General features: G+C 42.1%; 5 protein-coding genes across 14 annotated transcripts; 2 read left to right on the top strand and 3 right to left on the bottom strand.

The window, feature by feature from the left end:
• Positions 1-49,093: 49,093 nt before the first annotated feature.
• On the top strand, positions 49,094-63,473 carry LOC144528860 (hippocalcin-like protein 1). The gene is made up of 4 exons (XM_078267714.1): positions 49,094-49,189; positions 52,683-52,964; positions 60,378-60,483; positions 63,376-63,473. Exons 1-4 carry the CDS (start codon positions 49,094-49,096, stop codon positions 63,471-63,473), a joined length of 582 nt encoding a protein of 193 aa, XP_078123840.1.
• Positions 63,474-72,255: 8,782 nt separating this feature from the next.
• tmem54b (transmembrane protein 54b) lies at positions 72,256-86,859 on the bottom strand. 5 transcript variants are annotated; one of them, XM_078268156.1, is made up of 6 exons: positions 86,732-86,859; positions 84,372-84,568; positions 82,187-82,246; positions 79,454-79,645; positions 74,816-74,965; positions 72,256-73,895 (listed from the first exon to the last, which is right to left on the bottom strand). In XM_078268156.1, exons 1-6 carry the CDS (start codon positions 86,742-86,744, stop codon positions 73,479-73,481), a joined length of 1,029 nt encoding a protein of 342 aa, XP_078124282.1. In that variant the 5' UTR covers positions 86,745-86,859; the 3' UTR covers positions 72,256-73,478. The 5 variants fall into 5 exon arrangements, with proteins under 5 accessions (XP_078124282.1, XP_078124283.1, XP_078124285.1 ...); XM_078268157.1 differs by having other exon boundaries at positions 74,816-74,914; XM_078268160.1 differs by having other exon boundaries at positions 73,750-73,890.
• Positions 86,860-87,863: 1,004 nt separating this feature from the next.
• On the bottom strand, positions 87,864-89,553 carry LOC144528883 (gap junction beta-3 protein-like). Its single transcript, XM_078267749.1, has 2 exons — positions 89,471-89,553; positions 87,864-88,975 (listed from the first exon to the last, which is right to left on the bottom strand). Exon 2 carries the CDS (start codon positions 88,904-88,906, stop codon positions 88,166-88,168), a length of 741 nt encoding a protein of 246 aa, XP_078123875.1. The 5' UTR covers positions 88,907-88,975; positions 89,471-89,553; the 3' UTR covers positions 87,864-88,165.
• Positions 89,554-92,105: 2,552 nt separating this feature from the next.
• LOC144528820 (gap junction beta-4 protein-like) lies at positions 92,106-94,339 on the bottom strand. 2 transcript variants are annotated; one of them, XM_078267665.1, is made up of 3 exons: positions 94,272-94,339; positions 93,132-93,683; positions 92,106-92,683 (listed from the first exon to the last, which is right to left on the bottom strand). In XM_078267665.1, coding segments are annotated over exons 1-3 (849 nt in total). In that variant the 5' UTR covers positions 94,274-94,339; the 3' UTR covers positions 92,106-92,388. The 2 variants fall into 2 exon arrangements, with proteins under 2 accessions (XP_078123791.1, XP_078123792.1); XM_078267666.1 differs by having other exon boundaries at positions 93,132-94,339.
• A 2,067-nt stretch (positions 94,340-96,406) lies between these two features.
• Positions 96,407-117,783, top strand: LOC144528944 (homeobox-containing protein 1). Of its 5 annotated transcripts, none has more exons than XM_078267834.1 (11): positions 96,409-96,657; positions 98,216-98,327; positions 102,052-102,478; positions 103,601-103,686; positions 105,032-105,142; positions 108,754-108,966; positions 110,877-111,033; positions 113,119-113,201; positions 114,636-114,731; positions 115,044-115,159; positions 116,312-117,783. In XM_078267834.1, exons 2-11 carry the CDS (start codon positions 98,246-98,248, stop codon positions 116,456-116,458), a joined length of 1,518 nt encoding a protein of 505 aa, XP_078123960.1. In that variant the 5' UTR covers positions 96,409-96,657; positions 98,216-98,245; the 3' UTR covers positions 116,459-117,783. The 5 variants fall into 5 exon arrangements, with proteins under 5 accessions (XP_078123963.1, XP_078123960.1, XP_078123961.1 ...); XM_078267833.1 differs by having other exon boundaries at positions 96,412-96,657; positions 115,041-115,159; XM_078267837.1 differs by lacking the exon at positions 108,754-108,966 and having other exon boundaries at positions 96,407-96,657.
• Positions 117,784-144,179: the final 26,396 nt, after the last annotated feature.

Here is a 144,179-nt window from a genome sequence, read left to right as displayed (position 1 = left end):
CCTGTGCAGTGCTGTGGAGGAAGGTCTGGCAATTTGAGACTATATTTAATGTAATGGCAGCCGTTTTACGCACATAGTTACCGTTGTGAAAAGGAACTAGTTAAGCTTAGGCAACACAAATACTTAGTTGGGGTTAGAATATCATCAGAGATTGATTTAAAATAAGTCAGGTGAAATGAGGACGTAACTGTGTCACAAGCTAAGGTCCGTAAAAGTCGATTCATATCAAAAAGTGACCGTTTATGGTTTCACATAGAACACGAACCCCGGTCTCCTGAGTGAAAGTCCAATTGTTTGACCCACCCACCACTCCAACCCCCCTCCTGTACTTCATCTGATGAAGTAGCTCTGTTAAAGTATTTCCTCATTTGTATTTAGTCCTCTGCATTTAAAATGAATAATGGAGAAATTGGAAAGTAAAGAGCTGAGCCAAGTGTTGTCATCTACAGAATGAGGAGAGTGCTTTCAAAGCCATAATGCCAAAGACACTCTCAGTGAAAGGCCTCGGTATAGCTGGAAACTTTCATCATGGTCGGGGCCGTGCTAGATGCGCTTGCAAATGAACACTCTTGAATCCTATTTGCAGCTTTATGCACAGGCACTCGCCTTCTATAAGATTACACTTGTAGGAGCCACATATTGTTTGTTGTTTATGGTCTCATTTATATTATTTGTTGATTATTATATTGTGCATTTACAGGTGCTGGTCATATAATTAGAATATCATGAAAAAGTTGATTTATTTCAGTAATTCCATTCAAAAAGTGAAATTTGTATATTATATATCACACAGAGTGATATATTTCAAATGTTCATTTCTTTTAATTGTGATGATTATAACTGACAACTAATGAAAATCCCAAATTCAGTATCTCAGAAAATTTGAATATTACTTAAGACCAATACCAAAAAGGATTTTTAGAAATGTTGGCCAACTGAAAAGTATGAACATGAAAAGTATGAGCATGTACAGCATCAATACTTAGTTGGGGCTCCTTTTGCCTGAATTACTGCAGCAATGCGGCGTGGCATGGAGTCGATCAGTCTGTGGCACTGCTCAGGTGTTATGAGAGCCCAGGTTGCTCTGATAGTGGCCTTCAGCTCTTCTGCATTGTTGGGTCTGGCGCATCGCATCATCCTCTTCACAATACCCCATAGATTTTCTATAGGGTTAAGGTCAGGCGAGTTTGCTGGCCAATTAAGAACAGGGATGCCATGGTCCTTAAACCAGGTACTGGTAGCTTTGGCACTGTGTGCAGGTGCCAAGTCCTGTTAGAAAATGAAATCTGCATCTCCATAAAGTTGGTCAGCAGCAGGAAGCATGAAGTGCTCTAAAACTTCCTGGTAGACGGCTGCGTTGACCCTGGACCTCAGAAAACACAGTGGACCAACACCAGCAGATGACATGGCACCCCAAACCATCACTGACTGTGGAAACGTTACACTGGACTTCAAGCAACGTGGATTCTGTGCCTCTCCTCTCTTCCTCCAGACTCTGGGACCTTGATTTCCAAAGGAAATGCAAAATGTACTTTCATCAGAGAACATAACTTTGGACCACTCAGCAGCAGTCCAGTCCTTTTTGTCTTTAGCCCAGGCAAGACGCTTCTGACGCTGTGTCTTGTTCAGGAGTGGCTTGACACAAGGAATGCGACAGCTGAAAGCCATGTCTTGCATACGTCTGTGCGTGGTGGTTCTTGAAGCACTGACTCCAGCTGCAGTCCACTCTTTGTGAATCTCCCCCGCATTTTTAAATGGGTTTTGTTTCACAATCCTCTTCAGGGTGCGGTTATCCCTATTGTTTGTACACTTTTTTCTACCACATCTTTTCCTTGACAAACTTTGAAAAAAATCCATCCATGCTGTTTTGAGTGAGATACGGTTTCTGAATGTGTCCTGCCTTCAGTCTCCGGGTGAGCTGTTCAAAAACTGCACGGCTTGTGACGTCACAAGGCGAATCGAGCTGGCTTACCGCAACCATTAGCTCGTAGCGTTAGCGTTAGCATGCTAACGCTAGCATGCTACCTCGTTCTCAATAGCAAAGCACTGCTACAACACACACAAGTTCACCATAATCTACAAAAGAACTACTGACATGTGTGCCCTCATTTAGAAGTCTCCCAGCTAATCCTGCCTTGTAACTGACCGAAGTTGGAGAAACAGCCTTTATTTTACTGTCTATGGAGCTAGCTAGCTGACATGAGCTACATCTGAGCTACTGCGCATGTGCGAGTGCAATCAAAGATAGTACAGAAGAAGAAGACGAAGAAAAGAGGTCTCACTCTGTAGCTAAAACAGAGACCAGCTGAAAAGAGGATCTGCAGCAGTGAGAGAGAGCTGTGCAGTACAACAAAAATATGGTGTTTTTTGAATATTAAACCATCCATCCATCCATCCATCTTCATCCGCTTATCCGGGGTCGGGTCGCGGGGGTAGCAGCTCCAGCAGGGGACCCCAAACTTCCCTTTCCCGGGCCACATTAACCAGCTCCGACTGGGGGATCCCGAGGCGTTCCCAGGCCAGGTTAGAGATATAATCCCTCCACCTAGTCCTGGGTCTCCCCCGAGGCCTCCTCCCAGCTGGACGTGCCTGGAACACCTCCCTAGGGAGGCGCCCAGGGGGCATCCTTACCAGATGCCCGAACCACCTCACTGGCTCCTTTCGACGCAAAGGAGCAGCGGCTCTACTCCGAGCTCCTCACCGATAACTGAGCTTCTCACCCTATCTCTAAGGGAGACACCAGCTACCCTCCTGAGGAAACCCATTTCGGCCGCTTGTACCCTGGATCTTGTTCTTTCGGTCATGACCCAGCCTTCATGACCATAGGTGAGGGTAGGAACAAAAACTTACCGGTAGATTGAGAGCTTTGCCTTCTGGCTCAGCTCTCTTTTCATCACAACGGTGCGATAAATTGAATGTAATACCGCACCTGCTGTGCCGATTCTCCGACCAATCTCCCGCTCCATTGTCCCCTCACTCGCGAACAAGACCCCAAGGTACTTGAACTCCTTCACTTGGGGTAAGGACTCATTCCCTACCTGGAGAAGGCACTCCATCGGTTTCCTGCTGAGAACCATGGCCTCCGATTTAGAGGTGCTGATCCTCATCCCAGCCACTTCACACTCGGCTGCGAACCGATCCAGTGAGTGCTGAAGGTCACAGGCCGATGCGATGTGATCGGTTTAAAGAAATGGCAATAGACCAGAGCACGTTTTTCTCCCATCCGAAATGCTGTGTGGACTAGCCGGACCGTCCTCCGCAGCGCTGCAGTGGAAGATCTGGCAATGCGAGACAACCAGTGTTCCAGCATTCTGCAGCTCTCAGCTCAAGTGATTCTTCTGGTCAGCCTACCATCTTCACCTGCTACGCCACCCAGCCCTCAACTGCCACCGCCTGCCTCCAGCCAGTTCTTCAGAGACTATTAGTTTTTCTTCATAATCAACCTTTAAACCATCTCTGTCTCTGGCTGCATTTTGGGTACAAACGCAAAAACACAAACTTAACAGGCTTCTTTCTATGTAACTCCCCTGAGGAGTGAAAGAGGCTTGAAGAATGCGTACCATGTACAGTTCTATTTAGCACACTGCATACTGAGTGTAAAATGTGACTTGGAGAGCCACAATATTTTCTTTCACCCAAAAGAATTCCACTTTCTTGAGGTCAAATATTTTAAGATGGTTTATTAGAAGGGGAGTTATCTTATCTACCTCAACTGTTTATGAACGTTTTCTTTTATTTCTGTGTAGCTGAGGAGCTTAGGAAGGTCATCATCAGTTCAGTCACAGCTCCCTGGCCTCTCTTACACATTCGTTAAGTCCTCCTGTGTTGATCTTACAGGTGGGAACATCCTCTCCTCACAGCCAAAGGAGATTAAGTGGAGGCATTACAGTGTGCAGTCAAAGCATTAGTGAGAGTTGCTAGGTGCATTAAAACTAGCCATCGGAGTCTGGCCGGAGTGCTAAAGTCTGTGAAATTAAGCTCCGACAGATTGTGGATCATTCCAGTGGCCATTATGCATTCACCGCTAATTGGTTTCAACATTACGACTGGGATCTGTGTTTTACAGCAGTATCGTGTTTCACACGGTCACAACTCGCTGCAGGAAGCGCTCCCATATTTAAAACAAGTTGGTGAAACAGCCTCCAGGGATAATTTTCACTGGGATTACAAAAAAGAAAGTCCCTCTCCGAAATAGCTCCAGTATAATCCCTCTATCTGCACACAGGTGATATCAGCTGTGTGCAGGATTAACTGACACACGGTGGGCAGGGGTTGAGGGAAACCTGTATTCCTCCTGGTCAGTGAAATTTCAAAACAACATTCTCATTACTAGATCACCCTTTTTTCAAAATTCCAAACACACATTACATAGACATTACGCGACATAATTCCACATTGCTTTATCTTAGTTTCCACGTATTCAAATTATTGTAACTGCCTTAGAAATGTAGCATTTAATACCCTTATGCACAAATGTATTGTGTATATATGGAGATCAAGTTATTAACATGCATTTTTGAATGTTTGCAAGTTATTGTGCAATATATTGAATGTATTGTAAGTATGAAGAGTATATGTTGTCCTCATATATACCTTAATAATAGTTCTAAAAATGATAACATGTATAGATAGTTAAATTAAGTTCAGTCATTATATTTATAAACACCAGTAATACTATCTTTCTTGAATACAAATTTCAATATTTTCACATGTGTTGACCAAACGTAACATCTCAAGGTTTGGAGCTTTCAGTCATTAAACATGATCTTCATTATCATCTTCATTAGCAGATAAGGTTGGCCTGGTTGTTATGGAATAGACTGTTTGCTAAACCCGGTGTGTCTATCTGCTCGAACGTAGACTGCAAACGTTAGCATGTCTGGCTAACGAGCTTACTACCTACTTCCAAGGCCTCAGTCTTTTAGCATGATGTCATGTATATGTAGGCATCGGGTGGATTAATAGGCTCGTTCAAGACTATGGAGGATATATTTATTCATAATTCAAATTGAAAGTCCAAAGAGAAAACCAAAAGAGATCAAATTAAAAATATTATTATTATTATTATACAACGCTACTAACAACAATCATGCTATGGTTCAATTTTAAAGAGAAAAAGGAAATGTAAAATGATACTTTTAAAATGTAAAGTGACAATGTAAAAAGTCAACTTAAATCTTAAATTGAAAGATGACATTGAAAATCGCAATGGGAGTAAGAAAAGAGAAACATCAAATATGAAAGTCATGATTTTCAATTATATCTTTTGAATTTTACATTTGGCAATTGCCCTTTTGACATTTTAAGATTTGTTTTCCATTTGGGTTTAGCGTTTGGCATTTCAAAAGCGTTAAAAAAGTAAATAAAGAGGCGTGGCCCAAAGGCTGGTGGGAGGGTCTGAAACAGAACAGGTGCAGAGGCACCTTAGGGACAGCATGGGGAGCTGACTGCTGGGCAGCACGCTGTCTGCAACCTGAAAACAGCGACAACAGAGCAAGTTGAGGGAGCAGGGCTGTAGGGAGGACTGTTATTTATCAGGCAATGGCTTCAACTTGATGGTCAAAATGTTCTTACATGTATGCTCATGTGGCCTCACACACAAAATCACCAGGACTAAAATGGAGCATTAAGAACTCCACCTCAACAATTCCCCCAAGAGCAAGCATTTGGTGCTACAGCTGCGAGGAACAACAGGCAGAAACCTCAGGCAGACCCTGGCTCTTGGTGTTACATCAGCATGTCATACAGCAAGCCAGTCTTAGGCCAACTGGACAAAGACAAGCGTCAGGAAAGGGTTTTGTAGATCTATGAATGACCACTGCAGCTATGAGAACTTGTCCTTTGACATAAACCACGGCGAAAGCAGAGGCAGCCGGTCCGTGAGTGACTTCTTACCAGATCGCCATGAAACCGTGGAACTTCTTCTCACAAAAGTATATTCTGTAGACTGCAATCATGATTTTCTATTTGTCCTGCTTGGACTGATTGGGAACAGGTCCAAACAGGGTCAGAAATTGATCTGAACAGAATGAATATTCTGTAAGAATGTATTGCATCAGCCTGTTCTCATGAACCATTCGTTCAAAAAGCTACAAAAAGGTAAGCACTGTAATTCATACGCATTCCACGTTTTTTTGCTGTATACACCACAGCACCACCGCCTTGGGATAAGAACGTAGCTGGCCGCATAGGGAAGTGGTCAGGGAAGGTGGGTGGGCATTAACAAACAGGACTATCAAGCCAGAGAGCGGAGTTCACTTCCCGGTGAAAACAAAAGAGTTTCACCCAGGAAATGTTTGTTCCATGGAGTGTTTTAATCCAAACCACAATCTTTTTCCTAATCTTAGCTAGTCGTTTTGGTGCTCATATTTTGTGGACTAAATTTAATCTTAATCTCTGCCGAAACGAGCGGCAGCTCGCCGTGCTCTGTACCCGGCTGAAAGTCACCTATTTTCGGCTAAACACATCTACTAACTGCCGCTGATACGACCGAGCTGTGACGGAGGTCCGTAGCCGGCGTCGCGAAGCTCTGTAGTGACTTAAACAGCTAGCAACTGGACATGGAGCTCGTAGCCAGCCAGCGTCACGTGACCACCTGGCGTCACGTGACCAGCCGGCGGTCTCCTAATTTTGTGGCATATCTTACATTTTGGTGTGCATACATTTTCGCACAATATCATACGGACCCGTTCATAACAATGCATTGATTGCATTAAAACATTAGTTGAATGTGCGATTAGGAGATCATTTGTGACCCAAAAGAGATGAACATAAGGGCTGCACAGTTAATCACAGTTTTAACGAAATCGCAATATGGACTACTGCAACTAGTGGCGCCACATTTGTTAAAGGCAAAATATGTGTCAAACTCTGAAATTCTGAAATAACTATACGTTTATGTGACATTTTGTATTGGCCTCGAAGCTCAAACGCCAGGCCAATACAAAACGTCAAATAAACTGGACGGGTCCCGGTGACCCGAAGGACAACACAACGGTTAAGCATTGTGGTGTTGCAGAGACGTCCCGGCCTGCAAATCATATCCTACTGATTAAAGAAAAAAAGTATTTTTTTTGGTACAGATCCTCGAATAATTAATCATTATTTTTCAAAGAAAATGCAAATAATGATTCATGCTGTATTCCCTACACTATCGTGAATCATATCGCAATATCAGTCAAAATAATCGCAATTAGATATTTTGCAGCCCTAATAAACATGCAATCATGTGCAAATGTGCCTGAGTTAGTTATATTTTGTAACATATTTGTTCCAGTGTGTGTTAGGGTTGAAGTTCAGGGCAGGTGATACCACATTCAGAGACATAGTAGTGTGGCTATTTGTGAACACGAACTCTGTTGAAATGATATCTGCTCTTTATTGAACGCTCAAGTCTCAGAGGCAGAGCTGTCCCACAGAACTAGTATCTTTGCTGGAGATGCAGGTGAGGTGCGGGCCAACGCTGCTGCCATTGTATTTCCTGAAAAGACAAATATCCAGTTACATGTCCAGCTCATTCATGGATTTTCCACATGTCATAGAGCTTGGGTCAAATGAAGCAGTGGAAAACACTCTGACAGGTAACTATCACCACTTGGCATGAGAGAGTAGTTCGTTCAGTTGAATAATTTGTACCATGAAATAAAAGTAGATTGGTGTAAGCGTTTTGTTTCCGGTTTCTGTGTTTTTCAGGATCAATAGCTGGCAGGAATAAGCATGAACGTAAGCTGTATCCTGGCAACACAATTGCAGTGACGCAATCTATGAACTGGATGCAGGTCCTTGAAAGCACCATAGCTGTGTTTGTTTGGCGATTGGCTTTGGCTTATTGCTGGCTGCAGGAGCGCACTGGGCTGCCAGAGCACCTCAGCTCGGTATTAATGTTTTTCTCTGATAGTGTTGCCTGCAGGACTTAACATGTAAATACTGAAGAACAATGCGAAGGTTCTTCAGTATAAAATATATCTCTCCGAGAGATTTTTGATAATATGCAGAACTCATCTACACACAAACCCGCAGCTTGAGGTGTTCTGATGTGTGGAGAGAGAGCACGGAGTGGTAGAAAGCAGAATTTAGTTCTGTTGTCCGGTGGGGAAGAAAACATCCTTTGGCAAGTTTTGAATTGGCCCAGTGGGTGGAATGCAACTCATTTGTTTTTAAAGACATTAGTGTTGGCTAAAACTCACCTGAGGGGTCCAATAAAGATATGGATTTATTTTGAATGTTGTTAATCAAAATATCAAAACCGAAAAAATCAGACTGAAACTTGAAACACACTTTGCAATGTCAACATCATTTCTTGCTATTTTATTTTATTGCTCACCTTACCTATTTAGAAGGACTCTGGGGCACAATTAGCAGCTCATTTTGAAATGAAATGTGTCTCGTTGTTTGTAGTCAAATGTTTATTTCTTTTACTACATTCTCTAAGCATACACACAGGCAAGTGTCACACGAGTTCAATGTCTTAAAATTATCCTATTATTTTTGAAATTATTTAGAAATTTTTCAAATGTACATTGTTGATTTTCTTTCATAGAAATCGACATAAGCTATATGACGGAATTTAGACCCTATGAGGTTCGGGCCTTTGCTGGAAAGACATTTTAGTATCTGGAACTCTTTGAATTTGATTGAATACACCTGGTCTACAGAATAAGCATCTTGGGTACTCCGTCATTATGCTGGCATGAATGGTAAATTCAATCTGTAATTCCTGTTATGTTTTCTTTCTTTCAGTAAGTATGTACAATAAGGTATATCAAAGCCAGGTTTGTTCTTGTATAGGAGCAAGAAAAAAAGTCCACAAAGTGAATGCTGTTATATTATTGATGACTAAAAAGCATTTAATTGACATTCTTGTAGGATATATTTGTCAGACAGGGCTGCTTTTATTGCCATCCTGTGAATTCCTGTATTTAAACACCTGTGTCCCCCTCAGTGGTGAATGGCATTGAGAACGGCAGAAAGCCGAAACACCCCCAATCAATAAATAATGAAATAAACTGATTGTGGCTCCTGTCATTTAAGAGTGTGAGCCTTTCTCTAACGCAGATCCCCAAGCTTTATCCTACTTCAATAAAGGTCAAACAGGTGTGATGACGATCTCCTTTGGGGTGTCGAGCTCCACATACAGTGCAGGATGTCTTTCTAGAATACTGAAATGAAGGTCAGTTTTCTGGGCCGCTGTTTCCCACAGTGACCATCCCGCCTGGGGAAGAGGAGATGGAGGATGCGACGAAACGCGACCGCTGCACGGTTACGCAAGACCAGAGAAAGTGCAACAGCAGCATTGAACCCTGGCTCGGAGGAGGGAAAGTGCCAGCAGAACACAAAACACATAGGAGAGGGAGAGAGGGAAAAGAGAGGGAACGGGAGGAGGAGGGGGTAATTCAATCACATCAGCATCCTCATTCACAGGACAGAGAGACAGAGACAGAGTTATGAACAACTAATGAAATAAGCAAAAGCTGAGTCAGATATTTGTCCCCGTCTCACTCTCGGGGAAACAACAGAGAGGTGAGACAGGTAGAGGCTTGAAGGTGTTGGCAGAGAGAAAACCAGGGACATAACAGGACTGTTAGCTTCTTTGCTATACAGTAACTCCTCCCCTCCTGAGTCGCACTTAAGTCGCACAAACAACTGACTTTAGACTTGACTTGCGACTCGACCCAAAAGACTTCACACTTGACTCGGACTCGAGCTTCGAGACTCGTCAACAACCTGTTTTCATGAAATTATTGCTTTTTAAATCTAAATTCATTCATCTATTTCTATTTTCTTTTAATGGCGCATATACGTTGGGGAAATGTATGACGAGCTGCATGTCCCTTGCCCTTTGCCATAATGTGCAACGTAATGCATGCGCTATGCCTTATGTGCGCGCACTCACATATTAAAAAAATGCATTGACGATGGCGATACCAAGTCCTCCCGGAGTTGTGCCTTTTGTCATCAGTTTTGCTTTCAATAACTTGGTAAACAGTGGCAGTAAGCGAACAGCTACATGCAAGGTGTGTGGCACCAAGATAAATGATATCGGATCAACAACGTCGGACTTCATCAGGCATCTCAAAACGCACCCAGATAGGTCAGTCACTTGCTAATGTGAAAGAGACGTTTACAGTTAGCATAAAATTACAGGTAACAAGCTAACCATCACAAAGTGTTGTGCTAATGCTGGGAACAGGCAAATTGTATCTTTATAGTTAGAAGTTGCTGAGGCTCAGACATCCATGGTGCACAAAAGGTGGGACGCACGGATCCATCTCCCCAGGAACAAACGCTGTGGCGGGTGGGCAAACTCATATGATGCATAATTGATCCCGTTGTACAGTGTTAGGGATAGATCAGATGACCAGAGACTTGAGACTTGACTTGGACTCGTGGCAAAAGACTTGAGACTTGACTTGAACTTGCCCCTCAAAGACTTGCGACTTGACTTGGACTCGAGCTCAAAGACTTGGACTTCCAAAAAATGACTTGTGAACATCTCCGCCTTGAACGCACAACTATCAAATCCTCAACTTCCAGGCGGTGCTATCATCCACACTTCCATGATCATTCTCCCCCCAGGTTTGTGCAGGCAAACTGAATTCCATAAATTGTTTTAGTAAAGTGTGGAGTACCTTCTGGTTGTCTCCATCTCAACCTTTTTAAAAGATGGCAAACAACACTCAACTTAATTTTCGAAAGTCATGACATTATTTATACTCGTCTCTATAGAGAGCCAAAGTCCTGATGAGCTGTACCTCAACATAATCTCTCACTGAGGGGTTTCTTTCTAATAAAGTTAAATGTGCCCCTTGGTTTTACTATATTGTGTGTATATATGGTGTAGTCTAAGATAATGAGTATCTACTATAACATTTGCTTTTGCTCCTTACTAGTGGTAGCATCTGTTGGGGATTTACCTCCTCTGTGTCCCCCCTGTTGTCTGACTCCAATAAAATACCTATATATCCCGCACATTCTTTAAATTGGTATTACATTGATCCTAAGCAAGAGCCAAATAAGATAATAACAATAATTCTGAATCAGCTGCAGCTGTTTAATAGACTTTTTAGGAATACCTGTAAAGACACCGTTGCAGTAGTCAAGTCTACTGAAGATGAAAGCATGGATAAGTTTTTCCAAATCCTGTTGGCACATAAGTCCTTTTACCCTTGCTATATTTTTGAGGTGATCGTAGGCAGATTTAGTTACTGACCTAATGTGGCTGTTAAAATTCAGGTCAGAGTCCATAATTATGCCAAGATTTCTTGTTTTGTCTGTTGTCAATACACAGATCTGTGGGATCACAGAGCGTGCAGAGACAAAGTTTCCCTAGCAACAGACAAAAAGCCAGAGCCGGTCCACATATCTCTAGACTGTCAGACCTTGTGAGCCCCGTTCTAGCCTTTCCCTAAACTCTTCCCTACTCTAAGTCTTTTGATGATGAAAGCAACAGAGTAATAACACATCTGTCAATATTTGTTATTTATTTTACATTATTTACGTATTTCAGTTAACATTTTAACATACAGCTGGAATACTTGAAAATGGTGCCATTGAAGATAGGTCCGTCTGTGCAGTTCCTCTCCACCCCCAAAAAAAAAAGCATCAGCATTTCTTTTTCCACTTTAACCCCTGAGTAGACTACTATGCCTCCCCTTCCAGTGTGATATGAAACCCGTGCTGCATTTAATTTGTTCAACCCTGCTGTGACTGCTTCCCCTCTCCTTCATTTATATGCCCCTGTATGATAACTTGGCAATAACATTCATCTATAAATTATTCCTTTTAATCAGACACACAACTTTCAACTTTGCATTTGCAGCAGCAACCACACAATCGACTGCGATGTTCTGATCACCTTGTGAAAAAGTAGGCATAACATATAAATCTGGAGCTTTAGCGTAAGGAGGATACAAATGTGGTGAGCAGAGAGCACACACTGGCCACGTCAACAGAATACATGATGCCTAAATAACTAAGGGCTAATGAGACATGATCATCACACGCCACAGTGGCTGATTGAGAAGCTGACCATCTTTGAAACCTTTCTGTCTCACATTTCCCGTCTAAAATCCATCATGGCATACATTGTCTCAGGAAATTGTTTCCGCTCCGAGCGCTTACGTGCTCCCTTTAGGATTGTGTCGTTTTTGATTTTCCTGTTCGGGGAGCGCTGGTTACGCAGGCCAGCTGTCCCTTCAATGAGCAACCAAACTTAGTCCAGTGAGACCACCGACTGTGAGTCATCCCCAACCTCTGGACTTAATCAAAAACATCCCACAGCTCTCTCGAGTTCGGTAAGGTGTGACAAAGTATGGCTGATGTCTGGCTGAGATGGCGGACCTCAGACTGTCAGATTGTGTGTGTGTGTGTGTGTGTGTGTGTGTGTGTGTGTGTGTGTGTGTGCGTGTGCGTGTGTGTGTGTGTGTGTGTGTGCGTGTGTGTGTGTGTGAGGTCTGGTACTGGGCTCAGTCCATCAACTCTAATATGCACAGATTGTCCAATCGATGTCAGGTCAGAAGCCTCTTTTCCTAATGCATGTGTGTTTGTGTGTGCTTCCACATGAAATACGGAAAGGTTGCCCTATAAAAGAGCATAACGTGCATTTGCATTTACCTGTTCATGCCCATTCAAATTGTGCATGAAAAATGGAGTGCAAATGCCAAAAAATTGAAAAATAATCGAAATATTGCAAAAAGGTTTTTATGCTTAGCTGAGGTGGAATAGTTGGTATATCGAGGAAAACAAAATATGACAAACTGCCGCGGAATAGCAGCAGATGAAAATATCAGATCTTTGTGGAGCAATGAGACTGTGACCTTAATTAATACTGTACACGAAACTGACATAAATGCCATATTTCCATTGCTTTTTCCCATTGATGTATTAAGGAGAAGTGGGTACCATGTTTCTCAGTCATTCTTATGAAAGTTATTAAGTCTCCACGGGTCGCATTTTTCCCAAGCTGGCTGACTTTTTGTAAGCTCCCAGCACACATTAAGTTTAAGTTTGTTTCATTTATATAACACTTTAAAAGCAAACAAGTTTGCACCAAAGTGCTTCATAAAGACAAAAACATATACCAGCATAAAGCACACATGTATAGATATAGTGGAAATATGACACTATTCCGGTAGAAACATAGTTGAAACTCTCATAAACAGATTATATATATACATATACACGTCCACATATACATTAACATAACATTACATTTCAACAAAACACAGACTGATATGTCTTACCAAACTTAACCCTATATCATTCCACTTATGTGTAAACTATAAGGGGCAGAATATGATGAAGATAATAAAAATCTTTTTCACACTATCTTTCATAAATACCACTAGTCCTATAAATTAGGATGCTTATCACAGCTTAACCAAAATGATAGGCTATTATAAAGATATAAGAGGCAATACTATACAGAAAGCACAGCATTTTCTCCACTGGGTCAATAACCAACATGCTATTGTTTGCCTACGTGCTATTGTATGACCTCTCTTCATCAGTGGCAATTTTTGACCCTTTTTAGGGAGGCTCAAGCCTAACCCTAACCCTAAATTTCATCTCAGCCCCCCTAAAAATTATAATAATAAAAACCTTTTTTTTTTTTAAATCAATTTTAGTGCTTCAAGTTAGAGTTTGCGAGCTTGTCTGTTAGTGACAGAGGCCAAACAATTACAGGTTCAAAGAAACAGGTTTAATATCCTGTGTTGCTGTCGCCAATGCTATGCACCTGTAACCCAGTCAATGGAGTCATGGAAAGTTTTTATTTTTTTTATTTATTTCATTTGATTCTTGTAGTCCACAAAGGGATTTTCACAGTTTTTTCACATGTCACATTGTTATCCAGTGAAATTACTGATTTAGCAGGGGGGGGTTAACACTTTTGCAAGGTGCTGTATGTGTCACATTCTCATTAGGGGCTGAGCCCCCCTAAAGGTCTGATCCTAGAATCGCCACTGCTCTTCATCTTGATCAAGAACCAAAATGTGGCGCAGTAAATTATACACACAGCCATTATTCTACAGTAGCCTATGTTGTGTGACACACACACACACACACACACACACACACACACACACACACACACACGTCCTGGCTATCTGTTTTACTGAGGGAGAGAGAGAGAGAGAGAGAGAAAAGAGTGGGAGAGAGGAGAGTAGGAGGAGGGCTTTGTGAAACGTCGCTGCCAATAGGCTCCGCGCTTTCTAAACAAACCCTTACCACGTAATCCCATCGAAACCATCCCCCCTGTTTAAATCCACTCCTTTCGCACTCGCCACTTAAACACACTGTCCTCCGCTGCAAGCCCGTCCCAATCCGGCCCCTGGAGGAGAGGAAACGTCGACAGCAGCACCAGCTCCGCACCGCGGCACCATCACTGCTGCCTCTCGCCTGCACGGTAACATGGTCTGCAGGGCTCGGCTGCTGTAGCCAAGGGCCACATAGTCGCTCAGCCAGCCAGCCAGCCAGCCAGTTTATGTGTGTAAGTTTGCAGTAACAAGCAGAAGCAGCAGCAGTAAGCAGACGGAGATCAACACGAGGCTATCAGAGGCACCAGAGGAAGGCGTCCCGAGCAAGCCGAGCATCCCTGCATCTTTACGCAGCTGTCCTGCACACCGGCCCCGCTGAACCAGAGCAGCCTGGACACCCTCCTCCCCACCACAGACACTACCTCGGCTTTATCGGGTAAGGAAGAGGGTCGACATTCGCACACATTGCAGGTGATAAGCCTAGCTTAATTGTTTTTTTTTTTCTGTAACGCTATCGCTGGTATAATGAATTCGGCGTCTGGAAAAGCGACGCAGATACTTTTGTTTACCCGCGGGACAAGGTGGATATCTCGGCTGCGTTGTAACAATAAACCGCCTGAAATAGCATAAGGCTACCGGTATGTGACCTGAAAACATTCCCGTACACCGCTGCAGTTTGTTTGATTACGTTAGCCTAAAACAGATGTGTTTTGTGTGCATTCAACTCAAGTTGATCATCTTCGGAGTGCTTCCATCGAGTTAATCACTAAAATAAAAGGACACGAAAACCTCGTTTGTACAGCCAATAGGATGAGAGAGGTATCGGCCTGCCATTTTTTTTTTATGAATGATCTTGACAAGAGGCAAAGATGTATGCGCATGGTGGTGCTCTGGATCCTCCAGCTCTCCTCCTCTGTTTTCCAGCCCTAATGTGCATTCCTCTCCCTGAAAGAGAGAATTAGAAAGAGATTGAATTGCATCCTCTGTCTTGCATTTGCTGCCTTATTTCTACTATACTGATCATTGAATAGCTGTAATATTCCTGTTGAGACCGCAGAGTAGGCTATGTGTGTAATGAAATACACAGACCATACTGTATATCACAGGACAAAACTGTTTCCTCATAAGGCAAGATTTTATATTAAGGTATTATATAAGGTCTTATATAGCCATATTCCTAATATGTGCTGTTGAATTGTGAATTTTGTATTTCAGTAGGACATAAAGATTTCAAGTAAATATCTTCCTTTTATTTTATAGTGGCCGCATATGCTACCCTGGCTGTTTGTTTACCTATAGAATAGGATTAATATCAGTTGAGTTCATCAGTTATTTTCTCTACTGTGATTCTCAGGTTGGGGACCTTAAATCTCACTGCTTTGTGATAGATTGATAACAGCCGTACTTACCAACAAGTGGGGTTATAATGCAGCTTGTGGTCGGCTCAGTCAGCCCACGTCCTCGTATAGCTGCAATCTCTGCATCTCAGTATCATGTAAAGCACATGATTCATGTAAAGCACATGATTTAGCATTTCATCCATATTGGAAATCTCTGGCTGATTGACAGTAATGTTGTGTGGACTAAATCAATCAAATAAGAGGCAGGGGCCCAGTTGCCCACGGTGTATATAACATGCCATCTTTAATAATCATCCGTCACTTAGGTGTTTAGGACCTCTGCTCTCCCTTTCCTTGAGATAACGAGCTAGTCCATGGCTGATTCAGGCCCTGCTATGCTACACTTTGATATGATACAGTTGCCTCTACGTGTACACCCAATTGCTGAATAAATAACCCCTTCAGATTTGACTGGTTCCTGAAATCTTGTGCCACCTGACCCATCCGCTCAGGGAATATTCAGAGGAGTCAGAAGAGTGGCAGTTGTAGGGTCGAGAGGCACTGTGGTCAGTTTTCATTTAGGACGGCTAATTACCGAAAGAATGATGAGAGGTCCGATAATGCGTCCGTCATCGACTTTGACCCCGGGGTTAATGAGAAGGTGGTGCGCAGCGGAGGAGCAGCCCTAACAAATGAATTGTGTACTGTATTTCTGTACTGTACTTTAAGGAAACCTGCTCAACTCAATTTGCTCGGGATGTGAGAAGGGCCGGAAAATCTGCTGCTGATGTTTTGGGTTGGGTAGGGGCAGCGTTTAGCCTGCATGTGCTAATGCTAGTCTAGTTGTTACATAAGAAGATAAATGAGTGCGCTACTCTCTCGTGCCTGGACACACACACACACACACACACACACACACACACACACACACACACACACACACACACTTATGAGCAGAGGTTTTAACCCTGAGGTGTTAGGCACTGAGCAAATGATTGATGTTGTAGTTAAGGTGTGTTTCATGAGGCAGTTGGTTTGCAGTACAGAAGGAAAGGGACATGGTTTCATTATCATCTATTTAATAAAAAAAAAAAAAAAAATCTTTATTAAACATTGTGAACCGACAGACATTCAGCAGGTCATGGACATTCTTATCCTACAATTTCAGTATTTTCCCTAGGTTTGTGGAGGACCTAGGTGCATATATAAATATATATATAGGAAATGGTACATTTTTCAGTCAAACTAAAATGCAATTTCACATCATTTTGATCGTTATTACTACCATATCTGTGTCTAAAATGTTGGAAAAGCTATACAAAACGTAAAGACAAAACTTGCTGAAGAAGTCCATGGGGACCACCTACAATCATTACATCTGAGTCATTTAATCAAGTCATTTAGTTTTAGGTCTTATTTGTAGCAGGTCTTAGTCGACTAAGATTTCTTTAGTCAATTAGTCTTTTTTTCTTCAGTTAGCTTTGATGCTCACATTGATTTTACATTCATTCTGCTTAGGTGCTGCTCAAAACGGCTTGGGTCCTGCGACCTAAGCCTTACAATGGCAGGGTAAATGAGTAAATGAATACATTTGTTTCTTCTGTGTACAATGTACAGTACATCTTTCTATATTACTGCAGGCTTTCACAAGTACAGTCTAGTGTTGCTCATATAGGTGACTTTGCTCTCATGCGACGCTGCTGGAAATTCTCGACAAGATGCCCCAGACCACATGTATGCATGGAATTCATAAGTACACGGCCTGAAAGTCACTTTGAATTAAGGGTTCTGTCTTGTCTCGTGAACCCAGGTCAGTGGTGGCTCATGGGATAAAGAAACACACAGGCTCAGCCTCTTGGAGCTCTTTCTTTCTTTTCTTCCAGAGAGACAAGTAAAACCTTTGAAAGCTATGAGACCTCGGTGGAGCCGGAGCATCCTCCGGGCATTGGGTCGGGTTAACTCCCCCCTGCAGAGGCCTGCTGTGTGTACTTCTTCTGGCACCATGATGGATGTGGAAGGCTAGTGGAATTTTTTCGGAGGACAACTCTTAAGGGCTTTATGGAGAAAAAAATGAGATCATAATCATTAAGAGAATAGCAAAGAGATGGACATAAAGGCTCAGTGCAAAATGGCTCTGTGGTCTGGTGGTAACACAGTAATGGGGAGGGAATGGTTGTTTACCCTTTATGAGAGTCATGTTGCCTTTAGTAATCTGTTGTTATTAGCAATTGGCAAATACCACTTTCCCATTATCACCCTGATGATATGCTATGAGTTAGTGAACACAAGACACTGGCTTCACCAAAACAGACAGCAGTTAGAATGTATAGAACAACCAACGTTTACTTTTTTTACTGACATGCAACCTCTTTTAGTCGTGCCAAATATGACAGTGGCGGAAGTAGCACGACGTTGTTATACTGCTGCAGGTATGACTTTGACAGAGAATGTGGTTTTCTATGCCGTGTTCTACCAAATTTTACATATTTAACAGAAAAATGAGTTTTTAAAAACAAAAAAACAATCTCAGTTATTTATTGAAAGTTTAAAGTGCTCATATTATTCTCATTTTCAGGTTCATAATTGTATTTAGAGGTTATATCAGAATAGGTTTACATGGTTTAATTTTCAGAAAACACCATATTTGTGTTGTACTGCACATTGCTGCAGCTCCTCTTGTCACCCTGTGTGTTGAGCTCTCTGTTTTAGCTACAGAGTGAGGCATCGCACTTCTGTTCCATCTTTGTTGGGAGTAACACATGTGCAGTAGCTAGGTAAGGACTACTAGCCAGTCAGAAGCAGAGTATGAGGGTGTGCCATGCCAGCAGCTAGGCGAGCATTATAACGTGTGTTACAAAGTGATGCACGTTTGTCTCTGAAGTAAAGACTGGACTACAATAGAGCCGTTTGGAGCAGTTAGTGAACAGTGTTTTCTGTTGGAGATGGTAAGTCCCTTTGTGGGGGGACTTTGGGCTTTTTCACTTTGTAAACCTATAACGAGCACAAAAAAGATATAGAACACAATAAAGGAAAGGGAAAAAGACCTAAAAACTCAGTCTTTATATTAGGACTGTGTGGGTATGGCTGGATCAGATTTTTAATTGTGACTTCACATTGTTCCAGATGAGCCTTGCCTACATCAAACCAGTAAGAAAAGCATCTTCAAAAAATACAAAAATCTCCAAAACTCATGGTAGAAAGGAATCTAATTGAGAAAATAGGTTTTAAGTCTTTAACCATGTTCACGATCTTTCCCTAACCTTAACCTGGTTGTTTGAGTTTGCTTAAACGTATTAAACAATATAGGTGGCAGATCAAAAAAAATGCTTGGGGAGGCAACACATTACCAACGTTGTTGTTCAGGTGTGAAGACTTTTTGTAGTGCAAGCAGGAATAGGGCCTTCTTGATTTACAATAATGTATTTGCAAAATGCACTCATTTCACTGTTTCCTATACAATTACTTCACCACGAAATTCCACCAGGCGCGGATGCGCCGCATTCCAGTTCTGTTCCGTCATCCGTCATGCGTCATACCACACCGGGAGCGCCTTGCCGGCCCCACTCGCAGATTTTGTTGTTTTGAAGGACGTCCAAAATAGACCTTGCGTGTATTTTTGGCGGAGCGGAGAGATGCTTCTGGCACACGCTGCGTCGCGGCTGGTGCAATCACAAGCATTGTCTTGAGTAGCCCACGATTGCTGGCTGCCGCAACACGGAATCTAGGGGTTAGTCCCTGGTAGGGATCGACTGATACTGCTTTTTCAAGGCTGATGCTGATTGATAGTAGTTAATGAAACCAATAACCAATATTTGGAACCGATATGGATTTACAGTGAAAATGAAAATCTTGAAGTCAAAATAAAAATTTTGGAATGTCACAAACTCCAACACAAAACTTTGTTTAAATGCTTTAAGCAATTATTTAATAAATTAGAAACTTTCCACATAATACCCAGTAAAAGGTAGTCAGATAGTGTTGTGGGCGGGACATTAAGTCAGACTCAGTGGTGAGTGAAACTGAAGCAGAGGGTCAGACCCAGAGCTGTAGCCGAGCCAAAGTAGTGCACCTTTGTAATTAATTAACTTTATTGGTTATCAGGCAAATAAAACGCCGAAAAAAGATAATCTGCAAACACGATAATCAGCCAGGGCCGATAACCGGTCTATCCCTATTCCCTAGTATGGGTCAAGCTTCAAAAACACTAGATCCTACAATTCCCATAATGCAACTCAGTAGCAGCTTTCATTAGACCCTCCCTGCCTCCTAAATGTCCACTTCTTTCACCTCAGTTGTAACCCAATTTCTCATGCCTGAGTCAAAATAAACCTGGTGACTTCACTGTGACGTCATCAGGGTTATTTCTCAGGCTTGACAAAGCTTCTCGAAAAAACAACAACAAAACCAAAGCTTCTCAAAAGCCCCAGAAGACATCATACAGCAGCGTTCACAGGCTAAATTGCACTCCTCGTGACTAGTTAACAAAGTTGCCCCTTTAATGAACTACAGCAACCATAACTCATGTAACTAGGACGTCGTTGCATATTACATCTTTATCATGAAACTAGGGAGAATCAGAGACTGAAAGAGCCACTCTGAAAGGAAGAGCCATATGTCCATGCGTTGTAAGCCTTCTCTCTAATGTGGCTGTGTTTTCATATGTCACAAGGTCTGTGTTTCCCATGCACGCTGCCGGCCTTATAACCTGCCCTGATCCTGCTGGAAGAGGGGCGTCTCCTGCCCGTCACATCCAGTCTGATAAGGCCGAGAGAGCAGCTGCTCTGCTGGAGGTTGACGCGGCCTGGACCAACGATGCTACCAATCAATCTCAATGTGACGCTCCATGTCGCTTAGAGCACAGCCGGTGATGAGTTGATTCATCCTTATCCTTGTATCAATCAACCTGGAGGATGGCAGTTGTTGCTGCTCCCCCCCTTATGTTAATGGACTGCAGTTGCTTGCTTTTAAACGAGTATGAACATATCAGATATGGAGCTTTAGCAACATGATTGTTTTTAAATCTTTTGTTGGAGGGAGGTCTAGCTTCACTGTCTCCAGTGAATCCAATCAAAAGGCACTGATCTGGAATAATGTGACAGAACGGGTATGTGATTCCTCCTTATGTCTTCCAATAAAAGCATAAAAAAAACAAAAACTAATTAAATAGGACCAGGAAAGCACCGCAAAAAGAGCAGCGGGTTAAAACAATTAACGAAACAAAGGATAAAAGAAATTGCATGAAAGCAAATGAGAAAAATAGGTTTTGAGTAGAGATTTCGAATAGATGACAGTAATTCTGCTAGTTCACCTCTTGTTCCCGCCTCTCCTCTTGCCATTAGGAGGCTGAGAGGGCAGCCAATTACTCCCAGAGCCCGGCATGTGGTTAAGCTAATGAAGTCAGGGGGGAGAAAAGGGCGTGTGAATGTGTCTACCTTAGCAGAAAAGGGCCAACAGCTCTCAACTGATAAGGCGTGGTGGAGAACACGAGCTCGCCGCACACTCCACCGATAAATCTGTTGAGATCATATCGCTTCTTAACATCAGTTTTCTCAGCGTCTCTCCTACCCCATTATAAGATCTCCTGTTGCCCTCTTCAATTTGCCTTTAATCTTCTTTCATTAAATTGTTTAGTTCATCTTGTCTCTCTCTGTCCATTTCAAAAGACTAAAGTCTAAATAGTTTAATTAGTCCCTTATGAAGCCGTACAATAGGCATTTCAAGAGTAGATTCTGTTCTCGTGGCTCTTCTCAATGGTTTCTCTCTTGATTTAGATTGCTCCCTTACGCCTTAGTTATGTTTTGTTAGTCATGGTACTATCATATAGTTAACAGGTTTCTTTTTTGTGATATTGGTCATTTTTATGGCCCTGTCTGGCCTGCAGCAGGATGACCAGATACCTCTGCTCTGCCAAATGAAAAAAAGGGGGTGGGGGGGTCCTAACCATTAGGGCATGGATAGTCTATATCCACCACGATTCATTCAGGGGATTGCTCCGGTGCCGCCGGATGGCCATTTTTGGCCGGATGTCCATCACCTTCCGCTTTCTTTGGGTTGGCGTTCTAACCTCCGGTGGATTTCTGAGGACTATGGTTAACTGCTCCTCAGATCTCTGCAGGGTAAATCCAATCTGAGTTTTCTGTTGATTGACTAAGACAACTTTGAACGAGCACATGTTCCACCAAAACTAGTTCCTTCCCGAGGCTATTTTGCAGAGGCCGAGAGTGTCGCCCGAGACGGTTGTGATTGGTTTAAAGTAGAGATGAGCCGATACTGCCTAAAACGCTGGTATCGGTATCGGGAAGTACTGGAGTTAATGCACCGATCCAATACCACGTAATAAAGCCCTAAAGATACGTTGAAGTAGTTTATTTATGTTCTTTTTCCGTTATAACTGACTGTCAAACTGGATAATAAAAGAAAGCTCTGGGGCGTTCATTGTTTGTGTTTGTTCATGTTTCATAAAGAGTTTAACCTGAGCCAGACCGACAACAAAGATAGAAATAATATCACATCCATACAGGGATAGTAGTATACAGCTGTTAAAACATAATAAAATATATGACACATTGGTATCGGATCGGTACTCGGTATCGGCCGATACGCAAGTTCAGGTATCGGAATCGGCATCGGGAAGCAAAAAATGGTATCAGGCCATCTCTAGTTTAAAGAAATGCCAATAAACCAGAGCACGTTTTTCTCCTTTACAGGAATGCTGTGTTGATGAGCCAGACCCTCCTCCGCAGCGCTGCGGAGGAAGGTCTGGCAATGCGAGACTAGGGCACGTGATCATTAGGGTATCGTTAAATCTGTATGTTTCGATACCTGATTCCGATACCATGACTTCGATACCCGTTTCCGAACAATTTTTTCATATCAATTTTCTAAGTCTATTTTAACAAAAAGCAATTACAACATTACAATTTACAGTACTAATCCTTTTTTTCAGCTATGTGACTGACTGTAGTCAAGCCTTTCAAAATACAACACACACGTGAGCCCTGTCTCTGTACGTAACGTAGAGTTTTTCCTGCATGCCTTTACGACGTGTAGACAGCCAATCCCCAGCATTATCACATCCTGGTTAAAGCTGAAGTTAAAGTGCCTAGTTTCTATCACCCACATGAGGAATTCTAAGTAATGACAACGCCACTGTTGTTCCATCCACATGACACAAGCCTTCCGTGATCACGCATGCGCCCCCAACCCTCCTCCACACAGTTATTTGTAGCCAAGGAGGACACGGAGGATTTCAAAAAACATGATGGACTCTTCAGAAGAGGTAATTATCTTCACTCGAGTTTCTGCGTGCGAATGTCGCCGGATGACACAATCTTCTGAACGTAGCCATACTGAGAAATACAGAGAGAGTTGTGTGGAGCTGAGTCTTAATTAGCTTTTTATCCACTCATTTGGCAATGGCTTGAATGAAACAGACTTTTATTAATATATAAAAGTTATGCACTTAAGCTTTGAAGCATGCTGCATGCTTATTAGCTTTGACATTTGGCAATTTGTTTTATACCCATGAAGGCAATTCAGTCAGTGTCTGAATGTATGGAAGTTCCGTACCCAGCCCTAATAAACATACACACTAATCAGATTAAGTACACACTGTTTCTAATGCGCTGTTGTTTACATGCTAATAATTCATAAAGTGAATTGTAGAAGGGGCTCTGATGCTTTCCAGTCCACTTCCTCTTTGAATCAAGTCCCTTCGATAATTGGGCGGGTGATTTATCACTGGCTGCCATACATTTTTTTGGATCCAATTAAATAATATACATTTTCTTCCAGGAAAATAACTTTACTTGGCAACTTAGATCTTCGAGAGTCTAAGGGTTTAGGACGCCTGCTTTGGATGGCAGTCCCAATATATATGGCCCAGGATCGTTACAGACATTACATTTTAGAATTGCACTTCATACATCTTGCTATACATGACCAGATCTTAGAGATTTTAGAACAGAAACTCAAAGAAGCCTGCGCAGGTGTAGAACTCACTGTAACAGTATCATGCTACATTTACCTTTGGGAAAATATGGTGAATCCTCGTAAAACGTGTACAATCATTTTCAGATAATAAAATAATACTTTGATTAGTAAATCCTTTAAATAACTATTGAATCAGAAGAAAACGTTATCAGGGGGACAGCTCTCAAAAAAGAGAAGTGTGTGAAGACGATCTAAAGTATAATGACAACATTGAGGGTGAACTGAGAAATGGTAGGCTGTCCAGGTGCAGCCTGGAGTGGCATGAAATCAATGGTTGGTATGCAGACTTAAAAGAGGACTTCGATATGTTCTGATATGTTTGACACTGACTTGGCAGAGGAGTTATACAAGTTTTATTTACGGTTCGATGCGCATGATTTTATTCATGAACTCTCCGACAACCGAGACAGAGTATTGGGCTGATTGATGACAGTGCGTACATCTTTCATTCTTCTTCATCAAGAAGAGGAAAACGCCTGGGGGGGGGGGGGGTAAACTACTGACAAGCTAGTCTCGCATTGCCAGACCTTCCTCCACAGCGCCGCGGAGGAGGGTCTGGCGAGTCCACACAGCATTCTGAGATGGGAGAAAAACATGTTCTAGTTTTATAGGTATTTCAATCGTCTTGGGCGGCGCTAAGCGCCACACGGAGCAACGGCGCCTCTGCAAAATAGCCTCGGGAAGGAACTTGTTTTGGTGGAACATGTCTACGTTCAAAGGTTGTTTTAGTCGTGCAACAGGAAACTCAGATTGGACGGATAGTCTAGCTAGCTGTCTGGATTTACCCTGCAGAGATCTGAGGAGCAGTTAACCATAGTCCTCAGAAATCCACCGGAGTTTAGAATGCCAACACGAAGAAAGCGGAAGGAAACGGACATTCAACAAAATGAAAGACATCCGGCGTAATTTCCGGCGGCACCTGAGCAATCCCGGAAGTGGAACGTCGTGCACATAGACTTAACAACTAAGTGTCATTTCATATATCATTGCAACAGGTCCCTAGACTTCGAAAGGAACTTACAGTGGTTCCAGTAGCTAAAGTCACATCACCAAAGTCATTAAATGATAACCTCGCTTTGAAATGCCATTTTTTTTAAACAAATAGTTAAAAGCAAGATTTAAGACACAGGACAGACTGAACCCCCTCCAGTTTGCTGATGAGGCAGTGAGGAAGGATAAAGATGCATAGCAACCCTCTTTAATCTTATTTTGAGGCATCTGGAAGGAAGCAAAAAAACACCATTGCTCTTCATTGAACGATTTAGAATTTTCTTTTCATTCGACAGGGACAATGCAATTCATGTTCAGTTCCAGTATTTCAGTATTTCACTTCCAATACGGAGCGTGAACCTGATGTGCTGCAGAGAGTTTATTAGGACCCTAGTTGGGCTTTTACACGTACAGTGTAGGCTACTTAAAATATATAATTTTTGTTTATCATAAAACCACAATTACAACCCACTTCAAATATGGAGATACAATAAAATACACATCCCACAATACACAATATGAACTGTATTCAGCCACATATAGTCTTTTTTGACAGAGTTTGAGTAAATGGCTATTTTTTATATTATATATCTGTCTAGTACACTCTCCTCTTCCTCTTCAGGGCTTCGTCTTTTCCCCACTTGTATTTATCTTGTAAACATCTTGCTTCCATCAGGGCGGAGGTTTTGCCTCCCTAGAGGTGACATTACTAGATGCATGAGGTTTTTTATTCCATCAGCTTTTTTTTTTCTTTTTTTTTCAACAAAATATGATTTGGCCTGTTAGCTGTGGCTGTGATGCGGTGCCTCCTGGTTTCTGGCTGTCTTCCTTTTGCTGCTTTTTCTGATGGTTTTGGTGACAAGTAGTCTGGAGCAACGGCATTTCATTTCCAGGATAATTGGCGTATGTCCCTCGCGTTGCCGTTCTCAAACTCTTTCCCTTTCGGGAAACGACAACAAACTTTCGAGCAAGCAAGCTACACGTTGAAATTGTCAAGTTTTGAAGAAGATTTGGACCGTGCAAAGAGGCAGGCCTGCTTGGTTGTTTCGAGGAATGATTGTAAAGATGTACAAAGAATCTGTTTACGGCATTTACTATCTAAATGGGACGTTTTGGGGCCGATTGGTGGGGATTGCTGTGGACTAAGTGCACACGGCGATACACTGGTATGAGCAAATTATGTTTAACCATGTATCTAGCTAACGTAAATAGCTCAAGTTACTGTATTGTGTGAACAAGTTGCCTTCATTTAATTAATTCTCAATTACATTTAATTCTTTTGGGTGCAAATGTTCCACCAAAACGAGTTCCTTCCCGAGTGTATTTTGCAGAGTTACTGTCTCTGCCTTCGGAGTTGAGCGCTGCCTAACCCCTATTTTTCCCACCGGGCGCGTCTGCGCTCCGCTAAAGATACGCGCCAGGTCTATTTCCACGCGAGCCGCGGGCCGTTCGGACAGCCGGCCAGGAAGTGAAGTGGCGTATCCAGTCAATTTAACAAAACCGCAGCGCAGACGGATCGCAGCGCAGACGGATCGCAGCGCAGACGGATCGCAGCGCAGACGGATCGCAGCGCAGACGGATCGCAGCGCAGACGTGGCCAGTGGAGACCATTGTGATTGGTTTTAAGAGATGCAAGCAACCCAGAGCGTTTCTTTCCTCTTATCCCAGAATGTATGGGTAGTGTAGCCAGACCTTACTCCACAGCGCTGTGGAGATGGGTCCGGCAATATGAGACTAGGTGACATAAAGTGGCAAAGACAACAGGGACGTTGGCGTACTTGTATATACTGTACGTTTGTGTGCGTGGATTGTATTGATTGGCGTTTTTATTTACTAGTGTATTCTTTTTGTATTTATTATTATTATTATTATTATTTATTCTTATTGACTGCTGTCTGCAAGCCAAATTGCCCCTGCGGGACATTAAAGCTTTACTCCAGCAGAGTGTGTGGAATTTTATGGAAGACTGACCACCAGCTGTGTCTCTACCTCGACTCACACAAATATAAACGGAGTAGTAACGGTTGTGCCTGTGTTTTTATTTTTTTTATTTTTATTTATTTATCATATGAGAGTAGCGAGGTATTGACACTGAGGGGAGCGAGAGAAAATGTTCCGGGGGGAAAATTATAGTTTCATACCATGACAGCATCAATTAAGCTCAGCGTTTTCTTCTGCCAGCCTCTCACAGGGCTCTCTGGGCAATAACAGAGGGCCAATCAGGAATAGAAAAATCGATGTGGCGCCGGCTGGCTTGGATGCATTTACAAGCAGCCGTAATGACTGCAGACTCATTTCTCCAGCTGCTGGTGCAATCACATTGCAACCTTTTGTCTGTGGAGTTGTGAGCAAAAGGAGCAGTGTTATTCTGTCGAGTCAATTAAACGTGCTGCGCTCTGCCTCTTAGGGCACCGAATGATTACTTTATGATGTGAGCTGCCGCGATGCTGACAGTTTTTGCTTTCCTCTTTTTTTGACAAAGACAGTTTAGACACCTTTACACTAGTCTCGCATTACCAGAGCTTCCTCCACAGCGCTGCGGAGGAGGGTCTGGCTAGTCCACACAGCATTCCGGGATGGGAGAAAAAAACGTGCTCTGGTTTATTGGCATTTCTTTAAACCAATCACAATCGTCTTGGGCGGTGCTAAGCGCCGGACGGAGCAACGGGGCCTCTGCAAAATAGCCTCGGCAAGGAATTTCCAGTTGCACCGGAACAATCCCAGAAATGATACGTAGTCGATATATAGACCACCTTCTTACTGATCAGGAACTTTCACCCGATCTCCAAACAAGCCTCACTTGTGTTTGATTATTGTTAGTGTTGCTGCTTCTTACCTGTAACCCCACAACATGCCAGATATTATAGATGTGTACTGTTTTCAGGGCACCCTCTTTTTTTTTTTTTTTCAGCAGCTGACTCGGTGTGCTCAACTGGACAATAAATTGACACATTTAATTCAGACACATTTCCAATGCATTAGGGTTTCATCCTGGGAAACGGGATTTTCCTGGGAAAACACATCTAAACTATTTCCCATTTCCTGAGAAATATAATAACGGGAAAAACTAGTTAGGTTCTGGGCATAAACTAAATAGGCTGATATGTAGGCTACAGAATATGCGTACCACTATCCACTACAGAAAGGTGTAAGACCTTTACGTAAGACCTTTACGGCCACCCGCGTGGATGTAATTCTCGAAGTCAGCAAGCAGCAAAAGGGTAACTTCCTTTTTGGCATTTCATATTCCTCGCAGCTATAGAAGTTCCAGCTGCATGCAAAGTTTGTTTCTTTCTTGTCTCTTTCTAATGTTGATTCACATATTACGTTCTTGCGCTTTAATAATTATTAAAAAAACACCCAATAATACACCACCAAAGTGGTCAGGATTGTGAGCGGGTGGTGCGACACAGCTAATTTATATATGTTGCCCTTAGCAAGCAAATCCACTTTTCACTGTGATTCCATTGAAGTGCATTGATTTTGGTCCAAAGTTTTGCTGTTATAAATGCTGGTGTACTTGGTTAGATTTGCTGTGTTCCAGTTCAGTCCTCATAGTCTGTTTTTATTTCAGGTTTTTTTTTTTTTACTCTATTGACTTACTAATATGTTACTTGAAAAGCATGTTACCCGTGGTCCTGGTATCTGTGTAACCACGATTAAATGAATAATAATCCTCGCTGTTATAGTGTAGCAGCTCCAGAAGTAAACAGGCGCAGAATCACTTGTGCATTCGTGACGCTTTGCTCTGATCGTTACAGAACTGTCAAAAGAAAGTATGTTCCAATTCTAATTTTTTTTAATCATCCTCATTGGTAGAAAAATACAGTATTTCATGATTGAACACAGTTCAGTCCCATTATCCTTCCAGACGTGGGAGGACCTTGTTTACATGTGTCAGAATCCTGCCTTCGTCACGACAACACGAGCACCTTTTTTTTTTTTTTTTTCTCCATGTTTCTTACAGCCCATGATAAACAGGCTGGTTGTCAGCCTCTGTCCTTTACATATGGCAGATGTCACTGTCAGTGCATCACAGTAATGTAGATGTGGTCTCATTGTAGGCCGTGACTGCATTGAAGCTTCCAAGGCAGTGTGCTGTGAAGCTGTTACTCTCCACGTTAAGGTTTTAGTTGTGTCGGTGTTTTGGCTCTGGGGTGGGGGGGGGCTCGGCTGTGAGCCCCAAAGATACGATAAGGGAGGAGCATAGGCGAGTCTGCGAGCAAAGACGAGAAGTTTTCTAAACGTGTGATCTTTCCACCCGGAGCCCAGAGCGAGCCCCCCTCCCCCCCCTTCCCCCATGCCATGACAGTACTGTACGAGTCACGCCACTGCATTGTGGGATATCTCCATCACGCAGCTCGTGGGCCTCTGTCGGTGCAACATGATCGCTTGTGAAGGGGAAATTCTGGCTGAGTTGGCCGTTTCTCTTCCTGACAAAAAGGCTTGGCTTGCTGGTATTTTTAGACACGTTCTCTCTTTTGTTCCATCACCAGCACAGTACATATGAAAGTGAGACAGATATAATGTGGCCAGGCGGTATGGCGTACTTGTCCAGTATCCCCCCCCCCATCCATGAAGCCTGATATTTAAGTTGTTTCTCAAGCTTTCTCCACCTGCATCTGCACATCATATGCTGCATGCCTCTGCCTTATTTGGGAATCAAGGGGCCTTTTGGGTCACACACACACGTTTCCCTTGAGCAAATCTTCCTGGGATAGAGAAAAGTTTGCGTTTAGATTAGATTATTGTGATGACTTTTAGGCTTATCTGCCTTTACTTGATAGGACAGCTGTAGTCAGGAAATGAGGTAGAGGGAGGGGGGGGGGGACGACATGCAGCAAAGCACTGCAGGTTGTAATCGAACCCGGGCCACTGCGGCAAGGACTGTGCCCCGCTACGTGGGTCGCACGCTCAACCAGGCGAGCCACCAGGGCGCCCCCTCGTCCCATTTTTTTTTTTAAACCACACACCACTTCTACTATAGTGAAGTCAAGTGGAACACCACAGGGTTTGTTGCGTTTCTTCTTGACAACTTTGCATTACGTAAAGATGACCGGATTTAAAATAAGGATGGCAAAAGAACAACAAAAGACATGCCATGAAAAGTAAATATATTTATTCGACATTCATAATTCTGTGCCTGTGTGAGGATGAAGCAATTTGGCGAAGGCACAGCCACAGTTCGCCTACACATACACGATAAACATGCCAAACGCTGCCAAAAGTGGAGTTTTTTTCCATCGATTAATTGACTACGATTGTTATATGAGTCACACTTTTCGGAGGATGTGTGATCACCATGGGTAGGAAGAGAGGTAAAAAGAGAGAGAGAGAGGTGAGAGAGAGAGATGAGAGATGAGAGAGAGAGAGAGAGAGAGAGAGAGCCACAGATTGTAAAGGTCTACTCAGTATCAGGGCGCACGCTCCACCAGGTCAACTACTGGGGCGCCCCTATTTCACATATTTCTATGAGATCAGGTTTCTATGGGGTGTGTGAGGGTGGGTGTGTGTGTGTGTGTGTGTATAAAATAGCAGGTAGTAAAAAAAATTAATCCCCCCCCCCCGGGGATTAGTAAAGTAATTCTCACATGCCACATCTTGCTAAAACCCTTGTGATGTAGCTGTCTGTTACCCCTCTTCTCTCATCACAGAATCATCCTTGACCTGAATAAGTGAATAATTGCCTCCGGCAACAAAGAAAGGAAGTTGATGCTCCATGGGAGAATAATTACCATCTTCATCCGGGGAAGTGTGTGTCCCTGCAGTGTGTGTGTGTGTGTGCGTGTGTGTGTGTGTGTGTGTGTGTTTTTGTGACTGCAGAGAGTGCGATTCCCGCACGTGGCCGTGAGAGTGTCTTTGGGGCTCTTGCTGCTGTGCCGGTGCAACGTGCTGCTCTGGGACACAAGCTAAAATACACTTCGGTGCCTCGAAAGCCCTTCACCCTGGAGGCCTCTCTCAGTAAGGGATGTCCCCTTTTTGAGAGCCCTTGGAGAGCTTAAAAAGCAGTACATGCATGTGGGACAATTCACCTCACAGGCAACGTGATAGTGTTGGCAGGTTGAAAGGAAAGAGGTTTGATGAAGTGTCCTATTTAACTTGCCTTACAATATAATTTACATCGGAGCGACAACTAAACCTGAGAGCAAGCTTTTCAAACTGTCCAAAGCTGCTGAACAGACGTTGGAACAATAGAAATTCCTTTCCTGATGCATGCAGGTTTGTACTTAACATCAACCTTTTGAATGATTGTGTCGTAGTTGAGTGATTCCCAACCAGGGGGTACTTGTACCCCAGGGGGTACTTCTGCTGTTGCCTGGGGGTACGTGGAAAGATTGTGGATCAGCTCAACTAATTTGAAAAAAAATTGAAATTATGATTTGATTAAGAGAATGTATCGGCTGAAAAACCTGAACACTAGATCTTGCAGTTATGTAAGCGCGCACTGAAAACTAGTTAGCAAGCGAGGACAAACGTTTAAATCGGTAGTTAGCTAAAAGAAATGGCTAAACAGTGGAAATAGCCAGCTAAAAAAATATTGCATAAGCAGCTGAAAGGGTTAGCTCAAAGTAGGCCTACTGACTAAAAAGTTCAAATAATTACAAATAATAATTATCCAATTAGGAATGGATAAATGGTTGAACCATTCAGCAATGTAATTATTGACAGGTCAACAAGCATGAAAACATTAACAGTATTCACTTTTATACAATGTATGGTGTTATACATTCGGAACATACATCTGGAACTGATGAAGGGGTACGTGAGTTCATCTGTCACAGGTCTATGGGGGGGGGGCAAGAAGGTTGGGAACCACTGTCGTAGTTCATGGGTATGCACGCTAGAACTTCACGTGCAAGGGTTGGAGACTGACTGCTGTCCGGGCAACTAAACAAAGACACGGCGAAAGCACTCATGAATCCCAGCACAGCATGAAGCTTCTGAACCCACTTTTGGGTAGTTTAGTAACAAGGAGAAAGGCCAGAGGGCCAAGTTCTAGCGGCCCTGTTGCCAGTTTGCGTTGGCAGGAGCAGGACAGAAAGATCTAGAGCAGCAACACCATGGGGAGCTCGCGCAGCAGCAAAGCTAGGCCCTAGGCATTTAGCGAAGATCAAGGGCTGTTAACGAACGATAAGCTGACATTGGAGACATTCTTGGAGGGGAGGGGAAATGGATGGAGGAGGGAGGAAAATAAAAGGGAGAGAATAGGGAAGACGGGTGTTGTATGTCAGCAGGTCGATTGCAGCTAAAGATAGAAGTATATCAGGATTCTCCTTCACATCAGCAGCAGGAATAGAACTTGTAAGCCCCTGAGGGGAATCTGTGGTTGCTATAGATTTGTTTAGGGGTCAGCTTGGCAGACACCATGTCACTTAAATCATCGTTTGGAATCTCATTTTGGTCTCTGAATAGACTAAATGCTCATTTCTCAAACCAACCAATGTACCCATTGACTTTCTTGTCGAAGCAGAATCCATTGTAGGGCTGATGTGGAGATTTACGAGTGTAAAAATGTGGGTTCAAATTGTAATCAGCCTCAATCAATGCTTAAATCAGCCTTGTTTTTTACTGAACTGAACCAACAAGCTAAAGTTACTGACCGGTACGAACACAATGTACAAAAGGTTGTTAATGATGACACAATATGAACAATATTGTCAGTGATGGTGAATCTTTGAACTGAATGACCCCTGTTCCAATCGGAAAAAGTGTTTCATAATTTCCACCTCTACGTCATGTACAGTACATGCTTGTGAATGCCATATCGTTGGTGAGAACTGCTCCACTTATCGGCTTATAATCCTTAGTCCATCCTCAGGATGACCCTGATAACTGTATGGTTGCTATACTTAGCGTACATCAGACCGAGAATACGTCACCACGTCTCTATCTGGTGGAAAACAATCCAGCGTTCCGCATAAATGGCAACAGCAAAAACAGAAGAAAAGGAACATGTCTCCAAACTTTTACTTTAAACAAACCGTTGTATATTAATAAGGCTATGCTGAAGATTTGCTGTGTAGTTGGTTGCATGAACAATACACCCAAACACCCTGATCTCCGATTTGTTCCCTTGCAATATCCTAAAAAAAGATCCTGATCGATGGGCTTTGGCTCCAAGCTATAGACCAGACTGGCATCACAGAAGCTCCCTTTTTGGGAAAAAAAAGATTGCTCTATATCATGAAAGAAACAGGAAAATGCTCAAAAGCTGTCTGGTAGCGGGTTAATCAAGATTCAACACTAATTTTGTGATTTTTGAGATTAGAGACTTATAAGATACGTAAATATATCTGTGTGGTAAATCGCTAAAGGATGCAAGTGACGGTTACCACCGATGGATAGGATAGCTAATGTTGGCTTAAGTGGGAGGCTGTCGTCTCCAACTAAATCTCAGCCTATAGATCAAACAGTTGGCTATTAGTAACAGAGGTTGATTATTTACAGACAACACTTAGCCTAACAATAGTGATTCAATCAAATATATGTCCAGATAAGCAATATCTGGCCACTGTGTTGGGTCATCCATCCACTCAGACGGGGGAAGACTGAGGGGATGTGACAATGATCAACATGAATTAATTAAGGCATGGTAAACGCTCAAAATAAATATTAGACATGTATATTAAGCATCTGTTTCTTTTACAAGAAATAAATGCATACAAATTTGTCAAAATTATGATCCAAACTCAAATTGAATTGACATCAATAGGATCTTCTGTTTTCTAAACCCCAAAAAGCTGGACGCGGTCCTCGTATGTGCCGGTGTGATGTATGTTACAGTAGCATGGGACTAATAGGTTCCGATTATGGCTTGGGTTGAGTTAAGAACTGATGTGTGCTAAGCCTGATGAGTAATTATTGGACATGTTTGGTCATTACTTTGTTGAATGAAAGCCATTTTGTTAGTGTTCTTTTAAAAAGACCAATCAATTTCATAAGTGCAGTCCATGACGAGGACAAATCTAAGGTAAGGAAAGGTTTCGGCAGTTGTTGGTTTTGGTTTTGGTCCTAAAAAGCCTCGTTATTTTCTGAATGCATGGATTTGAACATTAGTTGTATCAGAGCATGGCTATCTGTCACAGCTTCCTAACAATGGGCTGGATTATCTTAGAGGAGAGAACAGGGCTGGTGTCTTAAAGTGTGTTTTAAAAATATAATTGTGCTCTTGAAGAGCTGGAACCTGGCTTCTGAACTGTGACTGGCTCAGCTGCTGCTGCTGATATAATGGGCTGTCTGGGTGGAGGACCATGATTGGGGCAGTCAGCAGCCGAGCCTCCTGTCTTCGGTTTGCTCAGTGCGCGACAGACACTATGGATTTTCATATATTATTATGCTCAGGCCCCCGTGCTAGAATTACGCACTCGGTAAAGGTCATAGCGCTTGCACGGAGCAGATACTGAGACCAAAACAGAAGGAGGGAGGAGGAAGAGAAAAAAGTGGCATTAGTTATCCATTAGTGTTCCTCTTGTTTTCTTTAATCTTAATCTTGCTCTCCTCTTCTCTTTCTTTTCCTTCTCTTGGTCCATTGAAACGCAGCCTAACCTAACAAACATTTCCCACCCCCTCTTACACTCACATATTGTGTGATCAACAAATGTTTTAGCTTGACTCGCTTTGATGCATCAACCGTGCCGACACTCTGCTCGTCGTCTCCTCTAACCTGGCACTTCCCACACAAACACATGGTGCGCTACAGTCGGGAAGCTAGCACGAGCGCCCTCTCCTGCTGTGAAGGCAGGGACAGATGCTGTGCTGACCTGAGCCGTATGCTGCTGAAAGCAAGCTTTGAGCAACAGCTTTGAGTGCTCACAGCTCTGGACTAAAACACTTAATTTATTGACTCCATCAGGGGCGGAGCAAAATATTGTAAACATTCGGGGCTCAGCCCAAACCTGCTTTTTTTTTTATCCCCCATTAATGGCAGATACTATTTTTCAAGCAATTTGATAATAGAATGCCTAAACATTTGGAAACCATTTGTGGAAAACCTGATAGTTGCCAATGAAAAGGTACATGGGATTATCATGAAGTGAGCATGTCTGTAAAGGGCAGACTCGTGGGTAACCATAGAACCCATTTTCATTTAGACATGTGGAGGTGAGAGGTCAAGGGACCCCTTTGAAAAATGGCCGTGCCAGTTTTTCCCTCGACAAAATATAGCCTAACTTTGGAGCATTATTTAGTTTCATATGACACCAATATCTAGCTTTAAAATGGAACCCACTACAGCCAGGAAGACCGTAAAGTCGGCCTCAAAGATTCAGGGCTTTTGAGAAAACATTCGGGGCTGGAGCCCCAGAAGCAACACCCACGCCCCCCACCCCCGGCCTCCTTCAAAAGTGTTGTAAGCTATTAAAGCCGTGGTGTCTTAACCATTAGCCGAAAAACAAACGAAAAACCGAAGCAATAATAGCCACCTGCACTTTTCCCTTTGTGATCGTCACCTCGCTCTATTACTGTGCACTTTATTCATTTGCGTTCTTTCACTTGCTGGTGTAAACAGAGGAAAGTGCACTTAAAGGATTGCACTGACTGTTTTGTGGGCACAGAATTAAAATTGTGTAGTTACAGAACAGTCTGGAATGCATATTGCGTTTGTCTTTCACTCAGCAGGACAAATGGCATCCACATCCGAGTTCACGGTGTACACTTGCTATTATTACATGCAAATGTCACGAATGATTTAGCATTCGTGTGCAATAATGTCTCATCCATGTAGAGAGGGACCAGCGAAGCAGCTGCTATGCAGAACTGGTTAATAAATGTGTGCTGGCTGCACACTTAATTATGACTTACCTACCGTCTGTGAAGATGAGCTTCCCAGTGTAAATATTTCATAAGGAATGGCGGCGAGGACGCTTCTTACAATTCTTGAAAAATATTATATAAATCAATATCTTCTCTTTCCTTGTTGGTATCAGCTGTCTTATAGCTCTACCATGCAAGGAAACGGCAAAGAATATGTGTATGCATTCCTGTATGCTGACGTTTTTGTGCATTAAAAATGAAACAGCTAGAGAGGACTTTGTGGTCCAGGACATCATCAGACACCCGGAATACAATTGTATGCTTTGGATGATTGGAAAGCAGTGATACGGCGTTCCTCTATATTCACAAGCTACAGGTTGAGTAAATAAAAGAAACGTGGCTTTTTATGAAACGGGAACAGGAATGAGGGTGTCAGTGACTACGTTTACATGCAAATAATATTCCGGTTTTTGCCCTTATTCCGAAAAAGACGATATTGTTTACATGGCTAATGTAAGTGAATATTCCACTAATATTCCCATTTACATGTAGCCGTGCAAAATAGGATTTTTTCAGAGTTCTCCAGCGGTGGTGGAGTTGTTGGACCGTGCGAACACAGCCTCCCTCTTTCTTTCCTTCAACCAGCTTCTTGAAAAGGTCGGCGTAGCGATGTGCGCACATATCCACAAACCTGTTGATATCCAAGTCTTTGATAATGTTTAAAAGTAGCTGTGTTTGTCCTTCTTATCGGGTCTGCAGCCTTGCAAACTGTTGGCTGGTTGCTTTGTGTACAGCAACCATGGCAACGCACAGAGCTGACCATAAGCCGTAAACAGACAAGAGGACGTAAACTGCGGTAAAAAACCCCCGATTGAGACACATATTCCGAGTGTGCTGTATACATGTCCAAAGAATGCTTCTAAAACCCGAATAATACCGGAATATCCCACATATCTTAATCGGAAAAATGCTATATTCGGAAAAAGATCTTATTCAGAATATCCAACCGGAATATGCTGTTTACATGACCTGTATCAAATTCAGAATATTGTCATATTCAGAATAATAGTGGAATATTGGTGTGCATGTAAACATACTCAATGTTTGGGGAATATGAGATCCCTGTCCACTACCAAGAAAGCCATTATCACAAATCACCTTATTCTTCATTGTTGAGTTGTGGGAAGAGGTTTACCTGCATGACATAAGGGCCCGTAAATAGTCCCAGATTTCATAGCAGAGGATTGATCTGTGTTTGCTTGCTTGGAGCCCAAGTAATGGATACTTGGAGGCACTCAGGTTGCTTCAAGTTTTCAATCCAGTAAACCAGATTGTTACTTCTAAATGGGGGACATTATTTCTTCTTCGTGACCCAGATGGAAATAGCATTGCCCTCCAATGGTCGTGTTATAAATGAGGTCAACCTCCTTCCACATAGAGGTCTGCTCCGGTTGTCCAGTGAAGTGTGTGTATTAAAGCTCAATCAGACAATCTGGCTTGCTGGTAGTACCATTGAGTGGCACATTACACTTTGTAATTTATATGGCATTAAAAAGCCCCCTTTACATTTGTCATTGGAAATGCACCCTGCAGATGGCACAAGTTGACTCCCAGTGTCATATAAGGTGAGTTTGAGAAGCTAAATATCTGGCTGGTGGGTGGAAGTAGTGAAGCCATCCAGCCAACATCAATGAGTCTGATGTTCTTGAGACTGAGTGCTTGCTGCTGCTTTGGTCCTTATTCTTTAGTACATAAGGTTTCTGCCATAAGATTAAGACATACTTTATTGATCCCGCAAGTGGAAATGACATTTTTTCACCCTGTTGATAGTTATTACACCCAAATACAGGCCCGAAAATACACACACATGCCCAGGCAGGACCGATACACGTTGTATCACGAGGTCATACATTTACAAAGTATGCAAATTGAGTGGGATAGTTCCACTAGATTCCAAATCAAATTAACTACATTATTAATCAAGTGCCATTTTTGTTTTATGATAGTAAGTTAAGTAAGATCGGTATTCATCTTACTCTGAGCTTGTGGTTATATGCTGGTCACTTATTTTGAGAAATATGTAAATAATGTGCATTAGAGCTGCAAGGATTAGTCAATTAGTTGATCGAAAGAACCTGCAGCAATTTTGATAATTGAATATTTGTTTAAGGCAATTTATCAATATTATCAGATAGAACATGACATTTAATGACATGACTCTGGGCTCTATGACATTGTGATGGTTCACTGTCTTCTGATGTTTTACAGACCTAACAATGAACTGATTATTCAAAAAAAATAACCAGCAGATTAACTATTTTCATTCAGTGTGCACTCAGAATAAATGGGTCTCAGATATCAGATATCAGATATTCAACATGTTCATAAGCGGCGAATGCTAATTCAAGCGGTTCTCTGAATTTGATTGTAATAATCTCTGGAGTTATATGATTTATTTCCTGTAGTTATAACTGTAAGTAGTTATTTCACCATGGGTTCCATCCAAGAAAGTCATCCCTGATCTACCCCAACTGTCCTCTCTATCTATCTATCTATCTATCTGTCTGTCTGTCTGTCTGTCATCCTCTCCCTCTGATGTCAATACAACATAAGCCATTTAAAGCCTTAGCCTTTTGCGCTTATGCGACCCTAAATGTCACTTCATCACATTGTCATCTCCTCTTCTCGCTTTCAGTCCTTGACAAATCATCAGCGGCTACACGGTTCTTACATTAGTCATAAAAGAAAGGACAATCACAGAGTACTATGAGGTGCGTGCAAGTGTGTGAATACACGTGTGTGCGTGTGCTCCCTCTTTGACAGAGAGTTATTATCGGGATTTAGACATGCTCTGAAAAATCTGAGTGCAGCAGGAGAGAGCTGGCTCCACACTGAGGACCAGTCCTCATTCTTATTTTTAACCACTCCATTAATGTCTTTTCCCACAATAACTCTCTGTATCTTCATCAATCCTTCCTCTCTTCTCCGTCCTCTCCCTCTTCTTCTCTTTTTTTCACTGTGTCTTAAAGGTAGTGTGTAGGATTAAGGGAGATCTATATTGGCAGAAATGGAATATTATATTAATTACTATGTTTTTACTAGTGTATGAAATAGGAATCGTGTCTCTGTCAGCTTAGAATGAATCGTTTATATCTACGGAGTCTGCCATGTTTCGACAGTAGCCCAGCACTGGCTCTAGATTGGATCATTCACGTTTTTCGCGTCGGCCATCGTAGTTTTCCCACATGCTTGCAACACATGAGAAGTTTCTGTTGGTTGCAATCTGCAACCTCACCGCTAGATGCCACTAAATCTTACACATAGAATCTTTCAAATGAAAAGACATGAATTTTGAAGCTACATTTACATTGCTACGTTTGGGTTTAAAAACAATCTCAAAACAATATCTATTGCTACGTTTACATCTCGCATCCACACTGCTCTGGCATTTCAGGGCCCCTAAACTGGAGTCATTTGAAAACACTTCTGACCCGTTTTGGTTTGGAATCTGCGGGGTTGTGTTGCAGTCTCAGCAGCCGCACACGGAGACCTTTGGCAACACCGACGCCAATGTTTCGCCGCCTGATTGGGTCATGGCGATGTATCGTCGCAGTATGGCGGTTAACAGCAACCCCCTTACGAGAGTAGCGTAAGTTAGAGCCAGAACAGCAGAGTGCCTTAAGTGAGTAACGTCAGTGCCCGTGTGGTCGCGCAAGGAGAGCGAGCGGTAACGGAGAGAGGAAAAAGAGATAGCAAAGATGATTTGAAGTGAGTTAAAAGTGAACAATAAAACAACAAGCTTCAGCTTCTCAAGACACGGTGGCTTCATCTGTGGTCAATAAGCACATATGTTGCAGCACAGTGTTTCCATTTCAGCTCAATGTGAGAGTCTTTACTGGGTTTTGCTGTTATTTAGGGCCGCGCTCTATTGTCAATAAAGTTTAAAGTTTGCCGACAATGCCGAGTGTAGACGTAGCAGTCTAGCAGCTGAGCAGACAGAGAGCAGAGAGGGCGACTCTGCAGTCCGCTAACTTGTTGCTCTCTCTACCAATAGAAGCCGCTCTGTTTTAGGCTACAAAACGTGCATGCAGGCTGAAATTCAACCATGCGGTCATGTCAGGATTAAGCTATAAGCAGAAGGAAACTCTGCTAGCTGCTGGTTAAAGTGCAATGGTAAACACTGCAGACTCCGTGTTTTTAGCTCCATACAGTAGAAGAACTAATCTCTGTTTAAACTAACCGCATATCTCATGAACATTCACGTGTACTGGGCATGTGCTCGCCGGGGTAAAGAGGAGGCAGCATGTATACTCCGGCCGTTGCTGGTAGTTACCATGGTAACCATCAAGGCATGGTTCAGAGGTAGGATGGGCATAGGCAATAAGGATCATGCCAAATTTGTCACGGTCGACTTTAGAGCTAAGACAATTTGTCAATGAACTGATTAGTTGATTGACAATAATCAGCAATCATTTTGACGATCGGTTCATTGTGAAATCCCTTCAATTCAATTCATCAACTTTATTAATCCCACAAGGGGCAATTAGTTAAGAGCACACACAAACATAACAGCACACAAGCCTACATATAGGTCTACACCCCAGAGAGTAGATAAATAATAATCAAAAAACGTCGAATTGCAGAAGGGATAAAAGAATTAGAGTGGCAGTTAGTTTTAAAAGCAGGTAAAATATAACGACGTCCTGATGGCAACAGAGAAAATTCACTCTGAAGAACATGCTCGGAAGAAGACAAAATGCTCGTTGCTTTGCGCTAGATTTGTTGATTACAAAGAGAATTTAAGCAGGTTTTTGACTATATTGTGCAGGTGGTTTCTGTCTTTCTAAAACCTTCTCTGCTTGTTGTCATAGCCTCCTCTGATCTATTTTATTGCCCAAAGGATTAATTGAGAAATTGATAAAATTATCAGCAGATTAATTGATAATTCAAAAAATTGTTGGTTGCAGCCTTAATTGCGTCTTGCGTCTGTGATTTGAACTCGGTGATGCAGTTGGTCAGGGTTGAGCGAGGTGCGGTGAACGGGGATTTAGTGGAGATGTAGAGCTGGACATCATCAGCGTAGCAGTTGAACGGGAGACCATGACAACGGATGATGTTACATAGGGGGAACATGTAGAGGACGAACAGGAGAGGACTTCACAATGAGCCCTTGAGAAATGTGCTGTTCTTCAGATAACTTTTGAGTCAACAATGCTAGAGCTTCCTGCTTGACTCTGAATGCGACAACAAAGAAGATTTTTCAAAACCGCCACTTCTCGGAACGTCACACACCACATTCCTTTCTACAGCTCTAACCGCATCTTAAACATGAGTCATCAGTGACAAGAAAGAGGAAAGAAATAAGAATGCAAATCTTCGGTGAGAACCATCTGAATGCAGACAATGCAGGGCTCTCCGGTGTGACAGAGAAAAACCACAGGTTAACAGGATGGATAATCATAAGTTTTATGATTATGCAGTGTGAAATTGTGTTGGCTAGTGGCAGTCTCTGCATGCAACATGAGCTAGTCCATGCAGAGTGATGCAACAGTCTGTGTACTTTATGTATGTATGTATGTGTGTATGTATGTATGTATGCATTATGTTGTGTTGGATTCTTTAAACAGCAGATATATATTTTGTTTGTCCAAGACAAATTTCCTTCGGGACAATACAATTTATCTCATCTTATCTTAAGTTCCAGGAGAAGAGAAAGCGAATTGTTGAGCATAAATCATGGGAAATTGTAGGGAGAGATAAAAACATGAAGAAAAAATATAAGGATGAAAGGTAGGCAATAGGCGGCTCGACATCTCAGGTGGCCTTTCAGATTGCTTCTCTTTGAAAAGACGCAACGGGAGGCTGAAACCGCTCAAGTGAGGCAAAAGAAATCAATGGTACTTGTCTTTTTTTTTTTCTTTTTTTTTTTTTTATCTGTTGCTTTTTTTTCACATGGCATCAGCTCTGTCTGCTTTATTCCAGTGCCGCATACCACTTCAACCCCTCCCTTGGTTGTCTATTTACCCTTCAGTCCTCTCACTTTCTTTCCCCTCCCTCTCTCCATCCATCTTCCTCCCTAATGACTGAGCTGTTGGCAGGCGATACAAAGGCGGCATTTTCTTGTCTTATACTGTGAGCACATTAGACAGTGGAGAAAAAGGCTCTCTAAAATGTTAAATTAGACTTTGGACTTGTCTAATCTCCTAACTATCTCTGACTTTCTCTTTTTCATATTCTTCCTGCACATTTTCCATTTTTCATTCTCTCCATCTGAGTCTGTTCTCCGCTGCTTTCATTCTCCTTCAACTTATTGCAGCTGAAGTTAGGCTGGCGTACTGTAACAAGGCCTTTACTAAAAACCTGCTATTTGCCAGCCAGTGTCAACAGAGTCATCTACCTCTGAATGATGAAGGTATCTTCCTGACCACAGCTAGTCAATATGCCTTTAATATTGTGTATTTCACATGGCTGCCCAAAGAAATGACTCCAGCCCGATGTGGGAGGATTTCACTCAACAGTCTGAAAAATCTGCAGTGAAATCTGCTTCGATCCTCTTAATTAAATTACTTTGTGTCCACTGATGTACTATGTAGGGTTGGGTATCGTTTGGATTTTTACAATTCCGATGCCGAACCGGTACTTTTAAAACGATTCCGATTCCTAAACCGATTGTTTTAAAGTACTTAAATATTTAATAAAACCCTACACTACAGAGAAAGGGTGATATTTTTACGTCCGTTTCGGAGCGACGGAGGGAAAATATTTCAGTCGATACATTAAGTGGAACCGAAATGAGGAACTGAAACTTGCTTTCTAATCCAGTCCGATTCTTACCGGTTGCATAAGAACCAGTTCCATAGAGGAACCGGGTTTCGGTACACAACCCTAGTACTATGAGGGGCTTCTAAATGGTTTCAGGGCAACAAAAAAAATGGCCTTATAAAAAAAATGCAATTATAATCCATCCATCCATCCATCTTCATCCGCTTATCCAGGGTCGGGTCGCGGGGGAAGCAGCTCCAGCAGGGGACCCCAAACTTCCCTTTCCCGGGCCACATTAACCAGCTCCGACTGGGAGATCCCGAGGCGTTCCCAGGCCAGGTTAGAGATATAATCCCTCCACCTAGTCCTGGGTCTCCCCCTGAGGCCTCCTCCCAGCTGGACATGCCTGGAACACCTCCCTAGGGAGGCGCCCAGGTGGCATCCTTACCAGATGCCCGAACCACCTCAACTGGCTCCTTTCGACGCAAAGGAGCAGCGGCTCTACTCCGAGCTCCTCACAGATAACTGAGCTTCTCACCCTATCTCTAAGGGAGACGCCAGCTACCCTCCTGAGGAAACCCATTTCGGCCACTTGTACCCTGGATCTTGTTCTTTCGGTCATGACCCAGCCTTCATGACCATAGGTGAGGGTAGGAACAAAAACTGACCGGTAGATTGAGAGCTTTGCCTTCTGGCTCAGCTCTCTTTTCGTCACAACGGTGCGATAAATTTAATGTAATACCGCACCTGCTGTGCCGATTCTGCAATGCAATTATAATGTCGGCACAAAATATCTGCAGCTTAAATGAAAGATAAATTCAGAATCAACCCTCAAAGGTTTTATTTTAAAGTGTTCACTATGGAGATTCCTAGCCTCAGTTTGTGTCCTCACATATTGTCATTACAAGTCACAGACCTAAGAAAGACAAGACGCTTTTACTGACATTTACTGAGATATATATATATATATATATATATATATATATATATACACAGATCGTGGTCGTCGATCCAGACTACAAATAGGCTAACTGCCAAGTTCCAAGTTCTGAATTTCAAATTGTAATCTGTAATCTAAAAAAACTAATAACATTAACATACAGCCCAGCACTTTTTTAAGGCAATCTTTTTCTCTTTTTTTTAATCAGTCAAATAGATTAATTTTTAACATCAACACTGTGTATGGTAAGTGTTGTGTGAAATGACCTTATGGGTTTTTGAAAGATTTCCAACAATTCATCTTCTATAAAAAGGGTTTCTTACAGTTGCTCTGTGACTCAAATGTGATGATGACGACACATGAGGGACTCAAATATCCCTCGTATAAGAGTTTAGGCTTTCTACCACCAAATAACATTCTTTGTCTTTGGAAGCACCTCTCATCCTTGGTATGATCTTTGTTGTTACATCATTTGCCGGCATGTTTTTGTCCGTCCTCTCTGACTTTCCCTCATTTCTCCTCTGTGCAGCCCAGAGGTTGCTGACCCGCTCAGTAGTTCTGGAACAGATGTTCAAGGGGCAAAGTCTGCATGTGTGTGTGTGTGTGTGTGTGTGTGTGTGTGTGTGTGTGTGTGTGTGTGTGTGTGTGTGTGTGTGTGTGTGTGTGTGTGGACATATGACGGGGGTTGAACAACAACAACTTACAAGCACTGGGCATTTAGACTGAAGAGATGGATTAGTGATTTGTGCCTAGGGATTGACGATAGACAGACAGTGCGAAGGGATTGGAAGTAGGGTTTGTGTTTTGGGGGCCACAGTGGGATTTAAACAGTGAGGACATGACAGAGAGTCATTTTTACTATTCTGGGATTCTCAGACCTACAGGGAGGCGTTTGGTGAGCTTTCCCACGTCATCGCTGGGTTAAAGAAAAACCATACTAGGGGGAGGGGAGGGAGAGAGAGTGGTGAGTGCAGTGAAAAGGTCAGCGTGTATAGGATTGTTGTGCGGTTGTAGCTTGTAGAGAGTACTGGCAGCCTGGCCGTCAGGTTACACTCTGTCACTTTCTGTGATTTGGTCCTCAAGAGCTTTGTCGAAAACCTGTCAGATGACTCAACACCTCCTCTTGCAGCCATGTTGAAGGTCCCATAGAAGCTGATTGTGTAATCAACCTTGCAACAACACTGAACAGGCTTGGTTCATGTCTGTAAGCATTTTTAGAGTTTTATTTCACAGAATGTTTGGGTCAATTGTCTCATGTTAGCTTTTCAGCTAGCTATTAGTCTATATCCACCACGTTCCACTTCCGGGATTGCTCCGTTGCCGCCCGAAATTCCGCCGTATGTCTCTCTTTTCGGCCGGATGTCCGTTACCTTCCGCTTTCTTTATGTTTGAATTTTGAATTCCGGTGGATTTCTGAGGACTATGGTTAACTGCTCCTCAGATCTCTGCAGGGTAAATCCAGACAGCTAGCTAGACTATCTGTCCAATCTGAGTTTTCTGTTGCACGACTAAAACAACCTTTGAGCACCGCCCAAGATGATTGTGATTGGTTTAAAGAAATGCCAGTAAACCAGAGCACGTTTTTCTCCTTTATAGGAATGCTGTGTGGACTAGCCAGACCCTCCTCCGCGGCGCTGTGGAGGAAAGTCTGGCAATGCGAGACTATGTACGTAGCTATAGACCAAGACCGTGGTTACACTTGTCTTTTCAATGGGACTTTTGCCATTCGATCACGCCAGGACACATTAAAGGCTGCGCAAAGATTTTTGATATTTGAACTCAACAAACACACACACACACCATCAACTGTTGCCAATTGGCTGGAATAGTGTTTTGTGGCTTGTGCACTCCTTTCTGTTTGTTTTCCATTTGCACAGCCAGGGCTGTGTATTAACACAGAGAATAGAGAGCTACGTGACCATGAGGAGATATTCGCTGAATTTGACAAAAGGTGTATTTGATCAACATCACTTACTGTACTTTCAACTGTCAAGTCTGTACACTCAGAGATCGGATCTTACTCGTATTTGAGATCCGATCAGCCAGACCGCATGCCGAGGTAATAATTTCACTCTAGATGCGTGTGGCTATTAGCGATGATCTTTGGGAATTTTGCACCCAGTGTATGCATGTTGCCTAATTACAATACGTGCAAATAGCAAAGGAGAACTGAGACGCTATATGCTCGACAGCGCTGTTACGTTTGCATTTCATTTTTTTTTTTTTTCTTATTTGTGCAGGTTTAGCGGCCGGTACAGTGTACATTGTCTGTGGATGAAACACTTTCTACTTTCTTTTACTTTCAGTTTTGTTTCTTCTTCATTACTTTCTTTATTCACTTTTGCAACAAGCCAATTAGGCTGATGGTTTGCTGCGTGTCTGTGTGTCCTCATGAAGCATTTACTCTTTTAATTAACGAACCTTTATCTCTCCAATTAAATCTTATCCTCTCTTCCATGCTTTTCTTCTTATTCACCCCTAACCCACACATACACACACATACACACACACACGCGCGCACACACACACACACACACACACGGAGAGAGAGACACACACACACACACACACACACACACACACACACACACACACACACGGAGAGGCGCACAGAGAGGTGCAGACTGTTCTGTAGCTGTGTTCTCCAAATGACAATTGGACAGCGTGGGCGGCTATTATTAATCTCTACAGGTACTAAAAAGTGTGTGCGTCAATGTGTGTATGACAGGTGTGTGTTTTCCAAACGCTCATCTGAGACACAGCGGTGCACTCAGTCTGTTTTCTGCGTGCTCGACTAAAACACACAGATCACTGTTTTATAGCGAGACGTACTGCTTTCACATATAGCTTTCAGCGCTTCCGAGGACACTCAATTACTCCTCGAGAAATTAATTTGGGCCTGCCTTTGTCCTGAGATTGTGTTTGGGCCTAAAGACTGACTGAGCAATGCTGGATGGCATACTGCGTAATTCTGCAGCATTGACAGAAAATGTAAGGCACGTTTTCACTAGAGAAAAAGTAAAAGACATCTACCAAACATGATTGTAAAATAACTCTAAAAGCAAATGAAATGTAAGTGTACTGTCAATTTAAAGCTACAGTGCCAACCATCCGTAACGTCTGTTACATTCAAGCCATTGCCAAATGAGTTGATACAAAGTAAATTAAAGTGCTCATATTTGCTTTTACATGCATGCTTTATTGTGTTCTATATCTTTTTTGTACATGTTATATGTTGTTATAAGTGAAAAAGCCCAAAGTCCACCCCAAAGGGACTTATTATCTCCAACAGAAAACACTGTTCACAAACTGCTCCAAACAGCTCTATTGTAGTCCAGTCCAGCCTTTACTTCTGTGACGAACGTGCATCACTTTGTAACACACGTTATAATGCTCGCCTAGCTGCTAGCGTGGCACGCCCTCATACTCTGCTTCTGACTGGCTAGCAGTACTTACCTAGCTACTGCGCGTGTGCGACTCCCAACAAAGATGGAACAGAAGTGAGATGCCTCACTCTGTGGGCTAAAACAGAGAGCTCAACACACAGGGTGAAAAGAGGAGCTGCAGCAATGTGCAGTACAACAAAAATATGGTGTTTTTTGAAAATTAAACCATGTAAACCTATTCTGATATAACCTCTAAATACAATTATGAACCTGAAAATGAGCATAATATGAGCACTTTAAAACTATCAGCTCCACAGGAGGAGGGGTGGGGTTGGTGCGCGATCGCCAATGGCTTGCAGTATGTGGATGCGCCGACAGCATTCTTTGTCATTACTTAGGATTCCTCATTAGGGCGACAGAAACTACGCACTGTAGCTTTAAGAGGACAGAAACGTAATTATAGGAACCAACATTTTTTTGTGTTTTTGGAAAAACAAAGAGACATTTGAGCTGTTTTTTTTTTAATGATCATACCTAGACACGGTCTAGATATAAGCTGCATTGTTATGCCACTAGGCAAAGGCCCATTGTATTGTTTCCTTAAATCAGACTCCGACTGTAGCATTCACTAGTCGTCAAACACGAAGGAGGAAATCATAATTGATGGCTACAGTCAGTAGCCTGGAAATTGGCTACACGCATTACTGTCAGTAAACAAGCATTTGGTCTAACGCCTTCAGGATGAGGGACTTAATAAGAGACTAATTTGATTAACTAGAGCAAAGAGACAATCTGATGTGTGGGTTTTGTTTCTGCGTACGCAAAGCTCTCGCCAGGCAGCGATAAAGACCTCCGACACCCACACCATCCACCTCATATGCCTCATGCATACTATTTGACTTTCATATAAACACAGGCCTGTTCTTGTTCTTACTTTCTCTCACAAACACACACACACACACACACACACACACACACACGCGCATACATATTAAGCACAAAGTTGTTGGTGTAATTACCTAGGCAGACTGAGGAAAGACTGTAGGTCAGAGAGGTTGGCCGACTCATCGGAGGTGTTCAAGCTCCAGTGATACTGTAATTTAAATCACCATTCACACACATACACACGCACACACACACACACACACACCACACACACACGCACAGAAGCAACTGCTTTGATGGCACGGATCACAACCTAATTAGCTGCCTACAGGGGAACAAACGTTACGCGCACATTTGTTGCTCTTTGTCTCTACTTGCACTATGATCCCCTAAAATACTATTATTACTAATAATATCCATCCTTAATTCACCCCTGAAAACAACAGAAAACACCTTAATTGTTTACATGAAGTTCCGAAAGGTTTTAGGGGGAAACTAATGACGTTTTACAAACAGCATTCAGGTATTAACAACTTTTGATAATGTCGATCATATGCATGTAGCTTAAAGTGAGATGCTGTTACTTTGGAAAAACAAGTTACACATTCTCTCTTACAAAGTGAAACATTGAATCCGTAGGCAATAAAACGCACCCTATGTCTTCATGCTTCAGCCATATTTGGTCTGGTGTGACCGGTAGCTAAGGCTGGCTAATGTTAGCTAATGTTAGCAAACTTAAGCTAGATGTTCTAATGTAGCTAATATGACTGAATCACGTTGATGACTTCTGCGTGCACTCTAATTACTTGTTAATTAGCATTTTCACTACATTTTGTCATGTCACAGACAAACATTTCAGTGGTTTGAGCATTAAAGTAACATATTTGCCATTGCCTTGTAATTGCCCTTTGTCGCCACAGTGGTAAAGGAGTTTAAGGGCATTTAAGATGTAAAACCCTTTACAATTGACCAACAATCATGAAAACCATGCCTGCTTGTTCACCTTAAGTGAAGAATTGAGGCCTTAGGGTATAAATCAAGGGATCGTTTTGATGATTTTCAATTTTTAGGCCTTTTTATCCCTTAACAACCCCTTAAACCATATATATAATTGATTAAAAATACATTAATATATTGCAATGAATTGTCCCATTAAAATTCCTTCAAAACTGCCTTAATGATGTTGTTATTAATGGGTAAATTAATGGTAATAGTAGGGTCGTAGTGATGTTGTCATTACGTAGTTGCATCTCTGGAATCGTGTTTTGCCAGGCAGGGAGCTCAGAGCTGAGATGTAGATTAGGAGCTCTGGGCACACACACACACACACACACACACACACACACACACACACATACACACCCCCCACACAGCTGATTTGACACACAAACACACAGCTGGCCAGATAAACCCACAAATGTGATCAGTGGTCCAGCGCTTGACGTCACAGGGGTGCGTTTGGGATTATTTAATGTTTTGTGAATGTGATGCAGCAGGTTAAAGACTTGTGGCCTTGCATAACAACTCGTGGCAAGGGGATTTGGACACAATACTGTGACAAGGCTCACTTTGATTTCATTAACAAATCTGAATTGTGTAAGTCTTGTAGGGAACTGCCATATGGTATTTTTTCGGTTGTTAGCTTGGTGATTTAATTTGCACAATTGCATTCGTCACCAGAGGTCATCCTCCTTTCTGGTTAATTGTTGCTGACCTTCTGTGTCTTTGCAGCCTGGCCAGTGCTATAGTCACTGTTGTTGTCAAGGAAACCAAGAGTCCTGTCCCGTTGCCATGGGGAAACAGAACAGCAAGCTGCGGCCAGAGATGCTGCAGGACCTCCGGGAGAATACCGAGTTCTCCGACCACGAGCTGCAGGAGTGGTACAAGGTACGCAGAGCCACTATACACAGAGTCTGGACATTATTGGCTCATAGTAAAGGTACTACTGCTGCAAAGTTAGCAGTGGAAAGGAACTAATTACGTTTGCTCACATACTAAGTACTTGTATTTTATACCACTAAGATATTGTACTCTTTTTGCTACATTTATTCAGCAGCTATACATAATTAAATGTGTATGCAGATTTAAAGTTAGCATACAAAGTATATGATCATCTTATAAAATATGATGCATTGTTATAGATTTAACTACCCAACGTTTATTGAAGTAGTGGAAAATTAGCTCCACCTTGACCTGCTTTCACATTATTGCATCAGTAATAACACATACATTCAACATACAACTAACTTTGTCCGTTAGCCGTTTGGTGTTGGACAATCAGGATACGGTGAGTTTGTCAGAGCTTGTTTGATGGAAACGGCTCCAAAACATTAAAGTTGCCAGCCGTAAAACCAATACCATTAGCCAAATTAGGCTACAATGCTTTGCAGAGCTGAGGGTAAGTGCAACCTCTAAAGGGATGCTTCCAGGAGGCATCCTGAACAGATGCCCGACCCACCTCAACTGGCTACTCGGAGCTTCCTCCGGATGTCTGAGCTCCTAACCCTATCTCTAAGGCCGAGCCCAGCCACCCTACAGAGAAAAGTCATTTCAGCCGCTTCTTTCTGCGAGCTCATTCTTTCAGTCACTATCCAAAGCTCATGACCACAGGTGATGGTCAGAAAGTAGGTCGACTGTGAGCTCTGTCTGTACCATATGAAACAAGAATACCTAAGGAATCCAATGGTAGCAACTATACCATGCTAGCTTGTTGGGAAGCGGGTAAAAAGCTCCAAAGATTACATAGGCTACATTTTGGCAAGGGAAAAACTGGCATGGCCATTTTAAAAGGGGTCCCTTGGACTCTCACCTTAAGGTATCTGAATGAAATGTCGCTTAATACTCACTGGCTGTAGAGTCTGTAGAGCTGCCCTTTATTGTGTTGACTGCTGTTCATGTTAAATTAAAAGTACATGGCTGGCCCGGGTTCGACTCCGACCTGCGGCCCTTTGCTGCATGTCACTCCCCTTCTCTCTCCCCTTTCAACTGCATGTCTTCAACTGTCCTGTCAAATAAAGGCCTAAAAATGCCCCAAAAAATTATCTTCTAGTACATGTAACTGCTTTGGGGTCAATGCAAGAAAAAAATAACGCAGATTAATCCATTCCATATTGAACTTTGCCCCGGAGCCGTTCTAGCCACTCGACTGTAAAATGAAGGAGGGAGACGAGAATGTGCTGCCTGGATCATTAATTGGAACATTTACTTGTAAAAATCTTCTTCCTGAAGGGTTAGGTACCGAAATACGGTGCTAATACGGCACAGGTGCCTTCACGACCTGTATCTACCAGACCGAATAGCAACATGGATTTCGGCACCTCATTCCGGTGCCAATGATATGCCTGCACTTCTCTCTGATGCTCTGAAACAGACGTTACAGGCAACAGAAACATCGCTGCACGTGACGCTAGTTAACACTATACTCAACAGCAGCTAACGTTAGCCTACCGCTAGCTAGTTAACACTATACTAGACAGCAGCTAACGTTAGCCTACCGCTAGCTAGTAGCTGGATTAAACACGGTTACAATGCTGACAGCTAACGCTAAACGGTGTAAAGTGTGACTGTGTTTTACTGTAGAGGATTCAACACCGGGATGTAACAATCTGCAGCTGCCGTCGGAAAAACACAGACGGTGCGTTCAATGAAACTGGTAACCAAAAGCCTCGTGGTGCATTCAAAGTTGTTGTTAAAGGCCCTTTTCCAATCTGGTTGTTGTTTTTCTCATTCAGCAGCAATTTACTAGTGAAATAAGTTATTGTTATAGTTATTACATTATTATTAAATCATTTAATTTTGACCATATGGCCTTAGCAATTAACAAGCCATTCTTTAATGATTGCAGACTGTTGTTTAGTACCCATCTTTTTTCCCCCTTTTCTTTTTACTTAAAAAGTATCGGTTAAGGCACCGAGCAAACATTATGCATGCGATTAATTTAGATTAATTAATCACAGAGTATGTAATTAATTGGATTAATTTTTTTAATCGATTGACAGCCCTATAACTGACATATCCCAAATCGGCATTGAACTGAAAATGAAATCAAATCGGGACCTTGTGAATCGGAATCAATTCGGGAAATCAGTGGCGATACCCAGCCCTAGTCGACTGGTAAATCGAGAGCTTTACCTTCCAGTTCATCTCCCTCTACGCTACTGTGGTCCGGTACAACGCCCGCATCACTGCCGTCCATCTCTCGCTCCATTTTACCCCTCACTCGTAAAACAAGATCCCGAGATACTTGAGCACCTTCTCTTGGGGCAACAACTCACTCCCATTCCCACTCACAATTGGGCTGCAGTGACCATTTCCAGGACAGGGAACTAAGTTATTGTGACCTTTCTTGGTCTGTACAGTCATGTTTCAACAGTAATCTGTCACACTGACACCAGCCTTGAATGTGACAATGTGTGTCTCAGTATAAGGCAGAGCACCCCCAGTCTGTTAAGCCTTGGCATGATGAGGTACCACAGTGCCCTGACTGCAAGAGTTATCTCATCTTGTCCGACAGATAGTGTGTTTGTGTGATGGCTACATGGCCTTATGCATGGATTAAACCTATGGAACAGCTGTGTGAGCTGTCCTGAATAAGAGCTGTACATATTAAGCTGAACTGACCCTGACCTGTGACTTTAAGCCTCACTGACTCTCTTCCCACTGACGGTGGTCATGATGGTGCTCACTCTCAGCAGATTAACAGCTCCAGGATGCCCTTGATGTCGTATAAACTGCAAAGTGCATTCCGCAGGATGTAGCGTTTGCCTGAGGTCTCTGAGAAGTTATTCAGCTTGTCTTCTTTTGGAGAATTATATTGGCAATAGATCCAAGAAAGGCAGTGATGCTGTCTCGGAAAATGTCTAATACAATGGCAATGGATAAAAAGTTTCATTAATAACAGAACCGTGTTGACTTTCCACCTTTCCTCTGAGAATGAGAATATTTAAAGTAATTCCAGCTTTCAAATTGGAACAATGACTTTGTCACCTCTCTGGAACAATCTTAAAGGCCTTTATGAAAAAAAGAGCTTCATTTCTGCTGAACAAAGAGTGAGATTGACATGACTTTTACTTCCCTTTTCTTCTCGGGCACAGAGCTGCTTTATCAAATGTGACTCCTTGAAAAGAAGATGGAACTGCTTTCAGCTATCCAGGACTAAGCCCCTTTTCAAAAAGTACATTGTCAGTCTGTTCAGAATGAAGCGTTACATGAATGAAACATTTCCTGGCCGACGTTACAGAAACTTAATTCCTGGTTGTTCCAACTGGGTTTGAAAGTTTCTTTTTGAGGGGGGGTGTTAAAACTTGTATCATAGAGATGTATTGTATTGTCCTGGAGCGACTTATTTTCACTGTCTCGCCTCATGTCGTCTTCTCTTCAGGGTTTCTTGAAGGATTGTCCAAGTGGAACCCTGAATGTGGAGGAGTTCAAGAAAATCTACGCCAATTTCTTCCCCTACGGTGATGCTTCCAAGTTCGCTGAACACGTCTTCCGAACGTTTGACACCAACGGCGACGGGACGATAGACTTCAGGGAGTTCATCATTGCCCTGAGCGTGACGTCACGGGGCAAGCTGGAGCAGAAGCTGAAATGGGCCTTCAGCATGTATGACCTGGACGGAAACGGGTACATCAGCCGCGACGAAATGCTGGAGATTGTACAGGTGAGCAAGGGGACTCTGGGTATTGACGTTTGGTTGGCGGCAAAGGGTGAGCAGAAATGGATGTTGGGTATTTATTTATTTTTTTTCATTTTTGAAAAAGTTGTTTGTAGAAGCGGGTCATCCTCTGGCCTCAGGTGCTAAAAGTACACGTGTCACATGTGTAACTTCTAAACAGGAGGGCAATGTTGGTGCTGTAACAATTCCAAATTTTGCTGTACGATTATTTGTCTCAGAAATAATTGCTTTTAAAAATATAATCGTCTCTAGTAGTCTAATAAAAATATTTAAACAAATTAAAGTTTTGAATGAATTCCGGAATACATCCTTTGGTTATATATCACTGTCATGTGACCCAGATAATGTAATAACACAGGTACACAGCCTATGAAGTAAACTACGCCTCGTTATTATCATAAAACATTTTTTATAACTGAATCCCCCCCCCCCCTTGTCATTTTTGTTGCTTTGAAGGTGTATAGTTTCAAGTGCCACCAGCTAGCTTAGCTTTAGCTCAACAGTCCAACCAATAATCACTTATATAATTACAATATGACATATCTATACAAAACCAACAATTACCAGTCATACGCCTCAAGGCCTTAGCTAATGTAGCAATTCAATGTTAAACAAAGAAACCGTGATTATGTAAAAAAAAAAAATTGACAATTAGACAAGTATGTAATAATTGTTACAGGCCTAGTGGTGCCATTAATACGTATTTAGTGTCCAAGCCCAAGCCGAGCTCTTTGTACCTGTCTGTATATACAGTGCTAAGCATAAGTGAATACACCCATGCTAAAGTTGACTAAATAGAGGAATAAAAAATCTTCTTTTGGAAATTGATCTTAATGCCTTAATTAAAAAAATTAGGAAAAATCCAACCTTTAAGGACATCAATTGTAAATGAATAATGTATCATTAATAAATAAATGTTCTTCCTTAAAATGCAGAGGGCATAAGAGATTGGCATGGGGTACTTTCCATAAGATCATCTCTCAGTGCAAATCAAACCAGCTATCAGGCTAACTGAAATAAAACCATGCCAATCTCTAGGTATGGTGAAGGGTATGTGATGATGTGGGGCTATTGTAATTCCAAAGGCCAAGGGAACTTTATCAGGATGCATAGTATCCTGGATCCATGAAATAACTGGCCTTTAAAAATAAACATCTGCCTGTCTCTATGGGAATTTAACATAGGGGTGTACTTACTTATGCCCCCTGTATTTTAAGGAAGAACATTTATTTATTTACGATACATTATTCATTCACAAAGAAAATTGGTGTCCTTAAAGGTTGGATTTTTCCTAATGTTTTTAATTAAGGCATTAAGATCAATTTCCAAAAGATGATTTTTTTATTCCTCTTTTTAGTCAACTTTAGCATGGGTGTATTCACTTATGCTTAGCACTGTAATAGAGGTAGTGTACATATTACTATTATTACTCTTATTCTTATTTTTCATATTTCTCATATGTTTTTGTATATTTTTTTATTCTATTTCTATCTAATGTGTATTGTCCTTATTCTGTTGTGTTTGAATTTTGCGAGCTGCTATAAGAAGGGAATTTCCCCAGTGTGGGATCAATAAAGTCTATCTTATCTTACCTTAGCTTATTTACTCTCTCACTACACACTCACTCTACTTACTAAAATGCAAAAACGCCAAGTGGTACACATTGCTGTTCACAGCTGTGTCTGTAATGCATCTCAAGTTGACCACTTGTGTTCAGTTTCCGTCACCGCCTACGTCACTACCACACAATGATCCCATCCACACTCTCGCCATTCGTGTTAGCGGTTGTGTAGGTACAGCTGGAGAAATCTCCTTCTATAGGGCAAAATGATGGGCGGTCATGCAACACTTTGTCCGATTTGCTGTAAAATGGACCATTTATAGAGCGTCGGCACCAAAACAGCCACCACGTCCTGCACTGATGAAGTATTTTCCTGTAACGTCCGTGTCAGGGACACATCAGGACGCATTAATGTACAGTACAGAAGACGTGGTCAAATGTGTTCCAGACCACCTCGGCAAGCAGTTTCAGCGAATGCGTCTTGGTGGTCGTTTACACTTGTATTTAGCGCTGTCCACTTGTGATCCCATCACCCAAGACGCATTTCAAAACCAAACAGGGTCAGAGGGAATTTTCCTATGCTGAGCTAGCCTGGATGCCAGCCGAACTTAGCCCCGCCCACAACATTTGAGGTCGGGAAGTTCGGTCTGGACTTGAGCCGTTGTGGAGCAACTATGCTCGAACCAGAGCTGTTCGGACCAATCAAATTGTCAGGGCGGCCTTTATACGATGATGGATGACTGTTGATCATCTTATCAACAGTAACGTAATCAACCACGTCACCAAAGAGCGCTTGGGTTGAATTCATTTACAACAAAGGTGGCTGCCGCTGGAGAATTGAGACGTGTAGATTCCTCCATCGCGTCTGTTATAGAAGATATCGACAGCGCATTCATTTTAAAAGAGGAACAGAGAACTGTGATCAAGGCATTTGTCGATCGGAAAGATGTTTTTGCTGTCCTTCCTATGGGATTCTGCAATGTCACATACATGCTCCGATTGGTTGAAGGTCTATCCATTTGAGTGCAGAGGCATTTTCTTTCCTGGTTCGGTTGAAACACCTCCCCATAATCACAGCCCAATGGAGCGGTATCAGACTCCTATTCGGACTAGAATCTGAGTATGATGACGTCAGGCTAATGCTGAGCCATACTCCTCATTAAACATGAACTGAACTTTATGTGTAAAACAGCGTAGATCCCCTTTAAAGACAAATGGGATTTCCTTCGAGATCAATAAATAAGGACTATTTCATGTATTGTTACAATGGATCTTAAACCCAAAAAGTCAATAAATACAGTGTACATGTTTATAAAAAAGATCAGTATACAGTATAAAGGTAGAAATTATTAACAAGGCGATCCCAAATATTAGTCACGTGGGGATTTTTAACAGGACACGTGTGGCGACAGAAGACCCCAAAATGATCTCTTAGTCACTAAATGTAGCTTTCCTTTTAGTAAACAGAAACAATCCTATGCTATACTGTAGACTTTTGCATCGACAGGAATAGACAGAGAGCATCTATGCTAAATGCGCACTTTAATGATGTGAGTTAATACATGTGCAAAGAGGCTCAGACACAAAAATGCATACTTATTATTAATGTGCTGACTGCAATATTGGCACAGGCCACAGAAAGCTGTTAAGTACGATACTACATTAGCGCTGTATGTAGACTCATATGTCAAGATACTGGACAGAGACACTCGCTGTGCGTGTGTGCGTGTGTGTGTGTGTGTGTGTGTGTGTGTGTGTGTGTGTGTGTGTGTGTGCGCGCGCGCGCGCTTCTGGGTTCTCATAGATTAGCGACTTAAATTTTAGCAGAGTTTATCCCTGAGTGTGCAGAATACTGGGATTATCCTCAAACCCATTGAGGTTACGTACCGTTGGACGGGAGAGGAGGGGCCCATTGTGTCATTATACGAGAGAGAGAGAGAGAGAGAGAGAGAGAGAGAGAGAGAGAGAGATTGTCCTGATAGAGGAAGTCAGATTTGGTTTACACCACATTATCCAATAACAGACCACATCCCCACCCCACACACAGCCTAATCAAAAGAGATTTCCCTAATTTGTAGATTTTTTAAAAGGTTTTTGAAATCGATTGAATATGGCATAGGGAGAAGGAGATGTATGCCACAATTCAAATAATGTATCAAATTATTCTGTCAAAATTGGCAATTTAGAAAGAGAATATTTTCCTCAAAAACAGAGGCGGTTGAAGTAACACTCCAACGTTGTTTAAAGGTCCCATGGCACGAAAATTTCACTTTATGAGGTTTTTAACATTAATGAGTTCCCCCTAGCCTGCCTATGGTCCCCCACTGGCTAGAAATGGCGATAGGTGTAAACCGAGCCCTGGGTATCCTGCTCTGCCTTTGAGAAAATGAAAGCTCAGATGGGCCGATCTGGAATCTTCCCTTTATGACGTCATAAGGAGGAAGGTTACCTCCTCTTTCTCTGCTTTGCCCATGGCAGTTGGTCAAAGCCACAACCCCACCCTCCACCTTGCCCCCCCTCTCTCCTCCTCAATAGCATTTAAAGCTACAGACACAGAAATGTCCCATCCTAAGGAAAGCTCATTGTGGGACTGGCTCTAGTGGCTGTAATTCTGCACCAAGGCTGAATTTCGGGAAAGAGACTTCAGATACAGTATTAGGGGACCACTAAGGCCTATATAAAAGAGACTTCAGATACAGTATTAGGGGACCACTAAGGCCTATATAAAAGAGACTTCAGATACAGTATTAGGGGACCACTAAGGCCTATATAAAAGAGACTTCAGATACAGTATTAGGGGACCACTAAGGCCTATATAAAAGAGACTTCAGATACAGTATTAGGGGACCACTAAGGCCTATATAAAAGAGACTTCAGATATAGTATTAGGGGACCACTAAGACCTATATGAAAGAGACTTCAGATACAGTATTAGGGGACCACTAAGGCCTATATAAAAGAGACTTCAGATACAGTATTAGGGGACCACTAAGGCCTATATAAAAGAGACTTCAGATACAGTATTAGGGGACCACTAAGGCCTATATAAAAGAGACTTCAGATACAGTATTAGGGGACCACTAAGGCCTATATAAAAGAGACTTCAGATACAGTATTAGGGGACCACTAAGGTCTATATAAAAGAGACTTCAGATACAGTATTAGGAGACCACGAAGGCCCTATATAAAAGAGACTTCAGATACAGTATTAGGGGACCACTAAGGCCTATATAAAAGAGACTTCAGATACAGTATTAGGGGACCACTAAGGCCTATATAAAAGAGACTTCAGATACAGTATTAGGGGACCACTAAGGCCTATATAAAAGAGACTTCAGATATAGTATTAGGGGACCACTAAGACCTATATGAAAGAGACTTCAGATACAGTATTAGGGGACCACTAAGGCCTATATAAAAGAGACTTCAGATACAGTATTAGGGGACCACTAAAGCCTATATAAAAGCATCCAAAAAGCAGCATGTCATAGGGCCTTTAGAAATATGGTAAATTAATCAGCAAAAACCACTGCAACAATGTCCACATTAGATCCTTAAAATAAATCTTTCAAGGCCCACTTGCTTTTTACATAGCTTTCAACTGCACCTAACGGGCTCTCAGCAAATGGAGTTTCTCCAGTGTTTAAATAGATAATGCAACATTTTGGGAAACATGCCAGTTCTTAAATACCTGAGGAGATTGATATGACATTTGTAAAACATTTTTAGGAACTCCTGTTTATCAATATCATTAATAGAATGCTTTATAACCATTATGTTTTATTTGATCCGACTGACGCATTTTGAAACGGGTCCATTTATTCGTGTCACATAACTGAGAACTGTTCATCAAAATCAAATCGCAAAAAAAAAAAAAAATATGTGAGTGAAAATGTGACCTCATTGTCTTTTAGTAGAACGTTTATTTATTTTTACGAGATACGCTATTGAACTTTTGTCAGAGGAAGAGATATGAACTCTCCTTTTACAGTCCAAGAGATTTCCTTTTACGGCTGGTATGGCTTACCAAAAAGCCCAGAGGGCTTATTTTGTTCAAGTACCTTCCCTTCTGAAGGTGCTGCTGTGACACTGATCTAGAGTCAGTTTTACACACTGTGCTCCCAGTGGAGAAGATTTGATAGGCACGTAAGCTGATAGTAGATCGGCGTCTGAGGCCGGCTGATACTCGGAGCTTCTCCGCGCTCACTTGCAGAGGTTAATTTAATGGTACCAGGGGGACGGGAGGCGCACGTATGGGTCAACAGATAAAGGAGTATCAGATCAATGCAGTAAGCTCTGCTTGTAAGCCGTCTCCTTACCCTGCTGGGATGTGGCATGCATCTGTGTCACTGTGTTAGAATGGTGTAGTTTTTACAGCCGTGCAGATCCTGCGTGGGTATTTGTGGATAAGCTGGCCAGGGAAGGTGCTCTTAGCATCAGGAGTACCAACTGCCAGTGAATCATGTGGACTTTAGAAATAGAGCCCGACCGATAAAGGATTTTTAAGGCCGATATCAATACAAATATTTGGTGATTTAAAAATACGATATTCCGATATATCACCCGATATATATATTTTTTTTTATCCAGAAACGTGTTTGTAAAAATAAAATGTATAAAAATACAAACTTAAGATATGAAACTTGAAGTACTTTGAACAAAAACACAATAACAACAAAAATCTAAGCGTGTTGCCAACAACGACGCTGTACAGCGCCCTCTGGTGGACAATCTATGCAACGCCAACACTCATAACATGGTTGAAGGGGGTTTCGTTCGTTTTTATTTAATTTTTTAAATATTCATTTATCGGCCATTGTAAATGCCGATACCGATAGATGGAAAATGCCATAATATCGGCCGATGATATCGGCCCGCCGATATATCGGTCGTCTCTAGAGCATGTGTTTGTGGAGGGCTCTTGGGAAGCACTGTGCTGCGGAGAGACGTGTATGATGGGTTTATGGTGTTGTCATTTATACATACTGTACAGTATGTTTAATTGGTCTATAGTTTAGTGTCGATTGTCTTATTATTATTGTTGCATGGTCTTGAACATTGTAGTTACTGTGTCATCTTCTCTTGATTTTTGTGTGGATGGGTTATATCCACTTCTGGGATTACTCCGGTGCTCCCGGAAATTCTGCCGGATGTCCCTCTTTTCGGCCGGATGTTCGTTACCTTCCGCTTTCTTTGTGTTGGTGGTTATCTGTTTAACTGCTCCTCAGATCTCTGCAGGGTAAATCCAGACAGCTAGCTAGACTATCTGTCCAATCTGAGTTTTCTGTTGCACGACTAAAACAACCTTAGAACGTAGACACGTTCCACCAAAACAAGTTCCTTCCCGAGGCTATTTTGCAGAGGCACCGGGGCTCCGCTCGGCGCTTCCCGCCGCCCAAGACGACTGTGATTGGTTTAAAGAAATGCCAATAAACCAGAGCACGTTTCTCTCACATCCCAGAATGCTGTGTGGACTAGCCAGACCCTCCTCCGCAGCGCTGTGGAGGAAGGTCTGGCAATGTGAGACTAGGACGCGCTCAACTCACGTAGACCCTGAAAGCTTTAAAGGCTGGGTGCTGGATCCTAAAATTGATAGCCCTTCCTCAGCGTGTGCATGTTGTCTTAAAAATAAATACAAATGTTGTTCATTTAAAAAAAAAAAAAAATTAAAAAGCGTGTGTATGCGCATCTTGAAAGCTACAGTGACTTTATTTTTCATGTTCAGTTGTGTTTCCCTCCTGCTGAGTCGCCTTAATGGTTCCCTGCTGGCTTGAATTCACTTAATCTCCCCCTCTAAACCCTGTCTCTCTCTTTCTTTCTCTGGCTCCGTCTATCAGGCCATCTACAAGATGGTGTCATCTGTGATGAAGATGCCCGAGGATGAATCCACGCCGGAGAAGAGGACGGATAAGATCTTCAGACAAATGGACCTCAATAATGATGGTGAGAGGAGGAAATGGCAACATGGAGGGGGCGAGGGAGAGGGGAGGGAAACAACGAGGGGATGAATGGGAGAGTTCATTGAAAGATAATCTTTGAAATTAGGGCTGCACAGTTAATCGCAACTTTATCGCAATCGCACTATAGACTTGTGCAATATCCAAATCGTGGGCGGGGGGGGGGGCGCAATATTTGTTAAAGGCAGAATATTTCTGTCCTAAAGAAAAAAATCTTTGTTTGGTACAGATCCTCACAGAAATTACACTGCAATCATTTCATTTGTTTAATTGTAATATTTTTCAATGAAAATGAGAATAGTGATACAAAAAATATCATACCCTCCAATATCGTGAATGATATCGCGATATCAGTCATAAATAATCACAATTACGTATGTTCCTCATATCGTGCAGCCCTATTTGAAATGTGCTCATTTTACATAGTTGACTCATAATACAATATAGCACACAACCCTCCTATATATATATATATATACACACAATAAAAAAAGTCTTATATACACTCACGTAACATATTTTGTGAAAAAACTCTAATAGCTTGTACACTGAATAGTAGAAGAAAGAAAATGAAAAGGTTATGCTAATAAAGGGCTTTTTCTCATCTCTCTTCTCCAAGTAAGTGGCTAATTTCAATGTTTCCCATGGGAACAGCACACTCAGTCTGTGTGTTTGTCTATGCAAACAGAAAAAACTCAATTTCTCTTTTTATCTTACTAAACAAAATAACGTGTAGTTCCCAGTAAGGACAGTGGCAAACTGAAAATGGAACTCATTTTCTATATAATTGAGACATTTAACACGCAGACACACGTTTTGCAGACAAAAGCCCTATTCACAAGGGAGTAGTATAACCTGAGGAGCGTCTGTGACGTTAAGCCTGTGCAAATCTGCCGTGTCCCAAAAGTAAAAATTCCACCGCGAGTGACCTATTATATTTGGCCAAACACAGAGTTCACAATACACAATATTAATCCTGTGCGGATCCGTATCTCTGTGATTTGGGGGGTCGTATTGACCTTTTTCACAGCAGACATTTTGACTTAGTATATATATAGTATATAATAGGAAAAGCACAGCTGAAATTGAACCTCAACGATGGCTCAGTTCCATCAAGTGTCCCAGGAAGCTATTTCAGTGAGTCAGCATGCACAACACCAGGGCCTCTCCTAAGTGGAATGCAGCCATCATTAATGGTTTTGAATACACCTGTGCTTTTCCTACTAGGACATGTCAACATGACATGTCATGTCATTTTTTCTGCCGTGAAAAAGGTCTATTGGCTGCATTAGCAATTATGCTAATGCGACATGCAGGTTGGCATGGGATTAAGATCACAGATGACCCTCCGCAATCTTTACAAATTACTAGAGGTCCCTAGCCTGGGTAAACCCTGACGAACTTCCGGCAAATTTGAGATTTGCTCTGCAAGTCCGTCTGGCCGAGAGCCCATTCGAGCCCATTTCCAATGTTTCCAAATCGAGGCACCAATCACAACCGTTGAGGCGGGCTTTACACGTTGACGATAGCGCAGCGACGGCGAGCAGCTTTTTGTTTACATTCAACACGGCGGCCACCGAAGCGCAGCAACCCGTTGATGCCGCTGTCGCCGCTACGTCACCCGGTTGGTCTGATTGGTTGAAGGACTATCCAATTGCGCCCAGAGGCATTTGAGCGGCGTCCGTTGGTGACGCCCCTTAGGAAATGAGCTGTGAATGAAGCTTGAGAAACAACTGAGAAGGGTCTGGTGTCAACCAGGCTAAGAGGTCCCCAGATGATACTAATCCAGTGTGACTAGGGCTAATGATAAAATGAAACGCACCAAAAACAGTAAGATAACCCTTAATTCTCTTTTATTTATATAGCGCCTTTCATGAAACCCCAGGACACTTTACAGAATTACAGTGGCTATACTAAGGGTGGCTGTATTAAAAATGTCCAGGGATGTAGCATTTCAAATATCTGCAGGGAGGGTGTTCCAGGGGGATGGGGCTGCAACACTTAAGATGTGAAAATATGTTGGCGCTACACGCTGTTTTCGCTATTCCTCTTTGTCGTTGCTGGTGTTATGATTCTTTTGGTTCTGGGGGGGCGGGGGTTTGTGTTTTTTTGTGTGTGTTTTGTTCTGTCTCCTCTCTGCAGGGCATGTGTGTGGCAGGGGGGGCGTGGCTGGCTTCTCCAGGCAGCAGATGAGGCACGCCTGCTTCCACTCGCCTCATCAACCTGCTCCGTACAAAGCCCGGTGCTCACACACCACTGCTCTCCCAGTTCCTGGGATCCAGCGGCTGCGTTTCACTCTTCCTCTGTGGATAACGTCCAGCCGGCCTGCTCCCTGCCACCACTGCTCCCACTCCGCACTCTTTTTCTTAATAAACGTTTTACGCCTATCAGCCTGTCCCAGTCCTTCGCTATGGGGTCTAACTTCCCTGTAAAATGCTCAACAGCTGGCCTCTTGGTGCTACTCGGTTAGCTCGCTGAACGAGAGTGTGTCGCTGACCTACAATCTAAGAAATAAATCCGTAAAATAACAGAGAAAGTTCTGGCAGCTCATTCCCCGGACTTTGCCCCATAATAAAAAATAAAAAATGATGTGTGTACCTTCAGTTAAAATACAGAATATTTGAAAGACGTGTGTGTGTGGCCCCTGGACACACACACAAGCTCTACCGGCTGATTAAGCAGGAATATTAACAGATTCATGTGTTGGTCAATATGGAGGCCTAGATATGTCTATCAATCTGTGTTGTTCAGTTTATGTGATCCAACATGTAATTGGTAAGAGCTATGGATAGTTAGAAGACAACTGCAATTAATAAGGGTCATATTCCTTCAAAACTAACGGCCCCCTTGTTTTCTCTTTCTCCGTCTACCTTTGCAGGCAAATTGTCCCTGGAGGAGTTTATCAAAGGTGCCAAAAGCGACCCGTCCATCGTCCGGCTACTCCAGTGCGACCCCAGCTCGGCCTCCCAGTTCTGAACCCCATTACAACACCCCACCCCCCCACCCCCACCCCCTGCTGCGACCCGTCCCTCCTCAGCCTCTCTGTTGCTATTGAAACAGTCACTCAAATCAATGCATGATGGTTCCCGTTTCTCATATCATCGCTTTTTCTTTTCTTTTCGTTGTTGTGTGCAAGGGTGGAGGAGGGAAGGAGGATGGAGGATAAGAAAAGCCATCACTTATCATTTCACTTTCATTTTTTATTTTTTTTTTGTATTTGGGAAAACTGAAAGGACATGCATACATTTTAATGATCAGTCGACAGTGGCGTCCGCTAATGTCCCCGCATAGCTCTCTCTCTCTCTCTCTCTGGATGGACGGATATTCCGGGGAGCTGCTTGTGACAAAGCGTGGATTTCTGCAGGGTGGGGATTGCTCAGTTTGTCCTCCAACACACATGTACATCATGTATATAGATATATATATTCTGTATGTCTATGTATATCATCAGATGAAAGTCTGTCTTCATGTATGGTGCACACTCTCTGGCATTGAAAGGCAGTATTATGTAGCGTAGCTTCCTAGTCTGGCCTGAATGGCTGGTCGGGGGTGGAGGTGCATGGGTGGGAGTGTTATTTTTTTTTGGTTTTGTTTTTTGGGGGGATGGGTTACTGCTTTATGATCTTTGGCTGAGAAAATGGCCTAAGATCCCATTAGCTTTTTATTGATATCTACTGGCATTTTTGTTGATTCAGAAATTTCAAATGTTTTTTTTTGTTATTTTTCATTTGTACATATTGTTGTCCTCCTCCATGTTTTCTTTATTTGTTCATTTTTAGTGTTATTATTGTGCTTTTACTTTGACATGTTGTTAAAGATGACCGTTTACAGTGAGAGAGAGAGAGAGAATGAGTTAGGATTGATCTCTTTGGGATTTGTGGATTTGTTAAAAGTGTAAGATTATAAAAAAAAAGAAACGTGACGTATACTGTAAGGGGATCCCATAATGCGTTTGATCAATGACACCAGTAGCACGTATCGTTTGAGCCACCATGTGTTTATAAAGTATGGCTGTGCATTTGCTCTGAATGTGTGTGTGTGTGTGTGTGTGCACATATGCGTGTGCTCGAAGCTAACTTTTACAGTATTATTATCATGTATTATTATCATGTGTTGTTTCTTAATTTGTAAGTATTTTGAAGTTCTTTAACAACGAGAAGTATACTTAAGATAGCCGTGACCTGTCACTACTGTATACTGCATGATCCTACGAAAAACAGTAAACGCACAGCCGTATCATTTTGTAGCTCTGCAGCCCCCTCATCATTTCCCCCCCCCCCTTCCTCTGACAGACAGAGAACTCACTAAGGGCTCGTTCATCACTCTCTAGCTGAGTGCTTTCATAACCTCCTGGATTAGTCTGCTCACAGAGCAGTTAAATGAATTCGATGACGTTTCACGTATAATGGGTACTTGTTCTGATTCGAGTTTTCGGGGTTTCCAGACATATGCAGTAATCTGACAGAGTGATCAGTGGCCATGTTTACATCAGCACTAGTCTTGCATTGCCAGACCTAACTCCACGCAAGACACCACACATACACTCCAAGATAGGAGGATAAAAAAATAAATAAAAAAAACGTGATCTGGTTTATTGGCATTTCTTTAAACCAATCACTATTGTCTTGGGCGGCGCTAAGCTCCGGACACAGCGACGGTTGCTCTGCAAAACGGGAAGGAACTTGTTTTTGGTGGAATATTTGCACCCCGCCAAAGAAAACGCCACATACAATATTAAATTAACTGTTCACACAATACAGTAATGTGAGCGATTTAAATTAGCTCAATGGTGTTTTAAGCCCCCAACGTCGACTTCAAGGCACCTTACCCCTAACCATTGCCTAATCCTAGTGCCTGGAAGGCGACGTTGGGGGCTTAAAACACCTTTTTAAAGTAGCAATCCATAGCAATCCCCGCCAATCGGTCCCAAAACGTCCCAGTTAGACAGTAAATGCCGTATTAAACATATTCTTTGTACATCTTTACAATCATTCCCCGAAAAAAAACCAAGCAGGCCTGCCTTGTTGCACGATCCAAATCTTGTTCAAAACTTGTCATTTTCAGCGTTTGTTGTCGTTTCCTGAATCGAACAGAGTTTAAGAACGGCAACACAGAGAGCGGAAGGCGAGGGACATCCAGCGGAACATCCTGGCCGCGCAGGATGTGAGGCAATGATCCTGGAAATGTACCGTCTTCGATCCAGACTACATCAGCGCTGATAGGAACCCTTGATTAATTCTATTTTATTTACTTAAAGGTGCTCCGTTTTGTTTGAAAATACTTTGAACGTCAACAAGAAGTAACGTCACCCAACATCGCTTAGAGCACCTTTAATATTTGGAGCACCAAGGAAGTGGAACACGTGGAGACATGGCATCATATCAGTCTTTAAGTGGTTTATTAGAGTTTTCAAAGAGCCTCGATTGAATAAAATATGCTTCCGAATAAAAGCCTCCATCTGAAATACAGTGCACGTGAAAACTTAGCCACTGGTTGCAGGAATACCAGCACCACTCCATTTAAAGCCCCCATTGTCAGATCACTATTGCCATCTTCTGTTTGGGAGGTTAAACACAAGACTAACTCTGTTTGTGATGAAGCTAAGTGTTGGGCAGACCGGTTGAAAAAATAAGTCAAATTGCATATTGCAGATACTCATATACTCATATACATTGTTCTTTTAGGAAGGGACCTTCACGTTGTTTACTTTTATAGGGTGATATGGTACATAAGTATAAGTATGTGTAAGTGTTTTTGGTATTTAGAAGTGGTGTAATGTAACTAAGTACATTTACTCAATGCAACAGTAAGGTACTTTAGTGGAGTATTTTCATGTTACGCTACTTTACACTTCTACTCCACTACATAGATGGAAATATCGTACCTTTTACTGCACCAGATTTACCTGACAACTGTAGTTACTACTTTTCAGATTACGTTTATAAAACATTGTATTAAACTGCCCCACATGATATAAAACTGTATGGTTCAGTGTTTATGACATAGCTGTATTATTATGTTCGAAAAACCTTTTGAAAAGACAAAATTCAGTAATCATTTCAGGTGAGTTAGCAGCTCCATTACAGGTGCTGTAGGTAGGATTGTGAAGATCCAGGATTTAGCCAAAAAATTTGAACATCAGCAACTTCTCAGTCCCTCCCCCCTTTCCGCTAAAGCCCAAAACGGTCTCCTAAGCTCCTCCCCCCACAAGGGAGAATGAATGCGTGTGCATGAGCAGTGATTGACACGCAGTTAGACAACCCCCCACCTAGCCCTGATTGGTGCATCTGAACAGGGAGCTGTGGATTTTGGCAAATCGCACTACAGGCTGTAGGTGGTGCCAGAGGAGCCAGATTATTTTTTTTAATGACCTGCTTCATGTAGTTCTACTGGAACATAGGGTCAGTTTCAGCAAATATGACAGAATGTTAGTTTTATAAGTCTTACCTACTGCACCTTTAAGGAGGTTTGGATGGGCTTCACTTTACACATTTTTCGAAGGTAATATAAATAATAAAATAAAACCCTGGCACAAAACGATTTCTCTGTCTGCCATGTGAGGTTCTTTCTTTCTTTAAAATGTATTTTCAAACATGTAAAGGAAAACAGAAAATCAGGTCATTCAGAAAATAATAATATAGATAACACAGATACATCTTAACAAAACACTTTGTTTTTTGTTTGTTTTTTACATTTTTTTAAAAAAAAGTGGAAAGAGGTATAAACGTATTTAATCCCACCCCTTCTCCATAAAACATTTTTAAATATTTAACAAACTTTCTCTGTCAACATTTTTCTTTTCTTTTTTTTAAAAACTCTACCAACCAGTGGTATAGTCTACGTGATACGCAGGCAAGGCAAGGCAAGGCAGCTTTATTTGTATAGCACATTTCAGTGCTTTAAGTGCTTTACATGAAAACAGATTAAAAAATTAAAAACAGATAAAATACGAGAAAAAAAGTTACAGTGCAGTATAAGAAATTAAACATTGAAGAGCAGTTAAAACAGTTAAATATATAAAAGCAGATAAAATAACTTTCCAGGACTCAGTGATCCATTTTCTGGAAAGCCAAAGCTTTTTGACCAATATGACAGATATCTCAAGCAGTCCGGTCCATATTTTCTAACCATCTCACCCAATATGGGTCCAGATGCGTCGCACGGCTATGAGGTTTCATTCCCCATATTTACAGAAGCTTTTCTTGAGTATACTCTTATCTTTTTCGATGTGGTCGTCACCGCAAAGCTTAGTTCTTTTCTTCGGCAAACCTTGCAAAACCCGGTACAGCCCTGCAGACAAAAATCTTTTAATAGTCCAAGAACGTGTTCTTAAACTAGTTTATTTCTTCTGCAGTCTGTTTCTAAATAGTTAAGAGCTCGCTCAGAGTGTTAATAGACTATTTTTTTTCTTTTTAGGTCTTCTGCCTAAATTAGTTACTTACTTCGACTAACTTTTTGACCAGCCCAACTTCTGTCTCTTCTGTCAACTATTGTCATGCCTGCATCCGAGAAATAATCAGAGATATGTCCGTTTCTGCAAAAGAATGTCACCGGAATAATCATAAATTCAATTCTATTATTTGTTTTAGGAATTTCTCTTTATATGCTTATATAGATTGTTATACAGTGTCAACAATGCAGCTTCAGTATAAGAAATGAACAGTTATTTAAAGAAAGGCAACATCAAAAAGATAGGTCTTCAGCCTTGATTTAAAAGAACAGAGTTGCAGCAGACCTGCAGTTTTCTGGGAGTTTGTTCCAGATATGTGGAGCATAAAAACTAAACGCTGCTTCCCCCTGTTTAGTTCTGACTCTGGGGACAACAAGCAGGCCTGTCCCAGACGACCTGAGAGGTCTGGGTGGTTCATAGTGTAGTAGCAGACCAGAAATGTATTTTGGCCCTAAACCGTTTACTGATTTATAAACCAGCAAAAGTATTTTGAAATCAATTCTTTGATGCACTGGAAGCCAGTGTAGAGACTTCAGAACTGGAGTGATGTGATCCACTCTCTTGGTCTTAGTGAGGACTCGAGCAGCAGCGTTCTGAATCAGCTGCAGCTGTCTGATTGATTTTTTAGGGAGACCTGTAAAGACCTGACAGTAGTCAAGTCTACTGAAGATAAAAGCATGGACAAATTTTTTCCAAATCCTGCTGAGACATAAGTCCTTTAACCCTTGATATATTTTTAAGGTGGTAATAGGCTGACTTTGTAATTGTCTTAATGTGGCTGTTAAAATTCAGGTCTGAGTCCATGACTACACCAAGATTTCTGGCTTTGTCTGTTGTTTTTAACAGTATTGTTTGAAGCTGAGTGCTGACTTTTAATTGTTCCTCCTTTGCTCCAAAAACAACCACCTCAGTTTTTTCATCATTTAATTTAAGAAAGTTCATTTAATTTAAGAAAGTCGTTAATTTGTTCAATGCACTTAGTCAGTTATTGTTTTGGACTATAGTCCCCTGGTGATAAGGTTATATCATGTCATCCGCATAACTATGGTAACTTATTTTATTGTTTTCCATAATTTGAGCCAGTGGAAACATGTAGATGTTAAACAGGAGCATATTTGTATGCTCAGATGTAGAATTCCCTATAGACACAAAGTAGTCCCTATTCTTTAAATAAGACTCAAACCACTTTAGTACTGAGCCAGAAATGCCAACCCAGTTTTCCAATCGGTCTAGTAATATGTCATGGTCGACCGTATCAAATGCAGCACTGAGATAATGAAGTAATACCAAGACTGAAATTTTGCCACTATCTGTGTGTGGATGTCATTAAAGACTTTAACAAGAGCTGTCTCAGTGCTGTGGTGTGGTCGAAAACCCGACTGGAAGGCATCAAAACTGTTGTTTAGTGACAAGAAAAGGTTGAGTTGTTGAGAAACCGTTGGAAAAAATGGAAGGTTTGATATCGGCCTATAGTTGCTCATTAGTGACGTGTCTAGATTGTTCTTTTTTAAGAGTGGCTTAATGACTGCAGTTTTCAGGGCCTGTGGGAAGACACCTGAGATAAGAGATGTGTTTACAATCTGTAGAAGATCTGTAGCCAAACAATTCGAAACATTTTTGAAAAGGCCCGTTGGTAGAATATTAAGGCAGCAGGAGGAGGTTTTCAGATATTGTATAATGTCCTCCAGGTTTTTACGGTTAATCATATGAAATTGGGTCATATTGGTATACAGTATACCCACTAAGAAAGCTCCAGGATTTCCATATACCCACTTAAAAATGCCAATGACATACAACAACATACTTTCCATTATATTTTTGATATATTTAGAATTGTCATCTGTGTTTTTCTTCTTTACATAGGCTAAATAAAGGTATTTCCACCATAAATTGGTGCATAAAAGTGTATCCGAATACAGGAAATGAAGTCGTTGACCGTCAAAACTTCCCTGGAGGAGGACAGCCAGACCCCCCACTATGATATTTATCTATATATACACTGTACAGTACAGTATACCCACTACAATACATTAGACTACACCACTGCTACTAACTTTACTTACCAATTCTCTTAAAAAATACAATGTATTTCTCATATATTCCTTAGCAATTGTGCATTATAATGTCTTGCATATTTACTTATTTTACCCAAAATACATATTGATATATTTTAGGATCAAACATAAAATGAATTCAGATATTAAAAAAAAAAAAAATGTAAAGGTTAAAATAACTGAGTGAGATACATGGCTTTAGGTAGCCCGAGAAGAGCCTCTGTCATACCAGACTAAACTGAAACACAACAGATTTTTAACTAATCAGTGTGTGTGTGTGTGTGTGTGTGTGTGTGTGTGTGTGTGTGTGTGTGTGTGTGTGTGTGTGTGTGTGTGTGTTTGCCCAACATTTCACTACCTCACAAATTGAATTATAGTGGCAAAGTGAACTACCAATGAGAGCTGTGCTGGTGCAGCGGCATCCCCATGACAGTAGGACTGACCTTAAGTCAACTCGTACCAAACATTTCTGACCTTAGGTCATACCAAACATTTGCACAGCCGTGCCGCTGCTTTTGGGAATACCTATGGTGTCACTGCCTTCTGCTGGTAGCATAAGGAACACCAGTTGCTACTCCCTCCCTGATCTACTACCATTTAACCCTTTTCTATTTCTCACTGCCTCTGATGAACTGGTACCTTGTGTTGGATAAATACCCCTGCTTGCTTTCTTTCTTCCTTCCTTCATTCCTTCCTTCCTAACATCCCTTTTCTTCCTTCCTATTTTTTTCTGTTGCATGAAAACCTCACACGTGAGGATGTCACGTTTGTTCCGTTGGACCTGAAAATTCAAAAATATACCTATGTGTTTCAAAGCTGCACGTGTGGACTGTTGCCTCATTTTTTCTCTGGTTCGTTTGGGATATATGTAAGGATTGCATTAAGGGAGCAGAGCATGTCACCGAGGACAAGGCTAACGTCTGGTCTGCAGTGGTGGAAGAAGTATTTTCATCCTTTCCTCTAAAGGTCCAGTGTGTTTAGTTGTTCATTATCTAAATCTGTGTTGGCCGTTCACAGTCCTTTTTCATGAATATTTACCACCACCATCAATTCCAAGTATTCCTTTTGGCTTGAAATTTTACATTCGCATTCACATGAACTGGGGTATACGCTCCATATTCATGCGCCATCTTGAAATACGTTAGCCGGTAAGGGACATACAGGACATACTGCGCCGCCTATCACGTTTTCGCTGTCACATGATAAACTCACAGGTGCTGCTAATGCTGCTAATGGATATCGTCACTTCCTGGCCCTGGCGGCAAGTTTGAAGAGGAAAACATGGAGGACCACACGTATTCAAAATCTGCAAAACCACAAGTCTTCTTCTTCGCCCAGAAAAAGAAAACGGATATTGAAAAGAGCAAGCGACCAGCTTTTTGAAGCGTGAAGGCTACCGTAGCTGTAATACGTACTTTGAACTGCGTAGTGCAAGATAGTTGATTGCAATATATGATCTCAATGCTAGATGGGAGAAATTCCTACACATTGGACCTCTAAGTAAAAGTACTAATACTACACTGTGAAAATACTCTGTTACGAGTAAAAGTCCTGCATTGAAAATGTTACTTAAGTAAAAGTATGCAAGTATCATCAAGGAAATCTACTTAAAGTACTCAATACAGAAAGATCCTCACATTTTAGAAACTGGAAACGATCCAAACTGTTCTGTCAATCAACTAAGTGTTTAATCATTTGATCATTTTAGCTGGACTTGTAAGCCGTTATATTGTTGGGTAGTTTAATTTATATTAAAACATTGTATTTTATAAACTACATGTGTTTTGTGTGCAAAAATCTTAATTATAAAGTAACTAGTAACCAAAGCTGTCAGATTAATGTATCGGAGTAAAAAAAGTACAATATTGCTCTCTGAAATGTAGCGGAGTAGAAGTAGAAAGTGGCATGAAAAGACTCAAGTAAAGTACAAGTACCTCAACATTTGTACTTAGTACAGTGCTTGAGTAAATGTACTTAGTTACATGCCACCACTGCTGGTCTGACAGCTGGACATTGCTGTCATGCATTGGAGTGTGGCAGCCTGTCAAGGTACACCGTAGGTCCTTATTATTATTATTATTATTATTATTATTAACAACAACAAGAAGTGGGTGAATGTGTTTGCACCAGCCTGTCAGGGAGTGTAACCAGTCACTCTTGTCAGGTCATTATAGCTGCTGCCATTAACCACATGTTAAACTGGAATGTCTTTTCGGTTTCAGAATTCAGCTATAAAACACGCAAGATAGATGCATCATTTTGAATAAAAAGTTTTATTTACTTGTCGACTTAACTTGTCAAAATAAATACCTAACAGCAGAAAAAAAAACATGCACACACTTTCTCAATTCTCAATTACTCACACAGGCAACGAAAACGGATTAAAGCTCGGAGGCACACCCACACCAACACACTCTGCACACTTCATTTCTTCACTTGTGATAATCTTTTTTTTTCCTCTCTCTACTGTACCTGTCTCCATTATATGGATTATTATATACTTATTATATTAGGAAATACACATTTTTGCTTTCTTATTGAGAGTTAGACGAGAAGATCGATATACAACTTGCATGTCTGTGCGCCAAATGTGAAGAGACCTGATTAGCTTAGCTTAGCATAAAGACAAAGCAAGGGAAAGCAGCTAGCCTGGCCTTGTTTTAAAAAACTAGTTTTACATTTCTGCTTGTGTACAAATTAATCAAACGTGAAAATATTAATTAGTGAGCTTTAGTGGTGCAAGTAGGAATATTTTTTTGTAACGTTGGACAGAGCCAGGCTAGCCGTTTCTCTACCTGGTTCCAGTTTCATGATATGCTATGCTAAGCTAAGCAACCACCTGACTTCATACATCAACTGAAGTGTAAAAAACGATTTGCTCCCGGCCATGAATTGACATTTGTTTTTACACTTTGACACTTCTTTTATAGATTAAATAAACAAGATATAGCATGTTGAGTAGTGAGCTTTAGAGTTGTTGCTAGGTGTTTCTTTAACTTTGGGCGGAGCCAAGCTAGTGGTTTTCCCCCCTGCTTTCAGTCTTTATGCTAAGCTAAGCTAAGCATGTCCTAACCGCACAGACATAGTCCTATCAATCTTCCAATCTGACTCTCGACGAGAAAGCGTCAAAGTACATTTCCCAAAATGTCCAACTATTCTTTTAACTCTGAATGAATCCTTGTTCAGGCTGTCTATCCTGACGTGAATATTATTTTTTGACCCTCATATGTACAGATGTACAAGAACAGACACATAACCGGGATCCTGCACATTGTGCAAACAGCCTGGGCCTTAGAAAATGAATGCATCGGCACTGCGTAATGAAACATCTCCAGCTCTAAGTTCATAGTTATGAAGTACTGACAGGACAATAGGGTTGTGGAGTACGATATTTGAATCCAAGCATTGGAGCTAGCTATACAGCATATACCCTCACAGCATTTTGGTCTTCAAGAAGCTCTTGCATGTCAAATATGTCTAAATCCAGAAGCTGGACCTTTCATGGGTACCCCTCTCCAGCAGTTGGTGCTGCTGCGGTGGCCTTTGCTGGCTGCCAACCCTTGTTTTTAGCCTTTCTTCGTCTGACCTTTCTCTGTGCGGCTGGTGAAGAGGCCCCCTCTCCGAGGGAGGAAGGCTCCGATGTTGATGGGGAAGACGCTGTGGAGGGGGAGGAGGTCTGTGATGCTGTCTTGGAGGTTCAGTGTTCCGTCTTGGAGGTTGGCGGTAGCTTCTTGGAGGTTCAGCGTAGCGGGTTGGAGATTGAGTGTAGCTTCTTGGAGGGTCATTGTAGCTGGATGGAGGGTCATTGTAACACGTTGGAGATTCAGTGTAGCTTCTTGGAGGGTCATTGTAGCGAGAGGGAGCGACTTCCTCCATCGGCCTCACCACACTGATCTATACAAACAGAGAAATTATTTCTTTTTCAAATCCAATTTCAAATAATGCTCGATTGAAAAATAGGGACTGCTGGATTATGGAGAAGAAAAAAAAATCATGAAATTCAAAAATCATGAAATCATGAAATTACGATTATGTAACACGATTACTCATTGACTTTTGGAAAGACATCGCATTTACTGAGCTTCAAAAACAGGGAAACAGTTCAACAAATCCAACAGTGAAAACACCTTGAACTGTGATATTTCCCGTTGATACTGAGACAAAATAGGAGTTTACTTGCAAAAACGTAACGTGCGATGACATTGTTTTTGTGATCGTTAGGAGCTGAAATCGTAATCGCAATTACAATTCAAATAATTGCGCAGCCCTAAGTGAAAGCAGCTCATGCACCATCTAAATGGATTCTTTTTTTAACCCTTGTGTTGTCTTCCCGTCGACCATAAACTTGTTGGCCCTTTTATCAACGCTTCATTTTTTAAATTCATGGTCAATAAACCTCATTTAAATGACATTACCTAATTTTTGAATAAAAAAAAAAGCAGACATTATGATTTATTTTGACTAATAGTTAAGATAGGATGATGTTGACTGAATCACAGACGGGTTCATGTCAAAGTTCAGTTCAATCAGAATGCGGTTTTAAAACCATTTAAAAATGGTTTTATGGTTTAAATGGCTATAAAATAGAATAAAAGACCCAAAATTCAATGAAAGTCATCATTAATTGTATTTGCGAAGAATGCTGTATGGGTAACATACAACGTACATCCATGCATCATTGATATTTTTGGGCAATTTGGTTGAAAGAAACCTATATTTCTGATGTAAAAAAAACGTTGAAAACGGGTAACATTTGACCCAAGAACAACATGATGGTTAAAGCAGCACAATGTGTGTTTGAGTGGAAATCTCACCGCTCTGCCATAGTCCCTCCTGCTTCTCTTCCTGGTAGGGCAGCAAGGCAGACCCAGGAATGAAATGCAGACAGCCGAGCACCGGGATGAAAACACCGTCTGGGTAACACAAGTCACGATCAGAGGCACCCAAAGGATCAGAGTGGTACTCTGGGGAGTGATGGAGGAGAGGAGTTAGCGGAAATCACCAGCTGGACCATAAGGAACGCAATTTGAGGAATGAGCAGCAGGGACACGGTGTGGGAAATGATGCGATACATACAAGATGGCTGTGGACAGAAGCAGAGTCTGGGAGTTTCAGTTTGCACGGGAGAGTCAGCATTGTGAATAAAATATGCGGAGCAGAATGTTATCAAAGTAAAAGTGTACAGAGGGAATTCAAAGAAAACGAGGCAGCAAGTTTTTTTCTTCTTCTTTTTTTAGGCAGGCTGACTACAAAGAGAATGAAAGGTTTTTTTGGTTCGAAGTTTGGAGCTTTCTTTGGATATTCATCATGAAATATGCAGGAAGCACAAAACAATAAACCTTGCACAGCCATCATTAGTGCCTCTAAGCAGCTATGAATGTCAGAACGAGAAGCACGACACACACTTTCAGGTGATGTAATGGGCCCTACGGCAGCCATATTGGAGGTCCTTTGCTAATAGGCAACTCGGAGTGAACGGCCCATTCTGCAGTCTCAGCAGAACACAACAGTTACTTCTGTACCGACTCGGAGTTGGAACTGAGTTTCTAAAGGATAAATCTGGTTTATTATTACTTTTTTAAACTTTATTTGGAGGTACAACCAAAAAGTGAGCAAGACCAAAATGAGACAAATAATCCCGCGTTTCGGGAAAACGGACCAGATTGAGCATGAATTAATTTAATCTTCATTGTTTTTTGGGAAGATGTTGCAATTCTTTAACTTAAAAAAAAAAAAATTCTGAACACAAGACAAAATAAGAGATGCACATTTGCCCCGTAGCGTTACATGGCAGCCAGGTCTGTGGCTGCCGGTTACAGCATTTACGCTTAAAAGGCTCTGACACACCAACCCGGCGGCCGACCGTCGGCAGAATAGACACCGAAGCAACGCAGACTTGAGCCTACGTGCTGCGCGTGCGCGAGACGTAATATGTCTCCATAACAGCAGGCGGCGCTAAATCTGTATTGTCGCCCAAAAAAATGAAAACCGGAAATGACGAACACTTCACGCAGGTCTGGCTTCTCCAGCTGATAGTAATGGCAGCTTGTTCGAAATACGATCTCGTATTTTACGAAAATAGTTCACTGAAACGTGTTTCTGAAAATATTTTAAGCGAGAAATAGGCCACGCAGTTGCTGAATCTGTCTTCATTTCAGATCGACAAAGGTCAGTTTAAAAGATTTTCGTCGGCGTTCGTCACTCATCCCGCTCGCCACTTCCGGGTTAGCACTCCACCAATCAGATTGGTCATTGAGTCCGACTGCCCGCACTCCGACCCAGCAAGTCAGGTCGGCCAAAATGAAGGCCGACGGCACGGAAAACACCGAGCAGACTCGAGTCACCGACCTCGCCAGACTGTCTGACGGCCGATTATCGGGTTGGTGTGTCAGGGCCTTAAGACTGGACCAATTTCAAAGATTGTTGTTCCCATCAGTCACTTACACACAAAAACATAGGAAAATAGGGTCCAGGTTGAAAAAAAAAACAGTAGTTACTCTTTAAAAACCAAAACGTAGCAATGTAAATGTAGCCTGTGTCACAAAGTCAATGAAAGAATGACAACACAACAGCTGTCAAATGCTGCGTTTGTGCTACTAACGGCTCAAATCCGAGACTGAGCTAGAACTCAAAAGCTGCGCCGAATGTATGTATTTACAGCGGGACTGGCATTAACTTCTTACATAGAGTACAAGTCCAGCTTAGAAATCCACAAAGGTCACCCAGCGTACAAATTGTAGACTACTAGATGTGCTAAAATGCCAAAGTGTTGCTGTGTGCTGCAGCGGTGAGGCTGAGCCGGCCTGACAGTCCATCTGCAGCACACTGGAACAGGACACAGCCTGGAGTGGGCCGACACCGTCAGCTCAGCATTCCTGCCAGCAGCCCACCCGGCTGCACAGTGTGACCGGCGGAGTGACAGCAAAGACAGACACCCAGCCTCACACTCGCTGCTTCTCCCACACCCTATGCATACGCACACACAGTGGCGGAATAAGTATCCAGATCCCGTCCTTCGTCTTAACCCTCGTGTTCTCTCCCGTCGACCGTGCAACTTTTTATTTTATTTGTCACTTTTCTCAATGTTTTGGAAGCTTTCCAGACATTTTTGTCACTTTTTTCGATGTTTTTGTTGATATTTTTTTTCCTGCGCTTTTTTTGTTTTCTCCCCACATTTTTAAAGCTTTTTCGGTCCAAATTTTGGTCAATTTTTTCAACGTTCTTGTATCAGTTCATTTTTAGATGCTATATAATTGAATAAAACACCCAAATGCTGTCCTGGCTCCTAAATGGTGGAATGAGCTCCCTATTGACATCAGGATTGCCGAAAACCTGTGCGTCTTCCGCCGAAGGCTAAAAACACATCTCTTCCGACTACACCTCGGATAATGAAGGGAAGAAAAAATAAATAAAAAATAAAAATAATAATTATATATATATATATATATATATATATATATATATATATATATATATATATATATATATATATATATATATCTTGATACTGCACTTTCATATGGCTCTTTGTAGCATTACCTATTTAAAGCTAATGTACTTGCACTTACTACTTGTTGTCTGGAGTTTGCACCCGTTAAGTTCGTTCAAGGTTGAACGGACTTAATTGTAAGTCGCTTTGGATATAATGTAATGTAATGTAAATTCAATGAAAGTAGTGAACTGATCATTTATTTTACCTGTGAGGAGCGTTGTACAGAACCATCCACGTTATTTTTCTTGACAATTTGGTTGAAAGAAAACCCAAATTTCTGATATAGAAACTTTTTGAAAGTATCATCTGGAACATTTACAGAAAAGTAGGGCTGGGCAAGGCGCCTGGGAAGCTCACCTAGTAGAGCACACGCCCATATACAGAGGCTCAGTCCTCGACGCAGCGGCCGCTGGTTCGGTTCCGACCTGCGGCCCTTTGCTGCATGTCATTCTCTCCCCCCCTTCATTTCTAAGCTGTCCTGTCACAAATAAAGGCCTAAAATGCCAACAACAAAAATAATTCTTAAAAAAAGAAGGAGGGGCTGGGCAGTATATCAATATTATACCGACACCGATATATGAGGCTACATATCGTCTTAAGTATTGGATATGGTAATATGTTGATATGACATGTTTGGTCTTTTCCTGGTTTTAAAGGCTGAGTTACAGTAAAGTGATGTAGTTTTCTGAACTTACCAGGGTTACCAGCCGTTGTCGTTCTCATTGTGTACATATTTTGTGAAAGCACCAACAGTCAACCCTACAGTATCGCCGTAATATCGACATCAATGTATTTGGTCAAAAATAAAGTCATATTCGATTTTCTCCATATCGCCCAGCTCTACTTAAAAGCAAAAAGAACTAGAGCCCGATATGTATTTTAAAAGACTATATCCAGAAACGCGTAACAAAACATAAACAGATTTCCCTAACATTAGTTATTTGCCAACAGCGACGTTGTAGAGCGCCCTCTGGTGGACAATCTATGCAACGCAACACTCATAACATGGTTGAAGGGGGTTTCGTCCATTTTTATTTTATTTTTTAAATATTCATTTATCGGCCATTGTGAATGCCGATACCGATAGTTTGGAAAATGCCTAATATCGGCCCGCCGATAATATCGGTCTGACTCTAAAAAGTACAACAGTTGTGTCAATCAACCAAATGCTAAATGGTCTGATCATTTCAGCTGGACTTGTGGGCCGTTATAGTGTTGGGTAGTTTCATTTATGATTAAACATCGTCTTTTATAAACTACACTTTGTGTGCAAAAATCTTAATTTGTAAAGTAACTGAAGCTGTCAGATGAATGTAGCGGAGTAAAAAGTACAATATTTCTCTCTGAAATGTAGCGGAGTAGAAGTAGAAAGTGGCTTGAAAATTAAAGACTCAAGTAATGTACAAGTACCTCAACATTTGGACTTAAGTACAGTACTAGGGCTGCACAATACTTGTTTTTTTATCGTCAACGCGTTATCAACTGGCGCAACAAACACATCGCGAAAGGCTGCGACATATAGACATTATTGTAATAGATGAAAGAAAATATCAATAGAAAACTGCACTTTGAAATGTAACTGTCATTCTTTTTTTAGTGGTGCCTTTTATATTAGTAAGTAAGTAATTATAAGTCAAAAAAGTTGCATTTGAGTACACTTTAATATCTGTTCATTTATAGCAAGTAATATCGTTATGGCGATATTAAACAACATTGTTGCGTGTCGCAGATTTACCTCATATCGTGCAGCCCTTTACAGTACTTGAGTAAATCTACTTAGTTACATTCCACCACTGCACACACACACACAGGGGGCACGGGCCACCCTATTGTGTAGCCTTGTGGCTGTGTTGTGCGTTTGTGGCGCGGTGACAACAACAACTCTTCAAAGAGCTCGTAAAAGGTCACAGTTCCTGGCTTGATCTCAGCGTCCGGCTGACGCACACACCAGTACACTCACATAGATGCGTGTGGGGTCAAAAGGACACTCGTCGGTAATGCTGGAGTAGCCGGCGGAGTCGGGGAAGTGGCAGTGAGTCAGGAGGCTCCGCTCGCCATGAACGGCGGCCCACACCACGGACACGGAGAGTCCGACGGCGGAGGCCGCCGCCATGAGAGCTGCAGCCAGGCTGACGGAGAAGAGGGACCAGGTCTGCGGGAGGAACAGACGGAGAAGAGACAATCAGGGATCCAAAAAGCGGATGGCTCATGAGATCAAGCTTTTTTATGCAGTTGGGAAAACTGGGGCGACAGTAAATAGATGAAAGGACCGCAGAGAATAAACAATATTAACCCTCGGAGGACAAAAGACGCACCTGAGAGTCCACGCAATGTTGGACAACACTTGTATTCAAAAAGCGATACAAAAAAAATTTCATTTTAGACATTTATTTACTATTATGTATTCATATATTACACTTCTTTTGTGAACCCAAGACTTTTGTAAATTCATCTCAAGCACCAAAAACTAACAAAATGTTAGATAGAATAGATAGATAGAAAATGTTAGAGATTTGAACAATTTGAGAGATTTGAGAAATTTCAAAAAGCAAACGTCAACTTTTCAGCTTTAAGGCCAAATTATCTCTTTACTTGTTGCTCTGGGACAAATTTGGACCCCACTTGATAGAAAGCCGGGTTTGTTCTGAACATTTTGATATGAAAACGCATGGGGATCAGGTTATATACAAATACCCTTAAAAAGGTGAATTTCAAAAGATATGTAAAAATGCCCTTAGACCTCAGAGGGTTAATATAAACAACAGGCATTAACAACATGAAATATGGAGATACTGTATGTTCATGTTTAAGTAGGCAAAAGAAAAGATCAATTGATTGAGGATTGATAAAGTAGTATAAACGTTTAAGATATGCATTTGGAACATGGTTTTTGATTTTCCCTTAAGTTCGCTGCTTTTCAATCCAGACTTTAAAATGTGTCGAGTCATGATGTGTCACACAACAAACCCAATAGCTTTAGTTTTGATGAACTCTGTGTTCTATTGCAGCTTCTCATGGGGCTTTAACACAGTCCAGTGGAGGCTTAAAGGACAATTCTGGCACAAAAGGAACCTAGGGGTTGTTAATTGGATGTGTTTGTAGCTTGAAACAAGCTAGCGCGGACCACTGATTAGCTTAGAAAGCTAGTATTCGAGGCACAGGGAAAGTAAAAACAAATTGCCATTTATACCACTAAAAAGGCTCAAAATATCACCACACTTCAACGGTAGCATAATGAGTGTTAACCGAAGCATTGAGAACATTGTAAGTGTACAGACAGTTTATTAAAAAGATAGATTATAAAGACAATAGCTCCCAAGACGGCGCCTGTATACGAGAACGCGGCTGTCTTTATAATCTATCTTTTTAATAAACTGTCTGTACACTTACAAAGTTCTCAATGCTTCGGTTTACATGTAGGGACCCTCATTATGCTACCGTTGAAGTGTGGTGCTATTTTGAGCCTTTTTAGTGGTATAAATAGCAATTTATTTTTACGTTCCCTGTGCCCCGAATACTAGCGTAAGCTAACCAGTGGTCCGTGCTAGCTTGTTTCAAGCTACAAACACATTCGATTAGCATGAAAACATGTCCCAGAGAGCGATCGAGTGGGTACACATCTGTTATTAACCCCTAGGTTCGTTTTGCGCCGGAATTGTCCTTTAAAAAGGGGCATTCCACCCATTTTACACATGAAGCTCAGTCTACTTTTACTTCCATTCAGTTATCTCCGGGGCCACGCGGAAGCTGCGGACGCAGAATTCTGCAGAATTTTTCGCTGATTTTCATATTAAAAACAAAAATGAAATACAACTCAGAATGTTAACACTTGTCCCCACCCCAAGAAGATAAATAAGTCTGCTAAATTCCACAGATTTTCATTCTGGAGTACAGCTGAAACCTAACGTAAGTTCATTTCTAAATTCCAAGTAAAATGTCAATCCTCCTTTTTAAGAAGAGGCTGCAGCATTAGAAACTAAAGCTATCAGCTATGAGCAATAACACATGACACAGTGTGTAAAAAAACAAACAGTGAACCTATCCTTTAATAAGGCGAGACAGGTACAGAAAGTCTGCACTTTGTGAAGATGACGGAGTCGTTGGGTCGAAACTCGATAAGAAGAACAAGAAATACTTAAAAGGAGAGAGATTAGAAGCTAGTAGCCAGCGCGTGTGATAAAGGACTGTGTAAACGTGAAAAAAGGGAGTGTTACGATTACTTGTTATTCATGCAATGTGATGCCTGGATGAGTGAATAGGAGAACAAGACGGAGCAAGGGTTTGCCCAGTTCACGGTTGCTCTCGCTGACAAAAAGGAACGGGGAGTGGTTTGTCGTGGCAGGTTTGGCCTGGGCTTACTCATTCTGGTTAGATCGCTGTCTCATCTGTCCCGTCGGAGCAGCCTGACAGCTGATTAAGTAAACATAAGGAGAAGCTGTGCTGCATGGCCGGAGGGAGAGAAAAAAAACTAAACACAAACTATTCCAGTTCTGCAGGCCCAGATTCAGACACCTGAGGCAACATGCAGGAGCTCAAAGAGGGTTTTTAATATCCTCCTGGCAGGATAGACAGAGACAGAAGCTAAGAAAACGTCAAAATATAAAAGCGTCAAAATTGAAAATACTGATCATGGCAACGTAGGAAGAATCGATGGACAGAGCAGAAGAGAGAAAATGAAAGTAACGATACTAACCAGGCCTCTACTCTTCTTGTTTTTAGACAGGACAATAGCCAGAATGCCAACAAGAATTCCCTGCAGAAACAAGACAGATTTAAAGAATATTCATATTGCTCCATTTGCAACTATAAAAATGACCACTACATGAAATAGGAGACAATTTCACTTTCTCAGACACGCTCAAGCTAGCAACACAGGGCGAGTCAAAAGATCTCAACACCACAGCTGTGCTGCCACTGCAAGCATTTCAAATCGCTTCTTTAAAAGTGCCTTTGTCGGCTTTGAAAGTTGTTTTCATACTGTATGTTATTTAACCCTCCTGTTGTCCTTGGGTCAAATTTGACCCATTTTTTAAAAAAAGTTTCTATATCAGAAATTTGGGTTTCTTTTAAAGTGCTCATATTATGCTCATTTTCAGGTTCATAATTGTATTTAGAGGTTGTACCAGAATAGGTTTACATGGTTTCAATTTTCAAAAAACACCATATTTTTGTTGTACTGCACATTGCTGCAGCTCCTCTTTCACCCTGTGTGTTGAGCTCTCTGTTTTAGCTACAGAGTGAGGCATCTCACTTCTGTTCCATCTTTGTTGGGAGTCGCACACGCGCAGTAGCCAGGTAAGGACTACTAGCCAGTCAGAAGAGTATGAGGGCGTGCCACGCTAGCAGCTAGGCGAGCATTATAACGTGTGTTACAAAGTGGCGCACGTTTGTCTCTGAAGTAAAGACTGGACTACAACAGAGCTGTTTGGAGCAGTTTGTGAACAGTGTTTTCTGTTGGAGATGGTAAGTCCCTTTGGGGGGGTGGACTTTGGGCTTTTTCACTTTGTAAACCTATAACATGCTCAAAAAGATATAGAACACAATAAAGGAAAGGGGAAAAAACAAAAAAGCATAATATGAGCACTTTAACAAAATTGTCAAAAAAAAGTAACGTGGATGGTTCCATGCAACGCTCTACACAAGTAAAAGAATTGATCAGTTCACAAAAATTGATAACAGAACGTTGAAAAAAGTGACAAAAATGTTAGAAAAAGTGACAAAAACATCGGAAAAAGCGACAAAAGTGTTGAAAAAAGATGACCAAAAAGTTGCCTGGGCAACGGAAAGACAACACAAGGGTTAATATGTTATTTAATCACTGCTCAAGCACTTCTGGTTAGACACTAACTCCATTTGGTTGCTCTGTACTTGTGACATGTGCAATGACAATAAAGTTGAATCTAATCTAATCTAATCTCATCTCATTTGATCTCATCTCATCTGTGTTGATGATCAATCTGAGATTATAAAATAAATCTGTGACTGATTCAAACAACCATTTTATGCATTTGTAAAGGGGAAGTTACATGTCTCTTAATGAAATGATTTTCCTATGAACAAAAAAGAAAAGAAAAGAGGATTCTTGAACGGTTCTTTGTTTAGGAAAGTGGCCAACAAGTAGCCCTAATGACTAGGAGGATCCAGTGAGGCACACGTCCAAATGACCCCTTTTGTTGCAATACTGATTTTTGTATTGAGAAAGTTTCCGCAGTACTTTATGATCAATTCTAGTTACATTTGTAGATGCATTTGTAGCTTGTGGTCGGCAGGGTGCAACCCCAGCACTGATGGAGCACTGATATGTATATGTAATGGTTTGTTTAACAGTTGAATATTCCCTTATCCCCAGGGCTGGGTAGCGAATTTGATGCCTTGTCATTCAATACCAAATTCCAATGCCTAAGGAGCAAATCTCATCAGAGTCAGTGAGCAAATAAGCATGCAGCATGCTTCTGCCAAGATCTAATAATGCTGGTGATTGGCTGTAGTCAGAGACAGGCAGGAAAAACTAAGTTACGCACAGAGACAGGGCTCACGTAGTAAAAGCTGAAAAATAAATCAAAAAGATTTCTGCCGTAATGTGCAACGCCGTAATTGGTACATGTGTACGTTCAAAAGTAGTTTTAGTCGTGCAACAGGAAACTCACATTGGACAGATAGTCTAGCTAGCTGTCTGGATTTACCCTGCAGAGATCTAAGGAGCAGTTAACCATAGTCCTCAGAAATCCACCGGAGGTTATAATGCCGACACAAAGAAAGAGGAAGGTAACGGACATCCGGCCGAAATGAAAGACATCCGGCGGAATTTCCGGCAGCACCTCAACAAATCCCGGAAACGATACGTCGTGGATATAGACTATGATCAGTAGGAATCTTACTATGAGGCCGGAGGTGAGAGCGACCACGTTGGAGATGGCGTACTCCATGGCCCACGCCTGCTTGTTGAGGTTGATGTGTCGGAGCACCACGCCGTGCACCAGCGCTCCCAACAGGAAGTTAACATGGCCGACGAGGACCATGCACAGACCCATCTTCATCAGGCTCTTGGGCTCCTCCAGGCTGGCACAACACACTCCTGAGGAGGGGAAGGGAGGGAGAGAAGCAGGTGGAATATACAGAGCCATGATTAAAAAAAAACAAAGAGTTGCAGTGCTTTCAGGTAGGCATGGGCCGGTATGAGATTCTGACGGTAGGATAACCTTCAGCAAAAATATCAAGGTTTCGTGCTATTACAATGTCTGGGTTAGGGATGCACCGAATCCAGGATTCGGCAGAATATTTTTTTGACGGGGTTCGGTTTCTGCCGAACCTTAGAAATGTTTTCCTACTATGCGCGCTATGCTGGTCGACGTAATGACGCCGCCGTTGATTACTGGAAGGTGTTTACGTAGGTGGAGCGTTCAATGCAGTAGGCTGTGAGAAAGTGAAAATGGAACTCGTGAGCAGAAAAAGTGTTGTTTGGCAGTACTTTCAGTCAAAAGAAGGCCATTCAAGTCCAGCTACATGTTCATTTCGCAATGCCGATTTGTCTCGTGGTGGCGAGGACCCTAAACAATACACAACATCGCCGCTGTTAAAACATTTGCGTATGTAACATCCGAAAGAATACGAGTTGTGCATGAAGGAATCTACAGACAGCAGTCAAAATGAAGCGAACTTCAGGTACGGCAAAGGAAGGACAATCACAGCTAAAAACTTGTGTTAACCAGACGGCCATTACCAGCTTTGCTAGCCCTACACCGAACAAACAGTGGGCTTGGATCTTGAGATAGGGTCAACATAGGCCTATGGTAATTGTCAAAATAGTTTTTTCCCACTTGTCTTCCTGGCATAATGTTGTTTAATTAAATAAAATGAAAAAAGCACTGCTGTGGACTCGACAGAATCTTAACCAGTGGATTTGGTATTCGGCCGAACCCCAAAAATCTGCATTTGGTGCATCCCTAGTCTGGGTACACAATGTATTTTATTTAGGAAGACAGAGAACAAGGAGGGCTTCTTTTTGGTGGTGGTTGAAAAAAAGTCTAACAAGGTGCTCTTTGGTGCAGGGGGAATCCAATGGTATCAGAACAGTATGAAAACCGGGATTGGGAACAGGGACTTCTACAACTCATAAAAAAAACAGCTCATACCGCAGGAGCGGTACGGCGGATCATTTCAGTGGTTTTGAAAGCGTCACTTTTTCAAACCGCGGTATACCTTGAAACCAGTAACCGGCCCATGCCTACTTTCAGGTGATTGTTACGTGATCCGTGTTGCCCATGTTGTATTGATCAGAGACACAAGAGCCAGGTTCAAAACCACAGCAGAGATGTCCCTCGTATTAATGATTAGCTGCTAAACACATAACTACAGTACAGGCGGTTCAGACTGGAACTGTCCCCAAGAAGTCGCTAAAGAATAAAAAAAAAAAAAAAAAGAAGAATGAAACTACATTTGACATGAATTGATTGAACTAAAATCAAAGCTGGAGTGAAGAGGATACGTTATGCTAAATCAACAATTCCTGCAGGCTATGGATTCATGAAACCGATTGGTATGGAGAATTGTGTAGCCTTCTAATATTCAACAAATGAAAAGCAACTCAGGCCACTCTGCTTGTCCATGAAATCTAACTTGGACTTAACACAGAAACCTAGCAAATGCCATCTGAGAAACAAAAAACAAAAAACTGAAGCCAAACTTGTGCCTTGATTGGTTAGTTTAGTTACACGTCTATATTTGTTAATTCATGCAACACAGATAGGACACATCCCCATTTAAACCTGCTCACTGCTCCCATCCTCACAACTGCATATTTGGGGAATTCTCACTCACATTCCTGCATTCACTGATACAAAAGACTTTCAGAGCAGATGTGTCATTGCATTTCACATTAACATTCACACCTCACATACCTGAACCGTGTGCTCCAAAGAATGTGGTTTCAAAATAGATTAGAAGTGCAGTACTTAACTACAATTTGCAGTTTTAATTTCACATTTAAATCAATTTAAAATATCAGTACAGGGACTTTGATACAGGGGTTGTTGAATCTGGTAGGAAACCATTTTAACTTTTGAAGGAATTCAGGTAAAATACTATTGGATTGACAATGCAATTTTAAAGCTCTCTAAACAAGATACACCGTTCATCTCCAGGCTGGTGTGTCACACCACTGCTACCACACCCACACCATTCCGAAAGTTTGAAACAAACATATGTCTGTCGTTTACACATTTAAATCACTATGTATTACCTGAACCGGCCATCTCTGTTAGGTCACCACCATTCGGTTATATTGACGGTGAGTCCCGTTCCTTGAGTTTGATCAGCGTGGCCCCCTCTTCTCTCCAAACTACACTCCTGTCAACCAGCCAGACAGACTGACTGACACGTCTGCTCATCTTTTTCAAAATAAAATATCTTCGTATTTAAGAATGTATCACTAAAAGCGTATTAAGCTTGATAAACAAGAACAGTAATTGTCAAACTATCAGAATCGCTTTTTGGAGTGGAGTTTCATAAACCCAGTAACTACATTTCCTCAAGCAATTGTAGGCATACGAAAGTCAGAAAAAAAAATGGCCTACTGAGCGAACAAGTGCAAAGAGAATGAAGGAAATTGTAGGAAATAATTTAAAAGTTTAAAATTATGTTTGAGTAATAACCAGTTGTAAATGCATTATTGAAATACGTCTTCATGTCCCAAAATGCCTCTGACGTGCACTCCAACAGTTAGGCTATTTCTTGTAAAGGAATTTCATGCTTTTATTTTGAAATCAACACCCGTTGCCTTCACAGACCTGCACCTGTTAGCACCTCCCTGTTTTTAGTGATAGGAAGGATAGTAGTACAGGCTACTTTAGTGTAGGCTAAGCCATGCAGTTAACTGACTTTATTCATAAATGTTGGGGGGGGGATTTTTTTTTACATTAAAATGTTCTTTTTAACTAAATGTGGTGCGTTAAGAAGGCTAAAACCTCTTATGCTACTTCGGTGTCAACACCTGGATCAAAGCCTGGGGAAAAAAAACAAGAAAGGCAACTGTACTTTTCTCTCTGATTACAGTTGCTAAAGAGTAACATAAACTATTTAGGAATATTGTAGGAATGCAGAATAGTCTTAGCAGTACAAATAATACATAACCCCAAAACAATTGAACTCCGGGAAGGGATCTTTGTCATGTTTTATGAAGGCTGCACATCCGACACACGTCAGTGTAGTATGCCTTTAGTGCCACCAGGTGGAGAAATGGCGCCATTAAATTAGGAGAAAGCAAATCTTACCCATGAACGTGCATTTGCTGTGGTTTTATTATTGGAAAAAAAAACAACTTTATTTAGTGCTTTGGCAATCTTTTTTAGGGAATACAAGAAACGAGTTGTATTACAATGGTCACAAATATGAGCAATCCTTCAGTTCTTCATTGAATAATGATCGATTACTTGGATGTACAGCAGCCGATATTACTACAATATTCAGCTTTCTTCTGGTGCTTAAATATTTATTACACTTGTGGGGAAAAAAGCAGAGCATATGGTTGTTTGTGTCAAAATATAATATATTTATATTACATAATAAAATGTGTACATAAAATTACTTTTTTAATGAAAATACCCTCAATGGGTAAATTGTCTAAGTCAATTAGAGGCATAAGAACAAGTAGTGATTCCCTTTACTAGGTTTCCAGCTATGATGTATGAGATGACTTACAGCCATCACAGTCCATGTCAGGGTGGAGCGGTGGCATCTTTCTAGACGAGGTGTGGGAGCTGCCTCTGTGTTTGAGGTTCACCGCCCGGACAGCAATCAGGTAGAAAATCTCACAGATGTTGAGAACCACACACAGGACGGACGCCCCCACCATGAAGTAAGTGAAAACGGTCTTCTCGGTGGGCCGCGATATGTAGCAGTCCACCAGATTAGGACAGGGACTGACATCACATTGGACCTTCCGGGGCAGCTTGAAGCTGTCGTAGATATAGTGGAGCAGGTAGAGAAAAGTGACCTCAAAGGTGGTCTTGATGAAGAGGCTTATTAGGTAAGTCCACCACAGGCCGCCATGCTTTTGGCCCGTGTTGTCGTACAGCCGAGTGTCCTCGCCGTGCTTGACTTGGTACTTGCGTTCACGCTCTTTCCTGTAGGCCACGTGCAGCACCACCATGAAGGAAGGGCAGGTGACAAAGATGAGCTGGAGAGCCCAGAGGCGGATGTGGGAGATGGGGAAGAAGTAGTCGTAGCAGATGTTGGTGCAACCCGGCTGGCGGGTGTTGCAGTCAAAGTGTCCCTGGTCGTCACTCCAGACACGCTCGGCAGCAACCACGAAGACCAACACCCTGAAGACAAAGACCACTGATAGCCAGATACGCCCGAACGCAGTGGAGTACTTGTTGACTCCACTAAGAAGACCCTGGAGAAATTTCCAATCCATGAGTTCAGCGTTGACCTGTGACTCTTTGGAAGTCGGTCTTTAAACGTTGCAGGAGGTAAGACTTGAGAGCTACAACACAACAAAGAAACAAAGACAGAGTTAGGCAGTTTTCCGGAGAATACAATATATATATATATATAAAATCAGCCTTGATTGAGATATTCTGTAATCTGTTCCGAATATTTCACTGCGTATTTTAGATCGTCGTTCTCTTTTGCGATCAAACCATTTCTTTGACAACAATGAAACCTCAATCCCCTCTCCTACATCTCACAGTTAAAACATTTTCACTTGCTACCAAAGTTTGGCACTTTGAAGAAAAATGCCTTTAATAATTTGCTGACACACTTATTCAACACATAAAACCCTTGGCTTCAGCCTTTTACACTTTTAGGAAAGTTAAGACCGAAGGTAATGTTTGTATAATGCTCTCCCATCCTGCCTCTGAATGCAGAAGTCCAGTTCTGCCCTTAAATGTAAAGTTCTTAGCTTTGCAGGGAGTCTTTCAAACGTAATATGACTGTCCAAAAATATACAATCATGACTAAAAATGTCTTAGCTTACCATAAGAAAACTCTCCCACTCAGTCCATCGTGTCCCCTGTCTGGGAAATAGACTATGGGAATGTGTTCAGCAGCCAACCTCTCTCCTACTGTAGGTCTATGATATTGACTGGCCACATGAAGCAACTCTTGGCCATAATCTAGAGGTGGGGCCACGTTTGGCATCCATCCAAAATTAACATTTAAACCTCCTACTACTCCCTGTCAACATCATTCTATCTTAGAACTGACATTCAGCTAACCCAAGAGCTTCGAGAACAGTTAGTGTTAACAACTATGGCAGTTGTATTGTCACGGTATATCCTTTGTAAATACAGAAATAAAATGGCTCAAGCAAACATTAACAGACACATCAGTGGTTTGACCGAACAAGGAATTTGGTTGCAGTGTGACAAATGAATAAAGGCAATACAGTATAATGAATAACAAGCACACCTTATTAGACGGCATCCACCCAAAATTAACATTTAAACCTCCAACTACTCCCTGTCAGCATCATTCTATCTTAGAACTGACATTCAGCTAACCCATCAGCTTCGAGAACAATAAGTGTTAACTATGGCAGTTGTATTGTCACGGTATATCTTTTGTAAATACAGAAAAAATGGCTCAAGCAAACATTAACAGACACATTAGTGGTTTGACCAAACAAGGAATGTGGTTGTAGTGTGACAAATGAATAAAGGCAATACAGTATAATGAATAACAAGTACACCTTATTAGACCCCATTTAGGTTTGTCTACTCTGATCATAACGTTTCTTAATGTAGCTATAGTGACTTGGTATCAGCCCCATTAGGGAACCGTGATGTAGAAATATGCCCCTTTGTGGCTATGATAAATCAGTATTAAACAGGGCCACCACCTAACATTTGTTTGTGCAAGCGCTCTGGAACCATTGGCACCCAAATACACTAGAGATAAGGAGTGGCAATATCGCAAAATCAGATATAACAAGCGTTTGCTTGTTTAATTTTCTTAGGTAAGAATGTGCTAGTCACTGCCTCATTAGTACACTCTAGTGTACTGTGTTTTATGATACCGTCCTTTAGAACTCAAATCTCGGTCCGCTGCTCTGATGGAATGCAGGATGTGATTAATTGTCATCGAAGTGGGAGTAGGAGTGGTGATTTTCACAACTTTTGTCAATAATGTTACTCCCATCGCTAATCATGCGTACATCATTTTGTACATTGTTGTAATCCACCATCTAGATCTCTATTAGTTGAATGTACTTTATAATACTGCACCCATTTGTATCTGCCCTGCATGTTTCAGTTCAACTCTTGGCTATAATCTAGAGGTGGTAGCCACGTTTGGCATCCACCCAAAATTAACATTTAAACCTCCTACTACTCCCTGTCAGCATCATTCTATCTTAGAACTGACATTCAGCTAACCCAAGAGCTTCGAGAACAGTTAGTGTTAACAACTATGGCAGTTGTATTGTCACGGTATATTCTTTGTAAATACGGAAATAAAATGGCTCAAGCAAACATTAACAGACATTCAAGGTTCATTCAAGATGTCTGATTAAAAAAAGCTCTCTTTCCAAAAAATTACCTTGGTGCTCATAAGTTTATGATCCCATGCTAAAGTTGACTAAAAAGAGGAATAAAAAAATCATCTTTTGGAAATTGAGCTTAATGCCTTAATTAAAAGCAAGAAGAAAAATCCAACCTTTAAGGACACCAATTTTCTTTGTGAATGAATAATGTATCGCAAATAAATAAATGTTCTTCCTTAAAATACAGGGGGCATAAGTAAGTACACCCCTATGTTAAATTCCCATAGAGACAGGCAGATGTTTATGTTTAAAGGCCAGTTATTTCATGGATCCAGGATACTATGCATCCTGATAAAGTTCCCTTGGCCTTTGGAATTACAATAGCCCCACATCATCACATACCCTTCACCATACCTAGAGATTGGCATGGTTTTATTTCAGTTAGCCTAACAGCTGGTTTGATTTGCATTGAGAGATGATCTTATGGAAAGTACCCCATGCCAATCTCTAGGTATGGTGAAGGGTATGTGATGATGTGGGGCTATTGTAATTCCAAAGGCCAAGGGAACTTGATCAGGATGCATAGTATCCTGGATCCATGAAATAACTGGCCTTTAAACATAAAAATCTGCCTGTCTCTATGGGAATTTAACATAGGGGTGTACTTACTTATGCCCCCTGTATTTTAAGGAAGAACATTTATTTCTTTACGATACATTATTCATTCACAAAGAAAGTTGGTGTCCTTAAAGGTTGGATTTTTCCTATTTTTTTCAATTAAAGCATTAAGATCAATTTACAAAAGATGATTTTTTTTTTTATTCCTCTTTTTAGTCAACTTTAGCATGGGTTTATAAACTTAGGAGCACCACTGTACCTTAATGATGCTGAGTTGAACTAGTTTAATACGTAAGATTTCCTAAACCTTTCATGCAGGGATTAAAGAGGAATATGTGGCAAAGCAAATTCCACAGGATGGTTGTTTATTTTAGCAAATATCTTCATTTCTTGTTAAAGTGTATGACATTGCTGTGTGCTCATACAGAAGTATGAGTCTGTTTGTGTTAAAGAACACACACTGCGGCTCTCGTATCTTAGAATAAGTAAAGCATTTTTATTTTGTGGCCATACAGATAACAAAATAACCTCATGTTGAAAATTATCACATAAATACTAGTCACCTTGAGTGTATATCAGTTATTTTAGATCACAAGCCTTTAAAAAGCCAAAAGATATTATGGGACAAAACATTGTGTCTTCATTTTGATGTAAAAAAAAAAAGAAAATAAACTTGTATGAACTTTGTAATCAACATTTCCTTTAAAACCACTAACATGTTACCGATAAATGTGTCCAACAGTACAAAAGGTACTATTCTTCCAAGTCAAACTCATAAACATGACGTATGTCTCTCAGGAGACTATGACGCTGTACGCTGGGGCTGAACTCGCTTTGCCAGATCCCGGACTGCCGTTGTCGACCATGTTTGCCTTCTCTGGAACCGGCTCTTTGAACGTTGAGTTCTGCTTCCCAGTCAGAGGAGTTCTGGTCATCATGAAGGAGTTTTCCTTCACTGAGCGATGTCCTCTTCCGCTGCACTCCCAGAACCTCTTCCCACACAGGTAGAAGACCTCGCAAAGAGTGAGGAAGATGCATACGAAGCTGGTCACCACCATGAAAACGGTGAAAATTTTCTTCTCTGTGGGCCTGAGGAACACAAAGGGATGAGAAAGAAAGTGTAAGATGAATATTTATTGATTCCTTTAAAAAAACTTAGCTTTTAAAGTGGAGGTCAGAGGTCAAGTTCAGCCATTGAGATTCCAGGATCTTTACCTATTTAGAACAGGGGTTGGCACCCGTGCCGTTTTAAAATGTTCTTGTTAATTGGTGTGCCATAACAGCATTAAGCCTGCCATCATCTACCGAGCCCGATCAGACAGTGCTATTTTTTCTATTTTATTTCAATTTTGCGGAATGCGGATGGGGAAGAAGTCAATCAAACTACCGTAAATGTGCTCCTGCCAATGTTGTGAAAGAGGTAATTTGGGATTATGCTTGCACACATAATGCTAGTGTATCATTTGTCGAGCTACCGAGTGCCAATGGTGGCCCAGGTTTGCTGACCCTTGATTAAGAACCTCAGAGGTACCCTTACCTGGCGATGTAGCAGTCCACCACATTGGGACACGGCTCTATGCTGCATTTCACCAACGGTGGGAAGAACGTGGCCTCGTAGAGGTAGAAGAGCAGGAAGACAAACACACCATCCACCGTTATCTTGAACAGCAGGCTAAGGAAGTAGGTCCACCACAGACCCCCTCGCTTCTTCCCTGTGTCATCGTACAGTCGCGTGCAGCTTTCTCCGTACTTCAGCCGGTGTTTGCGCTCACGTTCTTCTCGGTAGGACACATGGAGCGTCACGAGAAAGGACGGGCAGGTGACAAAGATCAGCTGGAGAGCCCAGAGTCGGGTGTAGGCGACGGGGTAGAAGTGGTCGTAGCAGACATTTTGACAACCGGGCTGCCTTGTGTTGCAATCAAAGTCCTTTTGCTCATCACCCCAGACCTTCTCACAGGCCACCAGGAAGACCAAGAGCCTGAAGATGAAGACTATGGCGAGCCAGATGCGACCGAACGCCGTGGAATATTTGTTCACCCCGCTAAGGAGGCCTTCAAGGAAGGCCCAGTTCATGCTTAGGTTGGACCACCTCGAAGAAAAAGAAGCACCAAATACCCCGAAATGTGAGTGTTCAAATACAGATGGCTTAGACACGGACTGAACTGAGCACGCCAGGCACTAACTTTAATATGGCACTTATTACTACTGCCTTCTTGGCACAGGCTGAAGGGGAGGGAGGAATATTGAACAAAGCAAACATAGACTCATTCCTGTGCTGCAGTCACTGCAGTGGAACTGGTGATAGCAAACACCTTGATTAACAGGCAGGACAGAGATAGAGAGAGGCAGGGAGATTGATTCACACATGAGCCCAATGCTATTAATGGCACCACAAGTTCCTCTCAGTTAAAAAGAAGACGTTTAAAGAGGTAGTTTTTTAAGGTAATTTGGGGAAATGCTTTTTTTGTTGAAAGTTGGATAAAAAGATCAATACCGCTGTCATATCTATATGTTAGATTTACGCTACAGCCAGGAATTGGCCTAGCCTTAGCAGGTAACTGATATCAATTGGCTTTACACAATACAGTCGACACAGCTGGACAGCCATAACATATATTATATACTGATTCATAAAATGGTTGAACTGTTATGTTTCCAGATGGGGCAAAGAACATACATTTTTCACCCTCAGAGTGCTGGTTCTCCGTGATGAAATTCTTTATATATTGTCCAGCATTGAGGAGATTGTCCACCATCTCAGTGCATTCTCACGAACGGGGTTGTACGGTATCGTACACAAATGTACGCACAACAGCTCGTATGATATCCTACTAAGGTAGGCGAGCGCCGGCAGGTCACGTGACGCAGGCTACAGAGCTCTGTGAGCTGTCGCTCATGTCAGAGGACGTTACGGTTGTGAGCCGACAAAAAGTGGGCACCGTGTGGCGATGACTCATGAGTATAGGCACCAAAATGACTAGTTAAGTTTAGGAAAAAGACTGTGTTTAGGATTAAAACACTCCTGAGGAACAAACACGTGTTTCCTCGTTGAAAGTCTTTCGTTTTCCCCAGGAAGCCGACTTAGCTTCCCGACTTGAAAGCGCTGTGTTTTATGACCCACCCATCCACCCCGACCTCCTTCTTGCACGGTCCACAGCGTTCTTCCACAGCAGCAGTCAATGTGGGGCATACAGCAAAAAAATATGTAGCCTGACGTCATCATACTCAGATTCTAGTCCGAATAGGAGTCTGATACCGCTCCATTGGGCTGTGATTATGGGGAGGTGTTTCAACCGAACCAGGACAGAAAATGCCTCTGCACTCAATTGGATAGACCTTCAACCAATCGGAGCAACGGAGACAGACGTCACAGAAGCTGCAAGTCAAAGGCAGACTTCGTCAGACCAAAGGCTAGAGGCGGCGGTTTCTGTGTCGTGCGGACGGATGTGGCAATGTGTATACATACGTGATCGCGGTTCTCTGTTCGTCTGTTCTTCTATAACAGACGCGACGGAGGAATCTACACCTCTCAATTCTTCAGCGGCAGGCAGCCATCTTTGTTGTAAACAAATTCAACCCAAGTGCTCTTTGTTGACGTGGTTGATTACGTTACTGTTGATCATCTGTCCATCATCGTATAAAGGCCGCCCGGACAATTTGATTGGTCCGAACAGCTCTGGTTCGAGCATCGTCGCTCCACAACGGATCAAGTCCAGACCGAACTTCCCGACCTCAAATGTTGTGGGCGGGGCTAAGTTCGGCTGGCATCCAGGCTAAAAAGTACGTGGAAAACATAGGAATTACAGTCCATTAGTGTTCGTGGCTATATGTGCAAATGGTTCATGAGAACAGCCGGCTCTGCAATGGATAAATGAATGAAGTGCAGTGTCGGGGGGGGGGGGGTGTGATTGTGTTTTTGTAATGTACCTCCTATTGCAGGTGTCTTCAACGTTTTTTAAGCAAAGGACCCCTCAACTTAAAGAGAGACGCATCAGGGACCCCCTACTACATACAGAATATTGTGTACATTGGGTTGCATATTAAACTGGGCCTACAATAACATGTAGGGCAGCCTAAAGCCTTTACACACAACTTTTTTTTATTTACATAGAATACTAAGCTATTAAAATAGCCTAATAATTGTTGGCATGATTTTATAAATCATGTTTTAATGTTAAAACATACATGTGGCACAGTGAATCCTTAGGATTAACTGTGTCTGTGGATGGCCTTAGTGGCTACCTTACTATAGGCCAGCATGCCCATCATCAGTGGGGATTTATATAATATGTTAGAGTCATGTTATGACTTTTACATTTTTGAAAAAAACTTCAAAGATTAACAATAATTTGGAGGCCCACCTGTATTGACTCTGAGGACCCCCCAGGGGCCCCGGACCCCCTATTGAAGATCCCTGTCATATTGGTTTGTCTATGGGACTGTGATGCTGGGAAGATTTTTTTCAATTATTCGTTAGCATTTTTAATAATTTTTACATTTTCATGTCAACTTCTTTAATTAATGCTTGCAAATGAGAAAGGCAGCTTATCTGCAGACAAACGCACTTATGAGTCGGGTGGTGCTGCGACAAGTCAGACAGATTTAGTGACATATTTTCTTTAGCTGACCAAATATAAAAAAAAAAGATAAAGTAACCTACTAAACTGTTGGAAATAGAGTGTCGCTTTAAGCTGTATAAACTTGATATATGTATGAGCATTGTTGGTATTTTTAATTTCCCAATACTTATGCTAAAATGTAACCTGTACTTTTATTTTGGCACATCCTAATTATGGTTCTTGCTAGCTTGACAGTGGTATCGGGTGAGGGGTCATAAATTGAGACAGACTCCCCACATTTGCATACAGTATTTCCCCACTGCATAGCTGAAAGACAATATGACCCTGCACCGTTTACCCTCCGCTCGGTAATTCACCGTCAGCGCCCGGACATACGAGTTACTTTCTTTAGTGGGGTTGGGTGGACCGCCACTTTCTCTACAGTTTCCACCCTCTTCCCTCTTCGTCTAGCCGGCTGCTGCTATCTCTCCACGGCAACGGGAGGTAAGAGAGAGGTGCTCTCACATCCATGGGTGCTCCGCGGTGGGACAATCCTTCGCTAGCTATCAGCTAACTTAGCTAACGTTAGCTAGCGAGCTAACTCGTTAGCAACTGGCTGTGTCCCAGCCATCCCAGCCCCTCGACCTAACACACCGAATGTTTGCATGCCGCCGCGTATTAACCGTAAAGGCTTCGTACATAGACGCTCATCTTAAATATTGTCGATGTAACGTTTGCAAACTTCCGAAGTGCAAGTTTTAGATAAGTTGTTAGCCAAGACGAAACACACTGAAGTGTCAAGTTGGCCAGACTCAACAGTAATGTTTCCTTTGTCCTTCAAAATAAAATAAAAAAACAATTTGTACACAGATTCTTCAGAAAACAAAGCTACGGAAGAGTGATCAGTAATCAGTAACACTGTAATCCAAATACATTGACGTTGTGGTGAAACAAATGTGTATCAACAAATGTTTTATACATATATTTTGCTAAACTTTACATAATGGCTTAAACAATGAGTTGAACGATGTTATTTATAAAACACAGTAAAGTAGGCTACTTTTAGCCCAGTTTACCCCTATTGTTTACTGTGTGGTGGCTCCTTATGCTAGCTGTTAGCTCACTTAATTTAAATAAAAGGGTTAAAACATAAGTAAGGGCAGTGGTGGAATGTAACAAAGTAGCCTACATTATCATATCAGTGTTTTCCCTCGGTTTGAGGAAGACTTCGGTGCATGTATTTATTTGGCGGGGGTTTTAGGGGTCCTTCCTCAAAAAAAGTTATTTAACTAACAATAAAATGCAATTTCACATGATTTTGGACCTTATTATTATCATATCTGTGTCTAAAATGTTGGAAAAGCTAGAGCAGATAGTACATAAAGAACACTCCAGAAGCTTAAAGACAAAACTTGCTAAAGAAGTCCATTGGTGAACATCTATAATCATTAGATCTGAGAAAAATCATTTAGTTAGTTTTGTTGCTCACATTGATTTAACATTCATTCAACCCTGCAAGTAACTTACTGTACTTAAGTGTTGTATTAGTACTTTTACTTGAAGTAATGGATCTGAATACTTCTTCCACCACTGAGTAGTACTATCAGCCTGTAAGGGGCTTGTATACACTGTGCCATTAAGGGCAAAGTGTCGACAGGATTCATTCCCAGTCAGACGCTACTGTAGGTGAATGCGTATGCATGGTTTTAAGTAAAGTAAATATATGCAAAAAGAGGTTATTATAATTTGAGAAAAACCATACAACTTTCAAAAACGGCAGTTTGTAGGGATGCCACGCGTGCTTTTATTCTGAAGGTTGCATTGCATTACTTCCGCTTTCTATTGGACTGGTACTGGTCAACTTGATACAACAAGGTAGCAAGGAGCTATCGGTGGGAGGCTGGTGCTCAGGGGGGAACCAACCACAGTTGAGGGTGTTAGCTTAGCCAATATAGCCTGCTAGCAAGTCATTTGCTGTTGTAGGTTTGCCAGCATGCTAATGGGGGCAGCTTAACCGCAACACACATTGCAGCAAGTCTCCTGTCTGTGTCTGACTCTGTAGAGGTCCAGCCGAGCTGAACTCCGCGGAGCCATGCGACAGTGGTGTGTCCCCGCTGCGACCCCTCGCACTGAACCACTCCCGGGGCGCCTGTCTGTGTCACCCCCTCCGTCAGGTAAGAATCGGTGACATGGGACGCGGTTAAACTTACTTTTTAAGCGCAAGCCAGCTTGCTGCTCAGTTCTGAATCTTTTAGTTTTTGCACATAAAGAACCAAGAATACCAGTGTGTGTGTGTGTGTGTGTGTGTGTGTGTGTGTGTGTGTGTGTGTGTGGTAAAATTGGCATACTTTACTGTAGCTCTGATAGGTGCCAGTCTGTCCTGTAAACACACACAATTTGAAACCGAAATATTTTGTATCTGGCAAGTCAACGTTGTCCTGCTTATCAACACAGTACAACAGTATTGGACTTGACACACAGTCTTTCTCGTCAATTCGGCATACATCCCATTTAGCAAGATCAACTCTGGCTTTGTTGGCTCTACTTGTTAACACTTGTTTAGGCCTATGTGTTTCATCAGATGGGCGAAAGTCATTTAAAAAAAATAAAAAAAGTTATGTTTTCCCTTTTCACATATGCAAGGTCATTTCAGATTGGTAGATTTTCTAGTTGAGTTTAATGTGAACTTCACACTGTAGTCTGTACAATAACCAGAGATGCTAAGGTAAGGCTTCCTACACACACCCAGTGCGCATGGCAGGCAGGTACAGGACATGAGAAGATGGATGGGTGGATATGACTAGGCTGAATGGACCTGATGCTAGGTTACGTATGCCAGGGTGATCTGACTTTAATTCCAGCCTGGACAAATGGAGCAAGGTTAGCCCCCCAAGTGTCTGTGCCACGTGTTTTGAAAGGGTGCCAACATTTTGAATGACCCAAGGGTTCTTCAGAGGAGAATGCAGTCTGCTTCTTTTTTTTTTTTTGTAACAGTTACATGCAGAATGTAGACTGATGAGTCAAGTTTCTTGATTTTATAAAGCAGCCCTATTGTTAAAAAAAAAAAAAAAAAAATCTAAGTTCTTTGGTATTGCCTTAACTAAAATAACTTAGTCAATTTTGCAGTTAAAGTGTTGTATTCAAGATAAATGAACGCCAACAAAGGAAGCGTAGTGTTTGAATTCAGCTTGGAATGTCTGTTCTTATTTGGGGTTTCATCTATTAATAATCCTTTCATCATTTATCCGTTTGTCTGCAGGTTTGTGAAAAAGTTTGACGGCATATTGTCTAAATTTAAGATCTATCGAAGGTAGAGATAAATATAGCAGTGTATGCCTTGGTAACGCTGCGTGAAGTCTTGGGGTGCTGTTTATCTGGTGAGTTATCAACCCAGGTATGCAGACCTTTGGTGTATTACTAGGGCTACACTTGGTTCATATTATTCACGTACAGTGCAGTAGGGATCGACCGATACTGGGTTATTAGCAGTTCAGTCAGGACCACTTTGTCAAAATAGATTCATTCATTCATTCATCTGGGATTTGTATTTGGCGGTATGGCTCTGTTCTGGGGGCCTCCCCGCACTTCCACAGGCATACGCGGAAAGCTTTTGGCAGGGAGAGCACTCCTCCCTGCCCCTTTTCGTGGAGGAAAAAGTTCTCTCTCAGGTCCAATTCAGTGGCTGGTTCAGATGAGTTGTGTCTACTGCGCAGCGGAGAAAGTTCTAAGCTCACAAGCAGCTGCAGGATTCTCTCTCACCAGAATTGAGTTTCTAGCCAGGGTTTTATACAAGGTTACAGGAAAGAACAGAATAAACAAAGCTGAGAAGACATTCAACTGACCTGAATACCGGTGGGCTAGAAGACCAACAATAGTCACTAGTCACCGACTTTCAGCATTTCCCATTGCACACAGCACAGCATCAATAACATCTAAATAAAAGTGGCGGAATGACAAAATAAATACCAATGCCCACTAGGGCTTTCTACGATCCTGATAAATGAAGTAATCAAAAAGAAATCCACTGAAAATGGGGGTGATGCAACGCTGCCCAGCCACGGCCGAGAGACGTGCGTCACTGCGACGTGTAGTTAACTTTTTCGTGAGGTGCACGTCAGGCTACGGTGTAGGGTCAGTGTCTCCACGTACCTACGTACGTAGCCACGGCGTCGATTTAAAGCGTACCTCTCGCCGAAATGCAACCTAGGGTCTTTTTGTGAATGTACCCGAGTCAAACTTTAGTTTTAAAAAGCATATTTAGGACGGAAGCGCCACTTTTAAGATGTACCGTATCGTTTTTCGGTCAAATGGCCTTTTGAATGGGAGTCCTAGGGGCACTTTTATGCTAGCCTCAAAATAGTTATTTTTAAAACACTAAGAAGGCTCGACACAACGTGAGACTTTGCTCGAAGTATGACCAGGGGCTCTACACCTTAACTACACCGGTGCACAAGGGATAGGGCTGCACGATTATGGCCAAAATGATAATCACGATTATTTTGATCAATATATTGATCACGATTAATTATCACGATTATTTGTTGATTTTAACCAAAACACATTTTATTGTCACATTGGCTAATTATAACTGCTTTCACGTCCATATTGTGCTACGTTCCTCTTTTGCTGAAGGATACTATGAAGGAGTATGCCATTTCAGCTGTTGTGCGACCGCTTTCCAAACATGCGCGTTTGCCGTGAAAAGATACAGGCAACGCAGTTTTCTGTTCACGTTAACGGCGCATGTTAAAATCCGGTGCCAATAGGGCACCGGCGCCCGGTATCTACCGGACGAAATGGCAACGCGGATTACGGTGCCACTTAAGAAACATCGCTGCATGTCACGCTAGTAAACACGAATAACACGTCACACAGCAGCTAACGTTAGCCTACCGTTAGCTACAGTAGTAACTGGATTAAACGCGGCTAAAATGCTGCCAGCTAAACGGTGCAGTGTGACTGTATTTCACTTTAGAGGATTCCAACAGCGGGACGTACAACAGTCTGCCGCTAAAGCTATGAGCTAACAGACTCAAACTAGCACTGGTCACTGCTGTTGTCTGAAAAACAACACAGACGGGACAACACGTTGCGTTTACTGGTAAACTGGTAAACCTCGTGTCGATTTATGACCGACTGCTACCGGTTGTGGAATTTTCCTCACGTTACTCTGTCCTCTGTGACTGTCTACATCTAAACTAAGCTGCGCGGTGCAGGGAACAGCTCTGATTGGCTCATGGAGGCACGTGATCAGAGAGTGGTTTGAGGAGCTTTGGGGGGGGGAAAAAAAACGTTGATACAGAGCGTTCTATGAACAAAATGAAGCATTTTAAATGTATCGCTCGATCACGTGAATTTGATCGTGGGAAGCCGTGATCGTGATTAAAATTTGATTAATTGAGCAGCCCTACCACGGGATGTACTAAATCTGTGGCTACTTGTTTTGATATCGATTGGTTTTGACTGCCGAGGTGGTAGCAGCCGGAAACAACAGGAGCTACGGTGAGTCGTTCAAAACCTCTCTTTTTAGTAAACTCTGGATACACAAACAATGTTCTCAATGCTGGAGTTCATGTGTGGAGCCCCTGGTGATACTTGAAGAAAAGTTTAATGTTGTGTCGAGCCTTCTTAGTGTTTTAAAAATAACTATTTCGAGGCTAGCATAAAAGTGCCCCTAGGACTCCCATTCAAAAGGCCATTTGAGCGAAAAATGAAAATACGGTAAATCTTAAAAGTGGCGCTTCCGTCCTAATTATGCTTATAAACATAAGTTTGACTCGGGTACATTCACAAAAAGACCCTAGGTTGCATTTTGGCGAGAGTTACGCTTTAACGCAGAAGCATGAATCACGCTTAAGCCTTATTATGGTCGGGAAAACCCCTGATTTATGTCCGCAGATGCCAGAATGGAGTGCTGCGAGGCGGAGCCCCGCTACACCATCGAACAGATCGACCTCCTGCAGCGCCTGCGTCTGTCCGGCATGACCAAACCTCAGATCATCCACGCTCTGGAGTCCCTGGAGAGGCTGGACCCGGACCACCGCCCGTCCCACTGCGACTCTCAGCCCGCCCCGTCCAACAACACCCCCGCCGCGGCCGCCCCGGCCCCGTCCTCATCTTCGTCCTCGTCGTCCTCGCTCTCCCTGGCCTCCGCCACCACGCAGACCTCCGGCCTGGACGGCGCCGCCCTGTCGCCCAGCAACAGCTACGAGGCCTCGCCTCCGCCCCTCTACCCTCCCAGCGTGGCCGTCCAGCGCTCGTTCAGCTACGACATGATGGGGGAGGAGGACTGGGACCTGGAAGAGAAGGTGGAGGAGTACATGAGGTGAGCCGATTTCGGCTCCTAAGGGCTCCTGCACACTGCCTGCGTGGCGTGTCCGTTTTAATTTCGGCTCCCGTGTTAACAGGTTAGCGCTTACACACTGCCTGCGTGACTCGCAGTGCATGCTAGAAATAGGACCGCCTATTTGTCACCCAACGCGTGTTGGAAGCGTTCCCAGGCAAAATAGGATACGTGTGTCATTTTGACATGAATACATTTAATAAATGACATTTTGATGTATGAAAGTCTCTAGGTTTTGACATAAATGCAGATATAAATGTCATTTAAAAAAATTATTATAATTATCGATTTTCAAATATTGCACCTGTCAATACAGAACGAAATATTTTGTAGCCTATTTTGCCGTCAATGCTGCCGACGTCGTCTTTGCTGTAATCAGATCAGTTTATGTTTATGGGAAACATACATGTGTACAGAGAAGGCTAGCAGCAGCAGCAGCAGCAGCAGCAGCAGCAGCGCCGCGTCAGACACGTTTCTGGTGTGTAAAGCGACACGCAGCTGACACGCAACAGAAACGCCCCGCTCACGCCCCACAGGCAGTGGGCAGGACCTCCAGTGATCACAAAAAACGGATGAATCAAGAGAAAATAACGATTGTTTTGCACATGACGTTTGGCAGGTAAACTCTCATTTTGTCTTGTTTACTGAACGAAGAAAAAAAAAAAAAGTTCCAATGGGAAAAGTACTATTTCACAGTTCACATTGTTTTCACTGTTGTTTTTTAAAGTTAATAATTGCAACATCTTTCCATGAGTATACGTGTTACATTATCGTGATTTCAATGTTATTTATGTTTTTCCATAATGGAGCAGCCCTACGGCAGAGCGTAGTGTTATCAGAGAGCCGTGTGAGGACGAGTTGGGAAGCGAGACCAAAAGACCGGTAGAGACAAAGAGAGACTATTATAACATCAGATAATGACAGCTGCCGGCCCCCTGAGGCGCAGACTTCTTCTTCGGGACTTTTTAGCGGAGTTAATTCAGGTCAGGCGTTCAGGGAGGGCTGAGAAAAGAGAAGCACCAGTGAATAAGGTTAGTCGGAGCAAAGGCTGGTGCTTTTGACCACCGTGGAATGGTTCTAATGCCACCATGTTGCTTTTCACAGGAGAGACAGCAACCTGGTGAAAGAAGAGATCAAAACCTTTCTCAACAATCGCAGGATCTCTCAGGCGATCGTAGGCCAAGTTACAGGTACTTTGCTTTCTCCGTGAAAGTTTTTAAACATAACTGGCTGCTAAGCTAACTGGTTGAGACGATGGTCACTGTCTGACCAAACGGAATAAAAAGCAGAGAAAGGTGTGTGTGTGTGTGTGTGTGTGTGTGTGTGTGTGTGTGTGTGTGTGTGTGTGTGTGTGTGTGTGTGTGTGTGTGTGTGTGTGTGTGTGTGGGAGCACGCAACTTTTAACTGAAAATGTCAACTGCAATAATCTGGAAATGGGTTACAATCTTCTGCACGTATGAAAATATCGAAATGAAAGTGTAACGTACTGACCCCCAACACTTGCTGAGTGTCTATATGCTTCTGTAGAAACAGCTGGCTGATGGCATACGGTGTGTTCACAAAATACTTCGCCTCCGTCTTGCTTACTATTAAGTTATCGAATTGTACAAGAATATATATATATTCTTTTTTTTGTAATTGGTAAATCGATTCCGAATCATACAGGTAAAATGTGATAATTTGCTGCCTTTTCTCTGTTTTTATATTCGTCTGATTTGAAAAAATCTGTTTGGACAAAACAAGTCATTTTTTAAAAGGCCATCTGGATTTCTGGAAAAAAACAGTGTCATTTTTTTCACTATTTTTTTGGACCTTTTTTGTCCTTTAAAGGTTAATCGATTCATAAAAAAAAAAAAAAAAAGCCCGATAACATGATAATAATGGAAATCATTAGTTACAGCCCAAGTTATGACTATGTGTCACATTGAACAACATACAGCATGTCATATTATACAACATAAGGAACAATGTTTAGCTGGGGTGTGCAAAAAAATCGATGCATATTCAAATCGCGATTCAAGCTCTACCGATTCAAAATCGATTCATAGAATTCCAAAAATCGATTCATATTCATTTTTTTTTTAATTCTAGGTCTACTGCAATCACATGGGAAAAGTAACTACATTTACATACTGTGAATGGTACCGAGAATCGTTTATGAATCAAAAATCGAATGGAAAAATCTGAATCGTGCACCCCTAATGTTTAGTACAGTAAGCCCCTATCAACAACCCAACAACCCTTTTTTGGGTAGAGATATACAGTAACTCAGAGTTATAGTTCAAGGTATAGTTATAGTTCAAGTAGAGTTACTCTACTTGCCTAAGCATGGTTTTCTAGTAGCAGCGCGCACCATATCACGTGTCCTTAATCAAGGTATTGGTACTGGGACGGCTTCATTAGCTTAACGGGACGTATTCCAGAGCTGGCTCCAGGCCGATCTCAACAGTACAGATGTTGGAGTTGGTGGCGCACCATGAAATGAATCGATGTCTTTCATGTGTTAAGATAACATGCCTTGCCTCCTGCACGCAGGCATCAGCCAGAGTTACATTTCCCAGTGGTTGCTGCAGCAAGGCCTGGAGATGAGCGACTCCAAACGCCGAGCGTTCTACCGCTGGTACCTGCTGGAGAGGAATAACCCAGGTGAGGCGCGGGGCAGGCTTGGGGGTTGGAGGGGTCCAGGCAGGACAATACAAAGGACTTGTGTTCTCTATCGTATCGGGACTTATCTCTTTCCACACAGTTACGTATTCCATATGTACGGGGACTGACCCACTGAGGGAAGTTGACGTGGATGTCACTTTAGGACACGCCACCGTGTGGCCCGAGCCAGGGCATAAAAGGCCCAGGTGTGCATGGGTTCGCTGGTTCACTGATTTCCACTGTGAAAACAGGAGACGTGTGAGCAGGTGAAAGCTACGAGTTAGGGAGAGGAAGATTCTTACATCCACTTGCCTTGTGTGAGAAGAGCGCTGGTCTCCGGACCCCTCTCGGGATTTCTGGTCTGCCTTTTCTCACTTGTATTGAAGAGTAAAGACGGAGAGGGGTACCGTACGGCTTATTGCACAATATATTCTGCTAACGCGCCCAGGTACAGCCTGCCGCTAAAGCTGACCTAGTCGGCGGGTGCGGTGAGCCGTCCCTCTTCCTCGGAGCATCGCGAGGTGTTCCGCCGGTGCATGCATCCGTGCATTCTCCTTTTGTGTTTTAAACCAAAACACAAAGCACATTTTTACGCTATCGAAACTGAGCTAGTCGGCGGGGGGAAAGCAGGATTTCAAGAGCGCTGCAGTAGTTAGCAGCCGCTGCTACAAACCTTTCCAGCGTGTATTCAGCCACTTCCGGGTATCCTGGGTGATGTCATCATGACGAGCCAGGAGGGTCCTCCCTGCATGGGTTGCAGTGTGAGAATGCCTGTGGAGATGGCCATGATTATTGTGTGCTCTGTTTGGGAGCCGAGCATGCATTGATGGTGAGGGGTAACCCAATCTGCGTGCATGATGAAACTGGTGGTGAACGCTGGAACTGTCAGCTGACACCTGATATTCAGTTCAACAACTTTATTAATCCCACAAGGGGTAATTCGTTATTGGCAGCTACAGACAACCCACACATACATACAGCATAGAGTGCTGATCGGGCCGCATTTTTCTGTCCGAGCCCGGCCCGCGTCCGACAGAGCAGTAACCGAACCCGGCCCGAGCCCGACAGGCATTAAGATATTCATGTCCAAGCCCGACCCGAGCCCGACACAGTTAAAATCTCGTTTTTTTTTTTTTTTCTCATACTAATGACGTGCGTTTGTAGGACGGCAATCGTTAATGTCAACTGATGAGCGCATCAGTGCACACGGGGCAACACGCGCACGTTAACACACGCGCGCACCTACATAATAAGCTTTTTTAAAATTTGACCGAACCCGAACATCATTTCTAAATATCGGTCCGAACCCGGCTCGTCGGGTACCGCCGGCTCCCAACGTACCCGACGGGCTCGGTTCGGGTATCCATCCTCTAATACAGCACCCAAGCTTACATATACCTACACCCTGGAGCGTAGTCAAATTACAGAAGGAATTAAAGAGTTAGAGTGGAGATTTAGTTTTAAAAGCAGGTAAAATATTATATATAGACGTTTTGATGGCAACAGAGAAAATTGACTCTGAAGACCAAATGCTCGTTGCTTTACACTAGATTTGTTGATTTGCAAAGAGAATTTAAATCTCTTTGTTTCACACCAATAATTTTAGAGCAGGTTTTGACTATGCTGTTCAGGCTGTTTCTGTCTTTCACTGTGAGTCTGTGAAACCAGCAGATAGAAGTAAAAGTCATAGATGTTAGAAGATGGCCGTGACCAATGTGTATTGTGTTTGGGGCATCAACATGCAATGTTGTCCAGTGATAACCCCTCAGTCGCGCACGGTGCATGGTGCTGAGTGCCACTACGCAACAGCCAACGCAGTGACCACAACCCTGTGCCGGTTGGGCCCGGCCAGGGAGATGTCGGTACTCTTGTCAGTCGGCCTCTATCCTTTCACATCCAACCTTTTGCGCTTTGCGGGGTTTGCCATGCTGAAGGCTGCGTCTGGCGCCTAAGCATCGAGCAGCGATAGGGTGGATCTGAGTATTTGTATATAGCATATCACGGAAAAGGAAAGGAGAACAAAGAAAAGAAAAAGGGGTTCTTCTCTGTTTGACACACTATTTTTTTTCAGCACTCTGGTGGCGGAGATGTCTCATTCAAATACCAGGGTCGAGAATCTTGGGAAGTGTGGGGGAGCTTGGTTTGTCTCCTTGCGGGGTCTCTTAAAGTGTCCCCGTACATATGGAATATGTAACTGTGTGGAGAGATATTCTCTATACGATAGAGAACGTATGGTTACAAGGTAACCTTGGTTCTCTGAGTGAAGAGAACCAAGGTTACTTTGGATACCGTTTCAATCCACGTTAATCAGTGAACCCTTGCACACCTGGGCCTTTTTATATAGTGATATCCACGTCAACTGCCCCCAGTGGGTCAGTCCCCGTACATATGGGATCTGTAACTGTGTGGCGAGATAGCCTCTTCACTCAGAGAACCAAGGTTACCTTGTAACCGAACGTTTCGGGTACAGTGTAGAGTTAGACGATTACAGAGCAGAGGAGTGGGATTGTAGATCACCAAGGACGATGGATGCTAGGTACAGGAAGACCTGATTATGGAAAAAGTGCAGATCAGCACCTCGAGGTTGGATGTCAGGCTAATGATAAAAGATTAGATTAATGTAGGGAGGAAGGATTAGAAAAAGGGGGATAGGATATTTTGTGTTGTCTGAATGTGAACCGCTGCTTGCTCTCCTTGCCCCTACCATCTGTCCTCCTCTTTAGCACCATCCTCCTGCATGGTAAACCCACGCACCGCTAATTCCTCACACTAAGCTCCATCCTGGTCCTCGAGGGCCGTGAGGTCAAGGAAGGACACGCACGAGGCAAATCTATAATTTCAGATGAAAAGACAAATGATAAAGGTAGTCGTGTCACAGGAGATGCTAATCAATGATGTTAAGGCTTCTGGTTTGGAAATGAAACTTTAGTGGGTGAATGTGGTTTGTCTGCACAGGCTAGAGTAACAGCTTGGGAAAGCGTTGTCCTCTCCACGTCCTAGGATACAGGGATGTAGACAACATACTAAATGAGTAACCGCTAAAGATGCTCCGAGCTTTTATTGGTTTTGTGTCAGATAGCCTGCATTCACAGTAAATCATGTCAGAAAGTCCCATCTTTACATGATCAGTTCTATGAAATGAACCAAGCCGCTGATGGACCATCTGCCGACCCTTCATCTCTTAACCCTTTAACCCCCCCCCCCCACCCACCCACCCAAGCTTTGCCTGAGCTCCTCTGTAGTTCTCAGCCCTGATGCTGGAGGTACTCTGGTGCTGGTTTTCATTCCTACATGGCTAACAAACTGGTTATTAACATTGATACTAACAACAACTAATTTCCTCAGTGGCCACAATGCTTTGCTTCTGATATAGGGCTCCTGTTGACCTGTCCATCAAATTGACTTTTAATTGGCAGATACTGGAATAGATTAGAAAGCAGGCATTTGTTGTTAAATCTATTATGAATGAAAGCTGCCAGGCAGGCCTACAGGAGTGTGTCAGTAAACCCAATTAACTCTCAATTTCCAATTACATTAGCCTAAACTGGTGTGTCCATAATCTAATCCCTGGCTGTGGCCTTCCTGACCGTTGGTTTTGTCCCGAACTGAAGGGCTGAGGTGGAGTGAAAGCCAGCACAGCGTGAGTCCCATGCCCAGGGCCAGGGGAGGGGACAGAGACGGGACGGTAGCAGGGGCAAGTGGCAGCCTCCCCAACCCCAACACCAACCTCAACCCCAACCCCAATCCAGTGTGGAGCAGGCAGAGAGAGCTGCTGATGCACTTGCTGCCGTGGTACGCTGCCGCAGCCGCCCAGACCCAGCCAGGTAACCGCCCCTTCCTTGCCCCCCCCCGGCCTCAGCAGCTTGCCGCAGGAGACGCCTGCACATCAGCTGAGCTGCATGCCATTCGCCCACATAGCTTCTTTGGTCAGCTTGGTGTGCATTTCGAAAGTCTCAATTGGCAGATATAAACTAGAGCAGACTTTGTTTTTACATGAAGGACCCCTAAACTTATTCCCCTTTTTGCTGGGGACCCCCCGTAACCCCTTCAAGGACCCCTGGGGCAGGCTGTTGTACCAGCTATGTGTAAATTCAAATATGGCTTAGTTGGACCATAGTGTAGTAATAGCATTATGACTTATATTGTTTAATATTCCATCTGGAGAATGTTTGACGTACACCAACACCAAAACAAATTCCTTGTATGTGTTAAAAAACGTACATGGCAATAAAACCCTTTCTGATTCTTATTAAAAACAGGATGCACCATACAACAAGGTATTTGCAGGTCTTAAAGTGCACTGAATTTAGTTTGCCTTACAACACATTCAAATGTATTTTGTAAATGAAATGTAAGTATTTTCTGTTAAGTAATGTTAAGTGTAAAATGGAAATGTATCGGATTGCGGACAATCAGGAGACGATCTACACGAAAGCGGTTGAATCCTCTTATGGTGGAGTATCCGTCAGCACTAAGGATTCATCTTGTTCCCGAAACATTTTCTGTCCTGGGAGCAGAAGCACACTATCCCAGGAATCCAAGATATAAATATATAAATGCCAAAGTTTCCCTTTTTAAAAAGGTCTTAAATTTAACTTGGCTAAACACCACAGAATTCCTGATACATGTTAGCTAAAATGTAGAGTTAAAGTGCTCATATTATGCTTTTTGGCTTTTCCCCTTTCCTTTATTGTGTTCTATATCTTTTTTGTGCATGTTACAGGTTTACAAAGTGAAAAAGCCCAAAGTCCCCCCCAAAGGGACTTACCATCTCCAACAGAAAACATTGTTCACAAACTGCTCCAAACAGCTCTATTGTAGTCCAGTCTTTACTTCAGAGACAAACGTGCGTCACTTTGTAACACACGTTATAATGCTCGCCTAGCTGCTAGCGTGGCACGCCCTCATACTCTGCTTCTGACTGGCTAGTAGTCTTTACCTAGCTACTGCGCATGTGCGACTCCCAACAAAGATGGAACAGAAGTGCGATGCCTCACTCTGTAGCTAAAACAGAGAGCTCAACACACAGGGTGAAAAGATGAGCTGCAGCAATGTGCAGTACAACAAAAATATGGTGTTTTTTGAAAATTAAACCATGTAAACCTATTCTGGTACAACCTCTAAATACAATTATGAACCTGAAAATGAGAATAATAGAGCACTTTAAGATATATGGTGTAAGTCAGTCCTTATAAAGTGTCACCATGGTGGTGTTAGAGGAGCCAGAGGAACATGTTCTTTGATATGTATACCTATATATTTCATGTGATAGACTACAACTGTACAACAGAATCATATCGTGGCAGTCTGTATAATCAGCAAATGTTGCATCGGTCTCCAAATAATCAATATAATATCGTAAAACTTGTCGATAAAACTTGTCATTTACACCCCTAGTTCAAATGAGATTATTACATTACGTTCTCTTCAATAAAAGAAGAAGTCTGTTGTAGGTCTTAATTTCTGTCAGTAGTTAGTGTCTGAATGATGCACTGGGTGAAACGTCACTCTCTGGAACAGTGTTAGGAATACTGCGGACTCATTTGTAGTTAACTTATAGCCTAAGTAAAAAGCTCAAATGAACCTAAATAGTTATAATGTAGCAGTTAATGTTGATTTATAATCCAGCTTTTGTTCGGCTGGTTTAACAGGCGTCTGGAGTCTAAACACATTCACTGTCTTTGTTTACATAAACTCAACTCAGTTACAGTGTTGCGTCTGCTCTTTTCTTCAGGGGCCACCTTATCAATGCGGTCTCTGGTGAAGGAGGAACCCGACTGGAGGTCAGGGATCATGGCGGGCGACAGAGCGGGGATGGTGGGCGGGCCTCTGAGGCTGCGTAGAGGAAGCAGGTTCACCTGGAGGAAGGAGTGCCAATCAATCATGGAGAGGTGAGCAAGTCTTCGCTATTCCGTAAAAGGAGTCAGGCACTGTATTGCGCCGCAATTATGTCATGTGTGAAAATGGTACAAAATGGAGATTTCTTCTTTGATACACGTCAGCCGTAGAGAACATTTAACTCAGGCACTCAAGGTTTGCACCCTAATTAAACTAAGACTTCCTTCATTCTCGCATCATCAATGATGAGACACTTGGTCAAGTAAAACTGTATACATAAACTGAGCTAGGGCTGCAAGCAACGATTATTGTCATCATTGCTTAATCAGACTTGTATTTTCTCAATTAAGCAAATAATCTTTCGGTCCATGAAATGTAAAAAACAAATTTTCAGTGTCCTAATTTCCAAAAGACCAATGTGACATACAAATACACAAATCATTTGTCTTGTCAACGTTAAAAAAAAAAAAAAAGCAGCAAATGCTCACCATTTACAATGAATGTACAATGAATGGAAAAATTACTTCAACAATTAATCGATGATCAAAATAGTAGCAAATAACTCCGCGGTAGGCACGGGTATTTATTGGCTCTCATCGGCAGTGATGGAAACATGTCACCTGGGTGGACACTCCAATTTCTCTGGCGTGATGCTATCACACGCGTCGCCTCCGTCGGTAACTTCTGTCATCTCAGCCACAAATTCTGATCGTCTCGGCCCAAGAAGCAATCGGACGTCGTTCCAAATTAGTCCGCTCCGAGTTTGGAAAACTGGATAAGTACCTGATTGATAGGTAGGTAGGTATATACCCTAACATTGTCACTAGCCTCCATTCTACTTCTTAGTGTTTATTGTTTACTAACCCTGTTTTCCAGAGGGTTTGTGACTTGGGACCTGACACACAAGGGGAAAACAGAAAGGCATACTTGTCTATTGGTGATGGGAAAGGAGTCTATTGCATATTTTTTTAGCGGGTTTTGATGTTCAAAAACCTGCACATATATTTGCATTGAACTGTCAAAAAAACTCTATTGAGACCAACCCCCCTCTGCAGAAAACTGATGGCTTGACGTGGTTTGAACACGTCGGCGCTGGTTCAACCACCAAGTCCTGGATGGTTGTTCATATACGATAGGAATGCAGCGTTGCTTGAGCGAATTGTCACTGTAAATAACCTTCCCGGGTTGAAATGTCCTTTAGCGTCTCACTGTTGTGTCGTCCTGCTTATATTCAGATCAGTATGGCGGTTTGTTATTAGGTGCATTATGTCTCCACTTCTCTGTAACATATTTGTCCCAGACAGTATTCTCAGTAACCCAGAAGGATGCAGAGAAAGAGGAGTAGGCAATCTGCAGTCCTACCCGCTGTATGCAATTGATTTCTTTTTTTACATGGTTGCTGTAAGTACAGCGTGCAGTCTTGGCACTCACAGTAATAAGACCACACAGGCCCTCAGACAAGACTCAACCAGCAGTGCCCCCGGAATACGCAATTCCACTGCAGTGCTGATCCTTATGAGCTACTTTACACCCAAGGACGGTACAGTAGAGAGAGAGAGAGTGTGTGTGTGTGTGTGTGTGTGTCTGTGTGTGTGTGTGTCTGTGAGACAGAGTGGACAGGATAGGGCAACTCGGAGGGTGAGAGGAAGTGAGGGCTGGAAGAAATTGATCCCTGTGTGTTTTGTAATGTGAGCTAATGATTCTTTTTCTGCCCTGGAGGGAAATAAAGAAGCTAGACATGAGAGAGGAAAATTTGGAGAGGGAAAAGAAGAAAAGGTTACTTTAATTTTTTTTACCTGGATATATACATTTCTGTTTGTACCGTAGGAATCGTCACTTTTCTAGGCCTAGGCAGAGATTTAAGCATGCAGTGCTTGAATTGCAGAAATGAATCCACCCAACGCATCCATGAATCTATTCCTTCGCAGCGAGGACCTCTCCTGAAGCTCCTCCACTGTATAAATATTATCATTACTCTGCTCTGGTTCAATACAAAGACTAAAAGTAGATGAGGTATGAACTGAGGGCGTACCTACAGTGGCACTGCTTAGACTGGTGCCATCTTCTGATAAATGTGTAGCCTGTGATGCAATGTGATTGAACCGTTTCCAATACTCTGGCTGTTTTGTCTCTTACAGCTTCTTCATGGAGAACCAGTACCCAGATGAAGCCAAGCGAGAGGAAATCGCCAACGCCTGTAACTCTGTCATTCAGAAACCAGGTACTGAGTCGCATCGGAACTGTATCGAGGCCCGTTTCCTGTCAGAAACGTCCTCGGGCAGCCTCTCAGGATAGCTTAGATAAAGTCTCTTGTTTAAAATGGCATTCTGCATACTTGACACATGTCATAGCATCACGCCGTAGAAAGGGGCGAAAATTTGATACTTTGAGGTAATTAATGATTGGTAATATAAATGTTATTTTAGTACAAAATAGATTTTTAGCAACCCCATATTTATTGTTAAAGGTGCTGTATGTAGGATTGTGAAGATCCAGGACTTAGCCAAAGAATTTGAACATCAACAACTTCTTAGTCCCTCCCCCCTTTCTCCTAAGCCCCTCCCCCCACGAGGGAGAATGAATGTGTGTGCATGAGCAGTGATTGACACGCAGTTAGACAGTTAGACTTACGTTAGAAAGTAAGTTTTATAAATATTACCTACTGCATCTTTAAGCACATTGAAACTAATATAGCATATACATTTTAAAGGGATACTGTGCCGATTTCAATCCAGCTTTGTGTCATCTTTGTGTGGGCAGCATGTTTAGATGAACGGCGTGCTCCTTCCCTCCGTGGCGTGCTTGGAGCAGCCGTGGACTGCTGAAGTCCGAAAAACTAGGCATTTCGCGTCATTGGGCGGCTCTCCGCAGACCTCCGTAGCACGTTTGGCGTCCTCTGGCTCATCTAAACACACTGGCCACACTGCCATGACACAGAGCAGGATTGAAATCAGCAAAATATCTATTTACGAAGTCTGCCTAAGTAATAGGAGGGTAATGGCATGCAAAATTCACCATTTTAAAAGGTTCCACGGTTTTGCACTGTGTGGTACAACTCTGCTTGACTCGACTCGTGTTTTTGGTACCAGTACGTTTCTCACTATTTTCTGCAGATAGAACTCCCTTAGTTTTGTGGGCTGCCATTTGAAAAAAAATAAAAATAAATCTGGGTTAAGTAAATAAAAAACAATTGCGGTCGCTGCTTTTATGTAGCTTTGCTATATAAAATCACGGGATGTCCCGTGTCATGCTCGTGACGATTCTGTCTGACCAATCAGTGGTCTGCAGTGTTTTAACTCCACCTTCTAGTATCGGCTCAGCTCGCTTGGAACCTCGACCGAGGTGGTACCAAAAAACCTACCGGGTACTATGCAGCGGACAAAACGGCAATAGATAAAACACAAGATTTACTGGTATCAGTGTTTGTTAGTTTAGTAGTTGCATTTACTGCAGTGTGTGTTTTTTAAACCTTTTTTAAAAGTGTGTCAGGCTTTTTTTGTGTAGCGTAAAATGAAATCCGTTATCCTAAGTTATGTGCCTCTGTAAAATGAAAGTTACGTTTATAGATGGAGGTAGTGTCTCCACATGAGATCCTGTGGTTTTGCCATATTTACTGGCACTATAAGTGAGAGATGTTGTGTATTTCTTCACCCAGGCTGTAAGCTGTCTGAGTTTGAGCGTGTGACGGCATTAAAGGTGTACAACTGGTTTGCCAACCGTCGGAAGGAGATGAAGAGAAGAGCAAATATCGGTGAGGACCTGAGAACTTGCGTATTGTCGCTGTCCATGTATTCTCTTAACGTCAACTTTTTAAGAGCTTGGAGAAGAAGCCTTGTTTTCAGCTTTGTGACACTCGTGGGTTTTCAAACCTTTGATTTTAAAAAGTAGGAGATTTTTGTTCTCCACCTCATCCGATCATGAGAAATATTGGCTGTGGACAGCGACGGCATGTGGAATCACATTTTCCCAGAGCCATGTTTGTCTCTGGAAAATTTACCTGTGCATGTCTGTTTCCCGTGTTTCCATCTCTTACCTCCGCTTCCCTGTCTAACACAACCAGAAGCTGCCATTTTGGAAAGCCATGGAATCGAGGTGCCAAGTCCAAGCTGCCACTCAAACGGCGAGGACGGAGAGATGCAGGAGTTTGCCGATCAGGTGAATCATCGATTCTCCGAGCAGGTAAGTCAGCTTGGTGCCACTTAAGAGGTGCTGAAGAAAATGTTGTCACTGGCATCATGTGTTTTCTGCACACGTTGTGTGTTACCTGATACAGAGGTAGCTGTTCATAAGAGCCAGTTGGCTGCATTGAGTTCACATTGATAAAGAGCAGGGAGTCTCTGAGGCTGCAGCATAAACACAGGCCATCTCTCGCCGGCAGCCTCACTGTCATTTAAGGAAAATGACGGTGTCTTTCAACCTGCCGTATAAATCTGGCAATTGTGACCCTACGTATGGGTCATGCTAACTTTGCACTCGCCACCTCAGTTGCAGAGATTTGGGGGAAAACAATGTATATCGGCTACAGCTTTCTAAAAACACGATTTTTACATGAAGCATTTCAAACAACCGAAATTAAACCCAGAGGGAAGCTGCCTGAGAAAGCCATAGTCTGTCCAGGAAAATGCATAACCAACTGCTGGTGTTTATTGCCATCCTCACGTAAAATAGTGTTTCACATGTCAGTGCTTGAATTAGACCAAAAAAAGGTGCCAGTACCCTAATTCAGCAGTTGCATGACATGATCATCGCACGTGTCTTGGCTATATTTATACTCATACATCCATCTTGTAGGGTGACCCCGAATCGTTGTAATTCGATCCAAGGAGCCTGATTCAAGTCAGGATGATATTAATAGATATCGGACCACTCAAATGTCCCGACTAACTTTGGATGAGGCTCGTGCAGTACGTACTTGTAAATCGGACGAAAAGAATGCGTTTGCACATTTCTGTCTTTGTGCGTACTCTAGGGCTGTGCAATTAATCGTGATTACGATTTCTGCGCCTAACGATCCCAAAAACGGAGTAATCGAGAAAAACGATTATTTTTCACATTATGCAGTCCCTCCAGAAAAACGCGATTATGCGGGGGCCGCAGTTTTTTTCAAATACGCCCCACTTTCGGCGCATAAATTGCCGATTTCCGCGCAAAATATGCGGGGCTTGCATGATTTCATAATACTCGCATTTTTTTAAAAACGATTCCAAGTTGGAACCGGTTCGCTGTGCCCAATCCTACTCTTGCCCCAAGGGTATCTGATGAAGTGGCTACCGGGTGTAAATCCAAATGTTTTGCTTACGCGTTCATCCATACTTCTTCTTCCCCCCCCAGGAGGAGACATCTTCCCACAGGATTGTTGACCACCAAGACCCCTCCTCATTGGCTCCTGCAGAAGTGGCAGCCCTGCCGAGCCCCGCCCCTCAGGTCCTGGATCAGAAAGAGGAGGCTTCAAAAAGGGAGACTGTGGATGAAGAGTGACCCAAGCGGGTGGAGTTTGGGTCATAATATTTGAAGTCCGTCGAAATAGGAAAAACAAGAAGTGTCTCCTCCTCCACCCATGGAGGGTCTTTGGCACCCGAAAATCAAAGGGAGAACGGGTGCTGAGGCTCGCTGAGGTGCCTCTGATGGCAAGGAGGCCACTGTATTTATCAACAGTAATCCTGCTTATATTAACAGCAATATACAGTAAATATATATATCAATATATAGTGCATTCCAAGATGGTATTTAAAAGCCTAAACTCCTTAGAAGGAGAACTATGTAAAGGATACCTCGCTCATTTTAAGCCTTTTTTTCTTTTTCTTCGCTACATGCCTTCGTATTAGCCTTTTATCAAAGAGTGGTTGGTTGATGGACTGTGGTGCCATGAGTGTGCTGAGCCTGCAGGTCAGGTGTGTTTGGGTGTAGGGGATAAAGTACGCTATCAAAGGATCTAGTTCATGGGGGATACGAAAGCCCTCCGCTTGCTTGAATGTCTTTGACCCCCGTCTGGTCTGCGGAAAACCTCAATCGGTCGATTGATTCAGTCAGTCGATCAATCAACGAGTGCTGTCGCCGTCAAATCCGTAAAAAGCCCTGAGGGACAACTGGAATCTCAGGTAATCCCGAAACATGGTGGATAAGGACAGTGAAGTCTTAACACAACGCTTTTATTTTAATTCTTTTACCTTACCCATCTTTCATTTCCTTTCATCTTAACTGTGTTTAACCAAAAACAGGATGTTGTTATTTATACCTTTTTTATATTAGCAAAAACAAGCCTAGGGCAATATATATATCCTAGTATATGTCTTCTTTGTTATACTGAATGCTGCTGTTTGGTCATTTTTGTAGTATTATCCTTAATTTCAAAGTCTTGTCTGTCAAATCCTCAACTCAGCCAGTGAAGCTAGACTAGATACATACGTCTACTCAGATTCTTTATTTTTTATTTTGTTTGTTTTTTTAACGTTTGAAATAACGCTAAAACAAATGTGATGAAACCTGAACGCGTCAGCCGACACGCTGCAAGCACCTTCTTCTCCCGTCGGAATAAGCTAAAGCTTAAACGCCTGTATGTTTTTTTTGTAGGACTGCGAAGCTGCACTTCAAAGTGCATCGCACTGTAATTTGAAAGAGGGAAGCGTCAACGGAACCTGTACCTGCATTTGACACGTACGTAACCCCAGAGAACGCGAGTGCTCTCCTATCAAATTACATTAGCACTAATATCGAAACTGTTATTTGTCAAACTTGAATAGCTGACTTAAAGTTCTCACATTAATTAGTCCCTGTATTGACTGGCCCAAGGCCTTGGGAGTTACTCCCTTAAGTTCATGAAATGGACAAAGACGCTTGTCCTCAAATGCCCCCCTCCCCCCACCATGTAACCTCCTTATGCCAAAGCTATGCCAAGGTAGAGATGAGCTACCATGCTCACAGGAACAGGATATGACCCAGTCACAACACTATAGATATACAGTACATAGATGTTTATTTGCTCAGTACAACACTAGCCAACCCTAGCTTACCTCAGAATATCTCTTGTGTCATGAACGGGTTACAGGTTAATAACTTGTCATAAAATTAAAAAAAAAAAATTAAAAAGTTACTGTTTAATGATACGGACAGTGTTATGTAGCATTTATGACAGCGGGGGGTTTGCCCTGTATTGTTAACGTATACTCACCTCAGACCGTTCTCTCGTCCGGCTTTTGGAAAGGAAACCCCAAAGCCGCACACTGTTTCTGATTATTATTATTATTATTATTATGCTCCTCTCTATCTGCTTTTATCCGACAGCGAGATAACAATAATAAAATTGTAAACAATGGCTCTGATATGTCTGGATTTTTTTCTTTTTCTTTCCCCACCCACAGTCAGGGACTTAACGGTTTGGGATAGGAGCATACAGCTGGTGTCAAGAGGATGAAACTGTATTCAAAAAGTCACATTTGAAAATAGATTAGTGTCTCACCCTGCCAGCACATGCAAAGTTGGACTGAATTACTCAATTAATGGAAGGCTCAACCTAGTCTGGATCAACGGGAGTTCCATTTCCATGATAAAGCTCACCTTCTGCTCTCTGTGTGTTGGCGTTGTTAAAAACCCTTCGCTACGGGAAACAACAGCCTTCGAGCTAGCAAGCTACACGCTGATAATGGCGAGTTTTGACGAAAATGTGGATGGTGCAACAAGGCAGGTCCGCTTGGTTCTTTCGGGGAATGATTGTAAAGATTTACAAAGATTATGTTGACGGCATTTCCTCTAACTGGGACGTTTTGGAACCGATTGGTGTGGACGAAACACGGCGATACACTGGTAAGAGCAAGTTATGTTTAACCATGTATCCAACTAATTCAAATAGCCAACACGGTCTCACGGCAGTTCGTGAAATGGTCACGTAATTTTTAATCTATTGATTCGTATACACGGACACGTTTATCTCTTTTTTTTTCTTTTTTTTTCGTGGTGGTCAGCACGTAATGGGAAGCATCTATACGGAGGTTGGGTTTAGGAAAAGAGCGGGGAAAGGAAACGTGACACAGTCTCCGGGTTGAAAGTCCTGTTGTTGTTTGACCCATCCACCACCCCAACCAACATCCCTACGCGGATTTTCGGCATTTCATATTTCTTGCTACCATAGTCGTGCTGTGATCACGAAATGTGCTTCCCATTGAAATGCATTAGTTTAAAAAAAAAACGTGTTGACCACCACGAAAAAAAAAACAGATAAACGTGTCCGTGTACACAAATCAAATAGATTAAATAATGTGACCATTTCACGAACTACCGTGAGACTGGGTTGAAATAGTTTACGTTACTGTATTGTGTGAACAGTTCATTTAATATTGTATGTGGCGTTTTCTTTTGCGGGGTGCAAATGTTCAACCAAAACAACTTCCTTCCCGAGACTATTTTGCAGAGTCACCGTCTCTGCGTCCAGAACTTGGTGCCGCCAAAGACCATTGTGACCTTAGAATTGTACTATATATTTATTGCTATATTTTTGTAAATATTGTCCTTTTTTTATTGTACTATGGACCTTCCATTTGTGTCCAGAATATAGTCGTCATTATTATTATTATTATTATTAGTCCACAGCGCTGTGGAGATGGTGGTCTGGCAATGTAGGACTAGGCTAAACCAAATTATTATTTTTTTTTTTTTTTTAAAGATTCTGAAGTGAAAGCTTCAGTGTTTTCTAATGCATTCAGTTCTGATCTCAGGAATAGTTCCATGCAGCGCTGTGTGATCAGACAGTATCTGGAGGAGCAGGTGCTCTGGGTCACTGAAGATGATGTCTGATAGCTGAACAACAGGCTGAGCAATTCTGTAACTTCAAGGTATGGCAAAGTCTTTTCAGCTAATATCATATGCCATCAAAACTTCCTGCCCTATACCTTTTGATTCAATTGCTGGGTAAAAAAAAAAAAGATGCAACTGATCAAATATTTGGTTTGTGTTATACCCTGATGTGATATACACGGAAGCTTGTCTTATTTTTGATATATGCTTTTTTTCCTTCATAATTTCTCTGTAAAAAATATAACCGCAAGATCAAAGTTGTATTTCTCTACACTTGTGGCAAGTGTCCACATTACTGTACCCAAATGACAAATGTGGTTACATTTCTATAACACAAGATGGCAGCATTGTCACTTTTCTATAAATCAAAGAAATGGGGAGAAGCAGTGGCAGCAAAAAACGGTCCTGTCCTGTTACTAGTGTCCTGACGAGTGTCCCGTGACAGGGAGTCACAGGACAGTGTACAGGACAGTGTCTGACTGTCCCGGGACACTCCTCAGGGCACTACTAACAGGACAGGACAGTTTTTGCTGCCACTGCTGCTGGAAATGGGGTTGCTTAGGCTAGAACTAAAAAGTGGTGCAGCCTGAAGAAATCTGAAGTACGGAGGTTGTGAAGTGGGCTGGTTTGAATCAGGATTGAGTCCAGTATGTGTACACATGCATGTTTAAAAGATGCTGAGCTGAAGGAAGACACGGTATTAAAGGTAGGAGTGAAGGTCATGACAAAAATACTAAAATGTGAAATGTTATTAGAACGGAAAACCCATTTCAGAAAATATTCAGCCCTGGAAACAGCTGTTCTCAAAACCTGTTCTCACAACATTACATCTCTAGAATCTTAAAGGGTAATTTACGGCACCCTATTTCCCCATGCATTGGTGTGACTTATGTGAACAACAATCTTTAAAATTGGTCCGGTGCTGAGCAAGAACACTGTAACCAGCGGCTGCGATGTAATCACATAGGGCATTAAATGTGCACCGTCAATGTCCGTCCACTAAAAGTGCTGTTTTTGTCACTGACGGGCTCCGATTATTATTCTAAGTGTCTGACAACACTATGGAAAGGATCCCTACAGAGAGAGACCTTTTTGTTAAAGAGTAAGATCCTTTTTGTTTAACCAACACAGCTCTGAAATCACCATCACCAAACCCACCAGACTCCATGTAAATAAACAATACTTTTAGCGTGTAGAGCCAGCACATTTGCACATGTAAATGGGTGAATTAAGGGTTTATTTTAACCAAACCAGAGTGGTGGTTGTTGGAACAGTGGAGAGACGAGCCAAGACGGCTTTTGATGTTTTGCTTTATTTAGTTTCTGTCGACTTTGAATGAAGTGTATTTTGCGATGATAAAATGACTGTGAATTTAAATGGGAGTCTGGTGGGTTTGGCGATGCCGGGGGCTGTTTCATGTTTAACAAAAACATGAAAAACAAAAAGCTTGATCTCTGTAGGGATCCTTTCCATAATGCTATGCGACTCAAGAACATACAAGAATAATAATCTGAGCCTGTCATAGGCAAAAACTGCACTTTTGTGGATGAAATGGATGGTGCGCAATTGCCCATTAACGTTAGGAAGGCTACATTGCAGCTTTGCTGCTGCCTACTGCAGTGGTCTTGCTTAACACTGGACCAATTCCAAAGTGTTGTTCCCATCAGTCACTTAGGCTACGTTCAGACTGCAGGCAAAAGTGGCCCAAATCAGATTTAGACCACTTCCATATGTGGTCCTGAATCAGACCCAGGTCTGATTTTATTTTTTTCAAAGGGGCCGCAGTGTGAACAACCAAGGCGGATTTGGTGCGACTTTTATGTTGATCTACATCGACATTTGTCACATTAATGCGCCGGCGGGAGTTAAACTGAGTCTCTGAAGAGATTCACAACGCAGTCCCACCACTCCTGGCTTCGTCTCTGCATCAACACAGACCTCTGTAGTGAATGTGCAGCCATAACCCCGCAAAAGTCCAAAATAGCCAATTATGCTCTCTTTCTCTTCATTCTTCTCCTTCTCAGCACCTGCTCATTAATGTTACGGCTGCCGCTACACAAACATTTTGAAATAAAAGCGAAAATGCTTACTTCCTCCATAACCTCCCTAACTTTAGTGCAACAGCGTGCTGCGTCTGATGTTATTGTTCTTTTGCGCGTGCGGGTCATAACGGTTCACACTGGAATCTGATACAGGCCATATTTTAAAAGGAAATGTGAACAGCCAAACAAAAAAATCGGATTAGAGCAAAAAAATCCGAATTAAGCATTAAGACATGCGGTGTGAACTTAGACTAAAAGACACAAAACATGGGAAAATGAGGTCCAGGTTGAAAAATACCAAAGCTATCCTTTAACAAACTGAATCAATTCTGGCAGAGTGAATTGATAATGCAAAGTTTTGAAAGAATATAGAGTGACAGACTTCTGAATTGACCACTGGCTGCAGTGAAGCAAAGTTTCCTTATATATATATATATATATATATTTTTTTTTTTTTTTTATTAATCTAATAATATCACTCAATCCATTCACATATTCCAGGATATGTCGCAAAAAGAGTGAACTCTCTCCAGGCAATTTCTGGAGAAATGACTTCCTCAAAAGTGCTCAGAAAATCATTCTATATCCTCTCAAATTTGTGTTGCCCAACTTGTTAATTGATTTTCAGTTGAGCGGTGTGCATGGAGCAAAGGATTTGGCAGCAAGAGCGGAAATTAACTTGTCTCAGGAAATTGGCATTTAGAAAAGAAAAACACGGGTGCTTTATTGCCTGTGGACACAGTGACTGATGTAATTACATCAACATGATAGAATTTGTCTCAAATCCCTCAGAAAGCTGCTGTGTGCTGAACGTTTGGCCTTGAGGCTGAAGTCTGGAGATACTCCAAATGTTTTTAATCCATACCTTAAACTCACCTAAAGGATTATTAGGAACACCTGTGAAATTTCTCATTAATGCAATTATCTAATCAACTAATCAAATGGCAGTTGCTTCAATGCATTTAGTGGTGTGGTCCTGGTCAAGACAATCTCCTGAACTCCAAACTGAATGTCAGAATGGGAAAGAAAGGTGATCTAAGCAACTTTGAGCGTGGCATGGTTGTTGGTGCCAGACGGGCTGGTCTGAGTATTTCGCGATCTGCTCAGTTACTGGGATTTTCACGCACAACCATTTCTAGGATTTACCAAGAATGGTCTGAAAAAGGAAAAACATCCAGTATGCTGCAGTCCCGTGGGCGAAAATGCCTTGTTGACGCTAGAGGTCAGAGGAGAATGGGCCGACTGATTCCAGCTGATAGAAGATCAACTTTACTCGTTACAGCCGAGGTATGCAGCAAAGCATTTGTGAAGCCACAAGGCGCACAACCTTGAGGTGGTGGGCTACACCAGCAGAAGACCCCACTGGGTATCACTCATCTCCACTAAAAATAGGACAATGAGGCTACAATTTGCACGAGCTACCCAAAATTGGACAGTTGAAGACTGGAAAAATGTTGCCTGGTCTGATGAGTCTCGATTTCTGTTGAGACATTCAGATGGTAGAGTCAGAATTTGGCGTAAAGAGAATGAGAACATGGATCCGTCATGCCTTGTTACCACTGGGCAGGCTGGTGGTGGTGGTGGTGGTGTAATGGTGTGGGGGATGCTATCCTATAAATATGGGCCAACATTTCTAAAGAATGCTTCCAGCACCTTGTTGAATCAATGCCACAAAGAATTAAGGAAGTTCTGAAGGCGAAAGGGGGGGTCAAACACGGTATTAGTGTGGTGTTCCTAATAATCCTTTAGTTGAGTGTATGTGTGTTTGTCTGTATATGTGTAAGCAGGAGTGTGTGCTCATATGTGTTTATGCTTGCAGGCTTCAATATGTCCTGCAGATTGTATGCAAAATGTAGAGTGGCTTCTTTACCTGTAAGACCACACGAGGGAGACATTGTCCACTGTTGATTTTTGAGCCCTGGAATCAGATGGAGCTACTGTGTGTACAGTGTAAAGCAATGCTGAACTTGTGCTCCTTATTTTACATCCAACTTGTTAGGGGAAAAACTCCTATGAACCTGCATGGTTAAGTTATGTCCACATATGACTTAATACCTTGTGTTGTCTTCCCATCAACCATGAATTTTTTTTTGTTGTTGTTTTTTTCGACGTTTGTGACGCTTTTTTCCATTGCCTTTGACGCTTATTTTACAATGTTTTTGTCACTTATTTCATTTTAAATAAACCTAATTTATATGATATTATATTATAATATTTCTTTTTAGTTAAAACAAAGAAATTATGAATTATCTTGACTAATAGTTAAGATCAGAGGATGTTGAGTGGATCACAGACGGGTAGCCTACCTGTCAAAGTTTAGTCTTGATACTGTATTGAAAGTCATTTCAACTTTTTTTTTAAATGCAAAGAAAGTAATCATTCGAACGTTGCGTTGGGTTCCATACATCCAGGTCATTTTTGGTCAATTTGGTTGAAAGAAACCCATATTTCTGACATAAAAAACTTTGAAAACGGGTCCAATTTGACCCAAGGGTCAATAACGGAGATTTGAAAACTAGTGAAAAGGATATTTACATAGAACTCTTCAAATTTGTTTTTTCGCCTTCCCAAACTGGTTTACAGGATAAAACAACATGACGAGTGTCAGCAAGTGTCGGCGAATCACGCTGTATGTCAAATTAGCACCGCTCTCTGTGTTTTTCTTGTCTGGCACTCCGTGAATAGTCGTGTTGCAGTAAAACCTCAACCATCTGGTACATGTTACAGCCTGAAGCAGACTCTGTATCCTACAGACCAACGGCGTTTCACTGTCTGTCTGTATGGTTCATTTCTGCATCGCAAAAAATGGCAATCTTAACTGTTTTAGTCTAATTATGTTGGGTTAAGAATCAGGAGCGACGTTAGCCCTTTTTTTCCTAAACTTGATCCCGGCACCCCTAAAAAAAACAATTGCTAAAAATAAAAAAGTCTGTTAGTCTATTGTGAGCTAAGGAGTTCTGCTCAAGGAATATCACAACATCGTGAAACTAAACCCAGAATCTAGAAACTATTTTTTTTTTTTTTTTTTTTTTTAATGTCATATTTAAATGTTAAAATAACACTCTAGCATTTGTATTTATTAGGGCCCGAGCACTGAAAGTGCAAGGACCTATTGTTTTTGTAAGGATTCTTTTTATTCCGCGACGTCACTCGCATTTTTGAGGGGCTTAGCATGCTGGAAAACTCACAAAAATGTGCACAAAGTTCTGTAGTGGTTGGGCTCGGGTGTTGCCAGGGGGCTCCATAGCGCACCCTAACGTGCGCCTTAATTCGAAAAAAAGTAATAAGTTAATATACCAAATTTTGAGGGAACATAGGTCTCATCTTGAAGTCCATGGAGCTAATTTTTAGGAAAAAAATTACAAAATTCAGAAATTTCCGAAATCTTGGTTTTCGTGAGAAAAATCTTTTTACGAACACTTGTTTGAGGACTGTAGCATAAAAACTCTCAAAATTCAAGGAACTGCGTCCGCAAGGTGCGAGGGCCCGTTCATCGCTGCTTGCAGCTTTAATTTATTTTATTTTTTTTAACTCTTAACTTGTTTTTAGTTAAAGCAGTATTTATGAGCCAGTGGAACGACATTTTGTTCATATGTGCACTCTGTGTACAGTTGAATGACAATAAAAAAAAGCTATCTATCTATCTATATGCCTAGATCATTCAGAAAAAATTCTGAGGCATTTTCAAAATAAATAGTGCTTGTCAGCCATTAGTCAAAATCACATAAATCTCAAATTTTTTGATACTGCATTTTGGAAATGTCTGCTTTTCCAAAGATACATATCCGATTTAATCTGTAAAAAACACCTCACGTTTGTAGTAATGGCCCTGTGGCTCAGCAGTAAAGTAAGTTTTCTCAGAGTTGTTGGTGTCTTTCTAGTTACATAATTCAGTGGTTCTCCTGTCATGATGGTACAAAATGATGTTAAAATGCACAGCTAGCACAGTAGAATAATGTTTATTAAAAGGGTACCAGGCACTCTGATGGAAAGGAGCAGAGCCTGGCACACTCCAGCTGCTTTTATTATACAGGATCATCACTAGGCCAGAAACGTTGGAGCCTGCTGCCAAGCACCAAATAGACCTACAGAAACGTAGCATGACAGGGCTAGTGCTGAAATGGTTATTCCATTATTTAATTAGTCAATAAATAACTGTTTAAAGTTTTAAGTCTTTAAGTCGTTTTATCAAAACCTAATTCTTTGCTTGGTTTCATCTTTTCTCAGTTTAGTGCCGTTGCCATTATCTTTTGGGTTTTTGGACTGTTGGTTGGACAAAACAAGTAGTTCTAAAATGTCGTATTGGGCTCTGAGAACTTTGAACCCATTTTTCACATTTTCTAGAATGGAAAATGAATCAAAAAATCTAATCTGCAGATTAATCAATAATGGAAATAAGTGTTTCAGCCCAAGACGAGTCCTAATCGGAGCCAACGTGAAAAGTTCTGATCCAAGAAAAGTGGTAATGGACGAAATGACATTGAAACTGGAATCAAGTCGAATAATTTCAAATTTGCACCGAGACCTTCCTTGTGTTAATTTAGCATTTTCATCTTTAGCCTATGTCATAAAAGGTCTAGTCTCGCATTGCCAGACCTTCCTCCACAGCGCTGCAGAGGAAGGTCTGGCTAGTCCACACAGCATTCCGGGATGGGAGAAAAACGTGCTCTGGTTTATTGGTATTTCTTTAAACCAATCACAATCGTCTCGGGCGGCGCTTGGGATTGTAATCAGGGATCTTCAACAGGGGGTCCGGGACCCCTAGAGGGTCGTCGGAGTCAATGCAGGGTGTCCTCCAAATAATTAAGTTTTTTCAAGTATACGTTTACAAGTTTTTCAAAAATGAAAAAGTCCTAAAAATGAATCCAACATATTTTTATCAAATATAAATCCTCACTGATGATAGGCGTACTGGCCTACAAGTAAGGTAGTCACTAAGGTAGCCATCCACAGATACAGTTCTGTGTCACATGTATGTTTAACATTAAAACATGATTTATAATATCATGCCAACAATTATTAGGCTATTTAAATAGCTTAGTATTTTATGCAAAAAGGTGATATTTATATGTGAAAGGTATAAAGGCCACCCTATACTTTATTGTAGGCCCAGATTATTTTTTGGGCATTTTTAGGCCTTTATTGACAGGACAGCTGAAGAAATGAAAGAGGAGAGAAAGGGGGGAATGACATGCAGCAATGCCAATAAACAAGAGCACATTCTTCTCCCATCCCGGAATGCTGTGCGAGCTCGCCAGACCCTCCTCCGCTCCGCAGCATGTGGATGGTCTGGCAAAGCGAGACTAAGGGGTCCTTGGCTCTAAAAACGTTGAAGACCTCTGCCCTAAATGAATCGTCGTCCATATGTAGAATAGGGGTTCTCAAAAGTATTACTCAAATTTTCGCATCTGATTTTTATTTAAGGTCAGAGGCCCGCAACGATTGGCAATAACAAATTAACAATTAATCAACTCACCTGTAACATATAAGCAACATACGTTGAAGTTGAATACGTTCCTGGTTAACTCAGGGAAAAGTACTGGCCCGAAGGCCAGAGGAAGATCTGACTCCAGTTATCTATACACTCTTAATTGTTTTAGAGTGTATAGACCTGCGTGTTGGTTAATGAGACTAATGACACCAGAACTCAGTGATCAAAACTGAGAAGATACGTTAAAGTGCCCATATTTTGAAAAAAATCACTTTTTCTGGGATTTGGAGTGTTATTTTGTGTCTCTGGTGCTTCCACACGCATACAAACTTTGAAAAAAACCCATCCATGCTGTTTTGAGTGAGATACGGGTTTCTGAATGTGTCCTGCCTTCAGTCTCCGGGTGAGCCGGTCAAAATCAGCAGGGCTTTCTACGTAACTAGCCGAGACGAGGGGCCTAGGGGGCTAACCGTTAGCATGCTTGAGCTAGCATGCTAGCTCGTTCTCAATGGCAAAGCACTGCTACAACACACACAAATTCACCCTAATCTACAAAATAAATTGTATAGAACTACTTACATGTCCCTGTTCTGCAGGTATTCCACACAAAGTTGGAAGTGCGCCCCAGTTTAGAAGAAGTCCCCCGGCTAATCCTGCCTTGTACTACTGAAGTTGTAGAAACACCTAGCTAGCTCATGTAATCCTTACCTAGCTACTGCGCATGTGCGACTGACAACGAATATGTTACAGAAGTTGCGAGGTCTCACTCTGTAGCTAAAACAGAGACCTGAAGACAGGGTGAAAAGAGGAGCTGCAGCAACGTGCAGTACAACAAATATATGGTGTTTTAAAAAAATTAAACCATGTAAACCTGTTCTGATACAATCTCAAATTACAATTATGAATCTGAAAATTAGCATAATATGGCCTCTTTAAAGTCAAGAAAGTCCAGCATTTAAGTTTACAAAACACAATTGTGGGTTCACAAAAAATGACACAAAGTTTCTCTAACTGCAGACAAAGTATACAGAGTTTTAGTCAGCAAAGTCTATGCCCGTTGATTCACCACCTCTAACCATCTCCCTAATGTTTTATATAGGCCTATTGCTTGAAGGCGTCAACCTCCTCTCACAGACTCACATTCCTGAACTATGAGGTAACCAAATCTTAAACTATCTATCCCTAGGTCTATACATTATACAGGGAATATAACTTTAATACAGAGGATAACATATCTAGATTATATAAATATTTCTACAGTACCTGGAATTTGCTACCTGTACCCAGAATTCAGTCCTGGTACCCAACAGAACCTTTTTTTCTGTAGCCTGCTTTCCGTTCAATTCGATTTCAGGTGTAAAAATAAGTCCAACCTAATTTAGCCTATTTACATTTTGTCATTTATTTAGAAAATGTTACACACCACGCAAAATAAAAACCTCTCCCCTCCTAATCCATCCCTACAACTCCCAGCCTGGCTCTGGCACTGCTGCGCCCCGTTTACTTAAAGCACCCAGAAAGAGCTTTCTTTAACATTTTAGGTCAATCTGTGATTTTATGAGCATTTGCATTTACAATTACAATCATTTTCTGGAGGTTTAAATGGCTGGGGTCAATGTGTATGTATAATAATGGTTGAAAGGATGTTAGTTACTTTGAGGATAACAGGAGGGTTAACAGCTCCAGTAAAACTGTATTTCACACTTCACATGGTAAAACTTGGATGCAAATAATCCGTGGTGCATGCCGAAAGGTTGGGGGGAATCCGTAATGGATTACGGATCAGCTACAGTCTGTTACACCACTGCTGTATATTCAACGTCACTGACAATTTATTGATCAATAGAAAATGTATTAAAAAAATAGAAAACTACTTACTTTACTACTTACTTTCTTACTTTCCTTATAAGGTATTGTATTAATAACACGAGGTGGGCCTGTGGGCTGGGTCCTGATTTACCTGCCATTCGGTCCAGATGTGGACCTTGGTCTGGACTTTGAGAAGCCCGGCTTTAAGATATGACTTTTGAATATATATTATTCCTATTGAATGACTGTTTGTCCTAGTTCCCAGGGAGACCAGGCAGGGCAGTGTAAGTGGGCTAGATTACTGTGATTTTAAAAAAAAAAAAAAAAAAAACACACACACACTCGTTATGCGTTTCACTATCTTTGTGGGGACCCGTCATTGACATAATGCATTCCCTAGCCCCTTACCCTAACCTTAACCATCACAACTAAATGTCTAACCTTAACCCTTACCCTCACCCTGAACATAACCTAATTCTAACCCTAATCCTAAAACCAAGTCTTAACCTTCAAACAGCCCTTTAAAGTTGTGGGGTCCAGCATTTTGGCCCCACAAATATAGTTAAACAAGAACACACACACACACACACACACACACACAAAATGGCATTTGATTCTGAACATGTTCATAACCACAAACCTGAATGCACACCCTTTCAGGCACACTTAGACACAAACAACCACACATAGCCTAGACACCTAAACATTGAGAAAGCGCTGTGCACAAGACCTCTGCTCTCACACACACACACACACACACACACGGTGTGTCTTTTGCCCGCGTCAGGCTTTAAGACCAACGTGGCTCTCCTATCCTTCATTCCCTCAGAAGTGTTTTTCATCCTCTTTTTTCCCCCTGTGGAAAACAGAATTCATGACCCGTCACCTTTTTTGCTGACTGCACAGGCCATCCGCTGCTTTGGTAAACGATTTCTCGGCTATTTTAGTTGCCTCACAAAACACTTGATGACACAAGTGGCATGAAAAGTATGAAATTCATTTTTTCATTGGTTATTACTTCGCAGTGCGGACAGTTACAGTTATGTTTTGATTATGGGGCGTGTTCCGTCGAGTCGGCTGTCACTTGGATTGCTTTTTGAAAGCAGAGGAAAAGTGTTTATTTCTTCCCTTTGGCGATCTGTTAAATGTCCCCTTTTTTGTCTGATTAAATTTCATCTCATTGCAGGCTCACCTTTTTAGCGAGGTGTCCTTTTGTGCAGCAAGAGAAAAGAGGTGAGAACCGGAGTGGGGGAGAAGGTGTTACACAGATGAAGATAAAGGGAGGCAGGGAAAGGTTACCTTCAGACTGGCAGCACACTGAAGAATGTCTGTGAATGTGAGAGAAAAAATCCGTCTACTCCAGTGCTCTGATTTCTCCTACAGCACGTGTGCATACAGTGTCGGTAAAAAAAGAAAAAAGACCCCGGGAGCAGCCAAATAGCTCATTTTCCCTTGAAAGAATGGCACGAGACTAGATGAGTAGGAACCTTTTGTTACAATGTCCTATTTCGCAGGACAAATAAAAGGAGACACACACACACACACACACACTTCCAAACACGCAGTGACACACTGTGCCCTGAATCTGTCAGGGGTCTCAGTCCCCCTTCTTCCAGCCAGATAAGAATTGCTTTTTTCCCCCCCTCCCTTCTTGACTTATTCTTCCCATAATTCATAGCATGCCTTAGCGGCACCTAGCAACTTCTCATATGAGCATGTATAGGTTTAAATAACACAAGCAGATCTCGCCTCTCCTCAGAGGCTTCTCCTCAGATATGTGTTTTCTTTTTTCATTCTCTCTCCCCCTCTCTTTCTCTCCGGCCCCCATAACTTTTTCTCTTTACTTTGCTCTTTCCATCATCATCATTCCCCTCAGTAGGGTTGCAGACAGCAAAAAAAAAAAAAAAAGCCTTTCATGTTGAAAGAAATCCAACCTCTGGTTACTGAAATACCAAACCATCATCCGTCAAATGTTCAAATAAGACACAAATGACAGCTACACATATATTTGTAACCTTCCTCATTTCATCCAGGGAAGGGTGTGCTCTTTGCAAAAAAAACATTTACAGTGGGATCGGCCCAGTGCAACCTCCGCGTTCTACTGCTGGCTGCTTGGAAAAGGCCACTGCGGGGTGTACTAGGAGTGGGAATCACCTGAGGCCTGTACTACCAATCAAGATCAACATGCCCTGGATGTATGTCCGTAACCCGGGTTCACCAAACCTAACAATAACCGCATAACCTGTGTCACGACGGCAGTTAAAGGACAAATCCGGCGCAAAATGAACCTAGGGGTTAATAACACATGGGTACCGGGTCAACCGCTCTCTGGGATTTGTTTTCATGCTAATCGAATGTGACCAGTTTTAGCGCAAACCGCTAATTAGCTTATAACGCTAGCGGTCGGGGCACGCTAAAGTAAAGAGAAATCGCTATTTCTATACCACTAACAAGGCTCAAAATAGCACCATACTTCCACGGTAGCATAATGAGGGTCCCTACATGTAAACCGAAGCATTGAGAACTTTGTAAGTGTACAGACAGTTTATTAAGGGACCCTCATTATGCTACCGTGGAAATGTGGTGCTATTTTGAGCCTTGTTAGTGGTATAGAAATAGCGATTTCTTTTTACTTTACTTACTAGCGTTATAAGCTAATTAGCGGTTCGCGCTAAAACTGGTCACATTCGATTAGCATGAAAACATACCCCAGAGAACGGTCGACCTGGTACCCATGTGTTATTAACCCCTAGGTTCATTTTGCGCCAGATTTGTCCTTTTAACAACTCGTTCAATCAACCCAGGGTTTCCCAAGCTGGCGACCTGCGCGTCCACATAAAAGAGGCGGTGTTTGCATCATATAACCACTCGAAAACATGGACAAGTCTACCAGAGCCGCATTTTTTACATAAGAAGCGCAAACGATAATCCTACAGAAATATGACGAACATAGACACGTAATACAGGCAAAAAGCAATCCAGTCGCTGCTTCCTAACCCAGGAAGGAAAGCTGGCAAAAACTAGCCAACGCTGTAAATTAGCAATTTCATCATCAGTCAGCCACAACAAGATCTGAACATAATTACACTTGTTCATTCCATAAACTTTTGTTGCTGTAGCCTTATTCTTCAAGTTGCAACCCTGGCAGTTAAGTGATCGTGGGAGCAAATAAAAAAACAAATATATGTGTACGTATCATATACAGTGTATATACAGTGCATCTGTCATTCAAACAGATGCTCGAAAACTGACAAAGATATGTAATTCCCTCCGCTGAAAATCTATATCTTTCATAAAGATCAGGGAATGTTAACGGGGTTGTCTCTCTCTCTCTCTCTCTCTCTCTCTCTCTCTCTCTCTCTCTCCCCCGAGCACCGGATCTTCTAAGAACGGTGACGCTGTTATCAATTGTTGATTGGTCAGTAGGCGGTGCTTTTACACCGGTTGATCTCTAATCTTCAACATAACCTGCTCCCGACCAGGTTAGGGTGTTCAGCATAAGTTACCACGGCGATTTAACCCGGTAACAACTGATCCACCATCGCAATACACAAAACCCCTGGGTATCGCGTAACTCTGTAACCCCAAATCTTGCTTCGTAGTACAGGCCTCTGAAGCCTCACGATACGATATCATCCCAATACTTGTCTATGTCACGGTACGATATTATGGCGATTTGAAACATATCTCCAACTGCGATATATTGAAACATTTCTCCAACTTCACATTTTTCCCAATTTCAAATGATGTCCCCAAAATGAAACTTTGTCAAGATCTGTTAATCTAAAATGATTCATTGTTCATCTCACTTAAATAAAAAGCAGGTTTGGCGAATCATTGCTCCTAGATTGTAAGTTAAAGCACGCTCCATTTCAGTTGGTAACGTAATGGCTGTTTGTTGCCAAGCAGCAAAAATATCAAACCATAGAACAAAACTAAAGAAGAAGAGGAGGAAGCATAATGCAGGCTCTGGCGCCATGGTAACAGACTATGACACCTTTGGCCACAATGTTCATAATCAAAGTTTTTTCTTTTTACTTTTACTTCTAATACTTAAGTACATTTAATATCAGAAAATTACTTTTGATACTTAAGTACAGTACATATCAGATACTTTTACTCAAGTAATATTCTAAAAGGAGACTTTAACTTACCACACTGCACATAGCTGTACATACTGTACATATCTGTCTATATGGTTCATTCAGAATATCCATATTTATTCTCCTCCTATGCACCACCTGTCTTTGCATACATTGCACTTTTCTGTTGTTTTTTTCACTTCTGGTTGGACGCAAACTGCATTTCGTTGTCTTTGTATGTATCGCCTAAATGAAAAAAATAAATGAATGTTTGTGTAGTGTTCAATGTTGTTATCTGTCTTGTTAGTCTTTATTCCCCATTGAAGCTCCACAAAAATCTTGTGATTGCATTTTCGATGCGTTTTGAGGGGAATCTTCAGGGTAAGACAGAGGGGGGAGAGGGACGGAGGGAGGGGAGGCACTTCAACAGCGCGGCGCTGCACTTCAAGTGACACATGCGCTTGTGCCGGTTTGAGATTACTGTTATAGCCTCATTTCACTCAGGGGGAAAATGTCACAAAGACAAGAAGGTTTGCTTTAAAAACTAAACTTAAAAGTTAACTTTTTCAAATACGCTGGCCAGTCTGATCCATTGACATATATATAATGGACCAACAGATCCCGTTGCTCTGGACAGAGACCAGTGAAGGCCATTAGAAGCACTTTTCCGGTGATGGCTGAGCGTTACTGTGCAGCCTCCAACTGAGAGCGACGACGTAAATGTGATGTGAGCAACCTGTCTGAAAGTTGTAAGTCTTCTGGTAGCTGTGCCAAGAGAAATCTCAATCATTCCAAATCTTGCAGAGACGGAGAGCGTAGGTATATGTAAGGAGATGACATGGACACAGGCTAATTATTGCTAACTAAAATGCTAGTTAACATTAGTAATTACACTTAAACAGCTAATGTAAGTCGAAACTGCCTGCACACTTCTCCTGTACTGTAATTTCTCTACTATGCGACAGTAAGTCGCGTGGTTATGACACAATCGTTAGCCTATTTTTACAAAACCGTCTGCTACGGAGCCATAACGTGAGATACGAGGTAATGGAGCCTTTTATACATTGTCGTGTTTCTTTAGAAATAAACAGCGGACAAATAGAGTCTTTAAACGCTTCAGATGTAAAGTTATTCGCTGTCAAAGTGGCGCCAAAATGAATGGCAGTCAATGGAATGCTAACGGGAGGTGATGGCTTGGTAGCATCAAAATGGCGCCATAGGAGCTACGCGGTCCGAGGAGAAGCTTACCCCCTTGGTCGGATCCCAAACAAGCAAAAACCGTTTCTGCAGATCAAGAATGTGGAGACCACGGTGGTTTTTTTTGTTAAAATTTTTTTTACATTTCGCACCCATGCAGTGCATGTTCTGAAATAAAAATAAACATTGCCCTGATGTACACACAGCGTTGTTTAGTTTTTTTTAGTCAGAGAAGCTACGTAGGCAGTGTCATTTATTTTTTTTGTTCGGTTACCTCCAACCCCTGTTTTGAGTCACCGGATCCACCCCTGGCCTATTCCACGCAAAGTTGGAAGTGCGCCCTCGTTTCGAAGAAGTCTCCTGGCTAATCCTGCCTTGTACTGACCGAAGTTGGAGAAACAGCTAGCTGCTGTGGTATTAGCTAAAGTGGTTAGCACACACCAAATGTTTCGGCCAATGATGTAGACGTCCCGGAGACTGAAGACAGTTTACATTCAGAAACCGTATCACTCAAAACAGCATGGATGTTTTTTTTTTTTTCTAAGTTTGTATGCATGTGGAAGCACCAGAGACACAAAATAACACCCCAAATCCCAGAAAGTGATTTTTTTTCATAATATGGGCACTTTAAACCTGCATTGACAGATTTTTGGCCAGTTGGGGGCAGCAGAAACAAGCTGTGAATACAACATTGACATATTATCACTTCGTAGAGTTGATATGGCAAACTTGTTAGCGAACAGTTGCTTATACATCAAGCGGACAAAGAGCAACGTTAGTATTTATTTGAATTCATGTTTCAGGCAACCGGACAAATACAAGTCCAATTACTTCCTCTTCTTTTAGCTCTGTTTTGCTCTACACCAACTCTTTAAAACAACATCTGACTCTTAAGAAGCTAAATACTTCATTATGTTCCCCAGCTAGTCGCGTACTTGTCTGTCTGATCTTTGGGGGCCAAGCAGATTCAGTCGGTTTGTTAAGCTTTTTGTTGCTCTAGGTGGCATGAATTGAGCCAAAGACACTTCGGCATAAGTTGAAAATGTTCCAACTTGGTAGTAAATAAGTTGGTCGATATGGACGACGTTTCATTTCCGGGATTGTTCAGGAGGCGCCGGAAATTCCGCCGGATGTCCGTCACCCTCCGCTTTCTTTGTGTGTGAATTGTGTGTGCAGATATTATGTGTGTTTCATAGACAATCTGGCAACATGGGTGGGATCCGTGTATAACAATTATTTATAATAATATTTTAGGGCCATGGCCCGGAGATGGCAGATATGTTTTCTACTAACAATCATCAAGGTCTTTTTCTAACATTGACCCAGTAGTTTTAGGTAGGGGTGGGGGAAAAAATCAATACAGCATAGTATCACGATATTATCTGTGGCAATACTGTATCGATACATGCATGTTTACTATATAAATTGCACCCGAGAATAGATATACTAGAGCAACTAGAATAATATAATCAATTGCTTTTTCAGTCCACTAGATGGACTCATTGAAGTGAGATGAACAAACAAAGAAATATATCCTCTTAGATAAAACAGACAAAGTTTTCCGTTGGGGACATCATTTGAAGTTCGAAAAAAAAAGCTATAAACTGCAATATATCACAGAATATCGCAATATGTCATGTTTGTGTCGCAATAATATTGTATCGTGACATAAGTATCGTGATAATATCGTATCGTGAGGCCTCTGGGATTCCCCACCGTACTTTTAGGTACCGAAACTGTTTTGTAACAGCCCACATGGGTAGTTTTGGAAGGCCACGACAGACGAGCAGTTTTAGCTTTTAGGTTGGAGGGCTTGTTGGACCAAATACCTGACAAAAGCAATCTGCCCAAATCTCCAGATAACTCAACGTTTAGACACTTTGTATCACGTTAGCATGTCGCCGGCATTTCCTCATACGATTTCATGTCCCAGCCGCCCCGCTGTTTCATAAGGGTTTAGGCTTACTGGCAGAGGACACATGAGATGAAGCACCTGAGTGTGCTGAGCTTCAGAGAGTGCTACTCTGTCCCGCGATAGATAAGACTCCGTCTCCGCCAGCCTCCTCCGCCACACGCTCATCCCTCAGTGAAAAAGATTGAAAGGGAAGATTTCCTGGAAAATTTCAAAGCACCAAACAGGATCAACAGCTTAGACGGCTTTTCACTTCTCAGCAACTTCTTCCTTCCTAATGTCTATGCTTTTTTTTTTTTGAAGGATGCTGCTGTGTGCGTGTGCGTGTGTGTGTGTGTGTGTATAAAGGGTGGTCTTGTGAGGGAAAATTTATTCTCCTGTGTATTGGAGTGTAAAAGATGCCAGAATGCTGTCTTTCACTTTGCTGATGATGTGCAGCAGCCACATGAAGCAGGAAAGTAAACCTCTCTCTCTCTCTCTCACACACACACACACACACACACACACACACACACACACACAGAGGCTTGCACTGTAACTCTTGCCCTTTTTACCATCACACGCTTTGCGTATAAATATACCCATTCAGTACATTATTACTCTAAAATAGGCCATTAGGTTACACTCCCGCCTATGTCACTTTTATGGCTGCTGCTCTGTGAAGATGCAAATGAGACGGAGTGTATCTGTGACACAGCAGACACTGTCATCCCCTCTCTCTTCCCACCTTTCCTCTCTTTAGCTGTCCTGTCGAATAAAGGTAAAAAAAAAAAAGCCCAATGAATAAAAAAATAAAAAAAATAAAAAAGATTAACTTAGGCAAACATCAATTTCTGAACCCATCGGCTATCGGTCTGTCTGATGCCCATTTAGCCTCTGGAGGGAAACGGACACTATTTCAGGATTTCTGGTGTAGCCAGCGGATAAAAGATATGATAAAAGGCCACCAGCAGCGTCTCCCTTAGGTTGTTTCTCTTTGGCAATCTCAGGAAGTAGAGACGCTGCTGTGCCCTTTTGATGATGGTGGTGGTGTTAGCTGTCCAGCAGAGATCGTTAGCGAGTGGACTCCCAGGAATTTGAAGGTGTGGACCCTCTCGACGCTAGCACCTTCTATGAGGAGTGGCGGTGGGTCCATCTGCAGCTTCCTCCTGAAGTCCAGAATCAGCTCTTTGGTCTTTGATGTGTTGAGCTCCGGGTTGTTGTTATGGCACCATGCTGTCAGCCTCTCGAGCTCAGCCCTGTAATTTGTCTCATCTCCCTCTACTATGTGACCGACGACGGCGAATTTAATGATGGTGTTGGTTGGATGAGCTGGGGAACAGTTGCTGGCGTACAGGGAGTATAGCAGAGGGCTGAGAACACACCCTTGCGGTGCACCCATGCTGAGTGTGATGGTGGAAGAGAAGTGGGGGCCCAGTCGGACAACTTGTGAGCGGTTGGTGAGGAAATTACTTATGCAAGTGCAGATGGGGGTGGAGAGGCCCAGGTGGAGCAGCTTGTTGATGAGGATGTCCGGGATGATGGTGTTGAATGCCGAGCTGTAGTCCACAAAGAGCATCCTCGCGGAGGTGTTGCGGTGTTCCAGGTGGTTCAGCGGAACGTGCGTCACTATGTCGATAGCATCCTCCGTGGACCTGTTTGACCTGTTGCTATGTACCGTAGCAACAGTTTCTCCAGGCATTTCATGACAACTGGTGTCAATGCGACTGGTCTGGAGCTGTTCTGGAGCTAGCCTTTTTTGTCACGGGGATGATGGTGGCTGATTTCAGACAAGATGGTATGGTGGCCTGTGACAGGGAGCTGTTGAAGATTCTGGTGAAGACTCCTGCTAGCTGGTCCACACAGGATTTAAGCACTCTGGCCGGCACTCCATCAGGTCCAGTTGCCTTCAGTTCAGTGTGTCTGTACTTGTTAGGAAGACCTCAACATGGGAACGTTACGAAAAACGCAAACAAAAAACATAAATATACACCGATAGGAGAGCTGGGAGCCGCTAGACAATTGCGCGCCGCCATCTTGACTTGACTTAATGGTCAAAAGAGTCTAGGTTAGCAGGACCAGTGTATTTAAATGACTCCATGACTGTCCTGTACACTGTCCTGTGACTCCATGACACTGTCCTGTACACTGTCCTGCGACTCCATGACTGTCCTGTACACTGTCCTGTGACTCTATGACTGTCCTGTGACTCCATGACTGTCCCGTGACAACCAGACACCCAGTCTCAGGACAGTTCAGACATTGACAAGTGTGTGCCTGTGGTTAATGGAGAAAGAATATTTCTCAATGTTTAACTGTTTATTTAGAATAATGTATGTCTTTGAATCATTGTACATCTTTTAAACATCAACAAAACATCTTTTGTTTTAGATAAAAAAAAGATATATGTTAAAATTGTACATGTAAAAAAAACTTTTTTAGAATTTGCAAAGTTGTTAGAATTGTGAATAAAGATAACTTGTGCTTTAAATTAGTATTTCTGAATTTGTGTTTTGTTTAGACACAAATCTACCTCCCTCCGTCCACGTGTCAAAGGTCACGTCCAGGCCGTCATGTCAGCCCCTCTTGGTGTTTCTTGGCTTGTGTGGAGGTGAGTGGTGATGATAAACGGATGAATAAAATGCAGTGCCCCGAGTTTACAGCTAACATGCCAAGACGAAAACAAATGTAATGAATTGATGATTGCGTCAAGTAGCCTAAACGCATGAGCCATAATTTAATGTAGGCTAATAGCCAAAGTTAGCTAAAACGTTAGCGCTCTCTCTTACACCTTTATTCCTATGAAAGAAACCTATGAAACAATTCGCCTAATGCTGTCAAACATCACTACTTAGGCTACCATGGTACACAAACTGATTTTAATGCACATCGCCATTATATTTTCCCTCAATAGTGGATTGAAATATATACACATAGAAACAAATTCCCTGTATTTGTGTTTTTGTTTCCATTCCAGAGCATGGCTCAGACCAGTGATGAAGGTATTCAATCCATTTATTTAGAATTCAGTACTGAAGGTTATGCATATAGTGTAGATGGTATTTAGTTGCTTGTTTTCCCCAATACATTGTCCATAACTTAATCATTTTGGTAAACCACCGACATGGTGAATATATTGCTAATATATGTGGCTAATCTCACAAAACAAAATGTAATGCGTGGGACTGCAAACATATTGTGAGTGAATGCAAAAGACACACACACACACACACACACACACACACATACATACATATCACCAAAAACCATCTGAGTATTGCAGCTTATGGAAGTTATAACTCTGCTATCATGACAGCACTGCTGTATACCAGTTCCTATAAGCATTCAGAGCAGAAAGTCTACAGCTGAGAATTAGAAATCGTGCTGTTTGTTCTGCTTGTTATTTGGGCTGTGGGCTGCTCCTGTGTGGTTACCTGTACTGACCTCTGGCTGTATGCGCTGTACACACTTCTTTCCTCACTGGGCTTTTGACTTCCAGGAGGCACATATGCCCTGACATGCCTAAAGCCCTAGATAGATCCAAGTTGAAATTTGGAAAATATATCACATTGTCTGTCTGTATGTATGTCTGTGTGTGTGTGTGTGTGTGTGCGTGCGTGTGTGCGGCAGTCATATAGTCATGCCGTGTGTGTGTGTGTGTGTGTGTGTGTGTGTGTGTATATATGAGTGGCAGACATACAAGACAGGCTTGTGAACAGAAACCTCACTCTCTGACAAAGAGAGATAATTTGAAACTTAAGTGTTGAGCCGTGATCACAACCATCTCCTGGTTTCCCCCCTTTATTTTATTCTCCATCCCCATATCCCCCCCGTCGATTCCTCTGTCGTCCTGCTTCACCTTGTATTATTCTAATTATTCTCATTACGGAGTGACTTTAGAGACTTCCCGTAGCAGGTATACTGTGCTAAGCAGCAGAGCCTCGGCTGACCTTGGAAATAGCTGGACGACGATGGCTCATTTAAACACAATGGGTGACGGTCCTTGGTTGGTGTGTGGGAGGAAGGGAGATGGGGGGGGGTTATGGGAGCAGCTTTGTCTCCTACAAAGGTAATTAATACGCTTATTAATTCCTCAGCTCATATCATAATCAAAACCCACGAGGAGAAAGTGGTGGGGGTGGGATAGCTTAATGGAATTCACAGAGCTTTAACTCGCAGGGTTGAGCCTGATGGTTGTGTGTGTGTGTGTGTGTGTGTGTGTGTGTGGGGGGGGGGGGATTGCTTAAAGTTTAGAGGTGACTGAATCACTGAGTCGTTTGAGTGTGCTGCGTTTCTGGTCGGTATATTCATTGGGGTCAATTGGGTACACCAAAGTGTGTGCAGCTACCATATCTTAGCCTGAGAACTAGATTGTGTAGTGTATGTGAGAAAGAAGAGAGCAGAAAATCTAGTTGGTTACTGTAAATGCAATTTCGGTTTCAAATATGGGATACCGGCCCATAGAAACCATTTTTTCTGTCCCTTTTTCATCGTTTTATGTACTGTATGCTACGTATTGTTGAATTATTCTAGGGAACCAAAATGCCAAGCCCCTTGAGGGTTTTCTGGGTTTCTTCTAGATGTCCTTTTTACTAAACTAATGAATTAATCGTTTTGTGTCATGCACACAAATTATGCACAGCCCAAATGGGCTTACAAGACACCATTACTTATAGCAAGGGACCATATACCAAAATAGCAACATAAATTAAACAAATAAAACTTGTCTTTTTTTTGCCATGGCTTTCCAACGGTATAAGATTTATTGCCAAGAAGCATTACCACAGAGAAATCTACCCAACTCAAATTTCCTTACTTGTTGTACTAAGTTTATATTAAATCTAAACAACCACTCCATTTGGTCATCCTTAGTAGGCTACGCTGACGCAGGGACATACTACAAACACAAAAATGATCTCACACCAGACAGGCGGAAGACAAAGACTAAATACACAGGGTAACGAGAAAACGCAAGACAGGTGACACAAGGCTGGGAAACAGGTGAAACACATTAGGGCAATCACAAGGGTGGGAAAACACAGGAATTAAAACAAGACAAGACAGAAAACAAGACCGTCAAAATAAAACAGGAAACAGGGCAAAAATACAAAACAGAAAAAACAGATTACCAAAATAAGACAAAACACACCAAACCCATAACAAAGATGGGTGTTCTTAACTCATCGTAATAAGGACAATACCACAGCAAATGTGATTCATTCTCAACTTCTAAATGTCTCAGAAATGTATCATAGTTATGTTTTATTTTTAACGTGCTAAAAATAAATCAAATCATTTATTATACTGACCAAGTCAGGCTATTGTCAGTCATCTTTTGTTCAAAATGTGTCACCAAAAGTGAGGTAAATATACTTTTGGTTTGAGAGTTACTTTTCCAGTAATGTAAGCATTTACTGAACTGTAGAAGGTAAGGGGGTTAAGTGCACACAGCTCCACAGAACGTTGCAAGAGCAATTCAACAAAACAAGATTTCTTTAAAATTCAGCTAAGGTATAGCCTTGGCTGAGGCTGGATGGTCTGCCTGACCTCAGTACTGTAGGAAACTCTGCAGGTAGCTGAGCGAGTCATTGCGAATGCAGAGTTTCAGACGCCCGAGGCCAAATCAGCCCTCATTAGGCCAGCTGTCTGGATCCAGGTGTTGTCTGAGCCGAAAGGCCTCACCCACCGCTTCACCCATTCTGTGTGTGCGAGTGTATTTTTATTCAGGCATGGGGTGCATTGTTTGCGTTGTGTGTGTGTGTGTGTGTGTGCACGTATGTACATGCATTCACTAAAGGCCAAACCAGACAAATTTAACTTGACACGCAAGAAGGACCTCGTAACCCTGAAGTGAGGGGGAGGTCAGGCCTGCCAAACAATCACATTACCCAAAATGACAGGAAAGAGGTGAGCTTCCTGATACGTGAAAAGACAAAAACTCCCCTTTTTTCACAAGCCTCACCCAGGGGCGATTCCAGGAGTTACAGCATAGAAAGTCGGTTAAGAAATATAGGAAACATAGGATAGAACAACACAATGTAATTCTGCTAAATAAAACATCACATTCATTATTACTTTCACTTGTTTTAATTTGAAACAAATTGCATATCCAAAAACAATACACGTTTTTCTATAGGCTCAGTATGCCACTAAAAAAAACAATAAAAAAAAAAAACAATTCCAGTGCTGGTTCCATGATATCAGAATTTTGGATATTCGTCATGGAAACTTGAATTGGTCATGTGTCAAGGGCAGGGAAGATTGGCAGAACAGGCAGCCGAGTGACAGTACTCTGATCCAATGGAAATCACAATAGTCAGATTGACAGCACTCTAGCCCAATGGATTGTGTGGGGGGGTGAAATCATATTTCATGGGGGCCGGTGCCACCCTGTGCCCCACTTCTAGCCCCGCCCCTGACCTCACCCCAAATATCCACAAGGTATATGTTTTTGTTTATGCATGCATGCATGGTGAGCCGAGCAGCGAGAGAGAAACGAAACGTGTTTTAAATTACCCGGGGCCATAGACGCCGATACCGTGGGTGCTCGAGCCCCGGAGCACCCACGGAGAATACCAAGCACCCACTGAGCACCCACGTGTGCCAGACTGCCAGTAGGCTACATACATTTTAAAAATAAACATTGCAGTTGGTGCTAAGTGGAGCGTCTGTCATAGTGTGATTGGTTATGTCACTGTCAGTCCCCTGCTCCACATCCTATCCACCAATCGCAAGGTCTCTCGGATAAAAACGCCTCTTTAGTGACCCCGCTCCATCCCCCCCACTATAAAGTGTGTGTAGGAGCGTTTGATAGCATAGTGGCGGTCCGCCACGGTAAAATTTCCAGCGCCACGGTATCAGAAATAGGGCAGATGCACAACAGGGTTTCCGCTATGTACACCGCGCACCACCGCTCCTTCAGCTGTTTATGAAAAGTCATAAACTCGTAGCGCCGTCTGCTCTACTGAACTCAAGCGAACAGTCATCCGCTCTCTCTCTCCCCCTAGGGTGAGCAGAACAACTGGAACAGTGACAGGACGTCATCACTCGCGAAGTTATGGCAACCAAATAAACAACAGGGCGAGTACTACTTCACTCAATAAGTGATAAACAGCGACGAAAGCCGCGACATGAAATCCGCACTCACGCCCGTGAAATATGACAGCTACAGTTTATTTGAAAATAGCATTGTGGACACTGAAGTTGATGAATTTACTGTTTATCAGACCCCAGATGAAGCTAACGTTAGCCACGCTGCTGTGACGGCCCCTCTGCCTCTGACTCGCCGCTGCAGGAGTCTGTGTGTATTCCTCCGACACGCTGTAGTAACGTTACTGATTTAAAACCGTTTTCCAGGTTAGTGGGGGTGCATGCCGCTCAAAACCAATATAAAAAATGTAGCTAGTAATGTTCACTCAGCGTTTTGTTGTTAAACTGTGTGTAAAATGAGCGGTGACGTTAAATCACCCTACGGTACCGTCTATTTTCTGGATGGTTTCAAGGTAACGGTCGGTAGCTTACATTAGCAGATAAGCCCGAGGAACATGAATTCCCTCTGCTCACTTTTAAGGCAAAGTAGGCTAAATAATAAAACATTTTATTTATATAGTGCTTTACAGGCTACTCAAAGACACTTTACAGTAAAACCAGCACATAAAAACAGATACAGCAATAAAACCAACACAAAACAAGCATATTAAAAGCATTTAAAACTTTGTAAAAAAGTGGAGTGACTAGTAAGTAGGTCTTTTTAAATCCTTACGCATTCAGTCGGTCCGCTATTGTCTGTTGGGCTTTTTCTCTCTGTCTGATAACAACAGCCGTAGCCTATTTCTCTTTTTGCATATTAAATGTTTCACCATCTCGTAATTTTCCATTAACAGCTGCTGCTCAGCGGGTTAAACATATGCCGCACGCGTCTTCTCCATTTCTGCATCAGTAAATCTGTGATCGATACCGT

Source organism: Sander vitreus, chromosome 14 (assembly GCF_031162955.1).
Source record: "Sander vitreus isolate 19-12246 chromosome 14, sanVit1, whole genome shotgun sequence".
NCBI lineage: Eukaryota > Metazoa > Chordata > Actinopteri > Perciformes > Percidae > Sander > Sander vitreus.
Note: the sequence above shows the minus strand (reverse complement) of the source record. Positions and strands in the feature narration are given on the sequence as shown.

Bases quoted from the DNA above. Each gene is read 5' to 3' on its own strand.
- LOC144528883 (XM_078267749.1), bottom strand. From the start codon at position 88,906: ATGGATTGGAAATTTCTCCAGGGTCTTCTTAGTGGAGTCAACAAGTAC.
- LOC144528820 (XM_078267665.1), bottom strand. The intron at 92,684-93,131 runs GTAAGGGTACCT...TGTGTTCCTCAG, and splicing joins GTGGACTGCTACATCGCCAG to GCCCACAGAGAAGAAAATTT.
- LOC144528860 (XM_078267714.1), top strand. From the start codon at position 49,094: ATGGGGAAACAGAACAGCAAGCTGCGGCCAGAGATGCTGCAGGACCTC. The intron at 49,190-52,682 runs GTACGCAGAGCC...TCTTCTCTTCAG, and splicing joins AGCTGCAGGAGTGGTACAAG to GGTTTCTTGAAGGATTGTCC. The intron at 60,484-63,375 runs GTGAGAGGAGGA...CTACCTTTGCAG, and splicing joins AATGGACCTCAATAATGATG to GCAAATTGTCCCTGGAGGAG.
- tmem54b (XM_078268156.1), bottom strand. The intron at 82,247-84,371 runs GTAAGATTCCTA...TTGTTTCTGCAG, and splicing joins CTCTCACCTCCGGCCTCATA to GGAATTCTTGTTGGCATTCT. The intron at 79,646-82,186 runs GTTAGTATCGTT...TTCCTCCCGCAG, and splicing joins ACAAGAAGAGTAGAGGCCTG to ACCTGGTCCCTCTTCTCCGT.
- LOC144528944 (XM_078267833.1), top strand. From the start codon at position 98,246: ATGCGACAGTGGTGTGTCCCCGCTGCGACCCCTCGCACTGAACCACTC. The intron at 98,328-102,051 runs GTAAGAATCGGT...TTATGTCCGCAG, and splicing joins TGTGTCACCCCCTCCGTCAG to ATGCCAGAATGGAGTGCTGC. The intron at 103,687-105,031 runs GTACTTTGCTTT...TCCTGCACGCAG, and splicing joins GATCGTAGGCCAAGTTACAG to GCATCAGCCAGAGTTACATT.